The 143,210-nt window shown below is 46.1% G+C and overlaps 3 protein-coding genes across 9 annotated transcripts; 2 read left to right on the forward strand and 1 right to left on the reverse strand.

Annotated features, from left to right (window-relative positions):
- Positions 1-565: 565 nt before the first annotated feature.
- RHPN1 (rhophilin Rho GTPase binding protein 1) lies at positions 566-55,011 on the reverse strand. Its single transcript, XM_043507244.1, is given in 18 exon segments — positions 566-864; positions 2,719-2,877; positions 4,678-4,824; positions 6,937-7,013; positions 7,987-8,181; positions 16,963-17,081; positions 20,795-20,876; positions 20,879-20,899; positions 20,902-20,950; positions 23,848-24,035; positions 24,734-24,900; positions 25,820-25,944; positions 28,485-28,562; positions 29,276-29,351; positions 34,214-34,342; positions 41,486-41,601; positions 47,382-47,458; positions 54,807-55,011. Coding segments are annotated over 18 exon segments (2,187 nt in total). The 5' UTR covers positions 54,997-55,011; the 3' UTR covers positions 566-672.
- A 5,786-nt stretch (positions 55,012-60,797) lies between these two features.
- TOP1MT (DNA topoisomerase I mitochondrial) lies at positions 60,798-113,109 on the forward strand. Of its 7 annotated transcripts, XM_038393419.2 has the most exons (22): positions 60,798-60,903; positions 63,663-63,781; positions 69,143-69,245; positions 70,494-70,567; positions 71,530-71,632; positions 76,646-76,704; positions 82,990-83,097; positions 84,755-84,827; positions 85,990-87,464; positions 91,885-92,000; positions 92,488-92,609; positions 94,609-94,731; positions 95,322-95,509; positions 96,465-96,609; positions 98,952-99,095; positions 99,927-100,112; positions 102,202-102,270; positions 103,671-103,785; positions 104,650-104,777; positions 105,968-106,062; positions 109,332-109,481; positions 111,572-113,089. In XM_038393419.2, the coding sequence occupies exons 2-22, from the start codon at positions 63,678-63,680 to the stop codon at positions 111,672-111,674; spliced, it is 3,783 nt and encodes a 1,260-aa protein (XP_038249347.1). In that variant the 5' UTR covers positions 60,798-60,903; positions 63,663-63,677; the 3' UTR covers positions 111,675-113,089. The 7 variants fall into 7 exon arrangements, with proteins under 7 accessions (XP_038249347.1, XP_043363173.1, XP_043363175.1 ...); XM_043507238.1 differs by lacking the exon at positions 82,990-83,097 and having other exon boundaries at positions 69,122-69,245; XM_043507240.1 differs by lacking the exon at positions 82,990-83,097.
- Positions 113,110-132,155: 19,046 nt separating this feature from the next.
- On the forward strand, positions 132,156-136,913 carry LOC119852269 (lymphocyte antigen 6E-like). The gene is made up of 3 exons (XM_043507245.1): positions 132,156-132,235; positions 134,243-134,362; positions 134,896-136,913. Exons 1-3 carry the CDS (start codon positions 132,184-132,186, stop codon positions 135,051-135,053), a joined length of 330 nt encoding a protein of 109 aa, XP_043363180.1. The 5' UTR covers positions 132,156-132,183; the 3' UTR covers positions 135,054-136,913.
- Positions 136,914-143,210: the final 6,297 nt, after the last annotated feature.

Below are 143,210 nucleotides of genomic sequence, written 5' to 3' on the forward strand. Positions count from 1 at the left end.
TGGCCTGCTATTCCTGCTTCTCCCCACCTTGGGGTTGACAGCAGGCAGCTCCACTGGAATAAAAATCCTCAGACATACCAACAATCTGTTCATGTTGGATCTCAATGTCTCACACCTCGTCCTTTCACTGATGGAGTTCAGAAAATTCTACACATTTCCTGCTTTGTGTATTCATGCTGATGAGCTCCTTGGCTAAGGAGGCAGCCATGAGCACAGGATTTTTACGCAGTAGATCAAGGCCTAAGAGATGGTACAGAACTTCACAGCATTTGGTTTGCCTGCTGGTGTTGACTATACCAGCACTTACTGATGCCAGTGAGAAGGCCATCTTGGTACTAGAGTACGAGCCAGAAAAAAAAAAAATCAGTCCCTCCCCTACCCAAATCATTCAGTGGAGGACTTTTTACATGTAAGCTCAGATGAAGGAGCCTGCTGGTCACCAGCAACAAGAGCTCTACACTGGTCAGCCCACTCTGCTAGGAAAGAACCCAGCTTGATGCCATGCTCCACAGGCACCAAGGATCAGCTCTGGAGTCTTCTCCTTCCTTGGGGCTAGAACAACTGACTGCAATGACACCAGTGTAGCTCCCAGTGCCAAGTAACTGCTGCTCTCTCCTCCTGTCAATGCCAAGAGTTAACGTCAATAAGCCGGGACCCAGCCAGGCCGAGGGTTCAGTACATGGACTCGTCTCCCACAGTGGTGAAGGGAAGGCTGTAAGCGCTGCTCTTGCTGCGCTTACTCTTCTTGCTCCAGGCCAGCAAGGTGCTGGCGCTCTTGCTGTTCATGAGGCTCTTCCTGCTATTCTCCTTGTTGTTCTTCAGCAGCACCCCCCCCGATGACATGGCTACCGACCTCCTGTCCGCCTGCCAGAAACAATTAAAACAGGAGTGTAAGATATAGCCCCGAGAGGGGAGGAATAGAAATGAACACACAGCTTTTATTAAGGCCAATGCTGTATGTGGCGAAATGCCACTTACATATGTGCTGTAGGAACAGCATGGCCTGCAGTACTGAACACATCCAGAGACTGGCACTTCGAGTGCTGTACAAACACTACGTCAGTCCTCCCAACGCTCCAGGAGTCTGGGTAAGTTTCACCCCCATTCTGACCTTGCACTAGTTACACACTGGTGTGCTTCCATGCAAACAGCAGCAGAATCAGGCCCAGAGAGTTTAAGGGATTCGCCAAAGCAGCCTGGAGACTAACTTGAGGCTGGAGTGCTCCAGGCTTGCAGTCCTGTGCTCAGACCACTAGTCAGTGCTGCTGACTATCCACTTTATTTTAACTATGTGCTCTTCCCCATGTCCTGCTCAGAATCCTGGGAATTCCTCCTTTTCTTTACAGTCCCCACTCTCCAGGCACCACCTTCTGACCCTAAATCTGCCTGACCAGCAGCACCTCAATCCTGAGCAATCAAGACTGGCTTTGCCTCCAAGCCATCGTCTCTACTTAACTAACCACAGGGCACCTGAACACCAGAGTGCACCCACTCTTTCCCATCTCCCCACAGTCACCAGACCCCCAGATACTACTGGCCTAGGGAGCAAGAGACCACAATTGAAAATGGACTGCTCAATCTCCCACAGCCTGGTGCCAGAAACCAGTCTCTAGGCCAGCCCATGGAGAACATATCAGAAGGAGAATAAAACCCAAGATGTTTCTAAAGGCAAAGCTTCAGGCCTGATTTTCAAAAGTGTGAAGTCAACAGGGAGCTGAGAGCCATGGGAGCTCAAGCACCTCTGGAAAAGTCAAGCCCTCACTCAGAGGAGAGCAAAGCTTTGGCTCCCAGAACGGTCCCTCTACACTCCCACAGGGCCACTGAAGCCTGGTCTACGCTACAGAGTTAGGTCAACATAAGGTAACTTACGTTGACCTACTTATGTCAGCGTACACATACAGCCTTGCTCCCCACTGATGTAAGTACCCTATTACACTAACATAATAACTTTATGTCCATGTGAGGCATAGGGCTTATGTCAGTGTTGTTAGGGTGACAGTGTAGGTGTAGACGCTGCCTTACTTACATCAGCTATTGGTTGTCATTGCCAATTTCACAGCTCCAGAAACTGACAAACAGAAACTGAGCGTCTGGGGCTGGTGCTGGGCTCCAGCTACAGTCTGGCTGCCCCCCATCATGACTTCCACTCTCCCAGCTTGGCATCTGCCTGTGCTCCCTGCTCCCCACTGCCCCTGGGCTTCCAGCACCCAGCTCCCCCTCAGGGAGAAGAGAAGCCTGGGCAACTGCCCACCACTCTTGGCGGAGAGAGGGGAGGCAAGAAGGCAGGGTGGCTGCTGGGCTCTTGGCGGGGAGCAGAGCTGAGAGCCTGGCCAGCAGCTGGGCTCCTGTTGGGAAGCTGAGAGCCCCACACCGTCCCCTCCTTCAGTTGGTGGAAGCGCTCCTGGGAAGGACACGCACCATCAACAGAAGGAGGACAGTGTGGACATCAGCCACCACATTAATTACTGCACTGTCTGTAAGTCGACCTAACATAGGTTGACTTAAGTTTGTAGTGTAAACATGCCCTTAGGTCTCAGATAGAATCTGCCACATGCTTTATTGTTTCCAGACTCCACTACCCAAAGTATCCTGGAGACAAAGCATCACCCAGCTTGGGTTGATCTCAGCAAGCTTCTCTTTGCCAGCCCTGGCTTTCCCTATACACATCCACCTAAGGGGCTTCTGCTAAGGTCCGGACAAAGCAAGAAGGTGAATTACAAAGTTTTGTCCATCGGAACTCTGCAGGGTTACCACGCCAATGTCTACACCCTCTTCCCCGATGCTCTTCAGCAGCTGCACCACCTCAGCGTGCTTGGACCACTTGCAGTCCTCACTGTTCACAGAGACTATGTAGTCTCCTTCCTTTAGCCCAGCTTCCTGCAAAAGAGTAAAGAAAGGCATGTTTGGCCAAATGGAGCCTGTAATATCCCAGCATGGCTACAGAACAAGTCTTTCAGGAACTAGCAGAGGCTCAGCATTTCCTTCCCCAAAGTTCAATACAACATGACCCTAGGACTCCAGTTGGACTATCTGAAGCATGGATATGTTCCTCAGCCTGTTTAACTCAGGAAAATCCTCAGCCTGTTTAATTCAGTTTGCAGAGGCATTAAAGGAGACTACTTTAGCAAAGTCTGGGGTAGGTCCAATCCAGCAAAGCACTTAAGCTATAAGTAGTTTCCATCTACTTCAACAGAGCTTAAAGCAAAGCACATGCTTACATGACTTACAAGACGCGGGTCATAGAGCCCAGTCCAATGCCCAAAGACTCCCACTGATACAATGGGCACCAGATGAGACCAGTAGTGAATACACAGAACATTACTGGTTACGAGTCTGATCTTTCAAATACCCTATCAAAAGATCCAATAGATAAATGCTCTTCTCCCAGGCTTATTTCTGTGCGTCCTCCTATGCTTGCCCCCCCATCCCTGCCCCTCCAGAAGGCTTTTCCTTTGAGAAGCTCTTCTGCCCATTTCCCCCAAGCTTGACCCCTTATAGCCCTTCCCTTTCAATCTGTTCTGTTCCTTCACCACCCCACATCACTCCCAGTCCAAATTCTTTCCCCAGCCATTCTCAGTTCCCCCATCCCCACCCCTGTTCATCCCTCCACCCCACCCCCCACTTCAGCTTCCAGCCATCTTCTGCTCATGTAGTCTGCCCAGTCTCTCTCTGTGGCCCCTCATCCAATTTCAGTATCTCTGTCCCACCCCAGCTCCCTGTCTCAGTCTCTTTGCCCAGTCAGCTTCAATGCTTCCCCCACCTCTTGGCTCTATTTATGATACATCTCCCTCTCCTCCCCCTCATCGGTTCCCAGGCTTCTCTGTCCCATCCCCAGCTTCCAGTCCCCTTGTCCAGCCAGTCCCAATCTCTGCTGCCTGTCCAATGTCCCTTCCCACACTCCACCATGCCAGCCTCCAGTACAAGCGTCTTCCCATCCCCAAGACTCCTTGTCTGGGGCTACTCCCCCGGATTCCCTGGATCCAGTTCTGGTCCCCTCTACATTTGATTCAGGTGGCTGCCCCCCTTTTCACGGCACATTACCTGTGGGGGCACTGAACACAGGAAAAAGTCCCCTTGCTCTCAGTTCTGGTGTCTGGATCTAGCAGAGCCCAAAGTAAACATGAACTGCAACTGCAGGGACAGTCCCACTAGCCCTGGGCGCTAGAGCATGCTTAGCGTGTACAGAATTTTTTGGGAACTAAGCTGAGATGTTCTAGTGAGTCTCTATTGAGTATGTGCCAAATATGATTTTTCAGAGACTTGTAACTCAGCCAGATTGGGGAGGACTTTCATGTGGATGACAAAAGATGCATCCTTGACACAAAGGCCAACCCTCCTTCCAAATTTCAAGTGTCTGCTCCAAAGCATGGAGGCGCTAAAGCTTCCCAAAGAAAAAAAAAAGTCTCCAAAACGTTTTAACGTGGGCATACCAAAGAATTTTCCCTCAGCTCATCCTCAAAGGGCTGAATATATTTTTTGGAAGAGGGGTGGGTGTGGGGGGATTCAGTCTGAGACTGACACCCAGCATGGGAAATATCAGCCCAAACAGTTCCAGTTTGGCCCAAGTTATTAGCAGCTGAGAATGTGGTCTCACACAGGGAAATGTCAGGCCCCTGAATAGCGGTGATGCTACTAACTCTGTCTGTATCTCCACTGAGGTGAGCATTAGCTACTTACGGATGCACAGCCCCCAGGTATCACTCCCGCAATCAGGACAGGAGAATCCCCTCTGAGCGTCAATCCAAAGCCATTTTCCCCTCTGGCCAGGTGAACTTGCCTTGCAGGGCACCACTTGTTTTTGACTGAAAATACTGACAGAGGGCCCTGGACAAACAGACATATGACAATGTGTTTCAGAGCAGTGGTCCTCTTGACGGTTCAGCCCTAGACCCCTGGCTCACAGAGATCCCACTGACTGACTCATTGTTCAAGGAAGAGCAAAGCTGGATCATGCGTCTTCCGCAGACAATCCTGGTTTGTGCCCACCAAGCAGCATATACACTGACTAGATGTCAGAGAAACTGCAAACATTCGGTTGCCCAAAAGCCAGGGAGGTATTTTGGGGCTGGCAGTGCTTAACTGAATGACATTCAACCCATTCCGTGCAAGGAGGGAGTGCAAGACCTAGCCATCGAAAGCAGCTGTCAGAAACTGGGAGCTTCTGTCAATTTAAAGAACGTCTGTGGTTAGACTCAGACCTTCAGCCAAAATTAGAAGACCACAAAGACCCAGATCTACTTACCATTAGTGCATGGAATGGACTCTTCAACTCCCTCCCTTGACAACAAAGTCCCACCACCAGGGGGATGGGATGCGTGGGCTCTAGCTCAAGACTTTAGTCTGGGAACTGCAATCTAGTAGCCATGGAGGATGAAATCCACCATCTGCAAAACCAGTCCAGGTGGTGCTCACATGGATCCAAAGCGGGGCAGTGCCAGCCCTCTGCACAGAGATGGATTTCATCCTTAAAGTCAGATCCTACTGCCGATGAATTCAATGGCAAAGCTTCCCTCAGCTTCAGCAGGAGTTGCAAGTGTCCCTGGTTCCTCTGCTGTGGCTGCCAAGCTGTCCGGGGTGCAGATGCCTGTAATATTCTGCTGCTCTGAAGTACCCCTGGAAGCTGTGTGCTACACTCATCCTGGGTACTCTGCACAAATTGTTCCACTGAAACTGGCCATGCTATGCTACTCAATTAACAACTGCGAACGGGATCACATTAGGGAAGAAGGAGAGGCTGACATTAAGCCTTTTGTTTCCCTGAGCTGGGAAGTGCCTGCCACACTGGCACAACTGCTGCTGGCCACTACTTACACCAAGAGCCTTCACTAAATCAATGGGAAGCCTTCTGGAACCAGTCTGAGAAGCTAGCATGTTGGCCGACATCCCCACAACCTTCATCTAGCTTTACACTGGCTTGCTGGTGGCATGGATCTACAGGCAGCCTTTGTCTCATTTTAAAATCATACCCTCTCCCTTTGCCAGTGAAGGTGCCTTCCTAAGCCTGGAAGCAGCAGGAGCATTGCTTAGTTCCCAGATGAAGCATCTGAATGAGGAGAGGTGACAAAGGCTCAAGTGTCCCCATTAATTCCCATGGCAGGATTCACTGAGCTGGCTTTGTCAGCTTCCCCCATGACTGCTGTCTGTCTGTATCCACTTTTGTCTTGTACATAAGTGGTCAGCTCGTTGGGGCAAGGATTGTCTTTCAGTCCTGTCTTGGTTTGTACAGCACCTAGCACAATGGATCCTGGTCCCTGGCTGGGACTTGTAGGAACTAGGATCACACAAAAAATAATTAAGATTTATTACCATAAAGCTGAGGCAACTGCATATTGTGAAACTGCTCTCAGCCCACACTGGGCCGTGTTCACTGTTGCTTTAGGAAATCCTCTACCGTCCAAGAAATAAAAGGAGACAACATACCAAAGAGAATTAAACCTTGTGCCACCTACTGGTTTTGCATTAGGGTTGGTCTGCACTCAGGCTGAGGACGATTTCCAGCTTGGGCAGACGAAGGCATGCTAATTCTGATCCAGCTAACGCTGCAGTGGAGCTGCGGCAGCATGGGTGGTGGGATGGGCGAGCTGCCCCAAGCAGTCCCACCCAGGATCCTACGTCCTTATCTGGGCTGCTGCAGCTACACTTCTGTTCTTAGCACACTAGCTCAATGAAAACTGGTGCACGAGTCTACCTGAGCTGGAAATTACACCTTCAGCTCGAGTGTAGCTGTACCCATAGACGGGCTGCCTGTAGCGACACTGTCACTTAGACTAGCTCTCAGGGCCTGCGGGGCTGCTCAGAGCATCACCCAGAAGCCTCTAGATGCTACACGCAATGGTCCCCCCATTGCATGGTCTCTCAGCAATTTCATCATGGGTTTTGATAGGATCAGGCGCTGGCCCACATGCTGGCCTGTTTCTTCTCATCATTGTTACATACCAGTCTATGGAAGATGTCGGTCACCTTCACCTGGGAGAAGTTGGGAGACTTTATTTCTGGTCTCTGATTCGTTTTGGCTAAAAGAAAAAACAAAGACGTTCCATTCCCGCACAAGTGACCCAGGAGCTGTTGCTTATGTAGGTATCTAGGGGCCAAGCAGACTCAGCCTATCATGCTGACCAATACCATTTCCTTGTACTGCCCCGTCTGTCTGCATCCATCTGTTGCCTTTTGTCTTATGCTCAGATTGTAAGCTCTTTGGGGCAGGCACCATCTTTTTGATCTGTGTTTGTACAGCACCTAGACAATAGGGACCTGGTCCATAACTCATCTCCTAGGTGCTATGGTAACATATGATTAGTAATGTCAGGACAGCAACAGTGTATTCAGTAGAAAAAGCCCAACCCTGCTCAGGTGACAGACCAGCATGACAGGCCCAGTCTCCCAGCTGGTGTAAACCAGTCTAGCTCCATTTAAGTCATTGGAGCCATGCCTGTTTACTCCAGCTGATGGCTTGGCCCACAATTTGCATCACCACATAACTGCGCTTCAGGAAATTGCTGCATAATACCAGAACGTATTAAACAAACCATCTGATCTGGTGTGTCTGTGACTAATCCTAACTCTGCCACCAGCTTGCTGTGTGATCCTGGGCAAGTCATGTCCCTTCTTCGTGCTGTAGTTTCCCTGTCTGTAAAGTACCTTCCATACCCACTTAGGTGGTGGGGTAGATGAAAGAAATGTAGCTTAACATTTATGAAGTGCATCAAATTTCTTGGATTAGTAGTGCCACAAAAATGCAAATTCTTCTCATCCTTCAGAACGGAGGAAAGAACTAGGCTTTTATACCATGTCTGTCACAGGTCTGCGACAAAACTGAATCTTTAGGACATCATCAATGTGTAATAACTCTCCCAACATGGCTCCTGCAAGCGCATACGCCAATTTAATTTGAGAGGAGATAATTTAGCAGAGAAAAGGACTAAGGGAGGAGGAGCCTGAAGGACCAAAGACACCGTAAGAAGACTGTCAACAGTGCTCCCCACTTACGATGAATGTCGGGAGCATCTCCGGTTTCGAAGAAGTCTTCCTCATGATCGATTTCTGAGTATTTGCTAAGCGAGCGCTTGTGAGCGAAGGCGAGGACCTCCTGGAGGATGTCCATCTTCCTCAGGATCTTACACAGGCTGTGGATCCTCATGGCTTCCTCGTGTCGCATAATAGCTTTTTTCAAATGAGCCTTGCCTATAAAGTACAAAATTCATAACACACCCATCACTGATAGGACAGATAATTCAAGCAGCAGTATGTTCCCTCCAAGCCACTAGCAGATCAGCAGAAAGCAGTCCCAGTAACTTCACTGTTACTTTTGGTGAGGTAGCTCGACCAAAGCTAAGTCAGGAGGGCCTATACAGGCTGCAATCACAGCTCCCAAATGCAGTACAGACCTGCCCAAGCATGCAACGCTCCATCTTGATCTGAGTGGAGGTAGCACCAATCATGAACATGCAGGCCTCACCTCTATGTCTCACAGGAATAGTTGTGCTCAATGGGCCTGGGCAACGACATGGAGTTTTCAATTCAATTCTTTATTGGTATAGGGTTTCCCCCTGTGCCCCCATGCAGGGCTATTGCTCAGCCCAACATGGGTTCAGTTACAATTTAGGACGTGTCATTTAAGATTTGCTATAGCCAAATAAGTTATCGGGCTCTTTACAGGAGTAACTGTGTGGGCTTTAGAAGTTTGAATTATATACGTGGTCAGACTAGGTCCCTAAATCCCTTCTGGCTTTAAACCGTGAATTTATTAACACAGATACAAAAAGAGTCAAGAAGCTACCTGTGGCCAGCGATAAGCCACAGAATAAACTCTTTTGTTGACAATCTTATGGTAGCTCCACTTTAAAGATACATGATGGGAACATAGTTCAGTAAATTAACTCTGGATTTACACAGGTGTAAGAGATCAGAACCTGACATACCAGGTTCTATGCTATACGTTTCTCAGAAGTGAATATTTGTTCTGTAGGATCTTAACAAGGCAAGTATGTTTAGGCCCTGTTCTCTACTAGGAGAAAAATTCATTAAAATTAGTATTTTTCATTTTCTGTCCATCTAACAGATCAATCTATATTAAAAATACACACCACTTTTTGGAATTCATAGATTCTTGGACACTGGAGTGAACTTGGTTTTGTAAGTGCTATGATGGACTTCCTGCTTTTTCCTATCGTGTACAGAAACACAGAGGGATGGTCTGTCCGGATTTTGTGATCAAAGGATTAGTCAAAAGATAATAGCAATTAAGAAATATACACGCCTAGGCATGTCCTGAAAAGTTCTCAGATAATTATGTTGCTTTCTAATTAATCTTTACATTGGGACATAAAAGAGTCTCCCTCCACTCCCCAGAGAGCCTTAAGTCATGTTTTAGAACTAAAGTCAACTATCTGAACTGGCATTTCTGCCTAGAATATTACTTCGTTGAAGATGAAGGTGTGCTGACTCCTGACAAGGTAGTACAACATCTTACATGGTTGGTCTAAAATCAGTGGTTTTCAACCTTTTTTCATTTGTGGACCCCTACAAAATTTCAAATGCAGGGTGCGGAGGATCCCTTTGGAAATCTTAGACAGTCTGCAGGACCCCAAGAGTTCATGGACCACAGGTTGAAAACCACTGGTCTAAATGCATTGAAGTTACAATCCAATGCGCCACAGAGGTGGCAAGGAAGACTGCTCTTTTGTGAGAAAGGAAAGAGTGACCTTTCTGTGGATATGTTTTAACCTCTGCACCCTGGGAACATACAAGAGCAGAGACTGGGGTCTTTGCTTTCCTTTATTTATAAGAATTAACAGGGCCAGCTTGTCTTCTTGGTGGAGAAGAGCAACAGAGCCAGATTCCCAGCTGGTGTAAATCAACTGGAGCCACACACCAACTTACACCAGCTGTGAATCTGGCCCACTAAATCTTAGCAAGACGTCATTTGGAATAGCTGGTTTGTGATGTTCTGTTGGGAACACTTAAGGGTTCTCGTCTGTCTCACTAGTACAATGATGATAAGATCTAAACCCTCTTGCTTGGAACATTTCAAAACTAAACTAGGCAAAGCAGCTAGTAGGGAACAATCCAGCCTTGGGCTGAAGATGAATTTATTCCCAGCAGGTCTTTGTCTCTTGGTTTTTCATGCTTTCTAAATCATAGCAGGCTTAGATGCACAATGACCCAAAACGGGGTGTGTGGGGAGAGGCAAAGCAGATATAACAAACTAGAGCTTAAAACCCAGGCTTTCTATTGTTCCAGTTGCTTCAGGGATAGTTGTTAGAATAGAATAAAAAAACAACACCCATGTAGCTGAAAAAGCAAGTGATAAATTTGCCTTTTTTATGACAATCAGTATCAAAGGGAGCAAGAGATAGGAGTTATAGCCTCCCAGTATCCTCTGTGATCAGGTTCATAACCTGAAAACCAGAAGTCAACCTGCATTTGAAACTTGCACTTAAGAGAAATCTGCTTGGATTTACTGAATCGCATTATGTTAAGAGAGACTTGGAAAGCACCACAGGCCATTGATGTGATAAGAGCCATATTCAATAGCTTTTTAAAGACAACTAGGTACTTGGGTCTCTTTCCTAAACCTGAACAATAAACCGACTTAGTATATATAAAAAAATTCTGCTTTCGATAGATAATACTGGTTTATTTTTTAAGCACTTTTTCTATTTTTATCTATTTAAGTTTTCAGTTCAGGGGCGTTATGGGAGGAGTCAGACAAATTATTAAACAGAAGCAGGGATGGCATGGTGTTTACCAGAGCTGGTTTTTACCACTCTGTCCCACTTTAAGGCATTTTCTATTTTGAAAACTGCTTCATTAAATACATACGTTACACTTTGAATATGTAACGAAAACTAATTGTGGTTACATAAGAAGATAGATTCAGAGATTAAATTTAGGATTGTATGAATAAAAATAATTCTAGTGGGCGTAATTATATTGCTGAACATCATAAGGTCTATACATTTTTGGTCTGGTATTGTCCTCAAAAGAAGAAGTTATACAAGTCGTGACTCATTTCAGTTTTCAATATTTATATAAACAAAAAAGTCAAACACATTTATTATATGAAAACAATAATGCAGAGTTGTAGGGTTTTAGTGTTGAGCAATCAGAAGCATGCCAAGTCGTAGACTAGCAGTCCAGGTCCATTTGGCCATCCTGCATTCTATAGCAAGAGACAAAATTTGATGCAGCAGATAGATTAAGCCTATTCCTAAATTCTGAATTGATGTATACAAAGTTTGAAAAGAGATTTTTTTTTCTGTGATTGCTGAACTAGCTGGACACTGATGCAATTGCACCAACAGTTCTATGAAGTTGGATGGAATATAAATATTCAGGTTTTTTTTTAAAATCTGCGACAAGAGAATCTTTTTCCTTGATAGTGGACAAAAACATTGATTTGGATTTGAAGCTTCTTGTACTTTAAATGCAAGTAAATATGGCAAAAAATTTGGATTTTTGCTGAGGTACCAATGCCTTGCGATTTCTGCACTGGAGTTCATGTAGATTTTTCCAGGTTTATGCAAAGGCTGAGGCTTGAGAAAAGGTTTGTGGTCATATGGATGGTGAGAAGGGCGTCAGTTTCAGATGGGGCCTTGAGGAAACAGTCGTCCAAGTATGGAAAGATGACGATGCCCTCTTTATGTAGGGAGGTAGTGACTACTGCAAGGACCTTAGAAAATACATGAGGGGCGGTCGACAGTCTGAAGGGCAGTACCTTATACTGATAGTGGTCGGTTCCCATAATGAACTGGAGAAAGCATCTGTGGGCGGGATGTATGGCGATATGAAAGTACATGTCGTGGAGGTCAACAGCTGAGAATCAATCCCCCTATTCCAGTACTGGGAGAACAATGGAGAGGGTAACCATCTTGAAGCATTATAGTTTGATAAATGTATTTAGGTTTCAAAGGTCTAGGATTGGTCTCCATCTACCAGATTTCTTTAGGATGAAAAAGTAATGAGAGTAAAAACCCCTCCCTCTGTGTTGGGGTGGGACTGGTTCTATGGCTCCCAATCACAAATGATTTCTCTCTTCTCCTAGGATGGGTTCATAAGAAGGGTCCCTGAAAAGGGACGGGGAGGGAGAGTGGTGGGGTGGGATAGATAGGAAAGGGATGACTTTCCCCGACGACCTCCAAAACCAACTTATCTGAAAGAAGAAAAGGAGTACTTGTGGCACCTTAGAGACTAACTTTTCTGAGGTAATTAGCTACCATGATGGGAAGAAAGAGGTTAGAAGGTTGCCAAATTGGTGGGATGTCAAAGATGGTTGATAGGACTGGAACAGAGGAAGGCTTCTCGGGGCCTCATCCACATCTTCAAAATTGTTGTTTTGGTTGGAGGTGTGAGAGAAGTATCCCCTGGGGAGTCATAGGTCTGTGTTTGGTAAGTAGCTTCTGTTGATGTTGGGTATCATATTGCCGCTTTGAGGTATAACACCGTGGTCGGGGTCATGGATGAAGTTGATACTTCCCCAGGCATCTCTTTGGCACTGAAGAGTAAATATCGAGAGTGTGGAGAGTTGCCTGAAATCCTTAAGGGAACATAGGGAGTCATCCGTACACTCCGCAAATAATTTGGGGCCAAACTCTATTGGGCTTTTCTAAAGAGGTACTAACTACAAGAGGTGCAGCCATGATACCCACCTCATAACAGCAGCAGTTTCTATGAATCAGGTGGTGTCCACAGAGTCTAAAGAGGCTTGCAGAGCTGTATGGGCTAAGAGATGAGCTCTTGGAGTTGTCCCAGTTTTTCATCAAGAAGGTCTTGGCAGAGAGTCCCTGCATTTTAGAGTAGTTAATGTCAGTATATTTAGCCATGAGAACCTTGTAAATGGAAACGTGAAACTGGAGAGTAGCGGCTGAATAAGCTTTACATCCAGTCGCTTCCAGTCTCTATCACGGTGTATAGGTCAAGATTGGTATTTTCTTGCATGGCATTGATTCCATTGAACCATGAAATTCTGAATGCAGTGAGTAAGAAGAAATTCCAAGTCCTTGATGGGACCATAGCATTTTGTCTGCCCACTTTCAAGTCAGAGGAATGGACACTGGGGTTTGCCAGAGTACTTCTGCAGGATTGGGAAGGTCCTGGTTGAGAGAGAGAGCTATTTTGGAGCATGACGACGTGTGCAGGATGTTGAGCAGCTTATGTTGTTGATCCTTCCCCTCCTCTAGAGGAATCTGAAGATTGTCTGCAAGACTGCAAAATAACTGCTGAAAGTGTCTGAAATCATCATATGCAGTAGAAGATGGAGACATGACAGCCTCATCAGGAGAAGTGGAGCAGCAGTGGAATTTCCTCCTCCAGTATGGGAAGAGGCGAGAGACTGATGAAGGTGAAGGCCTTTGGATCTGGTCCGTGGGAGGGTTCCCAAACTGCTCTCTATACATAGCCCAAGGATCCCAGTATGGCCAACATTGAGGGAGTGGCATGTAGGGTTGCATCCATAGTGGTACTTACCAGAGGCCTGGTCCAATGGTGGATTGCGTGTAATGTATAGAAGAGGCCTTGTGAGACTGAGTACTCCTCCCCCTCCACATCGCTAGGGAAGACAAGTGCCATCCTCGGGGAACAGTGATGTGATTCTGGCAACGAGGATGGCAGTGGAGGTAGATCACATTCAAGGAGTAGGGGGACTCAGGCACCTCAGAGACAAACATGTCTTTGAGGTATCAAAACTCCTGTGGAGGAGGGAAGAGCATCATTGGCAAAGCTCATGGGGTTGAAGATTTTCTTGGTGCCGAGGACATAGTAGGTGCTGAAAAAGATGCCGGCGCTAGTAGGGTTGCTGGCAATTTTGTTGGCGCTGTGATGCCCAGAGTAGGTCTGGTTGGTACACCTGGTTTCAGAGGTCTTGCATCTCAGTCTTTAACATCTAGGGACAATGCCGAGAGCTGCAAATCTGCCAGAGTAGGGTCTTTAGATTGTTGGTTGACATCAGTATGAGAGGTACTCAGGTGGGACCTGGAACTATGTCCCCTCTCTGAGGATGTTGAGGCAACTGAGCTCATTGGGGATGGAGTTCTGGCAGGCGGTGTCTCAGTAGGTGACGAGGGAGCTGTTTCTTCATGTTAGAGTGGGGAGGAGAAGATTTTATTTTGGAAGGACACAGCGAACGGGTCAGTAGACGACCTAGCAGAGTGTGAGGGCTGTAAAGGGGAAGTGTTTGGGCTGGGTTCTGAAGCTGGACACAGTAATATCTCCATGAAGAGAAGTCACAAGCAAATGCCCCGGTCTTTTCTGGCCCTGCAGTGAGCACACACTTTTGTGGGATGTGTCCCTTCCCCAGGGTGTGAATGTACTGCAGGTGACTGTCAGTTACTGGGAAGGCATTCTAGCAGGATACGCCCCTCTTGAATCTGGGAGTACCAGGCATAAGAGTGAGGGAAAAGCTCCCCAGTTGGGAAGGGCAGGAAGCGGGAAATGGAAACCTAAACTACAAACTAACGAGGAGGCGGAAAAGTGGAGATTTTTTTTTCTTTTTAAATTGGGAGAGTTCGGAAGGAAAGAACTAAAACTCCAACAGGTAAGGCATTGTCAAACGTAAAGGAGAAGCAGGCTCTGCTGTGGATTCCATCCGAGACCAAAGGCGGTTAGAGAAGGAACTGGGGGCAGTTGGAAACCCACAGTGCTATATATGCACGTCTGCTCACAGCATGAGACAGAGAAGATGCCCATGTGCAGTCCAACAACCATGGCTGACGAAGATCTCCAAACCTGGGTGCAGGGGGTACTGCTGAACGCACAGTGGAGCACCCATAGGGGCATCACTCAAAGAAAGCCATGACTCTTCCTCCTTGACTTCTTTAATTGACCTGGCTTTCTTTGAGGTACTTGGAAATGGCAGTGCAGTATTATCAGTACCTTCATCCTCACAGTCTAATACTCAAGTGCATTTAACCAAAGTCATTGGTCTGGGTGTCTTTGTTCTTTCCACTGCATTTTTGCAAATGTTTCTTATGCAGTCTGCCTACCTGATCACTTTTTCTTTGCCATTTCTATATCTAAGAAACCTCTGCCATCTTTGTAGCTTCCTCAAAATAGCCATGAGTTGGGGTCCACTTTTGCTCAAGTTGAAATATTTTGACACGAGTTCCTGTACTGAATTGAGCTGCAACTGCTGCACGTCAGCAGCCACATCAAGAGACAGTACTGGACCAGACAGTTAGTTTTGCAGTTTACCTCAAACTGAAGTGTTGGTATCTGGGAATTCCCTTTCTTTGTTTGGTAAGCAAACATGTAATTTTCATAGCTAAACAAAGAAGGGGGAATTCCCAGATTCCAAAGTTTCAGTTTGAGGGTAGCCAAGACAATAGATTACAGTTTTAGGCTGAGGATTTTTTTTGGTCTTATTCCTTTCTTAAATTAAAACAGACCACATTACTGCAAATCATCATCAAATTGCTAAATATTTTTAGTAATGAGCATTAGTATATTCTAGAAATAATTTTTTTTTTTTTTCCAGTTTAGACTGCATTTACCAGCATTCTGTCCTAACCTAGTTTTCCCTGGGAAATTGCCAACCTGAGTAGATGCTGAGATTCAAAAAGTTAAAGCTTTATAAGCCATTAAAGCACACTGTCTATTTGACATGTAATGTTGACAAAGTAAATAACCCCTAAACTCTAATAAGTTCTCAAGCAGCATATTCTTACTTTGCCTAGCTGTAAATTGTGATCATCGTTGATGGAAACAGTTGGCAGTTTGTGTGCATACAGTGAAATCAATGTTTCCCAACATTTACTAATAAAAGTCTAATGCTGTTCGAAGCCTAATGCTAAGACACTCCCGCTCAAGTTCTGGGTTCCACTACAGACTCGCAGCCCAATCCAACTCTCATTACATCCTGTGAAAGAAACCCATTGAATGCAGTGCAAGAGGGCCATTAAAGTGAGCCCAACTCTGAAAAGCGCCTACACTTAGAGCTTCTCCTGGGATGTATTCGAGTGAAAACTACTGACTTCAATGGTGTGAAGTAAACTTTCCTGTTTTTGCTTCCAATTAGCCTTGGAGAGCCAACCCCACTACGTTAGAGAGCTGGATTCCATTCTGGTTCATGCATCACCAGCAGTATTTGTAACTAAGCACCAAGTGCAGAACTTTTTTTGTTGGCTATTTGTGAGCTAGAAAGAGCCCAGCTTGGCTCTCTGATCCTAGGGGCCCTTGCAGCATTGGCAGTTAGAAAAATTTCTTTAGTGTATAAAATAAGCAAATATAATGCAGCGTTATTGAGAAAGAACATAGGACCCCACAAAATGCTATTTCCTCTCACAGATACAGCCACTGGAGAATGTCTGTTACCCTGCCCCTGAAAGTAGCTGTAGTGTCTGCTTCTATCATAGAATTCCAACCGGAAGAGTTAAAGTGACAGGATCTTTTCATTTTCATACTGCTCTCGGGGCTCTGAGGCACTAGAAATGTCTGCAGGCTCAGGAAGACAGAGGCTACATCCAGTCATGGTTGGAAGGGTCTTTGCAACCAGAAAATCTAAAACCTGTTTGTTTTTGTTTGGTTTTAATGACAGCTTAAATTTCTACAGAAGTCTATGGACTTAATCAAGGAAAAAGCGAAGGAGTACATATTTTTTTCATGCCCTGGTCTTATCTTTAAGACATCAAGCAGGATTGGGTGTTGAGAAGTGAGGCAACAAGCCTCCAAGACACCCTGCCTGATAAATATCCCCCATACCTGGCTGGTGTAGGATTTATAGTTAAAAGTCTGACTAAGGAAAGGAAGACACCTGGCATGTTCCAGTCACAGCTTCCCAGAAGAGGCCCCTTTCAAGCTACCACCATGGAAAAGGCAGAACTGGGGCAGGGAGCGTGTTGAACATGATTTCTCGATATGTCTTCACCATGCCTCATGGATGCTGTCCACACGAGGGAAGTAGCGGGACTACACTGGGGCTTTTTATGCATCAAAACTTGTCTCCTGGCTAATGCCTGACAGGATAGTTACCCAATTTCCTTCGCTCTTCTGGTCTTGCAGCACCAAGACGAAGCGATGGTCCCTCCGGCACGGTGACGTGGAACTGGACAAAGGCCTTTTCGTGCTCCGGGAGGTCAGCATCAGAACGGCTGTGTGAAACAAGCAGGTGTACACAAGGCTCAGTGGGGTATTCAAAGCATTACTCATCCATAAATAGCTGGAAATTCTCAGGCAGATGAGAGAAGAACCTGGATAGCCTGTCTGCAGCAGCACTTGGATCTACATTGCTCCAACAATTTAAAGGGTCGGTGTTTTTAATTACACTAGAGCCTCTGTACTAACGGATCCAAATGCAGGGCAGGGGGCCTGTGTATTTAATGGGGCAGCCTACAAAATCACCAAACATATGAAAAATTTCGAGTTTTGGGGCCAGCTCTAGGGTTATGCTGCACCCATCACTGTGATATCTGGGCACCTTCTAGGTCTCCCAGTTTCCTTAGTTCCTTTTTAAAGTAGGCATGAAATAAAAAAAAGTGTCCGAGATATATTCCATGGTCACAAATACAGAGGGTATGGCTACATTGAGATCAGGAGGGGTGATTGCAGCAAACAAACAGTCAAACTAGCTTTGGGCTAGCTAGGGTAACAATAGCAGTGGAGCCAGGGCACCATGGGTGGTGGCACAGGCTAGCCACTCCAGTATGTGCTATGGGTCCTGGACAGACTTGTACTTGGGAGGCTGGCCTATGCCACCTCTCCTGCTGCCACAGCTGCACTGCTGTTACTTGAGCTAGATCAAAGCACAATCCTGGTGAGGCTGAAACAAACAAGTCTTGTCACAAGCCCTTCGAGCATCGGATCTAGTCTGTTTGGTTGGCTTTTTTTTGTAATTAGTCCTTGGCCAAAGCAGCGGCTAATCTTTTTAGGTCTGGATGAACTTCAGGATTACAGCATAATCTCCTCTCTAGGGAATAGGAGGTGATAATGAGAGATTGGGAGGGCTCCTGAATTGAGAGAGTCCTGGGGCTCAAATGATCTGGAGCAACAGAAGAGCTTAAAAATATTAATAAAATATAATAATAATAATAAAAAAGCCAGTGTGTTCCCAGAACACTAACTGGAAGCTACTGCTGAAGCCTGTTTAATCTGAAGTCAGCCCTATGTCATGCTGGCATTATGGATACTGATTCCTTCTGTGCAAGTACTGTACCAGTCAGGGATTAATCTTGGCATAAAAAGAGTTTATTGATGGCCTGTTGCACTGGCTAAGGATGCGTTGCTCTGAACAACAGAGCTAGATTATACCTAGGGAGGGAACAAAATTGCTGTGGCATCTGAACTGCAGAGACATGTTGCCTTCCCAAAAGCCAGAATGGGCATGACGTAGCAACGTGGGGACTCTCCTGTTGATTCTTGCTTTCCCCCTCCCCCAGCTGTTAACTGTTAAGACAGTCAGTGCGAAAGCCACACACGTTTGAGTGCTAGAAAAATGCTTGCTTTGCCCCCGCTGCCCTATAACGATGCCAGTCATTATACCCTCCTCACCTGCTACTCCTACAGCCATCTCCGAGCCTCCCCTCACCCCTCCCATCATCACCCCCTATTCATGGAGCTTCCTCCCAACTCGGGCCCACTAACCCAGCACCCTCTCCTCATTCCGACTGCTAAAGACTCGCTTTCTTCCGAGACACCCGAGTGGAATGAGCCAATAAAGAGAGCTTGGGGGGCAGGAAGAGAGAGAATAGACGACAACTGAACCACAGATACGTGCACACACCCCTGAACACCAACCACATTGCTGCAACCTCTTCCTTCCTCACCTTACCCCTCCCTATCACTTGTTAGGCAATACTCACAAGTGGGATTAGAGTGTAAGCTTTTTGGGATAGAAACCAGGCCTGACTATCCTGTAAAGCCATTGGGTAGGCCCCACAGAGATGTGCAGACTAGAGGAATCCTAGTCTCAGCTGTCATCAGCTGGTGCTGTGCTGTCTCCTGGGCCTGCAGGGGCCACTGAGGGCTAGGCTCCTAATCGCCATATTGTCAGCACCGCCCCCCTCTCCTGCTGGGCAGGAAGCAGCAGTGGCAGCCTGGGCCAGAGCCAAGTGTGGAACGTACCAGGCCCCAACCCCTTGTTCATCAACATGCTGAGCTGGCTCTCTCTGCTTAGCCAGGTGGCGATCGTCACACTGGCCGTCGGTGAGACACACCACTGGCCAAACCCTGCCAACCTGACCCAAACCAGAGCGTGTCAAGTTATTTGCATACATGACTCAAACCCCACATTTGTATTTGGCTCCTGTTGGTTTGCAAGGGTCTAATCCCCTCTGTTCAAGTTCTCCCTCTGCTTGATGAGAGGAAGGGATCTGAACAGGGATCTGCCATCTCTCATGCAAGTGCCTGAACCAAGAGAGAGTCAGTCTAACTCTTTGTCATGCCCAATTAATATTTAAAATGATCCAGTCATTTAATTAAAGTGGAATAACTTCAATAGAGAGAGAGACCCACATCAGAATACCCCCTAGGCAACTGGTTTGGAGACTCACCTGCAAGGTAGCAGATCCCTGTTCAAAATCCCTTCTTGTCAGGCAGAGGGGAGACTTGAATGGGAGGGAGTCTCCCACATTCTGAGTGAGTACATTAACCATAGGGTTAAAGGAGGGTTCCCTCCATCCCACCCCCGCTGTTTTACATGGAGTTAGGCAGCCTCTGATGAGGCTCCACATGCGACCTAGGCGACCAAATGCCAGTCTCGGTTAGTAATTCAATAACCGGGAGAGAACAGGAATTGAACTTAGAGGGAGTGGGGCTTAGAACACATCCCTTTTGTTGGCTTTGTGGACCCCTTCTAAGATACCTATCTGATCATTCGTTATATAGGCTTTGTAGATCCCAGCCTTGCTCCTGTCATTTTCTTGGCACCCAGAAGTTAGGTGTTGTGATGCTCCGTGTTGCAGTGTTTAAGCTCCTTTTGTGGAGCTGTGCCATTGTAAAAATATTACTTACATCTTGATTTTTGAAATGTATGTTTTCTGAAATCAGCTGTTTATATTACTGTACTGTCTAGAGGCCCCAAACAAGATTGGTGCTCCACTGTGCAAGGCACTGTGTATATACACATATCAGACAAGCCAGACATAAGGTAGCAGAAAAGAAATATTCTCCATTTGACAGATGGGGAATGGCAACAGAGATATTAAGTGACTTGCCTTGAGACACACAGGGAGTCTGCGTAAGACCTAGGAATTGAACTGAGGTCTCCCAAGTCCCAGACCAGGGCCTCACTGAACTTTCCTCAAGCTGTCTCCCGTACTATCCTTACCCCTTCACTCTGAGGGCACAGTGCACCACAGGTAGTGCTAGGTACAGAATGCTAAGTGGAATACTTCTTATTGCAGCCTTAGAGATACCACACTGATTGGCAAGTGCCGGATCAACACTCCAAGAGCCCTCTCCTTTTTGTTTACTCCCATATCTCTGTTGCAACTCTGAAACAGAGAGCATATTGCATTCCTATTGCACTTTTTAGCCAGTGCTATCAAAGACCTTTACAAACATTATACAAGAAGTAGGCAGGCAGCGTATCAAGTTTACCTCCGCTGCACACCCTGTCCTCAGTTTCAGATTAAGTGAGGTTTCAGATAGTTCTGTTTATGTTAAGTGTCTCAATGCCTTATGCTTCCTGCACTGTTATTTTTGTGTCCCCCTCATTTTTGCTCATGTCCCACATTTGAACCTTGAGGGGCCAAGTGCTGAGCTGTTGCTTTGATGAATGCTACATAAAGATGCAAGATAAACAAGTGTTTTAGGTGAGAGCACAGCCGCCTTTGGGCTGCTGGTCAGCTGTAGGATTGATACTCACAAGGACAGTCACAAAGTGCAATGGGCAGCATAGTAGTGGGAGAGGGCCTTGAAATGCTCAGATTTGACATGGACCATGGTAGCCATGAGAAAGGTACATAATCCTCACATGAGCCTGGGTCATGGTCTGATGCACCAAGGAATAGACTTCTTCAACCTGCAACCATCAAAACACAGGTTATTAATGAGAAGGATCCAATCAGACATCAGTCTAACTGTGAGGCTGTGGATTAAGAACAAAAGAACGGCCACACTAGGTCAGACCAATGGTCCATCTAGCCCAGTATCCTGTCTTCCAACAGAGGCCAATGCCAGATGCTTCAGAGGTAATCAACAGACCAGACAATCATCAAGTGATCCATCCCCTCTTGTCCACTCCCAGCTTCTGGCAATCAGAGGCTAAATAGTCTTCTGAGGGATGGGGTGGCCTCATCGCTTGGGACAAAGATTAGAGTGGACAAAGCAACAGAAAATATTTGGCAGAGAACAATCCTGTACTAGCAGGGAGTGGGTCAGCAACCTAGCAGGCTTTTTCCAGCTCTAACTTCTATGGCACAACTACTTGTTTGTTACAATACAACACAGTATAACTAAAATCATAATAGTATGTCAATTTATATAGCATCATCATCTCTAGGTCTCAAAGGCTGTAAAGATCATTATCCTCTCTTTATGCTTCAGAAAACTAAGTCACAGAGATGTTAAGTGACTTGACAAGGCCACACACAATAAACCCCAGGTCTCCTAAATCCCAGAACTAAGAGAGTTTAGTCCCTGGACTTGTTCCACCCAGTGCATTCACAGCAGCTGAAGGAACAGCGTTAATAATCCCAAACCAAGATATCATCCTGGCTTCACCCCAGAGTGTCATCTTAGTAGAGCTGTAAGACTTCAGAATTAGGGAGGGCTCTATGGAGACATAGCTGGAGAGCGAGCATCTTTTAAACACCCAATATATTCTTGGTCTATATTTAGCACCTGGATGGGAGTTTACCACCACATGTGGATAGCATTACTAACTGCTGTGGTGCAGAGTGGAGTGATTTAGGAGCTTAACCACTGTTATGAACAGAATTAGCAAATTATCCTTAGTAAGATTAGAAAATAAAGTTATGTCATCACAGAAACATAGGAATGGAAGGGACCTCAATAGATCATCAAGTCCAGCCCCCCTGAACTGAGGCAGGACAAGTAAACTTAGACAATCCAGGACAGGTGTGTGTCCAACCTGTTCTTGAAACCCTCCAATAATGGGGATTCCACAACTTCCCTTGGAAGCCTATTCCAGAATTTAGCTTACCCTTATAATTAAAATCTCCCTTGCTGTAGATTAAACCCATTACTTCTTGTCCTACCTTCATGGCCACGGAGAAAAATTGATTACTGTCCTCTTTATAACAGCCTTTAACATATCTGAAGATTTATCAGTTCTCCCCTCCCCCGCTTCTCTCAAGACTAAACATGCCCCCCACCTTTTTTTCCTACTATCACACACACACACACACACACACACACACACTAAACCTTTTATCTTTTTTGTTGCTCTTCTCTGGACTCTTTCCAATTTGTCCACATCTTCCTAGAGCATGTGATGCCAAAAATTGGACATAGTACTTCAGCTGAGGCCTCACCAATGCCATGTCTTACATGACATTCCTGTTAAATACACCCCAGAATGGTAGTAGCCTTTTTCACAACTGCATCACATTATTGACTCATTCAATTGGTGATCCACTATAACCCCCAGTTCCTTTCAGCAGTAGTACTACCTAGCCAGTTATTCTCCCATTTTGTATTTTATTTTTTCCTTCTTAACTGTAGTACTTTGCACTTGTTTTAACTTACTTTCATCTTGTTGCTTTCAGACCAATTCTCCAATTTGTCAAGATGATTTTGAGTTCTAATTTGGTCCTCCAAAATGTTTGCAACCCCTCCCAACTTGATGATATCCACAAATTTTATAAGCACCCTCTCCACTCTGTTACCCATGTCATTAATGAAATATTGACTAGTATTGGACTCAGGATCAGACCCACTAGATATGCCTCCCCGACAGATGGCCAGCAAGCCATTGATAACTACTCTTGAGTATAGTCTTTCAACCAGTTGTACACCTGCCGTATTGTAATTTCATCTAGACCACATTTCCCTAGTTTGGTTATGAGAATGTCATGTGTGACTGTTAAAATCAAGATATATATTGTCTACTGCTTCCCCTCCCCGTTCTCTAGCCCAGTAGCCCCTTCAAAGGAAGACATTCATGCCAAGCCAATATAATCCATTCCTTATAACCTTATCCTCTAGGTGCTTACAAACTGATTGTTTTAATAATTTGTTCCAGTATTTTTCTAGATATCAAGTTTGGCTGACTGGTCTATAATAACTTCCCTGGGTCCTTTTCGTTCCCATTTTTTAAAGACAGGTACTATGTTTGCCCTTCTCCAGGCCTGTGGGACCTCACTCATCCTCTTAAGAGCACAAGAACAAGCCATATGGGTTCATCTAGCCCACTGCCAGACACTTCAGAGGGAGTGAGAGAACAGGGTAATTGAGTGATCCATCCCCTGTCACTCAGTTCCAGTCACAGACTGTTTTCAGCTAAGGACTCATGTGTGACTTCTCTGCAAGAATTGGGGCTGATCTTTATTTTTGGAAATATGGATTAAGATTTAGCAATATTTACAACTGCTCAATTCACTATTCAGGCGTGGAGTACCCAGGAAACTGATGGCTGCCCCTCCCGACAGCGGGTGACTAATGGTTGCATTTCACCAATGGGCAATGAGTGTGCACAGCCTGCAGTGCCTCCCTTGCTCATTGCAGCAATGACAGCTCCATGTAGTCCCATCACATCCCACTGCTTCCCCCAGGGAACGCCTCATCCCTAACTCCCAGCCAACTGTGCTTCCTCCTAGATCTCCCTTGCCCAAGGGTTCTGCTTGTCCCTCCCTGCTGGTTTCTTCTCTTCCACCCACCCCAGACAGCTCGCTAAGTAAGCCAAGAGATATGAGCCAGCTTTGCTGGGTTCAAACAGAAGCGTGCAGTGATGTGTACCCTGGCTGCTTCTTGTGCAATCTGCAGCTGAGTGAAGAAGTCATTCTGGCGGCTGGTCAGGGTGACCTTCTCAAAGACACACTCCTGCACCTGGGCAATCATCAGTCGCACAAGCATATTCAGCGAGGCAGTGCTCATGTCCAGGCTGGGGGCGTTGGAGAAGTTCTCCTTCAGGTAGTTAAAGGCACCTGCATGAATAGAAGCAGCTGGAGAGAGACATTGCAAAAGGCCCTTCTGCTTACAACTCTAAAATCAAGTGGAGGACTGGCAAATGTAGGTAGGAGTGAGCATCACCACCACCACTCAGTGGGATTAGCAGAGCAGTAGATGATGGCCACTGATATGCCTGGCACTTCACGTTGTTAGGTTTCATTTCAGTGCTCTCCAAACTCTGCCTGCCTCGCCTCGGTACATTGCTCCTGCCTGCCTCGACTGTGTGTGCTCTAGAGACTCCATCAGTGCTTAAGCGTCTCCACATCATGGGTGAAGGCTGATTAGGATGTGCTGGTGAAGCCAAGATCCGATTCTGGTAAATGAGTGCAGCTGTCTAAAGGGCTTAGACTAGAGGCAATACCAGTCACACATGCCTCAGAACGACGCACTTTCCATACTCGTCATGAGGTTCTCTCACGGGGTCAGGATTGAGAGATGCATTAGCAAAATCTGGGATTTGGTGGGTTATTACTCTGGTTCTATAGCACAGCAGGGGGCTACAGGTCAGGATTAGGGAGCATCGGCCAGGCTCAGTGCACCTACGAAGCATACGCTCAACTCCAAAGTGTCTCACTCGAAATGAGCAACAAGTCCTCCTGCCATTTTTTCCTGAAAAACAAAACTAAAAACAAACAAAAAAAATCACCAAGAAAGCTCCAAACAGCTGACTTACCGGCTGCCTTTTGAAAAGCATCTATAGCCCGGTCGACCCCTTGCAGGGTCGTGCGATCCTGCCTTGCCCCAATCTGGGTGTGCAGAGCTCCAATGTTGAAAAGCACGCTTCCCTTCTCAAAAGCCAGAGCGCGCTGATGGGAAGGGACTCCAGTTAGTGAGTCATACCTAGAGACAGAGGGGAGAAGACAAATGTGTAGCTTAAAATGCAGATTTTCCAGTATGCACTGGATACTACTGGAGCATGATTTATAAACCTACCAAAAGTGGAACAGCCTTTTCAGCAGCTTGAAAAACCACCCACTTTCAATGCCTATATTGGTAGAAGGGCTAGCCAGAGAGATGAGGCCTGAAATGTCAAATTCCAAGGCCAGAAGGGACCACTGTGATCATCTAGCCCGACCTCCTCTGTAACGCAGGCCAGAGAACTGCCCCAAAATAATTCCTAGAGTAGTTCTTTTAGAAAGGCATCCAATCTTGATTTGAAAATTGTCAGCAGCGGACAATCCACCACAAAGGGAACAATGCCATTGCACAGCGTTCCACAAGGGGGTCTATGCCTTGGTGCCTCCCAGACCCGAAAACATCCAAACAAGATTTGGCATGAACAAGGAGGCCTCTGGGGCACTGATGTTTAAAAAATACAAGCCTCTCTCCATTGATTATGCTCTGGATTCCTTTGCTGCTCACTGTGTGTTCATGTTTTGCTCAACTTGAAACAGAAACTATGAATGCTGTGATCACACTTTGCATTGACTGTACATGCATCACATGCTGGAAAGGATTTCAAAGCACTTACAGACAGCAATGAGGTTACAATGGCTTTAAAGATACATGAGCATTAAAATTCCCATTTTGTAGACTTCACTGAGTTTAAGTGATTTGCCTAAGGTCACATGGAATGTAGTGCTGGAACCCAACTTCTAGTGACGAGGACAGAGAGAAAAGGACAGATTTTTGAATACTTCAGAGGAACAAGCTCTAGAGAAGGCCTGGGCATCTGGATCTATTTACCCTCAACCCCAAAATCAGCAATATTAAGATTACACACACAATTAAAGGTCAGAATAAAAAACCCCTCACTAACCAGTGAAAGAAGACACCCAAGTTTTTATTGGGAGGGAAGAATCTGTTGTCAAGAAAGTAAAGCTGGTTGTAATATTCCATCAGAAGTTCTAGCCCTGCCTCATTCCGGCTGGGAGTCCGCATGGCCTGTGGAAGAGGAGGGAAAGGAGTAAACACATGCAGCTGTGGCTTTTAGACATCAAGAGGGGTGAAACAGTAGCAAGTGCACCAACAATTAATGTGAGACACTCCGTGCTGACCAGAGAGAGCATAAACTTGTGTGTCACTCAGTGCCACTTCAGCACTATTCTGAGGGCACAGAAGTAGGATTTAAGAAGTGCAGAGGCCTTGCCTTTGGGAGATGAATTTCATCCTATATGAACATATCTGAGATTCTTTTCCCATGATAGAAAATAACAGTACACCTGTACAGTGAATGAGATAAGGATCCTGGAGGAAAAAAAATAGTATATGATCATAATTCAAGTCTGTGCCCTATGCATTTTGATAAAAGAGGGCTGAAGTAAGATTTACTGGCAAAGTGTCTCCTAACTTCTGAGCGCTTGACTTTGAAACCTTAATCTCCTTTTAATATAAATTTTTGGATCTAACCGTATAGGTCTATAGTTGGCACCACTTCACCCATATGACGCCTAACATGAGAGGAAAGGCAAATTAGATAATGTCCAGCTCGGGGCTGGATTATTAAGATTGATCTCAGCAAACTGAAAGCTAAGGGTGTTTTTACTGCAGCCTTGCTGAGGCAACTACATTAATCTACCAAAGCTTGGGAAAGATAGGACAGCTGATCAAATGCAGGTATGGGAAGCAGCTCAAAGGTAATTTAAGATGACAGGTTTGAATAGATATGGGGTGGAACCTTAGAGTTCCATTATTAATTAACAGATAAAAAATTAGTCTTTTTCCATTCTAGCACTGGGCTTTTCTGCTGTAAGTTGTCTGAGGTTCAGATGGTAAGATGATATTTTAGATCAGGGGTCGGCAACCTTTCAGAAGGTGTGCCGAGTCTTCATTTATTCACTTTAAATTAAGGTTTCGTGTGCCAGTAATACATTTTAACGTTTTTTAGAAGCTCTCTGTCTATAGGTCTATATATCATGTAACTAAATTATTGTCATATGTAAAGTAAACAAGGTTTTCAAAATGTTTAAGAAGCTTCATTTAAAATTAAATTAAAATGCTAATCGTACGCCGCCAGCCCGCTCAGCCCATTGCCAGCCTGGGATTCCGTTCACTTAGGCTGGCAGCAAGCTAAGCGGGGCCTGTGGCCGGGACCCCGGCTGGCAAGGGGCCGGCAGCCAGAAACCCAGACCAGCAGCAGGCTGAGTGTGGCCGGCGGCTGGGACCCCAGACCAGCAGTGGGCTGAGCAGCTCAGCCCACTGCCACTCAGCCGGCTGCCGGTCTGGGGTTCCGTCCGCTGGCTCCTGCCAGCCAGGATCCCGGCTGCCGACCCAGCTCAGCCCACTGCCGGTCTGGGATCCCGGCCCTGACCACATAGAGTGGGTACCTACCTTCTCCCTGGTTCTAGCCCATTCTCTTCCTCTCTCTCTCTCTCTCTCTCTCTCTCTCTCTCTGCACTGAGCTGAGGATGGGAGTGCACTGAGCACAGGGCTGGGGGTTGGGGTGTAGGGTCTGGCCAGGAACTAAAATGAGGGAGGGGGCTCAGGGTTGGGGTTTGGGTGTGGAGTGCTTACCTGGGCAGCTCCCATTTGGTGCGAGGGGTAGGGGTAGGAATGTGGGGGGTGCAAGAGTGAGGGCATGGGATGTGGGGGAGCTGGGTATGAGTGGGAGGGTACTGGAGTCAGAGCTGGGGTTGTGGGGGTGCTCCCAGCCCTGAGTGGCTCACGGCAGGGGGCTGGAGGGGATGTGTCCTGATTCCACCTCCCGTTCCCCACCTCTTCTCCGCCTCCTCCCTGGAGCAGCGAGTGCACTGCGGCTCCGCTTCTCCCCTCCCCTGCAGGGGCCATCAGCTGATCAGCGGCAGGGAGGGAGAGAGAGGAGAAGGGGCAGGAACCCAACACCCTGGGGGAAGAGGCGGGGGAGGGGAGAGAGGAGGGGGGCAGAACTCAGCATGCTGGGGGAAGAGGGAACTTGCTTGCCCTGCAGCAGCAGCCGGCAGGACCAAGCTTCTTCACCCTGCCCCCCTGCGGGGGGGGGGGGAGGGGAGGCGGCCAGGATTTTTAATGGCACGCTGCTGCCTGCCGGGTTCCTGGCCTGGGTTTGGCAGCGGGCTGAGCAGGGCTGGCGGCTGGGACCCGGCAGGCAGCAGCGTGCCATTAAAAATCGGCTCACGTGCCGTCTTTGGCACGCATGTCATAGGTTGCGGATCCGTTTTAGATAAATAATTCTGGTGGTTGAACCATGGTCCAATTTTAATCTTTGCTCACTATGGCCCCAATCCTAAAGCTTGACTCACAAGGGCAGACGCTTGCACCAACACAGTATTTTGTAACCTATAAACTGAAGCAGCAACTTTTTCAACATGTGCTCCAGGGAATCCCATACCCCAATGATATAAAGCACACAAAGCGCTACAGAACCGTTCTTGAAGATAAGTGTAAAGTTCACCCATAGAAGAATCCATGATTTGCAAAGCAGCCCCATTTTCCTCCTGAATTGGCCAAAACAGGGTGAATTTTCCTTTTTAAACATGAGGAGCACAAACCTGCCGCAGCTCCATGAGCTCTTTGATTTCCTTTTCAAATGAGATGCCATCTTCCCCATAATGTTCACAGACGAGATCCTGGAAAGGGGAGGGTAAAGGGAGAGACAGGGAAAAAATAAGCTTTTGGTTTAGTTTGTTGGGTGACTGATTTCTGTGGCTATTGAACAAGCAACTCACCATCTCTCTTAGCAAAGGAGTAGATGCCTTTTGTAAACACATGGCAAACAATGCCAGGAGACATCTCTGCAGTTCTATCACATCCCCTAACCCTGCAAAGCTTCAAACAAAACCATGTTTATGCACAGGGGCTCCTGGAGAACTGGTTGGGCTCCCATCCGCAACAGATTACAGGACAGTTCGTTGGTAGCTTTTCTACTGCTTTCATCTCCTCTGTAGGTAAAAGCCTAGGGGATGTGATCTGGCCTATTTTTTGGAAAGCTTTATAAACTGGTGTTACTGCAACAGATAGGCCTTTTGGCAATGGGTTCCCTGTTCTTTGCAAACAACTCATCTCAGACCCGACAAACTCACTATATCAAATACATTACTTATAGGGTATTTGTCCATAAAGGATAACATGTAAGGTCTCTGTTGAAAACTTCAACTTACTGATGTTCATAATCATGGCATGATGTGTGTACATTCGATATTTAAGGAATAATGTAACTATACTGAAGTTTATGCCTTTATGTTCTTAAGATTAAAAGGAGTCAGCAGGATGACAGCTGATTCATACAGGTGGGAGGTACCACCCCACCCTAGTCAACTCAAACAACATTAAGCAGACTTACCTTTAATGGGGCCATTAAATCCATTTCCTTAGTCTCCTTTAGCCCTAAAGGAATCATAGGGACGCTGATAGATTCACTAAAACAAAATATGACAGACAAGCAAAGTTTACATTTCCAGTCACTGTTATCTTGTATGTGTAAAGGATCCTCATGCTTCAGGCCATAAGTAATCACCACCTCGGGTCAGGAAGAAATGCTACCCCTGATTAGAATGGAAAAGGTGCAGTATGTGGGTTTAATTTTCTCTGTAACAGCCACTACTGGCCGGCATCTGAGACTAGTCAGGTCATTAATATGATCCGTTGGGGGCATTTCTTATATTCTCTGGCCTACTTCAATGGCAGCCCAAATGCTATAGAACCGAGTGTCTCAGGTTAATGGTCACTTCACCATGGTGCTGATTATGATTCCATTAAAATTGAAGACAAAACTCCCACCTGACTTAAAAAAGACCAGGCTGTGAGGGAGCACACAGAAGCCAGACACGAACGTTCTCAGCTGTGAAGGTAGTTTTGAAAGAACTCACATCAGGAACAGCATTTTAGTTTATGAGGGCTTTGGGCTCACCCGTAGGTCCTGTCATGATTTTCAGTGAATGGATAAGGATCTAGTGCTTTTAGATTGCTAATTTTTAAAAAGCAGCCAAAAGATCAGAAACTGAATTGGCTACAATGGTCTAAGGTGTTTTAATGAACAGCTCTTGGGAGACAGGCAAAGATCAGGGATACAACAACTCCTGGGTTCTAATCCCAATTTTGACACTGTAAAGTGACTTGCCAAAGGGGGTGGAAGTTAGGATGGCTTAAGTTCCTGCCACCTATAAAACGGGGATATAATATTGGCCTACATCACAGGATCAGTTAATGTCTGTAAAGCACTCTGAAGATGAGAAGTTTTCATTAATGTGTATCTTGTAAATGGTTTACAACACCAACATTTAAAAAGAGGATTCCTGCCAAGTAGTTTAGAGCCAGCATTTCAATGGTTACAAGATAACTATCAAGCCAGGGCTGCCTCTTAAAATTTGAAAAATCTGAATTTTAATTCCTTATCTTTATAGCAGCAGCAGGTCACTGTCTGCAGCACATGATAGCACCTTCGCCACACTGCAGTTTGGCAAAGAGACCACCCCAATCTAGGTTCAGATCAGTTTGCGCAAAGCTCAAGTCTCTTCCTATAGTGGGCAGGATCTGAACACTAAAACTAAGAACTCCAATGCTGGGAAAGTTGAGATTGTGACCTGGATACCAAATCTCCATATTTGGAAGCATTTTTATCCAGAGACTTGGTTTTGTCTATTAGAGATACAGGGCCCAATTCTGCACTCAGTGCTGTAATTCCACCGACTTGTAAAGTAGAGTAACTCCTAGTAACCAGGTGTGAGAACAGAATCAGGACCTCAAAATACAGCCCTCGATTAGCAAGGTTTGGTTTGGGACCCTCTCCCCCCATCTCTAGAAAGAGTATTAACCAAATACAAGTGTCCCTTCGAAGTCCACAGTTATATCTGCAAATAAAATTCCCATACAGATGAGAAAGCACAGCAAAGTGAGCTCCAAGCAATTATAATCACACTTCTAGCTGCTTCAGTGATGGACCCTTTGCGGTGTAAATCAGTAGATTGAGATTTTTCCATCAGACCTCCTCTTTTGCACATTACCCTATCAAACTACAACTTGCCTAATGGACCTACAGTTGTTTATTTAAAGTTAGAAACTTATCTAATCCTCTTTACAGGGACATGCTAGCGCAAACACACAGAGCCTCCCAAAGGACTGGTTCAAAGAGGCAGGAAAGGCTAGCAGAGTGAGATCTGGAGGGGGTCACATAGGGTCAGGACCATTACAATCAGTGTTTACACAATAACAGGTTATTTAACCCAGGTCTGTCATTAACACCAAGAACTTATCAGCAGTTTCTGAAATATCACATGGTCATGAAAAATGGCCTGGAGGAGAGGGAAAGAAAAACAAACATGCACAACTAGGTCTGTTCATACTTACTCAGTCACTGAATAAACAGCCTCCTGAGAGCTATAATGAGTGTGGAAAAGGGGTTATCACTTTTTCCTCTAATGAGATTTCAGTTTGATCCAAATGCCACAAAATAAACTAAGAGGGTTTTGTTTGGTGTTTTATAAAGCTACAGAAAACAGGACCTTTGAGGTCAGTTATGAAGACTAAGTGGCTATGTCTACACTGGCAACTGAACGACAAAACTTGTGTCTTTCAGGGGTGTTTAAAAAAAAAACCAACCACCCAAAAGACAAAAAAGTTTTGCCAACAAGCAGCACCAGTGTGAACAACACTATCGGCAGGAGCACTCTCCCGCCGACAAAGCTAACGCCGCTTGTTGGGGGTAGAAGTATTTTGTTGGCAGGAGAGCTGACAAACGGTGGCTACACTGCACGCCTTTTAGCAGCACGGCTGTAGCGACACAGCCATGTCGCTAAAAGCTGCGTAGCGTAGACATAGCCTAAGGGTATGTCTTAACTACGCGGCAGCGCTTTAACGTGGCTGGGTAGTCGTGGCACCAGCGCTGGGAGAGAGCTCTCCCTGCGTTGTAAAAAACCCATCTGCGCGAGGGGAGTGGCTCCCAGCACTGGTGCACTGTCTATACCACCACTTTACAGTGCTGAAACTTCTAGGACTCCGGGGGGAGTGGAGGGGTTCACACCCGAGCGAGAAGGTTTCAGCGCTGTAAAGTGGTAGTGTAGACAAGGCCTAGAAGTACTTGCCAGGAAGTCACGCGAGCATAGGTGCAGAACGATATTCCCCTGCCTGCCTGGGGTGGTTAGGAATCACCTGTGTCATTTATTAATTTGGATGACTGAGTCAAGGGATAGATTCTGCAACCCTTATTCACCTCAAGCAGCTTTTATGCAAGTAGTCTCAATTCAGCTGCCCTGAATCAGGTGAGTAATCATCTGACCAAGCACTAAAGGGGGAAAAGGCTGCAACATCTGGCCCTTTGATATTAGTGGTTGCATACCACTGGGGAAGAGGAAAAAACTCCACAGTCTGATATAGTTAGCTGCATTCAGAGGCCACCATGTGGCCCCTGATGGGAAATGAGGGTGCTCAGCACATTGCAGGGGTGAGCTCACAGTGCTTCCCTACATTATTAAATCTAGCTCATGTGTGCCCAGCATACAGGCAGGCCAGCAAGTCAGACGCTGGGGGAAAGGTTCTGTTTTACTTTCACTATCTCTATAATGAGCTGCAAACTGAGAGCAGCTCATGCTTGACCATGGCTTTCAGGCAACCCTCTTAGAGCATTAAACCTCCCCTCTGTTAACTTCACCCTATTCGAAACACAAGTATTAGGAAGGACCAAGGGACATTAAGACAGCTACACAGGCAGCACCCGCTGAACTGCTGTACAGCGAACCAGAGTGTGCGCACACGTGAGGGGGATGCATTTCAAGCTTGGAGACTGCTGCAGCCTCCCTGATATTTAGACCTCAGGCAGTGCTTCCCTTCTCACCCAGATAAACAGCTCTGCTGAGAAGTCCCAGCATGTCAGCCTGCTGCTGGCTAGGGTGCTAGGACTACCTCTACTGTGAGTCAAGCAGATGCGGTTGCTGGGTAAGCATTTCACAGCAACCAGGTGCTGCAATTAATAAAAGGTCTGGCCTCTTAAACAAAATCAAATGGGGAAATAAAAGCATGTGAATAATCCAGTTCACAAGAAGCAAAGCAGCAAGAAAAGGAGGCTAAGCACCTAGACAGGAATGTTTTAATTACTTTCATTAAATACTCAAGCTTCACCTGCAGTGCAATTATGTGCTATGTGGGGTTTTGCTTACATACCCCGCAGTTTGAGGAAAGATTATTTTTGATACATTTAAGACCTGCATTCTTCCTCCTGTATCAGCCTTCCATACCTGTAAAGCACCATCCATCTCAAAGCACTTTACAAACGTTAGCTGATAAAGCCTCGGTGTTATCTCCATTTTACAGATGGAAAAACCAAGGCAGGGAGAGAATATAAAGGACACTCTCAAGGCTACAGAGCAAGCATTGGAAGGGCTGATCCAGACCCCAGATCTCCCAACTCTCAGTCCTGTGGTACCCATTGGTGAGAACACGGAAGCGAGACAACACCGACACCCCAAACGTGCAAACAGCAGGAACTGTATTAATAAGGCCGGTGTAATCGCCTCAAATCCAGCCCTGCTCTCAGCTTCCTTGCCTGCTGTATTCTAGCTAGGTGCAGGGGTATAGTTTGTGTGGGAGAGTATGTAGGGACCATTGCTTGTATGGGCAGCTGCCTATACAACATCTGTTCACAGACCATATCCATTTCACCCATAGCCACACACCCACAATGTCTACTGTGAAGGAGGTATGGGGTAAGAAGGCCTCTCCACAACTTTCCTGAGGAATGGGCCCCAGCTTCCACTGTGCAAATGTACTGAGGCTTACTGCAGCATATTGCTAGCTAGGTATTTATATTATGCTCATCACCGTGGTGTCTTGGCACCTACCTGCCTAGCACACCTGATTTTCAAGGGCTTTGACCAGTGTTCCCTCTAAGTTTTTAGATCATTGTGCAGAATGAACTTTGTTGTGTGGCGGGGGTGGAGCCAAGGGATTCGGAGCGTGGGAGGGGGCTCAGGGCTAGGGCAGAGGGTTGGGGTGCAGGGGGTGAGGGCTCTGGCTGGGGATGTGGGGTGCAGTCTGCCCCAGGGCTGTGGCAGTGAGAGAGGACTCCCACCAGCCCTCTCCCCGCTGCAATGGCTCCGGAGGAGAGGCACCTCTCTCTGCCGCAACTCTGCACATTCCAACTTGTTCCCCGCCCACCCTCTACCTCTCTCTCTTCTCCAGGCCCCTCAGAGGGAACTTAGGCATTGACCACTTTCTCCATTTTCCTGGGCCCTGCAACTCTAGCAACTTTCTTGCTCAACTTGGTGACCCATCTCCCCATACACCTTACCTGTCATTCTGGTACACGTCCACAGAACTGTTCAATTCTTCTAGTTCCTCCTTCAATAACTGCAGATTGGAATTAACATAGCTAAGCTCCAAGGCTACTGTTTCTTTTACTTTGTGATTACTTGTGGCCCTGAAAATAAAAAGGAGACAGAGCACAGAAGGAATTCTCTCAGGAAGTGGTCCACAAGATGAAATCCACTGATCTACCACATTCAAACCACAAGCCTTCAGCTCCCAAATAGAACATGCACCACTTTATGTCTGTAGGCCATTTCAGAGTCTCACAAGGTGCCTTCCAAACTAATGAGTTAAGCTTCCGAATACTCCAGCAAGATAGGGAAATGTTATTTCTATTTTAGAGTGAGAAACGGAGACCCAGATCTTTGAAATGAGCTAGATGCCCAGATCTCTCACTCTGGGTCAGAGTTGCAGCCCTGTTAGTCTGTATTCACAAAAAGAAAAGGAGGACTTGTGGCACCTTAAAGACTAAAATTTATTTGACCATAAGCTTTCGTGAGCTACAGCTCACTTCATCGGATGCGTTCAGTGGATGCATCCAACGAAGTGAGCTGTAGCTCACGAAAGCTTATGCTCAAATCAATTTGTTAGTCTCTAAGGTGCCACAAGTACTCCTTTTCTTTTCACTCTGGGTCAGCAACAGAGCTGGGAGAGAACCAAGGAAGCATGCTTGCTCTTGGACTCCTGCTCTAACCACTACATAATCTTTGGTATTTCTACTGAGCTTCACAAAATGCATTTTAGAACAAAAACTTTCCAGAGTCTGAAGACTTTCCACCTATGATCAATGATGATGGAAAGATGGGCATTAACAGGCAGAGACCGAGAGGTTGAAAAACAAAAAACAACTGGGCGAGAGAGAGGACGGGGGGGTCAGGAGGAGGAAAAGGCTCTGTGACACGCAGCTGGGCCTGCAGTGGGACATGGCATCCTGACTCCCTTCAGCTTCTCTTAGGAGATATTTATTTCTAGCCCTGTCCCACACCTAGCAACTAGGACAGTGCCCAGCAGCCTCAGTGGCGTGTTTTGCTAGAGACAGCAGCAAAGCAGCTTTCAGACTGCCTCCAAGTGAGGCTGCACAATCTCAAATTGGAGTCTTTAGTTTAAAAAAAGACAAACATGGCCAAGGATTGGTATTTAACTCTGCGGGAGCCTCAGAGAATTCCACAGCGTGGTCTAGGGCAGTGATTCTCAACCTTTCCAGACTACTGTACCCCTTTCAGGAATCTGATTTGTCTTGCATACTCCAAAGTTCCACCTCACTTAAAAAACTACTTACTTACAAAATCAGACATAAAAATACAAAAAAGTGTCAGAGCCCACTGTTACTGAACAATTGCTTACTTTATCATATAATTATAAAATAAAATCGATTGGGATATAAATATTGTACTTCCATTTCTGTGTAATACTTGAGCTTGTTTTTCACTTGTGAGCCTTGTCATTCGGCAATCGGAGAGCAGCAGCTGCTGGCTGGGCACCCAGCTCTGAAGGCAATGCTGCCGCCACCACCACAAGCAGCGCAGAAGTATGATATGGTATGGTATTGCCACTCTTATTTTTGCACTGTTGCTGGTGGAGACACTGCTTTCAGAACTGGGTGGCCGGAGACCAGCAGCTGCTAGATAGGGCATTCATGTAGTTTGCAGTGCGGGATGATTATTTTTTTTAAATCCCGCTCTGGTCCCACCCTGCAATACTCATGCTCACTCAGTCCTGCATCGTTTGTTGAATTGTTATCTTGCTCCTGCTATTATGGCAGCAGGTCCTGCAGGATCCCAGTCCCACTGCAGGGCTCTAGAGCCTGTTATAAAACTAGGCAAATATCCAGATGAGTTGACGTACCTCCGGAAAGACCTCTGCGTACCCCTGGGGTACGCATACCCCTGGTTGAAAACCACTGGTCTAGGACCACACAGTACATGGGATAGGGACAAGCTCAACTTTAAGAAAAAGAAAATGAAGTTTCCTGACATTTTAAAATCATGCTTTTTTCTGCCACATAACATCAGGTTTGAACATATGACAGAATGCAAACTGGAAGGGGATGGAGGCAGAGAACATGCTGGGCCCTTACAGGTAAGTATGAAGGCATACTCTTATTATCATTAATTATTCTTAATACACTAATGCCCAGAGTCCTCAAGCAAGACTGGGGCCCCATTGAGTTGGGTGAAAGAAAGACAGAAAGACACCACACCATACTCCCGGCACTAAAGAGCTTACAATCCAAACAGACGAGAGGATGGGAAGGGAAACAGAGGCTCTGGAAGGTGAAGTGAGTAGCCCAAGGTCACAGCAAGTCAGTGGTAGAGCCAGAAACAGAACCCAGTTCTCCTGAGTTCTAATCCAGTGACCTTCCCATTAGAAAACATTGACGTCTTGTCTCTATATGCATGATCACATCAAAAATTACTAAAGAGAACATTCAGGTTGCAAAGTCAAGCCCTCATGAGTTAGAAAACATCAGAATTAAGCTTGCCTGTGCATGCACCATGATTAACCTTGGCAGAACTCAATTTGTTTTTTATTTTTAAACAGATGTGTTTATTTTTAAGCATTTTTTCTATTTATCAATTTAAATTTTCATAGTTGTGAAAAATTATGGGGGAGCAGATAATGACAACTGATGTTGAGATTCAAATGTTAAAACACAAACATGTTGAAATATACAAAATAAATATCTTTAAGTCAAAAAGTTCAAGCAGCATTTTTTCTTACTTTGCCTATCTCTAAATTTCTATGATTGATGGACTTTTTGCTGATTTGTGTGTGTATGGTGAAATTGACATTTACCAATAAAACCCTAATCCTTCCACACCGAATTATGATAGTCTAATTACATGAAAATACACTCTTTTTTCCAACAGGACGAGCCTGCTCTGGGGATTAGTCTGTAGGACCTCTGACTTCATTTGCTGCAATAGTTAGAAGGTGTGTAGTGAACGAGGCACGGGATTTCAGGAAGATAAAGCATGGTCTCACAATCAAGGCACTGAATGTTTTCCTGGAGAACTGGATTCTGTCCCTGCCTCTGCCAGAGTTCCTGTGATACTAGACAAGCCAATATCTACGATACATGCTCAAATCTTATTACACATACACGCTTTCAACCAAGATTCCACACACACTTCATTTTTAGTTCTTTTAGGTGTAATTCTTACATATGAAAAGTGCAGCTTTTCAATACAAATAGTAACCTATTGCAGCTCAAAGCCTGTTCTTTGATCACTCAATAGCAGCATCCTGCTGAATACCCTGCTTTCTCCCCCATTTATTTTACATCAGCAGATGTAAACATGAAGGATGGATTTAAGCTGCAATGAGTCACCTGCTTTGATGAGACAGCTTTTCAAGCTGATTGCACCTTTCTTATTGGCTCATGAGAAAAAAAACAAAAACAAAAAAACAGGAAGAGAGAACCTGATGGCAGAGGAAAGCTGACAACACCCAAATTGTCTGCTGAAACATGTCCTAGTCTCTCACCTTAAATCAAATTGGGCCTCTATTCAGCTGAGTGCAGTCAAAAAAAGGACAACGCCATTCTTCAGCTTGGCTCAGGGCTAAGCCTTTTCAAGCCTCTGGCAAGTTGTGTTTATGAACACCACGATCCAGTAACAGCTAAAACAGGGATCGGGAAACTTTTTGGCCCCAGGGCCACATCAGGGTTGCAAAGCTGTATGGAGGGCTGGGTAGGGAAGGCTGTGCCTCCCCAAACAGCCTGGCCCCTGCCCCCTATCCACCCCCTCCCACTTCCTGCCCCGACTGCCCCTCTCAGAACACCTGACCCATCCACCCCCCCCTTCTCCCTGTCCCTTAACTGTCCCGACCCCTATCCACACCCCCACTCCAACCACCCCCTGGGACTCCACCCCCATCCAACTCCCTGCCCCCTGACCGCCTACCCCACACCCCAAAATCTCCACCCCATCCAACCACCCCCTGCTCTGTCCCGACTTCCCCCCCGGAACCGACTGCCCCTTATCCAACCCCCCTGCTCCCCCCCACCCCTTACCATGCCAGAGCAGCGGGAGGTTGCCGCCACACTGCCCTGCAGGAGCAGCAGGCCAGAGAGCAGGCAGTGAACTGAGGCTGTGGGGGAGGGGGGACAACAGAGGAGGGGCCAGGGGCTAACCTCCCCAGCCAGGAGCTCAAGGACCGAGCAGGACGGTCCAACGGGCCGGACGTGGCCCGCAGGCCATAATTTGCCCACCTCTGAGATAAAACCACCTCATAAAGCACAGGGGTTCCAAGTATTCTACCATCTATTACTTCTTTACTGATTGCATACCATATCAGCCTTCCCATAACTTTGCCTGCCTAGGGTAACCTGGTCTATATTTTCCTGGGTCATCTGTTTACCCTTCCAAAAATTGGTGCAACATTAGCTTTTTTTCCTCCCCAGTCCTCTGGAATTTCTCCAGTGTTCAAATTTTCTTAAAAACAACAGAAGTGGTTCAGAGAGCTCCTCGGCTAATTCTGTTTAACATCCTCCTTAGTGACTGATAGAATTATCGCCATATCATCCTACTTCTTTCCAAGTAAGAACAGAAGTAGTTATTGAACACTTCTGCCTCTTTTGCATCAAGATTGATCATTTTCCACACTCTTGTCTATGCCATTGCTACGATTTCATTTGTTCCAGATATATTTAAAGAATTGTTTTTTATTGTCTGTAACTGGCCATCGATTTTTTTTTTGACATTTAGTTTCTTTTATTAATTATCTGTAATTTCTAATTGCTGATTTACAGTCTCTGCTATCATCTTATCCATTTATTTTTCTCCCATTTTTTCTAAATTGCTGTTTTCACCTCTTTTTAACCAGGATGGATTTGTAACGAAAGAGACCTTGTTTTGTGAATGAAGAATTGGAGGAGTGGGGGGGAGGGAAGATTAGACGTTTGAAAACACTTAACTCAGTTTTCACTGCATTTTTACATCTAAATGTTTACTCCCAGTGAATTTTGCTCATAATTTTTTTCAGCTTTGGGAAAAATCAGCTTTTAAAGTGCCAAGTGTATAGGTTACAGGTCCGACTATATTCTGTTTGCAAATGAAATTAGTTAGGCTGCAGCACTTCAGAAAGGTCTGGTATGGAATCTATCCATCTTAGCTAGGACATGGCACCTTCCATATATTGGTGTAACCCCCTAGGTAATGGCCAAGCATTCATTAAGGGTGAAATTTACCTTTGTGTAGAAAGTCAGCATAAAGCCGATGCACTGCTTGGGCATAAGCTTTCGTGAGCTACAGCTCACTTCAGCAAATGCATCCAATGAAGTGAGCTGTAGCTCACGAAAGCTTATGCTCAAATAAATTTGTTAGTCTCTAAGATGCCACAAGTACTCCTGTTCTTTTTGCGAATACAGACTAACATGGCTGCTACTCTGGAACGATGCACTGCTTAAAACAGAACTTAAAACAGTTTCTAGTTTTCATACTCAACTCTACACAAGGGTGCATTTTGATCTCATTAAGAATATACCTTATATAACCATGAGTCTTGATCAATCTGAGGAGTTATCAAATGTTTGCTTAGTTAATTCTTTGTACAGAGATATTAAAAATATGGTTTATTGCCAACCCCTTAATTGCTTCAATTACTTTGCTGAGCCAGTGGTGTTTGAACAAGATGGGAAAAGACTTTCATTGTTTAACTGTCTCAGTCAGTTTATTTATCCATCAAACAAAAGCTACTACACCGTCCAACAAAACTGCATTTTATTTCAAACACAGCATTCACTGTAGCTTCTTAGGAAAGAGGAATGATGCTCCCAACAGATCATTTTAAGGAGTATGGTTCTGTCTACAATGGGAACTTGTCCTGACTCCAACAGCTAATGTTCAGCCACCCACATAGCTGAAACCCTGCTTAATGGTAAGCTCCATCAACCAGTACTAATCACAGCTTTCCTTGACTACATTTTGGGTTTGCAGTGGTAGACAAGGCCTAGAAGTCTTCAGTGCTAACCACTGGAGACCAAGGTCACATCCTTAAAGCCATGGAAAAATAGCAATATTTTACTAAATTACTTTTAATTTCAGCTGATTTTATGAGTCAAGTTTTGGTTTTCCATTAACTCCAAAACTTCATGAAATCTCAGATTTCATGGCCAACCTCTGCTGAGAATGGACCTGTTTAATCTCAAAAACAGGCTCACCACAGAAAGTTATCAGTGAAAAAGTGTTCAAACTGCTGATCCAAATGTTTCAGCGGCCTGAAAAAGAGCAACATCCGAGTGTTTTGCTTTCTAACTTAGCCCAGGTGCTCCTCACACTCCCCAACAAAGTAATTAAGTTGCCCGTGTTTTGCCTTTCATTCCTTCTAGCTCCCTCACCCTTTTTGCCATATGCCGGATTTGAAATGCCTATGTTAGGAGGATGGAAACTACTTGCTGTCCACATTCTTGGATGCCCTATGAATGGCAGGTATCATCACTCTGATTCATGATTTTGATATAAACAGCACACCCAGGCACATTCCTGCTGACATGGAACATTTCTCCTTGGTTTTATGAAGCAGGGTTGTGCAGAAAAGGACACAGCAAGATTTCAAGTCTTCCAATTAGATGAGGCATTACGTAGGGCTTGTCTATATGGAGCAGACGTAGGGCTTGTCTATATGGTGCGGTAATGAGCACTATGGGCGTGTGATTTCAACACACACCAACGTGTTACGCATTAATTGGTCTGTGTAGACCTTGTTGGTGCAGACTAAGAGTTCCCTAGTGAGCAGCAGCAGGGTCTACACAGACCAATTAAAGCACAACATATTAGTACGCTTAGAAATCACTTCCCCATCGTGCGCATTACCCCATCATGCAGAAGTGGAGGGCGAGAAGTGGCCAGAAGTTGAAGCCACCAGTAAAGCGTTATCAGGGCAGCAGCACAACACAGGGTTATGTTCTTCCTTTCTGGTTTCTAGTCATGCTGCAAAAGGAGGTAGGGAAAAAGACGCAGCCATACCAACAGACCCATAATTAACAGGGAGAGTCTTAGTCAGTCACCTTATCTATCCCCCAATTGACCGGTATAGGAAACAATGACGGAATAGCCGGAATATACGCTTCCCCTCTCCAATACAGGTAGCCTAGTAACACCAAGTCACTAGTTTTTGTAAGCAAGCAAACTGACATGTTTCTAGTGCAAGTCATTGTCTCTTGATAGAAAGGAGCATAATCAGTCTAAAACAAGAAGCAATTCAGAATGCTAGCACACAGGTGTTCTAGCATTGGAGATGGACCAGTGCTCACTTGAAGAGGTTTTCTGCCCCAGCTCGCATTCTCATCTCCTTGTTGATCTGTTGGTTAATTCGTGCACGGCGGTGCTGCAGTTTGCTGCGCTGGGTCTGTGCAAAGGGATCGCAGCCCTGCTAAGAGAAAAAAAGATTGTCACAACATATCCTGTTCAAACAGAACATCTTCACCCAACTTAGAACATCCTTTCTATCCCACCCTCCTATACCACCAGCCTCATCTGTTTCTTTTTCAAATCCGCTCTGGAGAACCATTGCTTCTGGACAGCCCACAAGCAGCGAGTCAACAGATAACAGCTTAACACAAAAGCCTCTGCTATTCTTTCCTCCAGGTTTGATCATCTTTCTTTGCTTTGTGTCAAAGTGCCAAGGACAATGACATGGCTTAATAACAAACATATATGGTGTGAAGTGTAGTTTTAGTTCATAACGTGTCTACACAGCCGACGTTAAAGTGCTGCGGCTCCAGCGCTGTAATAAAACCACCTCTGCGAGGGGAATAGCTCCCAGCGTTGGAGCACTGTCTACAGCACCATTTTGCAGCGCTGAAACTTGCATGGCTCAGTGGTGTATTTTTTCACACCCTTGAGAGAAAAAGTTTCAGCGTTGTAAGTGGCAGTGTAGTCAAGGCCTTAGCTCCACTTGCTTGTTATACTGCAATAAAGCCCGCCCAGAGTGCTCTAACTCACTCCCCGTCCACACTCGCAAGTAGATCGCTCTGACTCCCTGGCTAGAGCGCTGCTGATACTCCACCTCCCAGAGAAGGATAAGGTTTGCTGCGTATTGGGTGAAAGTGTGAACGAGGGCTTATGTTACAGCACTGTGATTGCCCTCCAGAAACATCCCATAATCCCATTAACTGAAGTGGCCTCTCTTGTTTTTGTTGTGAACTCCAGCAGGAATGTAGAAGTGGCCCTTTCAAAGCTCCAATTTGGAGTGCCCGCTGCTTATCAGCTCAGATTAAACAAACAAACAGCTGTTTGCTTTGAGTGAGTGAGAGAGAGAGAGAGGCGGGGAGGGAGGGGCGTCTGTACTTACAAGACAGCATGCTGACACACTCAGCAGCCCAAAAACCCACTCTCTCTCCCCCCACATATACACAACACACTCCCCCCCTCCCTTCCCCATTTGAAAAGCACATTGCAGCCCCTTGAACACTGGGATAGCTGCCCATAATGAACCGCTCCCAATGCGGCTGCAAGTGCTGCAAATGGGGCCACACCAGTGTGCTTTCAGCTGTCAGTGTGGACAGACTGGAGCGCTTTCCCTACTGCGCTGTGTGAAGGCTGGTTTAACTCAAAGTGCTCTACATCTGCAAGTGTAGCCAAGCCCTTAATTTCACAAGAGTTTGCTATCTACTGAATATTTCAGTCCCCTTTTTCCCTTTATCTGCACCATTCTTAGAGATCTGCATCTGACACAGACAGCAGCTGAAATATTCCAGCTATCACTTAATTACAATCACTTGCTCTCCCTTAGCACTCCCTTCTACAATACTGACTCCACTTGCTGACCTCCGTTCCCTTGATATCAACACTAGCACTATATTTCAAATGCCTCATTCCTTTCAGCAAATGACAATAAATAGTCACACTGACGATCACTGCAGTAAGCCACCTACTGAGGTTATTCAGCGATTCAAGCACTCTTGGAAACAACAAAGCCTTTTGAAAATGCATTATAGTGGTCTGGTACCATTGTTGCTTAGATTGCCTGGATTACTAGGTGGATATCCAGGTAGTTTTAAAAACATGGGATTTCTCAGGAGTGGAATAGTGTATGTTGTATCCTTTACAGGACTTTATCGGATGGACATAGCATGGAAGATTTAGGATGCCAGCCGTAGGAGCCTCAGATCACAGTAAATCTATAACTGTAGCCTGGACACTAGCATCCTGATTTTCCATGGGTGATGAGCTCCCGCTGAATTCAGGATTTGAGTTTGCTCAGCAACTCTGAAAATCAGGGCATTACTTTAAATGTAATCCATTTATCACTTTTATTCTCTTCTACACTCCCTTCCCCCCCCCCAAAATTTTTTTCTTTGAGTCAGTCTCTTTATAGGAAGGGAATTGTTATGAGTTTAATCATCACTTTGGGGAATCGCAAATATATATTATCTTGAAGTTTCACAAGGAGAGGGAAAGAAATATTAGAGGGTACTCCCAACAGAAACACTGTTAGGAGGAGGATCTCAGATTCCACAGTGACACAAAAGCTCTACCCACACAGAAAGATTGAATTGCTTCTCACACAATAGAAAATAAATGGTGAAATGTGCTCCCTAGGAGTGCCAAGGACCTAAATAAAGAGCCTTTTTTGGAGGGGTCCAAGGCAGGGGAGTTGTGTTAAAATGGAGACATGGAAGTCTGCTATTCTTATGTTAATATCAGATAATCTGCAACAACAAAACCACCCATTCCAGCAAGCTAAATTTTAGTTTACACAAATAGGGTGAATTTCACCCCAGTGCAGCCAGCACAAGTCCTACTTCAGTTCTGCCTAGGCCACGTGCTGGCCTCCAGAACTGGGACTGGGTGGAATTCACTCAATCTCTCATGAAGTTTTTTAGAGCAACAGAATGACCTTATTTCTAGCCACCACATAGTGCCATAGCTTTAGAAAAAAAAGACTAACTCCTCCTGCTCTTTTCAGAGCCTCTCAACACTTATTATAGCTCTGCTTAGGTCAAAACCCAAAACAAAGCCCCTACTTTTAACAACAAAACAAAGCCACTACTTTTTTTTAAGCCACTAAGACTAGCTTACATTAGCTTCTCATGTGGCATCAGCTTATTTCACTTGTCTTCTCCTGACCACCACAGGGTGGGGATAGGGACAGGGCATCATCTCCTTGCCCTCACCTAGGCAGCAGGCTCTGGTGGGTAGGGAATCTGTGTTGGTCTGTGAGGTGCCATGCCCATCTGTAGAGATGGACACATTTTCTACAGCACCCATCATGGTACCTGGGTATGTGCTTGGATGATGATAAAGTTAAATTTGCATGGAGAAGTCCACAGTAGACTTTGTGAAGTCTTGTCTCTCCTCCTTGCTTAAAGGAGGTACTGCTTGGGGAATATACGGATTATAGAATAGGTGATAATGTGCTTCGTGCTGAGAGGAGACAGTAGTCTTATAAATGCAGGCTAAGACTGCTATGTGGCCAACACAGCTGCAAGAAAGTCTCTAAAGGAGAAACTACAGGCCTCAGCTCTGGTTCATGATATTATTATGGAGGGGCCAATAAAAACCTAATTCTTGACTGCAAAAGAGATGATGTGGATTTGGAAACCTGCCCTAGTTAAAAAAATGAAAGATGGACAGGAAATAAGTGCAACTTATTTAGGAATGGAAAAATAATGAAATCATATTTGTTTTGATTAATAACTGAGGTGGGGTGGGAAATGTTGCTTGTGAAAAGATTCAAGGTAATTTATAACTTATTGGGGACTAACTGTTCTGGATATTTTGAAATCATACAAAAAGACTGACTTGAGTGAGTTACTGGTATAAGCATGGACGTTTGTGATTACTGTTGAGCAGCATTCAGCCTGCAGACTAACATAAGAGATGGCATGACCTCTGTTGCTCAGCTTCTAATACTCTGATTAATGCTCAGATGTGACATATAAAGTAATCTGTGCATGCATTACAAAGATTGGAGAAAGGCAGAGAAGGAGATCATGAAACTTCTGAATGAATTAAATGGGTCACTAGGACTAAAAACTAGCTTCCCCACAAGTCTCATGTGTGAGATGATGAAAACAAATGAATAACTCTGAGGACTATTGTTTTAAGGCGCAAATGCTGAGCTCTCAAAAGGTCCACACCCATTTTTCAAACACTCTGCTTCTTCACCGAAGTGAATTTAATATAAGAGATTGAATCTTGCCATTCTTAGCAAGAATGAGGAATATTGCAGCCACAGAGCCCTATTCTGCGATTGTGCCAGTAATTCCAAGCTAAGATGGAGCATGCTGGGGGACCTCAAAGGAGCATCTAGGTCAGAGGTGGGCAAACTACGGCCCACAGGACACATCGGACCCGCAGGACCCTCCTGCCCGACCCCTGAGCTCCTGGCCCAGGAGGCTCGCAGCCTCAGCTCACTGCACTACCGGTGCAATGCTCTGGGCGGTGGTGCTGCGAGCTCCTGGGGCAACGCAGCTGCAGAGCCCAGCCTGACCTGGTGCTCTGTGCTGTGCGGTGGTGTGGCTGTAGTGCCGCCAGCCACCAGTGCTCCAGGCAGTGCAGTAAGGGGGCAGGGAGCGGGGGTGGGGGGTTGGATAGAGGACAAGGAAGTTCAAAGGGGTAGTCAGAGGGTGGGGAATGGGGGGGTTGAATGGGGGCAGGGTTCCCAGGGGGGCAGTCAGGAATGAGAGGAGAGGTTGGATGGGGCAGTCGGGGCAGAGGGTCCGAGGGTGGTCAGGGGACAGGTGTCCCGGGGGGGGCCGTCACGAGGCGAGAAGCAGGGGCCACGCTTGGCTGTTTGGAGTGGCACAGCCTCCCCTAAACGGCCCTCTGTACAATTTTGGAAACCCAATGTGGCCCTCAGACCAAAAAGTTTGCCCGCCGCTGATCTAGGTGCTAGTCAAGTGGAGGAAAATGCAGTCACTAAAAACAGACAAGCAAGTCTCAGAGTTGATGACAATTTCTAAGAGAACCTGTTAAAAATCATCACAGCAGATTCAAGGAGACTGAAATGTCTAAAAAAAATTGGTTCAGAAGGAATGCAAAACTCTTAGGGATCCCTTAAAATGGATATCAGATACTGCTACATTCATGAAAAATCCCATCCCTAACCACAAGAATTTAATTAACCAAATCCGTATGTACCTCTTTGAAGGGACAGAGGTGAGGCAAACAGAACAGATGTGGGGATGCTGACATATATACACGGCAAAGGAGACAGAGCTCTAAGAAGCCCACCTTAATTGATTAGTCTCATGACAGTTGGTATGGCAACACCCATTTTTTCATATTCTCAGAACATGCCGAGCACCCACACTCTTAATATCCAACCCCTTTAAGGTATCTCCAATCAAGCACCCAAAATCAGTAGTCACTTTGGGAAACTCTGGCCTTCTTGTATGCCTCCAGGAACATCTTAACCACAGACGTGAGATGAGGCAAGGCAGCATTAAACTTAATTTTTTCGTTATACAGCAGCCTTGGAGGTTGCACTCTTTGGATTTGCCCAAAATACTATGTAGTTTCCGATAAAGATGCACTGTGCTGCTCGCAGAGTCATGAGTTTATAAAAGCAAGCATTTGAACAAGCGCTCATGTTTACTGCCTTTTTAGTTGAATATTACATCTCACCATTTAAACAATCAAGTTTCATGAGATAGTTTTCAATTCCCACCTATGCTCTTCAGCCAGTCATAAAATGCAGTAAAATTGTACTGGAAAGATGGGTATTAAACTGGATCATGTAGCACAGGGTTATGGGAGGGGTGGCTTAAGCATAGAAATGCAAGTCAGGATCTTGAGACTTACTGCTTTTAGGAAATTCATTTGATCTCTCTGCCTCATCTTCCTCCACCCACTGTAAAACTGAGTAACCCTCCCACCTCCCTGTGAGATACTTAGTAAAGCCTTTTGAAGATTAGAAGTACTATCACAAAGTACCATTACTGAACAGTTTGTTAGAATGAGCACTATGCAACAACTACAGTAGGTAGTAACTAAGGTCTAGATTCTAGTCTCTAGCCACTCCTGCCATTTTAAAATGCAATTACTTTTAAACTGACGGAAAGAAGGAAATTCTGCCACCATTTTACCTCAAGACATTTTTACCGATGGGAAAACAAGCAGATAATCTAAAATGAAGGTTCTTCAGATTTAAAGTGAGAGAACACCACAACAACAACTCAGGCACTTTTGGAAAAATCTCATCCGTAGTATGCATCTCCTCGGACAGCCTGCACTCAAATGAACGAAGAACGGTTGCCTGTTTCTGCTGACCAGAGCCCCTGGAGATTTAAAAGTGCCATATAAAGAAAAACAAAACCTGCACTACAGTTTTCAGTGAGGCTATTTCTTCCAAAGCCTGTCAGTTACTTGGGCAAGAGGGGCACCTGGGATGGCTTTTAAACTTCAGTAGAAATTTCCTTGCTTGATTTCCTGCATAATCATAAACCCAATTCTGAAACATAATGAGCAACTGTAATTAAATAAAAGCTTTCAGAGTAGCAGCCGTATCCACAAAAAGAAAAGGAGGACTTGTGGCACCTTAGAGACTAACAAATGCATCCGATGAAGTGAGCTGTAGCTCACGAAAGCTTATGCTCAAATAAATTTGTTGCACCTTAGAGACTAACAAATTTATTTGAGCATAAGCTTTCGTGAGCTACAGCTCACTTCATCGGATGCATTTGTTAGTCTCTAAGGTGCCACAAGTCCTCCTTTTCTTTTTGTCATTAAATGAAATTAGTGGTAACCTCTCAGGCCTTTACTGAATATTAAAGGCATTTGTGTGCAGTTGCTACAGTTGCACAAGTCACATTTTGAGTGAAATTCAAGGTTTAACTCTAGATTTCTTAGCCATCCTTTGCAGTGGACTTAAATCAGGTAAGTAAACATACAGCATCTCCTCTGTCAACAGGTGTCCATAATCTTTGTTGCATGCATAGAACAGTCAGAACGCAGCACAGATTGTATGTACTTAGAGTACAGCATGTTAAGAAAGCTATAGGAATGAAGAAGATATGGGTCATTAAGTTACATGAGTTGTGTCCAACACTGAAGTTTATTGCCTCTGACAAACCAGGATTAGAGCCAGTATTATTCTAGCAAGTCCGTTATAGGCCCCAAAAGCCTACCAAACATTACATTCAGTGTCCAACACAAAAGGAAAACAAAGTGTTCTGTAGAAATGTGCTAGAGCTATGTTTCAGTGCTGTGAAAGAGTGAGAGGCTGGTCTCATGCAAAGTGAAGGGGACAAAAGATATACAAGGCCCCTTACAAGTCAACTGGTAATTGCTGCTGACTTAAGATTTGTCTACATGGGGACATTTAAAAGCATAATTATACTTCTGTAGTTATACTTGTATAAATCCTCACGTGGACACTTATTCTATTACAGGAGCATCTACATAGGGAGATATACTAACAAGTAAGTTTGGCAAAAATCAGATTTTTTTAAAATCATTTTGATGGATAATATCGATGTTTACTTTTAACCATTTGTATCAATTTAAATGTTCACAGTTTGGGAATTTATGGAGGAAATCAGACAACTTAATGACAGTAGATGTTGAGATTCAAAAAGTTAAAGCTTTGTAACCATTAAAGCGCAAATTGTCATCACATCAAAATATACAAAGTAAATATCCTTAAATCAAACTAAGTTCTCAAGCAGCATTTTCTAATTTTGCCTATCTGTAAATTTCTATTATTATTGATGGATATATTTTTCTGTCTGTTTGGGCGATGGCGTGGAGGGCATGAAATCAACATTTACTGATAAAAATCTAATTGTTTGAAGCCAAAGTATGCTGGTAACTTTCCTCATGCAGACAAGCCCTTATCAATGCTTTGTTTTGACATAGTCATCAAACATCATACTTTGCACCTTAATGCTTATGGATGCTTCTTAGACAACATTGATAGGTGTGCTTTCTGATACCACACCTATGAGGTTGGTGCTGACTAACTATGGCTCCCAGCTGGAGCACAACATTCAGACGTGATGCGAATTTGCAGGTTTGAAGGAGTCTAAACTCCCACTTAACAGTTAAAGTGCAAGGAAGCCAATGTTAGTACAACTCTCAAAAAAAGTTACAGATGGAGGACTATAGCAATGATAATTCTACTCATGTGACCCTTTGCCTGTGAGTAATGTCAACATTAAAGTGCTTTGTGTAATTGTGGCAGAGCACTGGGAGTGTGGCTCCCAGCGCTACAAAACCCCCCACCTCCATGAGGGGAATAGCTCCCAGTGCTGGTACACCATCTACATTGGCACTTCACAGTGCTGAAACTTGCAGCACTCAAGGGGGTGTTTTTTCACACCCCGAGCGAGAAAGTTGCAGCATTGTAAAGTTTCAGTATAGACAAGCCCTATGAAATGATGCATAACGGAGAATAGGTTGCAAGTTGAGAAGCGTGAAGATGCATGTAGATGTTGAAGGGGAAGCCAGGATGTACACTCCAGTATAGGTTCAAAACTTTCACCCTTCAGAAGTAATCTGTAACGCACCCAGATGGGCACCTTCACATATCAGAGAGCAGCTGATGCTTTCGAACATTTGAACATTTTCTGGAGCTCTTCTCCAATCCTTCCCCTCTACCAATTAGGTATCTAGCAGCATGAAAACAGAATTAGCTATTCCTGAGACTTATTCCTTACTTGAGGTCATAAATTGCACATTTGCATCTATTATTTATTTATTTGGTGTATGCAATACAGTCAAGCCAAGCGTGTTCTTATCAACGATATTCAAGGCACAAAGACCTACAAGAAGTTGAGTTATTTTGCAGTCGTCCACAACCTGTGTCATGGTTTGTGGCTGCCCACATTGACATAGTGAACTGTCTCTAAAATGTCACAGAAATTCCATGTTTACACTACCACTTATGTCAATATAACTTATGTCGCTCAGGAGTGTGGACATAGCCCCAGACTGTAAACTCTTTAGGGCAGGGACTGTCTTTTTGTTGCGTCTGTACAGCACCTACCACAATAGGGTCCTGGTCCATGACTACGGCTCTTAGGCATTATGGGAATGCAAATCATCAATAATCAGAGACTATCAAGGACAGGTTTCAGAGTAGCAGCCGTATTAGTCTGTAACTGCAAAAAGAACAGGAGTACTTGTGGCACCTTGGAGACTAAAATTTATTTGAGCATAAGCTTTCATGAGCTACAGCTCACATCATCGGATAAAGTGAGCTGTAGCTCATGGAAGCTTATGCTCAAATAAATTTGTTAGTCTCCAAGGTGCCACAAGTACTCCTATTCTTTTTTCAGGGACTATTAAGTATTTCACTCCTAAGTTTAGGTTTGAATGCAGCCTGGGGCAATTGTGACTGATGATTGTTTGGTGCCTTACAATGTATGAACTGAGGTGAACTTGTACTAACTAGCTCATTTCCTGGTGTTCACATCTCTCTCACCCAAAAAAAGCCTTACCAGCAGCCTCAGCAGAGGTAAAAGACTGAATATTCCATGGAGTCTGAATTATCCTGCCTTCAGAGACCATACCTCCAGGTAAGGTTGAGGAACCTTGTGGCGCAGCACGTGGGCAATTTATATTACTGCGGGTCTTGTTTTATGCTAACCACAAAGACTTGAATCTGCAAGACTGCCAATTTAGCACCTCACAAACAGTGAGTTACCACCACACAGTAATTGAACTTACAAATATTGTGCATTTAAATCTGCAAGTTTGCTACAATAGGGCAACAACGCACATTTTGTACAGGAGAAAAAGGGTATGAGAGAGTCTGAAATGCTGAACAAACATTCTGAAAACCCAATTCTACTAGTTTTTTCTCTAGTTTTTTTACTCTGTCATCAGTGATTCTGATGAGAAAGTACTGCTGAATTAAGATGGCAGGATTTAGCCACTATATAGTAAATTAGAGATAGTAAAAGTTAAAACAAATTCTGCCCATGAATAGCAACCACGGAGACAACACTAGGTACATACTTTGAAAAGCTAAAGCTGCATTAGGTTTTTATCCGTCTTAGTTTTATTTCACTCCCAAAATACCAAAAGCAATTAGAGTCCATCACTCTGGACAAGTTACTGTATTTCAGACTCTCTCTATAAATTCATTTGGAGGTACAATAACTAAAGATAAGTGCCACTGGGGTTGTGCCTATTTTTGCCAGGGGTGAATTTAGCATTCTCACTGTTTTATATTTACTTCTCCAGCTTACGAGAGGTTTGAGACATTTTATTTAAAAAAATGCCAATATCTAAATTACTCATATGCTATAACTCTATGGGCCGAATTTCAGTATAATGGGGGCATTTTTTTTTTTTTTTTAGAAAAAAAATCAATTTTCTATAGTCCTACAGAAGGTTATAACTAGAAATGCTAGCTCAGCTACCTACTGCAGCACAAAAGACATTGCTATAATTAAATGAAGCATTTTAAGTCCAGGACCCCAGTCCTGCCTCTGATCCATTCGTCCTAACTTTTCATCCATTCATGTGGACCCTATATAGAGTTCAGGACATAGTCCAAGGCCTGGTTTAGGTTCTTATAATGCAAAACACACACATGATGATGAACACAGTATAAAAAACGTATACAGAACAGATGCATGCATTACTATACACAGTATAAGAGCCGATCACCAGAACATCTGGGCAGGTTGGCATTCCCGTACTGCTTAAAATACTGTTCTGGACAGGGGTGCTTTTGAATTAGGGCCTATGGTAAGAAATCCAACAGAAGTCAATGGAACTACTCACTGGAATAAGCATTACTTCCAGTGAGCAATGTTGAAGTATCAGGCCCTTAATATTACCAAAAAGAAAAGGAGTACTTGTGGCACCTTAGAGACTAACAGTTAGTCTCTAAGGTGCCACAAGTACTCCTCTTCTTTTGCAAATACAGACTAACACGGCTGCTACTCTGAAATCTGTCATTAATATTACCAGTTATCTTATTTCTAAGAGAGAAACTGTTAGATACTTTAGGACCAAAGTTTAGATATTAAAAAGTTTCACTGTCTATTCACAATTCAAAGAAAACTGGTAGTAGTGGTTGAGATTTATGTTCCTCAACTACATTTGTAACCCACACATTCTAGAACGGGGCTCTTGTAGGAGAATGGGAAAGTGAAGCTGACTAGAGATGTGAAACCGATTATCCTACTTGTGTGCACCCACCAGTTGAATGAAGAACAAACTGTAAGAGCCTGAAGCACAAGAATAGATTTAAAAAAAAATCTCCAATATTTTTAGACCAAGAAATCCACTTAAGGAAACTACCAACATTTGAGAAGCAACGCATGTAGTGGTAGTACAGCAGATCTAACAGGCAGATCATACAGATTGATATTTTGTCCTTTACATAGGAAAAGCTACTTCCTGCAGCAAGCTCCATTAGGTGTTTAATATAGCAATTAGGGCCTCAAACTCAGACAGCACCCACTATAACTGATCCCATTTTCGGAGGGAGGCTGCGTTACAAGGTATGCTTTACAACATACACCATTTTAAAAAAGTCTATTGATAATAGCTGTATCACACAATCTTTTAACAACTCATTATTAAAACTCTCTAAAAAGATTCTCAATGTTGACTGATGCACTGAACAAAAGATAAAAGGATAATAAAAAAAAATCAAGTCCAATGCTCCAAACTGTAAAAAGTTACTCTGATCATTGGGGGTATAGGAGGAGGGGGGAGAAAGAGTGTGGGCAGGGGGAGTGAAATCACTAAAATGAGACATGGTGGTGCAAGCATAGAGCAGTCCGCATGTCACAAAAGTTAGGGCAATAGACCAGTTCTGTGCACAAGTAGGGAACAGATGTATCAGAGCCTCCATGACAGAACGTTAGCATGTACAGAAGATACTGTTACTCTTGTATCTGTAAAAAGAAAAGGAGTACTTGTGGCACCTTAGAGACTAACAAATTTATTTGAGCATAAGCTTTCGTGAGCTACAGCTCACTTCATCGGATGCATTCCTAGTATCTGTGATTCTCCACAAAAGAGTAAAGCCATAGCAACCACACCTACACAGTTCTCTTCCTGAGAAACGAGTGCATTACAGTTACTGATTCTTCTTTCAAGAGACACCATCAACTTGTAGGGATAGTGTTTTTTGTTTGTTTTTTCGGTTTTTTATAAGTGTCAAGTCATTAGAGGTGCTACAGTTGTTCTTGAGTTGTCAGGTCAGTTTTTGTGGGTTTACAACCATGTTTTCTTACTTCAGATGTTTCTCTCCTGCCTGTTGCTGTCAGAGGACCCCACACATACAGTAAACGGACTTCCTTGCAGAAGAGAAACAGTGAAACAAACTATAACAAAGTAAGCTACAACAAAATATACACACTTTACTAATCTTTTGTTATAGGTAGCACCTGCAGTTATAAATACTGCAGGAAAATTCTGAGACAAATGTGACTTAAATTGACTGTGTCCCTTTAAATTAAAATAAGAAAGGTTAAAACTTAGAACTTAACTGAAGATTGTTTAGAGTAGCAGCCGTGTTAGTCTATATGCACAAAAAAGAAAGGAGCGCTTGTGGCACCTTAGAGACTAACAACGAAACAGATGCAATGCATCCGATGAAGTGAGCTCTGGCTCACGAAAGCTTATGCTCAAATAATTCGTTAGTCTCTAAGGTGCCACAAGTCCTCCTTTTCTTTTTTTGAAGATTCTTTATTGATCTTTACCTAGAAGAGGCTGTGGATTCAAACCTACGCCCTTACTGAGGAAAACATCTACTGAACTAATGGGAGATTTGTCTGAGGAAGAGCTGTCGCTACACATCAGATTACAATGACAATTTACACCAAATTAGCAAACAAACTTTCAGGACACACAGAAATTGGCACACTTCACACGGTTTTGAAAAAAGAAAAGGAGTAATGAAGTGAGCTGTAGCTCACGAAAGCTTATGCTCTAATAAATCTGTTAGTCTCTAAGGTGCCACAAGTCCTCCTTTTCTTTTTGCAAATACAGACTAACACGGCTGCTACTCTGAAACAGTTTTGAAAGCCATTATTTATCCACCTTATGGTTTACAACCAGTGTTCGTAAAATACTTGGAATGAAAGAGTCGCGCAGTAGCAATGTGCCACACACTACCTACATTAAAACCCCTCATACAAGCAATACCAATATTTTATGTTCTAGGAATATCCCTGAAGTTTTCCTCCCTCCTGTTATTAATTTTTGTTGCATCACTAGTTTATTAGCCGTCAGATCTAGCAGATAAGTTCATACAAACTAAACAGCTCAATAAGTAAAGACATGTGGTAAAACTGCCAGCATGGTGACTGCCTCATATGCCCACCTTCGATACAAATTTAGCTACCTAACCAGGCACACGATGCAATGCCATACTGCTTACGTTGCAGTAACAGATAAATAGTGAGAGGGGTTCAGGCAGGAGAGGAACCCCGTAGGGGGAGAAAAGGACTAGTCCCCCGCCCCCGTTGCCCTGGCACGGGGGGGGGCGCGGCCCCCCGCCCCCGCCCCCGTTGCCCTGGCACGGGGGGGGGGGGCGCGGCCCCCCCCCCCGCCCCCGTTGCCCTGGCACGGGGGGGGGGCGCGGCCCCCCGCCCCCGGTGCCCTGGCACGGTCCCGCTCGCCGCCCCGGGGGCTGTTCCGCCCGCGCCCCGCACTCACCTTCCGGACGCTGCCGCCTCTCCGGGGGCCGCGGCAGGAGGGAAGGCGCCGTCTCCCTCCGCGGGAACCATGGTGGCGGGGGGGGGGGGGGGGAGGCCGCGCTCCCCTCAGCCAGGCCGGCAGCCGCGGTCCCACGGCGGCTCACCGCGGGCCCCCAAGGAGAGGCGGGACACTGGGGCCGCTCCGCCATAGAGAGGCGGGTTGCCCTCGAGTGAAAGCACGATGTCCAATGGCACGAGGATGGGGGGGGGGTGGGGCCAGGGGCGTCTCCGCCCCGCTCCCTGCCTCAGCGGCGCCCGAGGGAGGAGACCCCTGTCGCCCCTGGCAACGCTGGGAAGTAGAACGCCGACGACGTCCACGGGGGCGGGGGCCGCCTGGCCACGGGCCTGCCTGGAGGCGCGCGCGGGGGGGAGCGCACGCGGCCTCTGCACCCGCCCGCTTCTAGCCCATTCTCACATCTGGGCCATTTTAACCCTCTCTTCCCTCGCCCCTGCCGCAGCTGGGGCAGCCCCTTGCACCCCGGTCCCCATCTGGGCCGCTGAACCCCTCTCTTTCCCCACCTCTCCAACATCTGGCCCGTTGCTGTGGGGGGGGGGGGAGGCACTAGCAACGCGAAATGCACGTAAAAGCCTTGTCTCTGGGACGCTGCATTGCCCCTTCCCTGCAGCAATCTGAGCTGAACCCTCACCGCAGCCCTGTCCCAGCGGGAGTTTACACGTCCGCCTCCCCCCCCCCCACTATCGCTGCAGTTTGTGGTGCATTTGTCTAAGGGCAGGTCTGCACGGCAGAATTACTTCCCTACAAACTGCGTTGCTGGGTGGTTGGAATCCACACCCTTAGGCCAAGTAGTTATGTCAACCTAGTGTGTGTGTAGAGCATGCTAGGTCAGCAGGAGAGCTTCTCTGCCAGCACAACCACTGCCTCTTGCAGCGGCCCCTTACACCACCAAGGAGAGCTCTTTCCTGTTGATTTAGAGCATCTTCCTTAAAGCACTACAGTGATCAGCAGTGCCCATGTGCCATTTAAGGGTTGACCTGCTCTCAGCCAGGAAATGTAGTTCACCTTGGACTGAGTAGGAGCAAAACCTGTTTCCTCTTGAGCTGCTCCTCTGTTGGCCTCGTCTATCATGAAGTCCCTGCTTGTTTAGAGCTTTTTCTCTTCGAAACAACAAGTGCTAGGCAACTCTACAAAACTACAGTAGAGAGTTCAGAGTAGCAGCCGTGTTGTCTGGTATCCGCAAAAAGAAAAGGAGGACTTGTGGCACCTTAGAGACGAACCATTTATTTGAGCATAAGCTTTCGTGGGCTACAGCTCACTTCATTCGATGCATGCCTAGGCTCAAATAAATTGGTTAGTCTCTAATTTTAGTGCCACAAGTACTCCTTTTCCTTTAACAATAGAGAGAATAGAAATTGTGTAGAAAAGCACTCAAGAGTCTAGAAATGCCCATACTTAAGGTTGCATGCACCACACTAACTACTTCCCCATCTATATCCTAATGCATACAGTTTGAGCGCTGGTCTATACTTAAAAGTTAAATGGACCTAGCTATATCACATATGGGTGGGAACAATTCTCCCTCTTGAATGCTGTAGTCAAGCTGATGTAACCTCCTATGTCGCCTGCCCCACTCACCAGTTGGACGTAGCTAGGTTGATGGAAGAATTCCTTCATCAATCTAGCTACCGCCACTCAGGGAGGTGGATTAGTATCCTACATCAATAGAAAAACCTCTGCTGTCAGTATAGGAAGAAACTATGCTATGATGCTACAGCAGCACAGCTGGTCCAATAAAAGATATTATCTCACTCACCTTGTCTCTCAAACTGTTAGGCAGTGAGAGTACTGAGGCTGCTGCTTATGATACTAAATAGGGTTGTTTCATTGTTACCTTGTTCTCTTCTCTTTCCACCTGTAGACTCATGTTCATGGTTTTAGCACATTTGGGAACAGGGAATGCCTTTTTTTATATGTATAAAGTAGTGCACCTAACATAACAGGCTCTTGACTCTTCGTTAGGGACTCTAGGTTCTACCACAGTACAAATCTAAGCCTTTAATTACATGATCACATAATATTCCACAGGGGCCCTGCCTCATCAGCATGCAGTCTGAAGGGTGCACATTAGATAGGAGTGCACTCATTTAATAATGAGGTCAAATTAGTGTATTAAATATTCACTTTTGTACTATTAATAAAAGCCTATACACTAACTTATCCCCACCTCTGCTTTTCCAGTACATCCTCTTGCCATCTTTTTCTGTTGCAGGCTCTTTAGGGCCAGGATCATACATCGCATGTCACACAGTACAGAGCACATTGTCACCATAACCCATTTAAAAAGGGGGTGCATCTTATTTGGTCTCCTAACAATCACAAATTGGCTCAACAGCAGCAAGGAATTTAGGAGAAAGGTGGAGAGGGGTATCAAATCATAATACAGGCTAGAGATTGAGATGCCATGCATTAACATTTAATCAGTATCTTAATTCAGATGTAGTAGCTTATTTGCTATTTGGTCTTTTTCTTTTTTTAAACCTAGGTTTAGGACAGGGTTGGGTGTGGCACAAAGGGCTCAAAAGCGACTTTCCTTGGCTCACATAGATCCATTCAGAGCTAGAGCACTATTGGTTCCTAGCTCTTTGCTGTGACAGTCCAGAGATCCCACAGCTTCCTTGGGGACAGGTTTAACTGTCTGATCACTTGACCAGATTTATAGATAATCGATTGTGAGCTGCAAGCTCATACCTAAATTTATTATTTGCATCACATGTCCAGTCCCAGCTTTCCCTAGATCCTTTACATTTCCAGGAGCCTGCTATTGTTCTGGGGCTGCTGCCATTTTTTTCAGGCAGAGTTGATATAGCCCGTGTTACAAAGAAAACCCAAAAATTTACTCTATCATTGAAACTATCCAAATGGAGCTATTGTACTGAAAGGACAAAATTGGTTTAAGTATTGAGGATGGTGGTAGTTCTCTTTCTGCCTATCTATTGAAGGGGTCTAACTAGCAAGTGCAGGATTTATGTATCACTATGTTCTGCAATACCTGCAGCCGTGGCAGAGTACATCTGGGAACAAGGATCCCTAAATGTCTTGTCTACACCTGCATGAAACTCCAGCTATTCTGGGTGCTTTAATGCAGAGACTCCTGCTGCTCCTGATTCACTTTATGCCAATTGGGAAGCTCTGTTAAAACTGATAGTCTGAGTAGCATTCATCACAATCACCAACATTACAAACCAGAGCACTTAAGTCAAACACTGATACTGCTAGACAGACTCCACTCTCATTTGCTTTATTTCATCCACTAGTGCTTCATACACTATCAGAACTGCACTGAGAGATCTGGATTCATTAAACAACTTTGGTGTTCTGGCTAGTGGATCAGTGACCAGCCAGTGTGCTACCCGGAGATGGTCTTACCCTAGCTAGGAATATCAAGAGCTGTTTTGCCCAGTACTGACCTCCTTTGTAAAGTGGTTTGAGGTCTATGAAAGAAGCTAGATATTAGTGATTAGTAGAGCACTGCTGCTTGCTATTCCTTCAGTAGCCCTGGCAATAACAGAAGGGCAGAATAGTGCCCGGAGAGTTATGTTATGACGAGACTTACGCTGGCTAAATCCAGTTTGGGTTAGGAGGGATCTTTCGTGGCTCATCTAGTCTCATTTGATGCATTATCCCCAAGTCATTCCTAATAATACACGGGTGTCTTGACTAGCCTTGAATATCTCCAGTGGTGGGGTCACCAGCTGGACGATAGGATTAGGTTTATCTAGATGAGAGCCCAGGCAAACGCAACTGGGGGTGGATAAACAAAACAAACATATGGAATGCCCCCTAACACTAGTTTTTACAGCTTCTTGCTATAACTCTGACTTGCCGAATAAGCCTGCAAGTTTACTAGCCAAGACCCAGGAACCCTCCTTGCCGGCCCTTTACCCTGGTGATTGCTGTTCATTGCGGGGAGTGGATTCAGTGATTATACTCACCCCAGCAAGAACAGTCACTCCCACTGTGGGTGAGATTTTGCAAGCCTGCTGCAACCAGGATCAAACAGTTCCCCCAGGGAAGTTGTCTAGGAGGAACCAACCCTATTTCTTAAAAAGAAAAGGAGGACTTGTGGCACCTTAGAGTCTAACAAATTTATTTGAGCATAAGCTTTCGTGAGCTATAGTGAGCTGTAGCTCACGAAAGCTTATGCTCAAATAAATTCGTTAGTCTCTACAGTGCCACAAGTACTCCTTTTCTTTTTGCGGATACAGACTAACACGGCTGCTACTCTGAAATCTATTTCTTAAGAGTTTAGTTAATGTTCAAGAGCTGACAACGTGCTTCACCTTGAAGGAAGAAATCTAGGAACACACTGACCCAGTCCTGCTAGTTACAATCTCTGGGCCCAATTTTGCTTCCCATCAGACTTGCCTTTAACTTCATTGGAAGTAATGTTAGGCATGGAATGTGCCAGCTGAGGTCACTCTACATTTTTGCTCCAGGTTTTCTGTGTATCTCCAGTTATTTAGCAGACCGGCTGGAGTGGTGCCAGCCGGTGGGCTAGTTTGTTGTGTCTAATTAAGCCAGTTGCAGGGCGTGGATGGTGGTCCATGAAAACAGAGAGCCACACCATCTGCATCAAGCCAGTGGGAGGAAACTACTACCTCACCCTTTCAGGCTTGCCAGATAAAGGAAGGATCAATGGGCTCAAAGTACATTCCCACCCTCCCACAGCCCCCGTTGGTAGCTGGGTTCAGTTGTTTAACTGTTCCTAGAAGTAAAAAGAAAAGGAGTACTTGTGGCACCTTAGAGACTAACAAATTTATTAGAGCATAAGCTTTCGGCTGCTACTCTGAAACCTGTTCCTAGAAGTGACGCCTAAGGTAGAGAAGGTCGGCTATGCAAACATGTTTGCAAAGCACTAGACGCTTGCAAGGAGCAGTGTAGCAGAGAGCCTGTTTGCCCCCTTGGAGATCTCTCCCCGTTTTTACAGCAGAGAGTTGTCTGGTGTTGCTTTCCCTAGAAATACTAGTTTGCATTCTTTCCAGGTTGCATGCTCACTTCTTTCTGGGAGCCACCTCCCTTCTACTGAATGTGTGTAACAAGGGCCACCTCCCACCCCCTGGAACAGCATGAAACCTGGAAGGACATTCAGAAGCAGGGTTTATTAAGTAATAACTCCTGGTTAAGTATGTGCATAGAAATGCTCCCTTTAACTCGCTCGCTGGAAGGTACAGTAGAGGCATGCTGCAAAATATGGGTAGAATGTGCTACCAGTATACTCCTTACTGGTTTATTGAAAAGGAAGTAGGAGTGATACAGACAAGCAAAAGGGGGACTGGGAACTAAGAAGGATTCAAAGAGTTTGGGGAGAAAGGTTTGTATCACAGCTTTGGGCAGAAGGGACCAGGGGCCTGCAGAGCTTTGCACAAGAGAATTCTCTCTAGGCCAGCTTTTAACTAAGTCATGCACATTAAAAACAGAACTCTTATAAATGAGGGCAGGAGAAGCAGGGAAGTTTTTAGGAGCAACTAACTAAGGCTGGAGCCAAGCTCCTGGGAAAAACCAGTGAAGCCCCCCAGGCAATATCTACAGCATTAGAAAATTCCTAAGACCTTATTTATTTCTTGGCTATCTAGTCATAAAAAAGTCACCTTACCACCAGCTTCATGGAGAAACACAATACTCTCTTATTACAAATGTGATAAAAAAATCAAAACCACAGTTCAAGAAACAGATATAGTAGCACTGACAAAATACCGCACTTAAATCTCCCCACCTATGATAACAGTTAATCCATCCAGTAGCTAGCCCAGGCCTAGTAAAGCTAATATAGGTAAACTGAGACCCTTTCATACAGGTGAATTTTCCCAGAATCCCCCCCAAGGCTTCGACAGCCTCTTTCTGCTGCTTTAACTTTGATTTTAAGACTACATTTCCCAGGATGCTCTATAGGCTGAGTATCTTCCAATCAGGGATGAATGGGGGCTTTAAATCAAGCTCCTGCAAGGGGGCACTTCCCCTAGAGAGGAAAGCAAGGAAGCTATTCATGAGGGAATCTCTTCTTAACAAATGTTATTTAGCCGGGTGTTACCCCAAACAGGTGAGCTACCGCCAGCAAATATCCAACAGCATTTAAGATCATACAATGAAAGGGCTTGCAAAGCATGAGGCTTTTAACAGAAAGAATTGTCTTATTTCCTCCAAAAGTTTGCAAGCCCCTCATTTTCCCTCCCATTTGTTTCTTGAGATGAAAGAGTCAAGTTTCTGTAGGAAAGGGGCTAACTTTCTTCAGAGAAAGGAAGCGACCCAATGTCATTCCATTCACATTTTGGTTGCATTATTTGCATCCAGTATGGACTTGATTTTTTCCAGTCCTGTTCTGCCTAAAGTTCTTAGGGCTTTCATGGGCAGATGGAGTTTGTCAAACTCTCTCTTTCCCTCTAGAGGAATCTGTTTTCTCAGAGTGCTTTGTTTTATTTTTCTGCCCCGTCTGGTGTTCGCTCACTTCCTGGTTGTCCAGTAATTGATAAAGTGCTGTAATGAACTTGCTGCTAATTCTGCACCCGGGGTTAGTAATACAATAAAAGCATAATCAATGCTGAATGCCCACTGTGCCCCTCCCCGCAACCTGCTACATTCCTGCTTAGGTGTGAAAGGTGATTTTGTTAAGGGGCAGAACTAGAAGTTGGGGGAGGAGGGGAATCTAGATTTTATTCCCAGTTCTGCATACATTTCCTTTGTGAATTTGAGCACACTTTCAAAGGAGCCTATAATTTTAGTTGCCTCCATTTTTTAGTACTTTACTTTAGAGTCTAAGGCCAGGAGCCTCAGAATTATTTACCCCTTGATTTCAATGTGAGTTACAGAAGGGAATAAATACCTTTGAGGATGTGGCCTTGAAGGCCTGATTTTCAATGGAAGCTGGAGGTGCTCAGATGTCACTAAGAGCTGTGAGCTGAAGGCAGGGTATGTGTAAGACCCTTCGTTTTCAGTTTAAACTGAGTTTTACCAAAAAAAAAAAAAAAAAAAATCCTGAGTTTTACAAAAAGTATTACTCGTTTTTTTTCTGATTTTCACCCTACTTTTGTGTCATTTGAATATACAAAAAATAACTTGTTTTATTAGGAAAATACAATACATTAGCCTGTGTAGATGCAAAATTGCCTGTTGAAGTAAGGCTATGTATTAGTGGAAGATACACAGAATAAACAAACAGGCACGCAAGCTCTGAAGTGTGTGTTCATCGGAACATACTGATGAATCTCACGCCCACCACAAACACATTCCAAGCTATTAGCAGATAACAGTTTAAAGATCTGACACACTAAAATGGAAAGAAAACAAAAATCGGTGTCAGAATATGTTTCAGAACACAAGGAAGTGTTTGAAAGTTTTAAAAAACAGGAGAAAAGGGTGAAATTAAGTGTATGCTCTGCAAATGGTGTGGCCCAATTATTAAATGTAAATATTTATAGGCTAATAGTTCTAAGTCTACGACAGTAAACTGTTTATTCAAATGCAAAGTTTTATTTAGGGATTACAGATGTATTGTTTTCTTTAACTCAGAGGTGGCATTGTGTTTTGAGTTCTGTTTTAGTTCTGCAGCAAACCACATTAATGCTTTGATGAAAGGAATTCTATTAAATACTTCCCTCCCCCCCGTCCTTCCATCTACCAGAATAAACCCCAATATTTATCCAGACAAATTATTAATAGTTGTTTTCCCACCTATTTTCACCTGGTTTTTGTTGTTGTAGTAATAAACACTGAAAACTAAGTAAAATAATGGAAAACGAAGGGCCTTAGGTATGTGTAAGGGCCAGATCAGCTGAGTTCCCAACTAGTCACCTGAATAAGAGCCAGATTTGCAAAAGTGCTCAGCACCCAACATGCAAAAAAGCTCTTATGAAAAGCTGGCCTCAGATGTCTAACGTTAGGCCCCCGGGATTAGATGCCAGGTTTGAGAATTTGGGGTTAACCTCTTTGTGCCTCAATTCCCTTATCTAGAAAGCAGGTAGTAGTTGTTGGTGCCTCCCTTCCTGCAGTGTTGTGAAGCTCAGTTCATTAACAATAGAAAGTGCTTCAAGATCCTCTGATGGCCAGTAGTATGGAATTCCAAGGTGTCTTTATTATAAACCTAGTGTGTCACTCCACAGGACAATGCTTTTATTCAAGCTCATTGGAACGATCTAGTCTAATGGAATTTCGTGAAGCACTGGAGGCTTCATTGTCTAGTGGATAGAGCATGAAGCTGGAAGATCTGGGTTCTATTCCCATCTCCACCATTGCTCTGCAGTGTGACTTTGGGCACAGCACTACACCTTTCTATGCCTCAGTTTCCCCCACCGCTCTATCTTTGTCTTGCCTATGTAGATTGCAAACTCAGTGCCTGGCACAATAAGGCCCCAGACCTGGGGCAGGCTTCTGTGGGCTACTATAATGAAAACAATCAATAATTAAAATACCAGTAGCATGTCTAATCTGTTCTCTGTACCCACTAATTTTATAGCCTGATAAGAAAAACATTAACAGTCCTGTTTGACTGGCAGGCTTTGTTCTGTAGGAACCCGTGCTGTGTGTTGCTGCGTGATATTCTAGATGTGCACAGAGTTTATTTCTTTTATTGCTTGGTCCAGTATTTGAGAATAAAAATGCATTTTGTTTGCGATGCTTCACCGTGTTCCTTGTTGAACTAAATACTGAGCTTGCGCCCCATGCATGGTACCTGACTTAAAGATGCAGTGATGCAAGTTCACCTGCGCGTTGTCTTTGCAACCTGTATGCAGCCAGACAGCTCTTCTTCTTAACAGCAATGCTTCTGCTTTATACATTTGGTTTGTGCAGCTCTTTTCTTTGCAGATGTGAATTTGCACAATGATTGATAACGAAGAGTTGGCAGAGGAGAGGGACATTGGCAACCATCGTGAAACTGACCAGACAGCATCTTCATCAGTGAAGACTAAGAATGACAGTAACAGGTAGGTTTCAGAGTAGCAGCCGTGTTGGTCTGTATTCGCAAAAAGAAAAGGAGTACTTGTGGCACCTTAGAGACTAACAAATTTATTAGAGCATAAGCTTTCGTGAGCTACAGCTCACTTCATCGGATGCATTCAGTGGAAAATACAGTGGGGAGATTTATATACACACACACAGAACATGAAACAATGGGTTTTATCATACACACTGTAAGGAGAGTGGTCACTTAAGATGAGCTATTACCAGCAGGAAGGAGGGGGGGAAGGAGGAAAACCTTTTGTGGTGATAATCAAGGTGGGCCATTTCCAGCAGTTAACAAGAACGTCTGAGGAACAGTGGGGGGGTGGGGTGGGGAGGAGAGAAATAACATGGGGAAATAGTTTTACTTTGTGTAATGATCCATCCACTCCCAGTCTCTATTCAAGCCTAAGTTAATTGTATCCAGTTTGCAAATTAATTCCAATTCAGCAGCCTCTCCTTGGAGTCTGTTTTTGAAGGTTTTTTTGTTGAAGGATAGCCACTCTCAGGTCTGTAATCGAGTGACCGGAGAGATTGAAGTGTTCTCCGACTGGTTTTTGAATGTTATAATTGTTGACGTCTGATTTGTGTCCATTTATTCTTTTACGTAGAGACTGTCCAGTTTGACCAATGTACATGGCAGAGGGGCATTGCTGGCACATGATGGCATATATCACATTGGTAGATGCGCAGGCGAACGAGCCTCTGATAGTGTGGCTGATGTGATTAGGCCCTATGATGGTGTCCCCTGAATAGATATGTGGACAGAGTTGGCAACCGGTTTTGTTGCAAGGATAGGTTCCTGGGTTAGTGGTTCTGTTGTGTGGTGTGTGGTTGCTGGTGAGTATTTGCTTCAGGTTGGGGGGCTGTCTGTAAGCAAGGACTGGCCTGTCTCCCAAGATCTGTGAGAGTGATGGGTCGTCCTTCAGGATAGGTTGTAGATCCTTGATGATGCGTTGGAGAGGTTTTAGTTGGGGGCTGAAGGTGATGGCTAGTGGCGTTCTGTTATTTTCTTTGTTGGGCCTGTCCTGTAGTAGGTGACTTCTGGGTACTCTTCTGGCTCTGTCAATCTGTTTGTTCACTTCAGCAGGTGGGTATTGTAGTTGTAAGAATGCATGATAGAGATCTTGTAGGTGTTTGTCTCTGTCTGAAGGGTTAGAGCAAATGCGGTTGTATCGTAGAGCTTGGCTGTAGACAATGGATCGTGTGGTGTGATCTGGATGAAAGCTAGAGGCATGTAGGTAGGAATAGCGGTCAGTAGGTTTCTGGTCTAACATGGTGTTTATGTGACCATCGCTTATTAGCACTGTAGTGTCCAGGAAATGGATCTCTTGTGTGGAGTGGTCCAGACTGAGGTTGATAGTGGGATGGAAATTGTTGAAATCCTAGTGGAATTCCTCAAGGGCTTCTTTTCCATGGGTCCAGATGATGAAGATGTCATCAATGTAGCGCAAGTAGAGTAGAGGCATTAGGGGACGAGAGCTGAGGAAATGTTGTTCTAAGTCAGCCATAAAAATGTTGGCATACTGTGGGGCCATGCGGGTACCCATCGCAGTGCTGCTGATTTGAAGGTATACATTGTCCCCAAATGTGAAATAGTTATGGGTGAGGACAAAGTCACAAAGTTCAGCCACCAGGTTAGCCGTGACAGTATCGGGGATACTGTTCCTGACGGCTTGTAGCCCATCTTTGTGGGGAATGTTGGTGTAGAGGCTTCTACATCCATAGTGGCCAGGATGGTGTTTTTAGGAAGATCACCGATGGATTGTATTTTCCTCAGGAAGTCAGTGGTGTCTCGAAGATAGCTGGGAGTGCTGGTAGCGTAGGGCCTGAGGAGGGAGTCTACATAGCCAGACAATCCTGCTGTCAGGGTGCCAATGCCTGAGATGATGGGGCGTCCAGGATTTCCAGGTTTATGGATCTTGGGTAGCAGATAGAATACCCCAGGTCGGGGTTCCAGGGGTGTGTCTGTGCAGATTTGTTCTTGTGCTTTTTCAGGGAGTTTATTGAGCAAATGGTGTAGTTTCTTTTGGTAACTCTCAGTGGAATCAGAAGGTAATGGCTTGTAGAAAGTGATGTTGGAGAGCTGCCTACTAGCCTCTTGTTCATATTCCGACCTATTCATGATGACGACAGCACCTCCTTTGTCAGCCTTTTTGATTATGTTGTCAGAGTTGTTTCTGAGGCTGTGGATGGCATTGTGTTCTGCACGGCTGAGGTTATGGGGCAAGTGATGCTGCTTTTCCACAATTTCAGCCCTTGCACATTGGTGGAAGCACTCTATGTAGAAGTTCAGTCTGTTTCGACCTTCAGGAGGAGTCCATCCAGAATCCTTCATTTTGTAGTGTTGGTAGGAAGGTCTCTGTGTGTTAGTATGTTGCTCAGAGGTGTGTTGGAAATATTCCTTGAGTCGGAGACATCGAAAATAGGATTCTAGGTCACCACAGAACTGTATCATGTTTGTGGGGGTGGAGGGGCAAAAGGAGAGGCCCCGAGAGAGGACAGATTCTTCTGCTGGGCTAAGAGTATAGTTGGATAGATTAACGATATTATTGGGTGGGCTATGGGAACCATTGTTGTGGCCCCTTGTGGCATGTAGTAGTTTAGATAGTTTGTAGGCAAATACCTTTCCACATCTCTCGTATTTGTAACTCTCGCCAGATTCTTTGGGTTGTTGCTGGGGTCCCTTTCCTTCTGTCGCCCCTTTCAAACTGATCGGGATGCCCAGGAACTGCAGATAACAGTCTTCATACCACACCAGCAGCTCCTGGTTGGGTAAGATTTCTTTGCAGCTTTCATAAAATATTTGGCCTTGGCACTGAATAGCTGTCAAATTCTGCTCCTCTGGAAACCTGGCACAGTTTACTAAGGACATCCAGTTTCCCGAGGCTCCTTTCCCATCTATAAAATGGCTCAAGCGACCATCTTTGAAAATCTCCCACATCAAGGAATTGTCATCGTAAATCTTGATCTCGCTGGTGTTGACCACTTTGCCTTGGAAAGGGCCGAAGCGGACGCCCTTGGGGTTGAGGTGGGTGCAGAACACCCCCAGCTGCAGAACTTCCCCGTGCAGCGTCTGCAACATGGAAACTTCAAAAACAGACTCCAACGAGAGACTGCTGAATTGGAATTAATTTGCAAACTGGATACAATTAACTTAGGCTTGAATAGAGACTGGGAGTGGATGAGTCATTACACAAAGTAAAACTATTTCCCCATGTTATTTCTCCACCCCACCCCACCCCCCACTGTTCCTCAGACGTTCTTGTTAACTGCTGGAAATGGCCCACCTTAATTATCACCACAAAAGGTTTTCCTCCTTTCTCCCCCCACCTTCCTGCTGGTAATAGCTCATCTTAAGTGATCACTGTCCTTACAGTATGTATGATAAAACCCATTGTTTCATGTTCTGTGTGTGTGTATATGTATATAAATCTCCCCACTGTATTTTCCACTGAATGCATCCGATGAAGTGAGCTGTAGCTCACGAAAGCTTATGCTCTAATAAATTTGTTAGTCTCTAAGGTGCCACAAGTACTCCTTTGCTTTTTAGTAACAGGTAGGTGGTTTCCAGCGACAGCAATAATATACCGTAACTTCATGAAAAATGCGTGAATTGAATTGATGGTGTTAGAGCTACGGACATCAGCTGTCCAACGTCTCATTGGCCCTCTCGACCTTTTTGATAGTGTGGTATGTTTATTTAAATATTATTAATCGTAGGTCTGTGATTTCCAGCTTCACTAGTATAAAATACCCTAGCTTGTGCTACTGTCACCTTCTGCTTAAGAATGTAAATGCTCAAAAAGTAGGAAATGCAAAAAATTAACATTGAATGTGCCACCTTGACGCTACCCCTTTGTGCATCTGTGCGGTGGTCCTTAATGCTGTGATCACGCACTGTTCCTCAAATACAGGTGTTGCCTGGAAAAAGCATTTGCTTGCCATTTGAAAGGTTCTACTAGCATGAGAGAAACCCTGTACTTCATATAGGTAATATGGATAAGGTAATATGGATAACATTTTACCAGCCAGTAAAGTGCCTCTACTGTTATCAACAATATATAGTTTGTAAGGGTCTTCCAGCAACAAATAGTATAGAAGGTTGAGAGGGTCACCAGCATGGAAAGATGGTCCGGTGGTTCCAGGACCAGCCTGGGATTCAGAAGGTTCCATTTCCTGCCATGACACAGACTCTTTGTGTGACCTTGGGAAAGTCACTTAGGGTATGTCTACATTGCAGCTGCAGCTAAAATTTCCAGCTCAGCTAGATGTACGTGTGCTAGCTTTGATCGAGCCAGTGTGCTAAAAATAGCAGTGTGGCGTGGGTGGCGGGCGGGACTAGCCGCCTCAACTATAATGCCATCCGAGATCCTAGGTATGTACTCAGATACTAGCTTGTCCCACCACCCATGCCGCTTTGGCTAGCCTGCAATTTTTAGTGGGTATGTGTCTCAGTAACCCATCTGTTAAAATAGAACATAAGAATGGCCATACTGGATCAAACCAATGGTCCCTCCAGCCCAGTATCATGTCTTCTGACAGTGGCCAATGCCAGGTGCTTCAGGGATAATATTCCCTCCAGAATCCCAGGGGTTTTGTGAGGATTAAAGACTGTGAGGGATTCAGCTACTATGGTAATGGAGCCATCCAAGATGGATAACAAACTTTTACCCAAGGCGTGTTGCTAAAATGGCTCAGAGAAGCTCCAGTTATTTACTGTTTTCTTGCATTCCAGCTGTGTTGGCCTGGCTGGCATGTCTGAGTTTCACTTCTGCTTTCCAAGAAGATAGAATTCATGCCAGAACTGTTGAAATAAATTCCTTCAAGGGTTGTGACCTCCGAGGTACTACCCTCTCTTTGAAATGCTTCTGCATTTACCAGGAGTGGGGCCTGATCCAAAGGCACCGTGACGTCAACGGGAGGAGAAGGAGGAAATGCACTCTAGGGCTGGACTCCTGAAAGTAGCCTGTGTAAACGCAATGAGCCTGTAGCTTAGCATAGCTTGGAAAAGAACATTGTGATTTTATTTCAGTTTTTACTATTACACGTAATGCTGTGAGGTTGACCTTGATATTCCTAACAATTGTCATCTTCAGTGTACTGTAGAAAATAGCCCCAGGTGAGTTTAGCAGCCATCCACATTGATTGCAATAAATAGGTTCATTTCATTTTCTAGGAGGGTATCTAACTTGCTACAGCTTAGGAAGGAGAATAACGTGGGGTAAAGGTGCGTATTGACTTTGTTAGGAAGCTAGCTGGTCGCCTTAACTACAAGAAACCTAATTGGCTACTCTGATTTGTCCCTTCCCCATCACATGGAGGATTTTTCTTCCTTTTCTAAGGAAAAGGAAGAACGTCTCTGAGCAGAAGGGACAAGAACAAGAGAAGAAACCGAGAGCAGAAGCTCTGAACAGCCAGTGGGAGGAAGCTCAGCGAAAGGACCAGGTAGGAGGGAACTGGCCTTTCAAGCAAGAACTGATGCGTGTTTTGTTTTTATGAGAGATATGGGCAGCCCGAGATCGTGACCGCTTACAGCTTCTCAGCTGTGCTGCGCCTTCTGCTCTTTGTTTACTCATCTTTATAAGAGAGGTGATTTCTCCCAAACTAGATTTGTAGCCGTTAGACTTAAGCAAGTCACTTAGTCTCTTTGTGCCACAGTTCCACATCTGCAATATGGAGGTAACAGCACTGCCGTGCATCACAGGGGCACTGTGTGGGTGGGGAGTCCACATAGTTACCTTAGTTCTGTTTGTTTTTTTCCGGCTTAGAACGGGGTAGGGAGCATTAAACGATGGACTCCAAAAACTCACCCTCCCAGCTATCGGAGGGAGTGCGGCTTATTGGTTAGAGCACGGAAACTTGGAGATAGGATCTGACTCTGACCCCAGCAGTGTGACTATGTGAGGGTTAAGGGGAGTTTGATATCAGCTTCCGTTGACTTCAGTGAGAGTTTTGGATGCACAACACTTCTGAAAAATGGGCCCTAACTTATTGGCAGGTCAGTTTCCCACTCTGTAAAATGTGGATAAACCTTAAACCCAGTGGAGCTGAGGCATTGCATTGCTTTCTGTAGAGGGCTTTGAGATCCTCAGCACGCGAGCCTTTCCCTCAGTTTAGCCTGTTGTGGCCTCCTGGTGCAAATTCATAAATTCTAAGGGCAGAAGGGAGCATTGTGATCAGCTAGTCTGACCTCCTGTAAGCACAGGCTGTAGGACTTACGCAAATTAATTCCTGTTTGAATGTGAGCAGATCTTTTAGAAGTACAGTGAATCTTGATTAAAAAATTGCCAGTGATGGAGAATCCACCACAGTCTTTGGTAAGTTGTTCCAGTGGTTAATTACTTTAAAATGTGTGCTTTATTTCTAGTATGAATTTGTCTAGCTTCAACTTCTGGATGTTGGATCTTGTTTTCCCTTTGTCTGCCAGATTGAAGAGCCTTCTGTTACCACATTTCTGTTCGCCATGTAGATCCTTATAGACTGTGAACATGTCACCCCTTAACCTTCTCTTTGATGAGCTAAGGAGCTGGAACACCTTGTGTAGTCTGGATGGAGAATAATACCATTCTGTTCTGCCTCTTCACAGCATCTCCTTGTGGGACAGGGGCAATGTTTAGCTCTAGATACATTTTGCCCTTCTAAACTGGGTGTTGTACCAAGTTGTTTTCATGCTCTTTTGTTCCAACATGTTAGCCCCCTGCATTAAAAGAGAAGACAAGACATCCGAGATCCAAGGAGAAGCCGTTGCAAGAAAACGTCATAAGCAGGTAACTTTTTTCTTTTAATTAACTTGTCCTGACCTCCTCTGAGGGTGGGAGATGGAGCACTTAGACCAATAGAATGCTAGATTTGCTCTGAAGCTGCCTCAGTGCTCATCAGTTCTTGCCCTTGTCATATCCTCTCCACCCGCTGCAGTTCCAATGTCCAAGGTCTAACCCAGCAGTTCTCAAACTGTGGGTCGAGACCCCAAAGTGGGTTGCAATCCCATTTTATTGGGGTCACCAGGTCTGGTGTTAGACTTGCTGCGGCCCGGGCTGAAGCTGACGCTCAATGACTTCGGCTTTGGGGCTTGAGCTTTGGCTTTGCCCTCTCCCCTGCCCGGAGCAGGTGGGCTCAGGCTTCGGTCCTCCCTTTTGTGGTCATATAGTAAGTTTTGTTGTCAGAAGGGGGTTGCAGTGCAATGAAGCTTGAGAACCACTGGAACCTCTAGCATTTCTCCAACCCTGCAGTTCTTTCCTTGCTTTCTCTTGAGCAGAAGGCTACAAGTTGTGCTGAATTTTACGGTGGATTCCGAGGTGTGAATTACTTTTCCACAAGGGGCTAGGATGGAAACTACTTCATTTCTATTTGTGATCTGTGCTGGATTTGAGCCCTCTAGCATTGGGGATGACGCCAGCTTTTTCCCTCTCATTGTTTGCGTCAAGGAGTGATCAGCTCAGCTTATCAAGTGCTGTCAGATTCAGAAAATGTCTCTTTGTTTGGCTTATAGGCGAGGTTATTCTACTAATGAATCTGCAGGTTAGCGATGGGAGGTGGATGCTAGCACAGCTCTGGAGGATCCTAACCTTTAATCTGGTGGATCAGCAGAAAAGATGACGGATAGTTGGGGAGTTGCCTGGGAGAATAAAAATGGGTCTCTTTCAATTTCTCTTCTTCATTTATTCAAATGCAAAATGGCCTGCTGGTAAAACCTGCTTTCCCGTCATTCTGTCTGTCTCTTTTTGCTAAGAAGCTCTCTAAAGCAAGAAGAAGCTGCTGAGAATGAAGCCTCCAGCCAAAAACTGGAAGAAAAGTCTAAAGTTCCAGAGGAGGAGAAGGCCAAGCACAGACAGGTATGCCTCAAAGACTTGGGAACCCCACTCCTCTTGACATCTCTTCCTGCCCTACATTTCTCTGATTCTCAGTGCTGCTCTAAGGAAACCGGCAGTATGAGATTCAGGGGAGAAGAGTGACGTTCCCAATGCAAAACTGGGAGCCGCTGGAGGACGTGGTGTGTGTACATTGATATAAATATATAGTAAGTCCACAATACACAGTGGAATGAGTATGTTAATGAAGTGTATGGAATTGTATCACCCGTGTTGGGATCTTGGCAGATCATAGATGCTTGGCAGGTTAGGCTGAGTCTGGTCTGTGCTTGGAGGGAGACCTGCATGGAAAATATAGGAAGTGATATTGGGCGCTAGAGAGGAGAGCACTCTGGGAGGGCTTCCCCTCGCCGTCTCTTGGTTCTTGTCATGCAGTCAGAAAGCAGAAGGCCAGAGTCCAAAGGGGAGGCAATGGGATGTCTATTGGGGTTAATCAAGCAAGCAGAGCTATAGCTCTGTACACCAGTATAGCTTTTTCCAGTCCCCCTTTTTCCCACCTCCTCCTTCTTATCAGGCCTAATTATACCTGTCGTGCATGCCCCTGGTCCTATCCCTGACAATTTATGGTCATATTCTGGTTTGGAGTGTTGAGTCTGGGGGCTTCGGTCCCACCTCTTCTGTATCCCAGGCGAGGGGTAGGGAGTGAGGTTGCGTACTGGCCAAGGCCATCTTTTCTTTGGCTTTTAGTATTTCTGATACCTCTCCCCCATCCCTCTTGCGCCTCCCAGCTGGTTGCTTGACCTTGTCTTGAGAGAGGAATTGTACATTCAGATATCAAACTGCAACCATATCCAGCAACACGTTAGTTCTATTCCTTATCTTTCCTCATATGCTATAAACCCTATCTGGCTGTGGGCAGATGGAACACCCAGTCTTTGTTCAGACATGTTAGTAAGGATGTAAGGATATCAAAAGTCAAATGGGCAAACAAAACCTACAATTCTGTCTCAGGAAGGCCTGAATGCTATAATCCCATCACTAACACACTCTACCTTCTGCTAGTACTGCCCCATTGCCCCAGCGTAGTGATCAGCGTTCCCTCTAATTTTTGACAGGCCGTGTGTGCAAAACATTTCTTCTGTGCAAATTTTTGTGCATGCGGTGTTTCGCCTTATGCGCAGGGTTTAGGATCTGTGTACACGCGCACAGCTTAGAGGGAACAGTGGTAGTGATCCTCTTCTTTTGTATGGCAGTAGTGGAACGGTGAAAACAACATGACTGCAGTTGGATCTTAAGGTCTCTGATCCAGTCCAGAGCGGGGGCGGGGGAGCCATTTGAACGGCTGCGACACTTCCAGGATGAACATAGATTGGGCAGTCGTCCGTGATATGCCTGACAGTTTGCACTGCGCCACAGAGCGTGTGGTGATAAGAAGAGCTGTGCTGCTGGACATGCCATCTTGAAACTAATAGCTAAACCGAGGATCCTGACCACTTGTGCCATGAAACTTTTCCTGCTGCATTAGAGTGCCCTCCAACACCCTAGCCACATTCCAAACTGAGGTAACTCGCGTGTTGTAAATTTGCCCTATGCTTGCAAGAGGATGAACTGTGCATGGTAAAATAAACGGAGCTGCATCTGGTTCGGTGTGGTTCCGAAGCCAATCGGATAAAGGTTTCCTGAGTCTCTGTGTCCAGTGGACACAGTGTGTTAATCTGAAAGTGTGATCACTTGGGGCTTGTCTACCCTTAACATGCTACAGAGGCACAGTTCAGCTGCTGCAGCATTGCAACGTAGATGCTGCCTATGCTGATGGGAGGGGTTCTCCCACCAGCCTAGGTAAGCCACCTCCCCGGGAGGCCGTAGCTAGGTTGGTGGAAGAATTCTGTCTACATGGGGACTTAGATCGGCTTAACAGTGCTGTTCGGGGGGTGGATTTTTCACACCCCTGACCAATGTAGTTAAACCAACCTAATCTTCTACTGCAGCCTAGACCTTGGTCGCTATTTTTAAGCAGGAGAATACAGATGATCCTTGTGTTACACAAGACCTGACTTGCGCAAATTCGTACTTACGGAAAAAGCTCCGTAAGCTAGAAATAGGAGCTTTTTTTTGGTTTGTTTTTGGGGTTTTTTTGCGTAATGGTTGGGTATACGTTTCTGACTTATGCAAAACTTGAGTTGCGCAAGGTGTTCCGGAACGGAACAATTGCGTAAGCTGGGGAGTATCTGTACTAGGCCAATGCAATGTTATGATGATTTGATCTATACAGTGCCACTTGCTAAGTCACCCAGCCTTTGCCTTCCCCCCCATTTTTCTCCCCCTAGCGGTATGAAGATGGATACGGATAGTGTTAGTAGCTACACTCATAATTGCATTAGTTGCTGCTTGTCGTCGGCACGCTCAACCTTGTACAGAGTACACGGTGGACGGGGCCCCTGCCCTGAGGAGCTGACAATCTACAGCTCTGATCCTGCAATTGGATCAGTGCTGGGAGAGCCTTGTGCCCGTGCAGAGTCCTGTTGATGTCAGTAGGGCTTTGTGTGGAGAAGACTGGAGTCTGGTTCGTAATGGTGGTGTTTCCCACAGCAGGGCCTCAGAGGTGCAGCCCGTTGCTTCAGAGACATGTGGCACTGCCAGCTTTCTGGTGTTGCTTTTCCTTCCCTTCCTCAGTGCAACCCCAGGTTTGCAGGATTGCCATGGTACGTCAAAATGTCTAAGATCTCTCCTCAGTCAATGTATTTGACTCACTGTTCACACCAGGAGCTGGGCTACAGTCTCTGAAGCATGGTAGTTCATTTTCCCCTTATGAACATTCACCAATAAAGTTATTGTATCGATGCTGTCATAAATATAAAGGGAAAGCTTACCACCTTTAAATCCCTCCTGGCCAGAGGAAAAAACCCTTTCACCTGTAAAGGGTTAAGAAGCTAAAGATAACCTCGCTGGCACTTGACCAAAATGACCAATGAGGAGACAAGATACTTTCAAATGGGGGGGGGGGGGAGACAAAGGGTCTGTTTGTCTGTGTGATGCTTTTGCCGGGAACAGATCAGGAACGCAGTCTCAGAAACTCTGTTAAGTTAGTAAGTAATCTAGCTAGAAATGTGGTAGATTTCCTTTTGTTTAATGGCTGGTAAAATAAGCTGTGCTGAATGGAATGTATATTCCTGTTTGTGTCTTTTTGTAACTTAAGGTTTTGCCTAGAGGGATTCTCTGTGTTTTGAATCTGATTACCCTATAAGGTATTTACCATCCTGATTTTACAGAGGTGATTCTTTTACTTTTTTTTCAATTAAAATTTTTCTTTTAAGAACCTGATTGCTTTTTCCTTGTTCTTAAGATCCAAGGGTTTGGGGCTGTGTTCACCTATGCAAATTGGTGAGGATTTTTATCAAGCCTTCCCCAGGAAAGGGGGTGTAGTGCTTGGGGGGATATTCTGGGGGGGGAGACGTTTCCAAGTGGGCACTTCCCCTGTTATTTTTGTTAGACACTTTGGTGGTGGCAGCATAAAGGTTCAAGGACAAAAGGTAAAAGTTTGTACCTTGGGGAAGTTTTAACCTAAGCTGGTAAGAATAAGCTTAGGGGGTCTTTCATGCAGGTCTCCACATCTGTACCCTAGAGTTCAGAGTGGGGAAGGAACATTGACAGATGCATATCTGTGCAAATATTTGTATGACAGTAATTCCTAGGACCCAGTCCTGGATCAGGACACCATGGTGTTAGGTGCTGTACAAACACAGGAATAAACGACGGTCCCTGCTCCAAAGAGCAGAGATCTCAGCTGTTCATTCCTCCTGAGTTTACCACCCTCTGATTGTGATATTACAGACCGAGGAGTGTGAATTAAAGAGTCGATGTGTTTGTAGGGAATGACCAATCTTGTTTGCCTACAGGTATCCTTAACGAATAGCAGAAATTAAAAATATGGCCAATGAGCAGAGCTGTTTCTAAGCAAAACCATGTTTAGAAACGTCTGTGAGTTTGGCAGCCTGTTCAAGTCTTAAAAGAAAAACGTGGATGAGTTGAATTTTGTAATTAAAGACTTCACCCTTGGCAGGTGGTGTGTCAACGGGAGTGCTTGCATGACAGTGCCGAGGTATTTGTTTTGCTATGGCACATTGTCCAGAAATCGGCTTGAGACAAACGAAAGACCAGTTTCTCTCACTGATACGTTGAATGTGAAAATACAACAAAGCTTCCTTTTCCCCCAGGGGATAAACATTTAGGGCCACATTCAAGCTGAGCATCATCAGTTTTTGTATTCGAGACTCTAGGCTGCCATGCCCTGGTTTATGTATCTATCTGTCTTCTTTTGCATCTTCCTCCACCTCTACCTCTGTCCTCCCTAGCTCCCGCATTGACCGTGTCAATCCCTTTTCATAATCTGTTTCCAAGCTCTCACCAAAATCACGGCTCAGTCTCCCAATCTCTGTTCCCCAGGCCACCGCCCTGCTCTCATCCAGATCCCTCCTAGAAGCTCGCTTCATCTCTGTTGCCTACAAGAAGGGTTTGCTTACCCTTAATGGAACGTCTGAAGATGTACATTGACCATAACTCGGTTGCTACGTTATCGTATTTCTGTAGCCTTGGAATGTAGCTCATTCCATTCTTGATAGTCTGTCCCTCCGACTCATTGCATCACCTCTGACATTGCATTGTAAGTTCTTTGGGGCAGGGCCCCATGTATTTCTTCTGGAAAACATCCAGCACACTTCCAAAGACTGTATTTGCCAAAACAATCTACATTCCAGGCAGAAACTCCTACACACTGCAGGTGGGGCTTTTGAAAATCAGATCATTTATGTAGGCACCTAAATGTGGACTTTTTAGGTCCCTTTGACTGAAAATGTTGGCCTGCCTGAGAGTTGAAATGGGTAAACTTGTCTACAGGGTGCGGGGAATATATTGGGTTCTGTGCCCCAGGCTTTAGCTGAGTGTCATCTCTGGTGCGGGGAACATTGTAGCTAATGGTCTCCTTTTCAAGCTCAAAGAATGTGCATTGCATGGATCCCAAGGTAATAAAATCTCTTTCAGGTGGAGACTGAATCCATCCCAACCAAAACTCCAGCTTCAGGGCAAGCGAGCGCTCCCAGGTGAGAAATGAATGGTTCGGCATGTAGAGGGGTGGGGAATAGACCATTGCGCAAGTGGACGGGAGAGGCCATATGTGCAAACACGCTAAACTCATGGAGCATCTGTTTGCCAAAGATGTGTCTACACTGCTGCTGGGAGTGCACCGCCCAGCCCGGGTAGACAGACTCACGCTAGCTCAAGGTGAGCTAGCTCGCTAAAAATAGCAGTGTGTCATTATGGCACTGGCACTGGCAGTGGCTTGGGCTAGCCACCTGAGCTCAGACCCTCCTGACTTTCCTTAGAGATTTCTCCCAGTGGTATGCAGGGAAATGCTGGCGTAGATCGGACACTGATTTAACCACCACTCAGAGCAGCGCTGGATAAAACGGTGGTAAAAATGCTACTAGCTACTAGAGCTCGCACCAGTGGTAACAATGATGGGAGACTTGAGTGGGTGGGGAGGACTCTAGTGTAGACAAAACCTAAGTGTTGGTTCCTAGTGGAACGTTGAAAGAAACTTACCCTTTGACAATATTCTGGTTTGTAACCTGGGTTTCACTTACCCAGGCTTCTGATGAGACTTAAGCTTTCCATAATCTCTGTATATTATTTCCTTTCCTATGTTTTCTGCACTGGGAGATTTTTCATATTGTTTGTGGCCTCAGATTTACCAGGGAAATGTTGGAACTTCGCTGCTCTGCAATTTTTATACAAACTGTGATTGTACTGAATTGATTTTTTCCCTCCCTATGATAAGAAACTCACACCACTCACTGTGGCATTACTCTGAGCAAAGCAGGGGCCTGGCTACTAAATTATCACTTCTCCTTTACCTAGGAATGCAGGGCTAAGACATCAGTTTTCAATGTAATCTTTACATCCAGCTTGGGACCCGATCCAGCATCCACTTTAGTATCCACTTGATTTCAGTGGACATTTGATCAAGCCCTTAATCCTTTTCTTGAGAGCAGCGAGGAGTAAATATTGAAGGGGACTGTTGATTGATTACACGTACTTAGTAAATACAGTGATAGGCTTTATAGAAAACACTAAGATAAGCAATACGCGTCTGAAGTCCAATAAGTTTGTATTTTCTATACATTGCTACATATTGAGGTTGTATCGTGATCTGAAAGGAAGGAGTTAATGTGAACTTGGCAAATTTTCACTTCCCTCATTTTAGGGTCAGTGACTTCTCCAATGCCTCTTGCTGGGAATGATAGAGCTGGTGTTTGCAGGGGAGTCAAAATGATTTTCTCTATCCCAGCGTGCTCTTATTTTAAGAGAAGATTGGGTAACGAGTCAACTCTCAGCCACTCGTGTTGATTTACACAGACCCCAGCTCCCTTTAGACTTAATCAGATTTTAGAAATTTGACATATTTCACGGAGTATGTCGGTTACTTGCTTAATCAGTTTAGCTGAAATTGTGTAACTCTTGGGAAAAAATCCAATTCATTTCCCCTGTCTTGATCTGCAGAATACGCTGAAGACCATAAGGGAGCAGGGAACTCTGAACCCAGTGGTGGTGCTGAGGGAAAGTCAATTGTGAATAATTTATTTATATTACCCCAAGCTGATAGGTTCCAACTGAAATCGGGACTCCGTTGTGCTTGTTACTGCACGCACATTTAAGAAGAGATGGTCCCTGTCCCAAAGAGCTTATAGTCTAAACACACACGGCAAGGAAGAATTATCCTCTTTTTACATATGGAGAAATGAGAGCAGAGTGACTTCCCCAAGATCACACAGGAAGTCAGTCACAGAGCAAGAGTTTGAACCCAGCTCTCTTGAGAATCGCAATCCATTGCCTTAACCACTAGCCCATTCCTCTTCTGAGTATTAATCCTAGGTTTTACTTACTACGAGTATTTGTCTCTGTTCTGTCTGTGGTGTGCGGAGAGGCTGGGGGGTGGGAGTGGGGAGGGAAATGATGCGCAATGAATCATAGAATATCAGGGTTGGAAGGGACCTCAGGAGGTATCTAGTCCAACCCCCAGCTCAAAGCAGGACCAATCCCCAACTAAATCATCCCAGCCAGGGCTTTGTCAAGCCTGACCTTAAAAACCTCAAAGGAAGGAGATTCCATCACCTCCCTATGTAACGCATTCCAGTGTTTCACCACCCTCTTAGTGAAAAAGTTTTTCCTAATATCCAACCTAAACCTCCCTCACTGCAACTTGAGACCATTGTTCCTTGTTCTGTCATCTGCTACCACTGAGAACAGTCTAGATCCATACTCTTTGAAACCCCCTTTCAGGCAGTTGAAAGCAGCTATCAAATCCCCCCTCATTCTTCTCTTCTGCAGACTAAATAATCCCAGTTCCTTCAGCCTCTCCTCATAAGTCATGTGCTCCAGCCGCCTAATAATTTTTCTTGCCCTCCACTGGACTCTTTCCAATTTTTTCACATCCTTCTTTTAGTGTGGGGCCCAAAACTGGACACAGTACTCCAGATGAGGCCTCACCAATGCCAAATAGAGGGGAATGATCATGTCCCTTGATCTGCTGGCAATGCTCCTACTTATACAGCCCAAAATGCCATTAGCCTTCTTGGCAACAAGGGCACACTGCTGACTCATATCCAGCTTCTTGTCCACTGTGACCCTTAGGTCCTTTTCTGCACTGTATCAATGGCCTTTTCCTTCCTGACCACATCAGACATTATTAGCTGGGAGCTTTCAACATTATGGGGATACTTAAAGCCCGTCTCTGGAAGCACAAACGTCAAGGAAGGATGTCAGTGTGGCTTTGTCTACACTACGCAGCTTTCAGTGACATGCCTGTGTTGCCACAGCTGTGCTTCTAAACGTTGTGCAGTTTAGCCGCTGTTTGTCACCGTTCCTGTTGACAAAAAACTTCCACCGCCAAGGAGCGGCATTTGTGTTGTCAGCAGGAGAGCGCTATAACGTACCCCAACTGTGAACAGCTGTTAAATAGAAAATTAAGCCCTAAGCCTATGTTCTGGGCTCTTCAGCTCACATTCTCTGCTGCTTTTCTGGAGGAGAAAGAGAGCAGTTACCAATGTGTTGTCATCATCCCCGCCTCTAGCTTGTCTATACGAGCTAGACCTTGAAGTTGCCAGGACCAGTTCAACAAGTTCTTTGCTGTTATCCTCTCCAAACCCAGCATGCAGGCAGAGTGAAATCCCAAACCAAACTGGATAGACATATTGCCTTGGGTGTCGATGTTAACATGTACCAATTGGAACTTCGTTTGTGGTCTCTAAGCATAAGTCAATATATGGAGATAGCAGACACGTGACCGCCTTGCTTCCTTTGCTTGAGAGAATCAAGTGTGTCACTGATGGATTTTGTTATGATCATCTAATTTGACCCTCTTGCATAATACAGGCAATAGAACCTCACCCGGTGATTCCTGTAGGGGGAGGGGTTCTACTTCTTTGTTAAGGGACAATATTGAGCCCAGTAACTCATGACTAACTCAATTATACCTGCTTATGTGATGCCAGTGAGCCCGATAATGCGTATGACCAATTAGAGCATATCTTTTAGTAAGACGCCTAAAATCCCTTGTTCCAGGCAGAAAACATCCAGGCCAATGGGGCTTTTGTTAAAGACCAAGCATTTTCTGTTCTCTCGCAGCACAAGATTATGCCAGCATGAGTAATGTCCAGCAACACTGGCTTTGTCCCTTTGAATAGCCAGCTGTAATTGAAACCCCTTGACTGAAACTGATCTATTTGCAGAGATGCTTCTGTATTTGTTTTTCCAAAATTTTGGTGGCATCAGGTAACCTGGTAACACTTCACAACCCCCTTGCACCCAACCCCCTTGCATCCAACCTCCTCGCTTTGGAAAGCAGTTTGTTCCGAGACTGGAATTCCGGCCCGGGATATCTCCACTTGTGACTCTACTTAATTTGTTTGTGGTTGCTGCAAAGGCTGCTAATATTCAGCGTGGATGTTTGTAAAGCTTTCTCCCTGCCCTCCCTGGTGAGAGTTCAGATTTAACAGATCCCACTAATCTGTATTTGACCTGTATGTGCTCTGGGAATTGATGTCAGAGATAGAAGTAAAAAGAAAAAGAGTACTTGTGGCACCTTAGAGACTAACAAATTTATTTGCGCATAAGCTTTTGTGAGCTACAGCTCACTTCATCGGATGCTGTAGCTCACGAAAGCTTATGCTCAAATAAATTTGTTAGTCTCTAAGGTGCCACAAGTACTCCTTTTATTTTTGAATGAAGACACTTTATTGTTTCTCTGCCGATTCCTTTTCTCGTATGGTGAAGCTCTGCCGATGATTTTCTGGATGGAGAGCTGACTTTAAGAAGACTGCATTGAGACCCACAGTGCTGCTTGGCATACTGGAGTTAGTGAGGCAGGCAGACGTTGCTTGCTCTTGGATTTATAACTTAATTACGGACTGGTTGCTTGCCTTTAAGGCAAGGCTAGAACGAGATCAGCCCTGGGGCATGCTGGGTATATCTGTAGTGAGATACCATAGACAGTTGCTGTAGGCACAGTCATGCAGGTTAAAGATCCATTGTCCAGATGGTAGCTCCCCAGTGACACCTGCCGGCCAGGAATATGGCATGCTTACTCCTTAAAGCTATATCTCATCTTCTTTCCCCCCTACCCGTTTGGGAGTGACTCCCTTTTTTGCAGGTACGGTAGTTAACTCTAGTGACTAATGTATCTGATCTAATATTAGTCCTAACAAATCTTAAGAACAGCCAGCTCTATGTTAACCCTGTTTCCTCCACTTCTAACGTGCTTCCAATACCAGTTGTAGCAGTGAACCTTCGGAAGCACTCGTTGCTGTAAAGTATCCCCACTCCTGCCCCAGGTGGGTAAATCACAGCCGACCAGGGGATTCATCTTCACGACTTCCATTGAAATGAATGGGAGTTGCGTGGCTCACTCCCCTGGAAAGCCACACGCCCGGATCTGTGGGGTTAGAAGGCCAGATGACAGTACGATGGCCCCTTCACGTTTTGGAGGAGCTGATCTGGGCCAGACAGCTCATCGGAGGAGCTGAGGGTGTCATTCTGTGCACACCAAAAGACTGTTGATCTCCTGCTGTTGCTTCTTGGCCAGCTGCCCAGATCTGTGGGCCTGGATGAGTCTGTTTCCTGTCACAGGCCCCATGTCCTATGCCATCAGGTTCTCTTGTTTTGAGTGGCTGGATCAGAGTTTGGGGGGTGAGCTGGGTCTGGAGTTTATGGCCCTTGGGTCTATCCCATTGCTGGGAGCCTCGCTGTTGATACACCCCAGTGAGTTGGATCTGCAGACTGCTTCTGCAGCTCCTCGCTGGTTTAAGCTGGTGCTTCAGTCTCCAGAGATTCCAATGGGCCCACCTCCCTTCCCATCTGCGATCCCTCTGCATCCTTGGGGCAAGTGCAGCGATAGGCTCTAGGGAAAAGCAGTCTTAGGAAAGCATTTGAGTCTATTCACCTGCCTCTAATGTAATAAGCACAGCTTTAAAAAATCACCAACCTGCAAGCCAGCATGAAAAATAACTGCTCCCCAGCGGTTTCAGGAATAAGCCAGCAGTGCAAGCTTTATTAGCTGCTGTATTTAATTGCAACATATTGTCAATCAACTTGACAGTGATTACATTTAATCTCTCTTGCTTCTGTTACACCTCTTTATCTTTCCTGGCTTCACTCCTTTCTTTTGTGTAATGGATAACGGTGCATCTTTCCTGCACTGTCTCGAGCGTCTGTCTCATCTCCTCTTTCTCTCTGTGTCTACACCCTCCATCTCTCATGCCATGGTGATCTAATAGATGAGCACTGGACTGGGACTCAGGAGAACTGGACTCTGTTCCGGGTCTGCCACTGAGTGACCTTGGGCAAGTCACTTCCCCTCTCTGTGCCTGTTTTCTCACCAGCACTTCGTCTATTTAGACTGTGAGCTCTTAGGGCAGGGACTGCCTCTTACTAATGTGAATACCGTACCGAGCACTGCGTGGCCCCGGTCTCAGCTGGGTTTCTAGCCAATGCTGTAATACAAGTAAATTATATTTCTCTTTTCTAATTGCACACATCAGTCTGTCCCACCCCCACTTCCCTCTGTAGCTGCCGTAAGCAAATCCATTCTCATAAGGTGAGATTCAACAGTGCAGGTATGCAGTTTTTGTCCAGCCCTTTAAAAACAGAGACACGGGTAGTGGGTCTGCACCAGCACTGAAGCTGCAGCGTGAAGCCATGAGATTGTGACATATAGTCTCTTGTTGCGTTGAAAAGGGGTTAGCCCTCTGCTTGTTGCTTTGGCAAAGGATCAGTTTATAATGCATCCTGATTGAGTTTCAAATCGTCCGCGCTGACTCTCTTTGTTTCAGAGTCCTTGAGATGGCTGCCGACAGTCCGGACTGCAACAGCCAGGAAGCTTCTCATCCTGGGGAGCAGGAGGGTGAGGAGGGCCAGCCCAGGGAGGGGAGCACTGAAAGGTTTGTACGCTGCCGCTTTGTAGCATTTGGAGCAGCATGTTAATTTTCATCGAGGGCATTGTCTTGCCCTTGCTCTCAATTTGCATCAGGGTTGTCTTGCAACCTCAGCTGGCTACAGAGATAGGAGGATTTTACGTGAGTCTTGGGTTTAAGATTCATACCCCGTCATTTCAACTCCTATTAGAAGTGTGGGGGAGGAATCAGTGTTCTTCAGACATCTCTAATCCAGGTGACCAGTGCTTGGTCCCAGCCACATCCGCTCCTGCGCCCGCAGCTTGATTCCACATCTCGCTGGTCCAGTTTGTAGCAGTGTGACAGCCTCGTTGAAATGGCTGGGAAGGCCAAGGATGGTCCCTGTGTGGACGAAGCCACCTGCATGTCTTTCTCAGTGAGCTTGTAGCATCAGGGTGGAAGCAGAGTGCTGGGCTGCAGTGGGGAAGCTTGTGTTGCTGTTGTAGTTGTTGAATGGAGAAACCAGAGGACTGTAGTTTCCAAGGGGACCCTGTCTGCTTTGCACCAGCTTGCAGAACCTCTTAGTGAGGTTCTCGCTGCACTTCTCCCCACACCCGTTCCTCTACCCACTCCCTGCTCATGGCCCACGCAGCCCTGAGACCATCTCACCAACTTCTTCCTAGCCCTGGCCGAGGTGGCTGTGAGGCAGTTCAGGACGATGCTAGTGGGGAGATTCTCTGACTGCGGGGCCTCTTTCTAGTCTCTGGTCCCCGCGCAGAGTTCCCTCGGTCAGCGTCCAGTGACTCCTCGGAGCTGTGGGCACTGTCTGGGATTCTCCGCTCGGTGTCGCCCCCTGAATCCCTCGTTTTCATCCTGTGACCCGCACCCCGTCCCTTTGGTTCATGTTTTTGTCCTCCGCACTCGGTTGTTGTCTGGGTGCTGTGGCTCCGCCCTCAGCTGTGGGGGGCGGAGTCTCCATTGCTTTGATGGGCTCTGCTCACCAATGCCAGTCATCGGATAGGCTGCCCGTCACCCCCTTTTAAGCACCGGAAGCAAAGCTCCATAGGAGGGGAGGGCCGCTGGCACTCAGATCGCGGCCCGCGCCTGTGCCCTGCCCCACTCTCACTCGGCCCCTTCCCCGAGGCCATGCCCTCACTCTGCCCCACCCCCACCCCGCCTCTCCCCCACCCGCTGCTTGTTCCTCTCTGCCCCCCTCCCCCCATTGCTCGCCTAAGGCAGGGAAAAGTGATGGGGCCATGGCACCACGTTCCCCTCCACCCCCGTTCTGGGAAGGGGGCAGAGAGAAGCAGGGTGGGCCTCGGGGGAAGAGGTATGGTTGCCATTTTGGGTTGGACGTATTCCTGGAGATTAATTAAAGACTAGCCTTTAATTCCTGGGGACTCCAGGGCAAGCCTGGAGGCTTGGCAACCCGAGGAAGAGGCGGAGATGAGCGAGGGGGGTCTTGGGTTCAGGCGCTGGTGGGCCTCCCCACTTCTAGGTTGCTGCTGGTGCTCCCCAAACGGAGGACTCCCGCGCTGCCTGGGAGCATGTTCAAAGGCCCAGCTAAATAGGGCCGGTCATCACATAGGCTGGTGTGTTTAAAGTGGTGTTTAATGGGGTGGTTGTCTGAGGAGAGCTAGGCAGGATGTGGCGCTGATCCTTATCGTGCACGTTTATAAATAATAAAAGCTGCTGTTTGTTCTAGATCAGAGCACGCCCCGAAGAAAGTGAGAACTGGCCCTGAAGGGAAACTCCTGGTGACCGGCGACAGAGACCTGGTAAGAAGCATCCTGAAGTACCTGGAGCTGCTGTAGCCTCTGTAAATGATTCAGTGTTTAAATGGTTGTGAGAGGAGATGCCTGGGCACTTCAGTTTCTAAGAGTTACATGTCCCTGGCAAAGAGTTTCACAGGTTTACTGTGCGTTGTGTGAAGAAATACTTCCTTTTGTTTGTTTTAAACCTGCTGCCTATTAATGGCTCATTTGGTGACCCCTAGATCTTGTGTTATGAGGAGTAAACACTTCCTTATTTACTTTCTCCACATCAGTCATGATTTTACAGAACTCTATCATATTCCCCCTTAGCCGTCTCTTTTCCAAGATGAAAAGTCCCAATCTTATTAATCTCTCCTGATATGGAAGCCGTTCCGTACCCCTAATAATTTTTGTTGCCCTTTTCTGAACCTTTTCCAATTCCTATATATCTCTTTTGAGATGGGGCGACCACATCTGCACGCAGTATTCAAGATGTGGGTGTACCATGGATTTATATCGAGGCAATAGGACATTTTCTGTTATGATCTATCCATTTCATAATGATTCCCAGCATTCTGTTTGCTTTTTTGGATGCCGCTGCACATTAGTGGGTGTTTTCAGAGAATTATCCACAATGACTCCAAGAGCTCTCTCTGGAGCGGTAACAGCTAATTTAGACCCCATCATTTTATATGTGTAGGTGGGATTATGTTTCCCAACATGCATTACTTTGTATTTATCAACGTTGAATTTCATCTGTCATTTTGTTGCCCAGTCATCCAGTTTTGAGAGGCCCTTTTATAGCTCTTTGCAGTCTGCCCTGGACTTAACTATCTTGAGGTAGTTTTGTATCATCTCTAAATTTTGTATCACCTTCCTGTTTAGCCCTTTTCCCAGATCATTTATAAATATGTTGAATACGACAGGTCCCCGTACAGAGCCCTAGGGCTTGGCAGCGCTACCCTGTGTGCTTTTATCACCTGGCCTCTTTGAACCTGATCTTTATATAAAACTTCCCTGAGCCACCAGTGTATGCGCCTGGTTGTCTGTGGTTAGACTGAGAAGCACCTGCCATGTCTGTGGGTACCAGAGCATGCCCATGAAAATGCACTGACAAAATCTAGGCTTCGTTCTGCTTATTTTAACCTTGTTTCCCCCCACTCCTTTTTTTTTTTTTTTTGGTAAGGTTCCAAGACACCAGGGAACAAAAACCAATGGGTTTGGTGATGAGAACGTGGCCTTCTCTGGAGAGCTGGATGGTTCAGCTGAGGAAGTGGACATTATAGCCAAAGGCAGAACGAAAGAGGAAGAGGGGGAGAAAAACACTGAGAGGGAGCCAGGTTCATTCATCCCTGAGGGGCAAAGAGGGGAGAAACGAGTCAAAGACAGGAAAAGAAAAAGGGAAGAGGAAAAGGAGAGAGGGAGGAGGGAGCAGAAGGAAACAGAGCTGAGGAAGAAAGAGATCAGGGAGCAGGAGAAACATGAACTAAAGGAAAGTAAAGGGGGTATGAGTAAGAAAGAGAAACCTAAGAAGGAAAGTGCTTCTGGGGAGAGAAAGGATGAGGAGAAGAGAGATGGTTCAGAGCCCAGTAAAGCCAAGCGGGAGAAGGGAATCACTGAAGCCATCTCTGGAAAGGGCGAAGGGCCAAAGGAGATGGGAAGGCAAGCGGGTCACCCTAGGTTGGAAAGAGCAAAGGAGTTCAAGCAGATGAAGAGTGAGGATAATGCAGAAGGATTGGATGAGGGGGCTGGTGATCGAAGGGAAAAGGAAAAGCGAGGGAGTGAGACAGCAGGGGAGGTGGAGAACAGGGCCAATACAGGGGAGGATGAAATACAGACAGAAAGAGGAGAGAACAGAATGGAAGAGAGAGAAAGGGCAGAGGGAGAAGAGAAGCCTGCACAACGGCCAGCAAGGGCTGCAGATGATGAGGAGAAAAGGGAAGGTAAAGACACAGAGGGAGAGAAAAAGAATGTCAAAGCAAATAAGGAAGTGAAGGCAGGAAAGAACCAAAAAGAGAAAAGACAGGAAAAGAGGGAAGAAAAGATAAAGGAAGCGAAAAACAAGAGGGAGAAAAGGGAAGGAGAGAAGAACAAAGAGAGTGAAGAAAAGACAGGAAGGAAAAAAACACAGAAGGATAAAACGGTGGAAGATGAGCAAGAAATGGAAAAGGCAATAGACAAACAAGAGGGAAGGCATGAGAAAGAGACTGAGAAAAGAGATGATGTGGAGGAAGAGAGGAAAAGAGAGAACAAAAGAATGAAGGATGAAAAAGAAATTAAGGAAGAGGAGGAGAATGAACAAGAGGGAGAAGGATGGGAAAGGAATGAAAGAATGGGAAGTGAACAGGAAATGGAGGAAAATAGCATTAGAGAGGAAAAGGAAGATGAGATGGAGAAAGATGAGATGAGGGAAACAAAGGAGAAACAAGGAAATGAGACAAACCAGGCCAAGAAAAAAAACAAGGAGAGAAAAGCAAAGGATAAAAATAAAGGCACAGAAGAGAAGGGAAGAAAGAGCAAAGAGAAAGCCAAGGAGGTGGAGAATGAGGGGGGATCAAGGAAAAGGAAAAGCAAAGAGGAAGGAGACAAGAAGAAAAACAAGAAATTAAAGAAGGAGGAAGATGAGAAGGAAAAGAAGAAAGAGGAAAACAAGTGGAAATGGTAAGCTTTCTGTGGGTTACCAGAGTGTGCTGGTGTTTGACCTGGGGGAGATGTCAGGGATTATAGAGCCAATGGAATTTTGTACTGATATTTTAAAATGTCAAAATATCAAATCTTATTAACTTTTTTTGTGGAATTTTTCCCATTTTCCAGCCAGCTACAGAGGAGGTCACATATTTTTGGAAATCTCAAAAATTTTTGGAATTTGGAGGTGGGGACAAAACAGGAAAAATGCATGGAATTTTTTTGCTACATTTTTCCTTTTTTCTGACCAGCTTTAGCAAAATATACCCATACATGTACATTATAGAGCAGTGGGTGTAATTTCAATGCATGGGCATCATCTCATTTATTAATGCTGGCGAGTTTGCCCCACTGCTTTAAGGGAAAAGAAAATGGTTAAAAAAAGGGAGCTTGCATGATAGAGAGATCCTTATACTGTACCATATACACAGGTTTCAGAGTAGCAGCTGTGTTAGTCTGTATTCGCAAAAAGAAATGGAGTACTTGTGGCACCTTAGAGACTAAGCAATTTATTTGCGCATAAGCTTTCGTGAGCTACAGCTCACTTCATCGGATGCATTCGATGAAGTGAGCTGTAGCTCATGAAAGCTTATGCGCAAATAAATTGGTTAGTCTCTAAGGTGCCACAAGTACTCCTTTTCTTTATACCATATACAGTGTTTAAAAAGCACCTGCTATTATTGATGTAGCCAGCAGATGTCACTGTATGCTGGAGTTTTGTCACAGGTGGCTAGAATTCAGGTGTTAGATTAGTGGTTTTCAACCGGAGGTCTGCAGAATATGTCTAAGAGGTCCCACGAAAGGTGGTTGTTATCATCAAACAGTGGTTTTCAATCTGTGTATGGGTCCACAAACACTGTCTGAGATTTCCAAAGGGGTCTGCACCTTCATTTGAAAATGTTTAGGGGTCGGCAAATGAGAAAAACGCTGGGTTAGAAGACAGAGCCATCAGTTGGATGTTGTCAGGGAATTTTTAACAAGTCCCATCTGCATGATGGTCCATTGCTTTCCTTGCAGAGCTGACCAATACTTCCCTCAGCAATAATTTTGCTGCAGTTCTTAAATTATCTGGAGTCCAACCCTGTTTTAAATGATATAATTTGCATTCCCTCTTGGTATGGGGAATCTTATTTAGTGATCCTACCTCCTTGAGCGGAGGGTATCTTTCGATTACTCTCTGGACAAGTCTGGCTTGGCTGAATGAGGTGGTTGCATAGTAACTAGTTAGCTTGCACCATGTGGGACCCACACTGATGCACGTCTGTGACTACATTTCCCAGGATGCTGTGCTGCCCTGGCATTGAATGAAGTCCAGCAACCTGCACATTGTTTTGATCGGAATTGCATTTCTTAACTTTTTTTTATAACAAGTGCCATTCTCTCAAAAGCAATGCCACGCTGGAGTGACCGGCCTTTGCAACTCAGCCCAGGGGGAGCTGTGGAGGAAGGTGATGGGAACACTTCCGCTTGAAAGGTCATGGGATGCAACTGAGCTGAGACTGCTGTTAGCATGTGGCTGGCTGCAGAGTGCCTGGCTCTTGCATGTGGTCGCTCTTACCCATGGATGTGTCTTAGCAGCTTCTGCCATGTGACATGACTGGATTTCGGGCATGTTCCAGCGTGGTGGGGGGCTGGTTAGACAAGCCCTGGGTCATTTTCACCCCAGTCCTGGCCGAGGGTGGCTCAGCAGCCTCCAGTCTTTGATATGCTTGCAGGTCAGTGCCGCTCGCAAGGGAGTGGTGAGTGGCAAAGCCAGGTAAGGTGGGTGAGGTGAGATCTTTCATTGGACCAAGTTTCTGTCGGTGAGAGAGGCCAGCTTTCGAGCTACTCCGAGCTCTTCTCCAGGTCTGGGCACCATCCTCAGAGTGTCACTGCTAAATGCAAAGTGTGGGACTGATTGTTTAGCATAAATATGTATTTCCAGGGAACATTCAAGGTGAAATGGCCGGTTAACACCACTCCAGTCACAGGGGGCAGGAGGTGGTGAGAAACAGCTGTGGTTATAGATTGTTGTAATAAATCCAGTGTCTTTGTTCAGTCCATGATTCCCTGCCACTGGGAAGAGTCTGGTGCCACTAGCAGGGGCTGCGCTTCGTGGCAGGGGAGCTCATCACCTTACCAGCTCCCTAGCTGTGAAGCGCAGCCCCTGCCGGTGTCACTTCGTGCCTGCCTAAGGGTTGAAGTTGGGGGGGCGGGAAATGTGGTCCTCCTGCCCCCCAAAGTATGCCCATGTTAAAAAGTGGGCAGGCATGGCCCCTTTGGCTCCCTGGTTCTGGTGTCCCTGGGCCCCCAGGGTGTGGGGGGCCCTAATGTTCTTTGTGCCCAGGGCCCCACTAAATCTTTATCAGCCTCTGTATGTGGTGCATTTAGTGCACTGGCTGAGGTACACCACATGTTGATAGGCGTGTGTAGGACCCCTGGATCCTGAAAGGTGCTTGTGGAAAGTGTTGTTCATTGTAGCAGTGGAGGTATGTCTGCAGGTTTTTCATCTGTGGTTCTGGCAGGGCCTGATGCCTCTTTGAGTTAGTGGGTCCTGGTCTGTGGGGAGCTTGCTTCTGATGATGAGGTTGGGCAGGGTTGAAGGCCAGAAGAGGGGGTTCAGGACAGATTTCTTTCAGGAGGGGGTCCCCATTGAGTGTGGGTTGCATTACAACAATACTGCATGCAAAGGCAGGTCAGGCATTGGTGATACTGTCAGCCTGGAGTAAATTAAGCATCTGTGCAGCGTCTGTCTGTATCATGTGAATTGTCCGCAGAGCATATCTATCAAAGGCTCAATCAGAGAACTGCTTTGGGCCAGCTTCTCAGCTGGTGTAACTCAGTGTAATCCCATAATTCCTGGATTCTTTAGCCAGATTTTTGCCTTGATTGTCTTTTTGCAGACAGCAAACCAGCTGGTCTGATGTGTTCTTTCTGTTCCATATTACGCCCCCCAGGGGAGGGGAAAAGCTAAAATATTTTCTGCTCCCACCCAAAAAAGCATGGAAGTTCTCAGCAGACTTTGGGGGCCTCCTTAGTCATTTTGCTTGTTGTGCCAGGGTTTGGCAGGGCAGCGTGGCGCACGCTTTGGATTTGCCAGTTTGCCTTGCGCGTGGCAGTGTTTTGGCATGACGGGATGATGTGAGAGCATGGTGTGTCTAGGTCAAAGTCCAAGAGCACAAAATGTATCTATTATCTAGATCGTCCTCACCCAAACTCCCCTCAATTAATTTTTCTCCATCACAGATGTTTGTTGAAGGATCCTCATTCCACAGCTAGGGTTGCAGCGATCTTAGAATCCCAGCTGATCAGCTGGGGCGGGGGGGGGGAGGGAGGGCAAACTTTGTTAGCGTGAGGATCACACATGTGAGCAATACTGATCAGGGTGTCCTTGCCTTGACTCCTGCTCTTGAGCATAGGTGTGTCATCTGTTTCAGTCCCACAAAAATGAAGCTGGCTGGGGGTGGGAGGGGAGCGTAGCAGACGGCATAACCTCCGTCCCTTCACAGTGTGAAGCCTCCACTGTACAAGCCTGAGTCTATGTCCCAGCTCGTCAGCTGGGATTTTCAGTCCCCTTCCCAAGTCCTTGCTTGGAGGCTAATGCATTAGGGCGTAAATAAAAGGTGAGTGGACAAATATCCTCCTGCAAGTGCTGCTGTTAGAGGAAACTGCGTCACGAAAGGAGCCGTAAGGGTTATGCCATGGCATTTAGGGACTCTGCATAAAACCAACACTGCGGCTCTGGTTTTTAATTATGTTAAATGTGGGGGTCTAGAAGTGATTATAACACAGCTGGGTTGTCTGTCGCTCTCCACCGTATTGTGGTCAAGCCCCACACTGCTTATCCACCCTTGCCTCCTACCATGCACCTGCTTCACTCCGCTCACCCTCCATTTGCTTGCTTCTCCCATCTCCATGCCTTCTGTCTAGATGCTTATGTCACCGTGGTGTCGTAGCATGTCACCAATACTGACTGATTTTAGATTCACCACACCCCTGTGAGGGAGGGCAGTATTATCCCCATTGTACAGATGGGGAAACTGAGGCACAGGGTGGCTTAAGTCACTTGCCCAAGGTCATATAGGGAGTCAGTGGCTGAGCTGGGAATTGGACTCAAGTCTCCTGAGTTTTGGTACAGCACCCTGTCCACTAGAGCTAGACCATCCTCCCTAGCCTGGTTCCTTCCACACCATCCCCCTACCTTTGGGGTACCCTCCTCAGCTGACCCACAAGCCCTCTGCTCCAAATCTTTTCCTAAGACCCATTTCTCCCATGATGCCTACAGGAAGCTCACCGACTTGGTCCCCACTGTGTCCTGGGCTGGTGGTATCCCAAACGGAGCAGCAGGGAATTGAGGATCTGAGTAATGCAAGTGCTGAGACACTCCCTAACCATTCCCAATGTTTTTCGCTATAAGGTGGGAAGAGGAGAAGACAGACGATGGGGTGAAATGGAAACAACTGGAGCACAAAGGCCCCTACTTCGCCCCTCTCTATGAGCCACTCCCTGACGATGTCAAGTTCTATTACGATGGTGCGTCCTGTTTTATCACTGATGCTGCAAAACGTAGCAATATTCATGACACTGCACAGCTCGTAAAATGGGCCGAACAAAGAATACGGTTCGTCTGAAGCAGACTGTCGCTCACTCTGAGATGAGAGCCTATGTTAACCAGTCAGTTCAGGTCCACGGGCCTGGCAAGAGGCTAATTTTGCAGCCTCTCTGTAGAATGTGGTGTTAAACATTGACTGTTTTTTAAAAGCCAATGCATCTAGATAATCCCGGGCATTCAGAAATCATGAGATTGTCCCCCCCTTGTTGGTTTGCAAATTGTGAAAGAAAAAAATTCTTTAAAACAAAATAATAAATGGTGGGGTTGGGGGAGGGGTAATTGCCTTACGGTACGCGAGCCTTTAGGGTTAATTCGCTTCACACTTTCAAGTGTTTCTCCACAGCCAGCTTGGATGGAGGGGGGTGCAGGCGGGTGACCGATCATAAAGCACACTGTGTTCCTGTACAGGCAAACCCATGAAGCTGAATGTGGCCACGGAGGAAATTGCCACCTTCTATGCAAAAATGCTAGATCACGAATATACAACCAAGGAGATTTTCCAGAACAATTTCTTCCACGACTGGAGAAAGGTACCTGCTTTGTGGGCCCGTAGTCACTGCTCCTTGGCCATAAGAACGCACATGTGGGGGGCGGAAGGCTGCGTCTCTAGGGGGTAGAGCTGAGTTTGTGGTGCATGGCCTGTGCTGGGAACGGTAAGGGGTGTGTTTGTGGGTGGAGCAGGAGAGGGGATGTACCGTGAGGAGGCTTAGCATTTTCACGTCATTGCTTTTGTGGGTTTTAGTCAAGAGGTGTTTGTAGCATCCCAGCCCGGACTGCTTCACGTTAGTTTTTGGGTATTAATTGCCTAGATTTTTTTAAAAAATGTTTAATAGGAGGTCGGATTAGATGAGAAGAGGAGGGCAGGGGTGTGTGCGTGTGAGTGAGTGAGAGCGGTGGTGGGGGGTATGAGTTGGGTTAAGCCTTGTCATGGGTTGAGTTAAACCTCATTGGAACTAGTATGTGAATGTATCCTTCACTTAAAGAAAAGGAGTACTTGTGGCACCTTGGAGACTAACAAATTTATTTGAGCATAAGCTTTCGTGAGCTACAGCTCACTTCATCGGATGCGATGAAGTGAACTGTAGCTCACGAAAGCTTATGCTCAAATAAATTTGTTAGTCTCTAAGGTGCCACAAGTACTCCTTTTCTTTTTGCGAATACAGACTAACACGGCTGCTACTCTGAATCCTTCACTTAAGAGACAGTTAAGGGGCCATGCCTGAAACAAGGCTTAATAGTCTGCCCAGAAGCTCGCACCATGTGGGCAGAGGGTTTCATTGGGTTTTGTTCTGCCTAGTTGCGTGTCTGTGAGTGTGGGAAAACGTCAAACTGGGGGCAGACGAGGACCAGAGCAATTGAGGCAGAGAAAGAAAGCTTAGCAAGAGCCTATAAGCTCAGTGTAACCCTGGGAGAAGCGTAGAGAGAGAGTTTGGGGGTCTGGTGCTGGCTAAAGAGGAGTAGGGCTGTAAGCAGAGAAGCTAGCCCCTGGTTTTGGTTCCGCCTGCGTTTGGAGAAGCAGGACTTTCAGCATTCCTTGTCAATAAACCAGATGGCATCAAATAAAATACCAGACTCCATCCACAGTTTCTGCTCTCAACTGGAACATCACCAGGTCTCTGAACTCTGACTAGCCGCTCAGGGGCAACGATATTTTATCATTCAGCAGCTACACGTGAGCGCTTCTATGTTGCAGGAGAAAATCTCACAGAATAGTGACTCCTCTCAGAGCAGGTTTTATGTGCACCCGGCCACTGGTGATAATGCTTTGATGCCCAGCAACCCCATGTAGATCGGGTTTGTCTGTGCCTGGCTTGGAATTTCTTCCCTGTCTGCTCTGAGCTGTGGTTTAGTGCTGCTGTTCCACCCCAGAGGTGGTTGCATTGCACGGATGTATGAAGTAATCCCCATACACAGACTTTGCAGTATTCAGTTTTTATCGGTAAATGTGGATTTCACCAAACATGTGCAATCCAAAGCAAAAAGGGTCCCATCAATACTTGAAATTTACAGATAGGCAAAGTAAGAAAAATGGTGCTTGAGAACTTAATAGAGTTTGGTTTAAGGATATTCACTTGGTAAGTTTTGACATGGAGTGTTGACAGTTTTTGTTTGAATGGTTATAAAGCTTCAACTTTTTGAATCTCAGCAGCAGTTGTCATTAAATAAACATTGTTTGACCCCCACCACACACACAACCGTGAAAGTTTAAATCAAGAAAAAATTGGACAGAATGATTGCAAATAAACATGGCTATTATCCACTGAAATTATAAACAAATAAACATTGAATTCTGTCAACCCTGCCTGTACACAGGCTCAGGCTTTCAAAAGCGGCCACTAGTTTAGAAAAATAAATGTTTCAGATGCAGCAAAGCCTAGTCTTTGATTTCAGCGTTGATAACACAGCTGCCAACCTGCTGCTCGGCAGACCCTCCGGAGAGCAAGCTTATTTTCCCCCCGAGTGACTTATGCCCAGTCGAAAATGAGATTTGCCTGCCTGTTCTCCAAGTCTCTTCTGGCTTTTGCTCAGGAAATGACCTCGGAGGAGCGGAAGAAGATAAAGCACCTGGAGAAGTGCGACTTCAAAGAGATGCACAAGTACTTTGTGGACAAAAACGAGGCCCGGAAAGCTTTGTCCAAAGAGGAGAAACAGGTTAGGATTCTGTTTCTAATGACTCCTGTGGATGGTTGGTAGATATTTAGTCTGGGTGTGGGGGGCTTAATTGCCTTATGCCAGCTGTTGTGCTTCACTCTATGCAATTGGAAAATTAATACTTCTGATTCAAAATCATGAATCTGTTATCTGTGCCTGGGTAGTAGTCTATAACCTCTTTCTGTTACCCTCCTCCATCCCTGCCCGTTTGTCACACACATTTGCTGCATCTTGTCTTAAAATAGGGCAGGGGAAAACTTATTTTTCACACCTTTCTGGGTAGAGACATGGAAGCAAAGTCAGACTCCAGTAGGTTTAAATTATCATCCCTCAAACGCCCATAACATTTGCCTGCTTCCGAAAAAGAGAGGTTTGACTTATTTCCAGCCATTGGGTGTCCACTCACTGCCAGTGCTGTTGATTGCTGGCAGTCGGTTTGAAACTCTGTAGGAAGGGGCTCGTTTCTGATTCTTAAAGCTCTTGAATTTGTGAACCAGCTTTCTCCTGGAAGACCATGGGTAGTGGTAGCCGCAGCACGCGGGGTAGCACTTTGGACTGGTGTTTTCTCTATGGATTGTTTTTTAAATCAGAAACTGAAGGAAGAGGCAGATAAGATCCAGGAGGAGTATGGGTACTGTATCCTCGACGGGCACCGGGAGAAAATAGGCAACTTCAAAACTGAGCCCCCCGGGCTGTTCCGTGGGCGTGGGGACCACCCTAAAATGGGCATGCTGAAGAAGAGGATCATGCCGGAGGACGTCATCATAAACTGCAGCAAGTGAGTGAGTTCCCATTAGCTAGAATGTAGCTCTTCAGGCCAGATCCTCAGCTGGTGTTAATGGATTTTGCTCCATTATAGGCTAACATTTTCTCCTTGGCGTTATCCTTAGCTTTATTCAAATCACTCTGCAGCCTGCCTGCTTCCAGCAGGGCTAAGTCATTGCTTTGCTCTACTGTTACTCCTAAGATTTAAATTCACATGGGACATCTTGAGCCTCCTTCTGAGGAGTTTTCCCCTTTCTACACGACAGGTACATTTCACAATCAAATCCTTCGTAGATACAGATGGAGTGGCCCAGGAGTAGCCAGTCAACTCCAATTTCACATCTGTCCAGGGATTTCTTATTAAAGCTTTGCAAAGGAGAAACACGTGGTACGGTGCCCTCATTGCTTCTTTGGAAGGTCTGAAGAAAGCCCAAGAGATTCTCTCCCTATCCTGCCCTGAATCCTGCTTGTTTCTACCTCAGAAATATCAGGAACGCAGTTGTCAACATTTTGCTTGTTGGAGGACTGCACGGAGGGCTGTGAGCTGCAGCTTGAAAACTTTCTGAGCCCTTCATTAAAGAGGGCAAAGAGCGTTTCTTCCTTGGATTTGAGTCAAATAAGCATTAATCCGATATTATGAAGTTTGGGTAAAAAAGTCAGTTCCCCACTCAATGAGTTTCAGTTGCTTGGTGTACCCAGTGCTGTTAAACCCACTACTTCTCCAGTTGTCTCTAGTCTTCTGGGTAAAAGACTTGGATGCTTAATTTTATAACTAAGCAGAAAATCTCTTTACTCCTTTACAAGAACAAACCTTGCCCATCCAAAAAGAAGCCATTGGGGCTCAAGTCCATTTTTTTCCCTTGGTTGGCATTTTGTGTCATTAGCATTGGGTTGGTTTTGGTTGGTCTTTGAACAGAAGGGCCCAGGGAGTGGTCATAATTTTGCTTTGTATCCTCTCCACCCACCAGGGACTCTCAAACCCCCAAGCCCCCATCAGGTCACAAGTGGAAGGAAGTGCGCTGTGACAACACTGTCACGTGGCTGGCTTCGTGGACTGAGAACATCCAGAACTCGATTAAGTACATCATGCTGAACCCTAGTTCCAAGCTAAAGGTGGGGTGTGCTGTTCCCTGTCAGACCATCTGTTTGCCATTTGATTAACCCCTTTTATGCCACAGTCCACGTACATGCCCGTAGAGGAGCAGTTGGCACAATCTTCTGTGTGCCAAGTCTTTGTGTATTTGTCCGGTGGGACTGTCAGTGCGTCATAGGGCCACCCCAGTAACATCACAAGCCTTGCGACAGAAGCTAGAGTCTCTTGAAATTGGAGGCTTTTGCAGTTATGCCTCTGACTTTGGATTTGTATGAAAAGATCTTTCTGGCTTAGAGAGGCCAGGTGGCCTAATTGATAGAGCATTGGATGGGTCTCAAGAGATACAGGTTCTATCCCCGTCTCTGCCACTGAGCTGCCAGGTAAGCCCCTGTGAAATCTGTTCCTTTGTGTGCTTTTACCCTATACTATACTGATTTCACGGGGGGAGACCAATGTTTCTCAAATCGAGGGTCCTGACCCAAAAGGGAGTTGCAAGGGAGGTCACAATGTTATTTTAGGAGGCTCGCAGTATTGCCACCCTTACTTCTGCACTGCCTTCTGAGTTGGGCAGCTGGAGAGTGGCAGCTGCTGACTGACGGCCCAGCTCTGCAGGTAGCAGCGCAGAAGTAAGGGTGGCAATACCATACCATGCCACTCTTACTTCTGCGCTGGTGCTGGCGGCAGCTCTGCCTTCAGCGCTGGGCTCCCGACCAGCAGCCGCCGCTCTCCAGCTGCCCAGCTCTGAAGGCAGCGCTGCTGCCAGCAGCAGCACAGAAGTAAGGGTAGCCGTACTGCAACCCCTCCTACAATAACCTTGCACCCCCCCACACAGCTTCATTTTGGGTCAGGACCCCTGCAATTACAATACTATGAAATTTCAGATTTAAATAACTGAAATCATGAAATTTGCAATTTTTAAATCCTATGACCATTAAATTGACCAAAATGGACCGTGAATTTGATAGGGCCCTAGTTATAATGATTCACTAAGATGGGTAGAACATGGCTGGGGAGAATGTTCTGTTTTACAGTAACCCTGGCGATGGTGGTCTTGATAGTCTAAATGGGCCCGTATTGGGCTTAATATTAGCAACATGCTTTGTTCTCCCTTTTTACTTTGAAAAAGGCAGGCAGTTTAAATCCAGAAATGTTCTACAAATACAACAGGGAGGTTAATAAATGTGCAAAAGTCAGGGCACAATGTCAAAGCTTTCATTGTAGTGTTAACTCAGCTACATTGCATTTAGGTTCACATTGAACAATCTGTTAGAATCAAATATTAAAGATGTGCAAAAATGGAGAGTTAGTGCTTTATCATTGCTTGATTTATATTCTTAATCTTCTAACAATGAGACATGCGTTAGCATGATCTTCTTACAATAGGTACTGTGAAGTCAGTGCTGGTTCAGTGCTTCTGCAGAGTCTTCAGGGGGCGCCCAAACCATTCTTCCAAAAATTATCGTTATTCCTCTTTAACGTGAGTGACATGGATAGATGATTTTTTTAAAAAAATCAGCCGAATACTGAACAGTATTTAGAACCTGGACAATCTTAAGTGATCACTCTCCTTACAGTGTGTATGATAAACCCATTGTTTCATGTTCTCTGTGTGTGTATATCAATCTCCCCTCTGTTTTTTCCACCAAATGCATCCGATGAAGTGAGCTGTAGCTCACGAAAGCTTATGCTCTAATAAATTTGTTAGTCTCTAAGGTGCCACAAGTACTCCTTTTCTTTTTACGAATACAGACTAACACGGCTGCTACTCTAGAACCTGGACAGTGTTCTTAATGATTTTCTATCTTCAAAGTAGGTCCAATCTGGAACCAGGCAGTTTCCTTGTACAGGGTTTTATTCCTGGAGCAGATTAGGAATTGTTTGACAAAACGTTTTTGGCTGGAAAAGGCCGTTTTGTCAAAATCAAACATTTTTCATGGGAAAGGGTCTGCTTTGGTGGATTTTTCTACCCCAAAAAATTTAAAAAATATATATATTTTTTTTTAAATTGTTGAAATGAAAAACTCTGGTTTTCCGGCTCAAAATAACTTTTCACTTAGAAATTTAAGCTAACTCTAGTTGGGAAACAATGGTCAAAATCCAAACAAAATTATTTGAAATGATTGAAATGAAGCAGTTTGATTGACCTGAACCAGTTATTTTTTAAAATGTTTGATTGGTGAAAATTTTAGATGTGTTGACTTTTTGCCCCAAACCCAGGATGGGAAATTTTTTGAATGATCTCAAAATGTTTTGCAGGATGGGAAAGCAGTATCTTGCCTAGCTCTGTTTATTACCTGTGACAGTGGCCGGGTGGCAATGGATGCTGTTCAGGGCAAGTGGAAACATCCATTTTTCCTTCCAGGGGGAGAAGGACTGGCAGAAATATGAAGTAGCCAGACGTTTAAAAGGTGTAGTCGACAAGATCCGCTCTCAGTATCGTGCAGACTGGAAATCCAGGGAGATGAAGAAACGCCAAAGATCTGTGGCCCTTTACTTCATTGACAAGGTGCCGGCTTGCTTCTTTGTCTTATTGGGCTTGTTGCTTGTAAAATTATTTTATCTGAGGTACATTCACACTTGCTGGTAGCTACGAATCATGGGTTAGCCCATGAGTGGAAGCCACTCGTGGTCACAGAGAACATGGGAATGAATTGCGATGGGAAGTGTCTGGAGCTGTCTGTGAAAGCATGCTGGTGATACAGCACCGTATGGACTGTTACACACATTTCCTAGAAAAAACAGCCCTGCCTTTGCTACCCCCCAACACACACTGATTTCCAGTGTGTGCGCGATGCTTGCTAAACCTGCTGCCGCTTGCACAGATGAATAAGGGACACTGCATCCACTGACAACAGAGTTCTTTGTTGTAAGGGTTATTTCAATGCTGCTGCTTGTTGCAGTGAAGTCTTCTACTGAAAATAGGGCTGAATTATCATTGCTGCATGTAAATGCAACCGAGTCTATGTCCTCTTCTGATATCCCTCCCCTGTGCCATTTAACCCCTGAACTATTTCCTGCCTCTCTCCAGCCTAGCTGAAGGCATAAGCATAATGATGCATGCGTAGCAAGGGTCCTTGAGATGCTTTCCTGCCAGGGTATTTCTGCACAGCTGTTCGAAGGGCTGCAAACATGAGCATAAAGATGAATGATGGAGCAAAGAAACTCAAGATGCTAATGGGGCATTTAGAGTCTTGGTGATTGGGGCTGTGCCGACCCCTTGGTGGAAAGAAGTGTGTTTCTCACAGCATCGTAGCCTCTTTAGCACTGTTTTTGTGGGGAGGAGGAGTATAATGGAAGATTAGGGGTTTCCATCCCTCCTCTGATTTGTTCCTCCCAGCTGGCCCTGAGAGCCGGTAACGAGAAGGAAGAAGGGGAGACTGCGGACACGGTTGGCTGCTGCTCCCTGCGTATTGAGCACATTAAGCTGCACCCAGAGCTGGACGGGCAGGAGCACGTTGTGGAGTTTGACTTTCTGGGGAAAGACTCGATCCGGTATTACAACAAAGTGCCTGTGGAGAAACCGGTGAGCAGGGCTGGAGGGAGGTTCGCACGCACTCCCACAGGTAGCTAATTGATCTACAGTGCCTGTCCATCTCCTTGGTACCTAAGCGTCTCACAATCTTTAATAAGAAAAGGAGTACTTGTGGCACCTAAGAGACTAACAAATTTATTTGAGCATAAGCATCCTGCATCCGATAAAGTGAGCTGTAGCTCACGAAAGCTTATGCTCAAATACATTTGTTAGTCTCTAAGGTGCCACAAGTACTCCTTTTCTTTTTGCGAATACAGACTAACACGGCTGCTACTCTGAAAACAATCTTTAATGCATGTATTCTCCCAACCCCCATGTGAGGTAGGATAGGGTTATTATTTCCATTGTACAGATGGGGAAACTGAGTCATGGTGGGACTAAGTGACTCACCCCTGAATGCACAGGGAGGCTGTGCCAAAGCAGAGACATGAACCCAGGTCTCTCAACTCCCAGACTAGTGCCCTAACCACTTGGCCATCCTTCCTGTAAGAGCATAAGAACAGCTGTGCTGCATCAGACCAATGGTCCATCTAGCCCAGCATCCTGTCTTCTGATAGTGGTCAGTGCCAGATGCTTCTGTGGAATGAATAGAACTGGGCAGTTTATCAAGTGGTCCTGCTGCCTATTCATTGGATGACCCCTAAGTCTTGTGTTATATGAAGGGGTAAAAAACACTTCCCTATTAACTCCCCTTCCGCCCATCATGATTTTATAGACCTCTGTCATATGCCCCCTTGGTCATCCCTTTTCCAAGCTGAACGGTCCCAGTCTTATGGAGGGATAGCTCAGTGGTTTAAGCATTGGCCTGCTAAACCCAAAGTTGTGAGTTCAATTCTTGAGGGAGCCATTTAGGGATCTGGGGCAAAAATTGAGGATTGGTCCCGCTTTGAGCAGGGGGTTGGACTAGATGACCTCCTGAGGTCCCTTCCAACCTGATATTCTATGATTCTGTATTAATCTCTCCCCATGTGGAAGCTGTTCCATACCCCTCATCATTTTTGTTGCCCTTCTCTGTACATTTTCCAATACCAATATATCTTTTTTTGAGATGGGACGACCAGAACTGCACGCAGTTTTCCAGGCGTGGACATACCAGGGATTTATATAGTGGCATTATGATATTTTCTATCTTATTATGGTCTCATTTCCTCAAGAAAATTGAAACGAAATATTGACGCCGGTCTGATTGTCTACTCCAGCCTGTCGTGTGCTGCCATCAAGGGCTGGGCTCTCAGCTGGTGGAAATCAGTGTAGTTCTGTTGACTTGAGATTCACACCCGCTGGAGACCTGGTCCAACTTTTCTCTTAGGAAAATGGACTCGAGCTCTTCTGTGTCTTAACACTTCTGAGTTCAGAGGCTTTATTTTCAGTCGCCACACCTTCCCCCCTCCCCGCTTTGTAGTTATTGTCACCATACAGGGTGCAGTCAGTGTAGTTATTTGTACCACGTACATGCGGATGTTAGTTTCCTCAGACTGTCCAACGTCATTGGGTTTGCACTTGTAAGTCGGTGAAAGATGCTGAAATACACTTGAGTGATTTAAAAAGCTTGTCACAAGTTACAGTATAGAGGGAAAAAATGGACTGGGCCATATGTCAATGGCCTCTGTGTATTTAGGGTAATGTTTTTCTGTCCTCATTGACTTCAGCCTAAATTAGCAAATGATTCAAATGCTTTGGTATCTAGTGACGGCAGAAAGGCACCTGGGGTCTACACCCTATGCTGCCACTCTGTCAATTGGCAAGAACGTTACCTCTGTGTCCCTTTTCCTGATCTATAACATAGTGTGATACGCACCTCACAAGAGTGGTAAGGCTAAATGCAGGTGGGTAATCTTGTGTCCGAGGTAAAAACATTGGCCCAAGGTCACAAGAAGACAGTGGATAACCTGGGGATTAAATCTAGGAGCCGCAGCCTTCAGATGGAAGATGGTGCGATATATCCATCACGAGGGTGTTGAGGCTTAGCTAACTTTGCTTTGGGATTCTTGGATGAAGAATCTAGTGGAGGGTAGCATCCGGGAGAGCTGCCACCGCACTTTTGCATGGCCCTTTGATGTAATTCTTCATGTCGTTGCAGGTATTCAAGAACTTGCAGTTATTCATGGAGAACAAAGACCCAGGGGACGACCTCTTTGACAGGCTGAATGTAAGCTGGATTCGTCTTGCTCTTGAAACCGAGGGGCCAGTCGTGCCGACTTGAGCTAGGCAGATAGTGCAAACAGTCGCCCCAGTCTTGCCTGCAGCACCCCAAGCTAGTTCAGTTCCATACTCCCCTTGAGCAGAGAGGCTGCCAGACCCAGCAATACGGTGTGTGCATAAGGGGGTCAGTTGGGTGAGGCCCCTTGATTCATTTTTACCCATGACCCTGATTTTTAATGCCCATCTTCTCCCATGAGTAGCTAGTGCAACCCGCTGTGTCCCCCAGCACCCCACTGTAATCTTTGATTTCTCAATCCAGTTGCTGCATAGGTAGTAACTTGGCAGCTAGGTTTTCTGGACCCCGCTCCCCGATCGCAGACCTGCTATCTCCAGCAGGTTATAAAACTGCCTGCAGCAGCTTAGGACAGCTCCAAACGGTCCAGGGGTTCAAAGTCTGCAGCGGGCCCACAGTCTTAAGGCCATATTTAGACAGAGCCAAACCTTTCCCTCTCCGATAGGGCAATTGGCTATTTCCTGAGGGCAGCCATGCTGTCAGAAATGGCCTACATCCACCAGTTTCCGTGGGGGTAGCCTGAGCCACCCTTCAGAAAAGAGGCTAAGCAAGGCTGGGCCTTGAGACTGAGGGCCTGCTTCTCTGGTGCTCTCCACCTGTGCAGAGTGGGGGTTTAACCTGACCTTTCTGACGTGCGAGAGGTTTTAACACCTCTCAAGGTGCAGGGCAATTTAAAGCCTGGCCCAGAGCCTTCTGTGGTTTCTCTCCTGGAATCTGGCTCCTGCTGAGTTATGTGTTAGCCACCAGCCCATAAATACACGCTAACGAATCGTTTCCATTTCTGTGGGCACTTCAAAGACTTGTGAGCCGCCCTCTCCCATGCCATCTCAGCTTTTGTACCCAGTCTGGTCCCCTATGCTGCATTCATCCCCTGCAAAAACATTGTGTCTTCAAATGTGTGTTGTTTCCATGGGAGGGCTCTTATCTGTGAGACGAAGGACACCTAGCTAAGTAATTGGGTCCTACGACAGTTTTTGACCCCCCAAGCGCAAACACCAGTGGTCTTGGTGTTTAGTATCTGCTTCTTTTGATGGGACTGTGAGTCCGTGTGGCTCAGCAGTATAAATTCAAGCCGACGTTGGACCTGATCATTAGCTAGTGCAGATCCATTGAGTTCAATGGAGGTATGCCAGTATACTCCAGCCCGTGTACTCACCAATTTCAGAGCTGATGTGCAAAATGACAAGAAATCTATGCACTTCTGCGCTCCTCATCACTGTAGTTTTTTGTGCCTGAAGTCTGCCCGCTTACAAATAAAAGGGAAATTGAAAACCAAGCACTTTATTTTCCCGCTTTTTACTAATTTTCCCCTCTGCCTTGTCTCTTTTTTTCAGACAACAGTCTTGAACAAACATCTTCAGGATTTGATGGATGGGCTGACAGCCAAGGTGTTCAGAACTTACAATGCTTCCATCACTCTGCAGGAGCAGTTGAAAGCACTCACAAATGGTAAGAGAATGTTTCCTTCAGCAGCTTGTGGAACTCATGGCCACTTGAGGCAGTGGAATCAAATGTCACATGCCCATAGCAGCATGCAGTTAATGTGAGTTAGGTTGAAAGGTATCAAGCCTCTGAGATACCAAATGAGTGTAGTAATAGCCAGGAAGGGAATATTTTTTGCCTTTGTTGCATAGTGGATTAGTGGTATTACCTTGGGCCTATTGTTTTGCCTTGCTCTGAAATGTGAGTTGTTAGCTATCTCTGGAGGCAAGATAATGGGCAAACCCTATGCACCTCCGGGCCCTCTTTCCTTCTTCTGACTTCTGATAAATCATAGGGTAGCCAATGATTTTAGTTTATTGTTCATTTATTATGTGATGTTATGATTAACATGTCATATTTTATGTAATTATTGTATGTTAAATAGAGTTAAGTTGTAGGATTATAGAGGTATAAGATTGATCAGTGTGTAGTTGATTGATTTCTGTAGTTATAACTGGTGCATGGATGTGTATAGAAATTGTGTACGCTGTGACATTCATAACTTTGTTGGCAACTTCAATACAATGGATGGAAGATAGTGGGCCATGTGATTGTCTGTGTTACTTGCCTGTGGTTTCATCTGTTCCTATGAGCTCTAGATCTAAAACACGCTGAGATAATTCTGTTTAACTTGAGGCTGTAGCTACCAGAGCTTAACCCTCAATGGTGTAACATAACGCTGCTAAAATGAACTTGCAATAAAAATAAAGGCTGCAGATAAATATGTATATCCTGTAAATCAGTTAAATTTTTTCCCATCTTGAAAGCCTGTAATTTTTACCCTCCCATTTCCTTTACCGGGTGCTTAATAATTACATTGTGTTTTTCCAGCTGAGGACAACGTAGCAGCGAAACTCCTCTCCTACAACCGAGCCAACCGAGCAGTGGCCATTCTGTGTAACCATCAGAGAGCCACACCCAAGAGCTTTGAGAAGTCGATGCAGAACCTCCAGGCCAAGGTAACAAAGGAAGGATGCTGATAACAGCCCGAAGAGTTATTTTTTCTGTGTATCAGATGCGTTTCATGGTTGCTAATCCTGACTTTGACCAGGTGCTGTGTGGTCTGGGGGAGTTTTTGTTTTGAAATTACTTACTGGGCATCAAAAATGATTTGAGGGTTGGAAACAATGCCTCACGGAGAGACTTGGGGAGTCATTCTGTTTAGCTTATGAGAAAGGAAATCAAGAGGTGGCTTGATTACAGCGTAATAGTGGGAAAATCCTGGGTACTAACCAGCTCTTTAATCAGAAAAAGAGCCGGTGGCAGGAAGCTGAAGCCAGCCCAATTCAAATTAAAAACTGGACACACATTTTGACCAGTGAGGATGACGGAACTCAAACATTGGAGCAAACTCCCATGGGAAGCGCTGGGTTCTCCATCTCTTGATGTCTTCAGATCCAGACTGGCTGCGTTTCTGGATGCTTTGGCCACACACGAGCGATTGGATGTGGTCCGGAGGGTAACCGGCTGAAATTCTATGGCCTGTTATGCAGGAGGTTGGATTAGATCTGTGAATTCAGGGTGCTTTTCCTTAGCCCTGCCGGACAGTCCAATTGATGTATCCCTTACATTTCTATCGCTTAATTATTTCAGTGTCTGAGCTCATTATCAGCTGTCTTTACTTGTTACACTGCCATAGATTAGAGTTTAAGGCCAAAAGGAACCATCAGATCATTCAGTCCAACCTCCTGTATCTTGCAGGCCATCAGCAGCACCCGGCACCCACACACCAAACCCAACAACCAGAATTAGACCAAAGTATCACAGCCCTCAGGAAAGCCATCTAGTGCATGTCACAAGCAGAGAACAGGAGGGGCTGAGGTGCACCAGTGCCCGAAACTCCTGCAATGGCCACAGCAGGAGTCGTGAGCTCTCTGAGCAGCGAGGCTGCTTTCTGAGACCAGCTCTGTCCATCTTTTTACGATGCGAAATGCCTAAAACCAGGCCAGCAAAAAGGGACTGGCATGTGTGACACGCAAAACGCTGGAGAAGGTGTGATAGGAAACCCAGGGTGGAGGTGACAAGGAAACCCAATAGCGTGTATGATGGAGACGAGATGGTAGCACTGGGTTGCCGTCGGGGTGGAAGCGGCGTCAGGCCTTCTCCGGGAAGAAGGGAAGTTCAGGGTAGTTTGTGTTTGTTTTCCCAGATCGACGCCAAGAAGGACCAGCTGGCCGAGGCGCAGATCGAGTTGAAAAGAGCCAAGGCTGATCTCAAAGCCAAAAAAGATGTGAAATCTAAAGCGTGAGGATCTCATTTATCACAGTCTTTGTTAGCACAGGGAAGCGGGCAGGACTGGGGGCATGGCTAGACTATACAATTAAGTCGACTTAAGTTAAGTCGACATACAGCCACCGCAGTAAATAAGCTGATTTTAACGTCCACGCTATGCTCTTTCTGTCAGCGGTGAGCATCCTGGCCAGGAACACTTGCAGCATTTTAACTGGCATTTTGAGGCCCTTGCAGCTGGAGCCCCGCTGCTTGGACCTGACAGCTGGAGCCCCACGGCTCAGGCTCTCCTCTCTCTTTTGCCCCCCCACCCTGACCAATCCCTCACCAGGCAGTGGGGCTCCGGCTGTCAGCCCCGGGTGGCAACATTCAGTGTAAGCACAATAGAGTGTCTTTACGGACATTGCCTTGATCTAACTGCATCGACCTGAGTGCTACGCCTCTCGCGGCGGTGGAGTTAAGTCCATGTAGTGGGTGAGTTACATCAGCAGGAGAGTTACATCAGCGGGAGCGACATTTTAGTGTAGATGCTTGCAGAGTTAGATCGAGGTCAGCTACCTTTTGGCGACCTAACTCTAGTGTACACCAGACCTGGGTGATATGGGATCCATGGACTGGGGAGAGGGATCGGTCTTGGTAGTTTTTCTTAACCTTGTTTTCAGTTTCTCCTGCCACTCCGAACTTAGAAGATCCTTGCTGTGAAACATCAGTGTGGGAGTCACTGGGGATCATCATGATTGAGGATTTTCTTACTAGCATGGCCTGCAGGTTAAAAATCAGCTTCTGACCTGGCTCTTAGGCCTGGAGCCTGCAAGAGTGGAGGTTGAGGGGGTTTCTTTATGGAAAATCATCCTGTATAAAGGCAGATTTTGGACACCTAGAGCTGCCCACCTTTATTGATGCTACTGCTAAAGTACTGCCCAGACAAGTGGCACATGCTTCAAGCTTCTTGTGGATAGAGACATTTGATCTGGCACAAAGTTGTGCCCTTGGCCGGAATAGGGGGTGAGGAGTAGGAGCACTGGCATTGATAGAAGGCACCTTTGCCATCCAGCGATGGTTTCAGAGCTCTTAATTGCTTCATGTCTCAGAGACTGATTTCCCTTCTGGGACTGGTTGTCATGGTGACCCTACTCTCGAAGATCACATAAAAACCCCAGGTGTTTTGGTCTGTTGAGCTCTGTCTTTTGAGATCCACCTTAGCGCCCTAACCAAATCCTCCTCGTCGCTATCTTAGGAACATCTCTAGGCTTCATGCCATGCGGTTTCATCCTGTCGATGCTAATCTATGCAGCGATTGGCCCTAAAATGGGTTATTGGTTGCTTCGTGGACTAGCAGATTGGATGCTGTGTAGGTCTAACAGGCTTGAGCACAATGCGGAAGCCAAAGACTCTTTCCAAGCAGTTGAGTCTTTCAATCTACTTCTCCATCATTAATCTTTACACTGGCTCCCACATCATTGTTACCGAATTTCCTTGCAGATGATGGAACGCTCTCCATCAAACGAATCCCATATATCCATGACCTGGTGCCGCCTTTATCCTGTAGCCTTTTATTTTTTTTTAAAGTGAATGTAGTAATGGGGTATTACACCACCGTGGGTTCGGCTCTGGCGGCTAGTTTCAAGTTCAATAGAGTGCAAGTCACCTTTGCTACTTGCTTCAGATATAGAGTCTCTAGGACACATAAAGACCCAGGATAGTGACCACACAGACATTCACAAGTACAAGGTCTAATCTGTTTTACAAGTTTTATTAAAGTTTTGATTACCCAAGCATGTAGAAAAGCTATACAGACCTATGCACAAGTTACAACTGTAGTTATACTCAAATGCTTAACTATAATGTTAGGGTCTGATGGGTCTCTCATGGCTTGATCATCAGTAGAGGAATGGTTCCTGCTGGAGTTTCCCATAGGGAGCTCAGTTTTCCCAGTCTGGCCACCCTTTTTGTATAATGTGCTTCTGTATAAACCTACATTCTGCGCATGTCCATAAAAGGGTCAACCTTCTTTTTCCTTATTGGTCTGATGTCCCCATGAAACTTAAGGGACCCCAATTTCTACAGGTTGTGTAGATTCTCTTTATTCTCATTAGCACTGATGCACCCTGCAGTTAGGGCATGTGTTAGAACAATGTGATTACCGGGTATCTTGTAAGCAAAAAAAAAAAAATTACTTTTACTGTTAATTTTTTGCAATATCTTCCACTGATGATGCCCTTAATTTTAGGGCATCGGGTTATTCTTCAGTCACTTATTTATGTCAGCATATCTTATCAAAAGGCCTAGTATGGTTAAGCTAAAATCTTACAGGCCTCAACCTGTAGGCCTTGCGTTTCAGCTATACTTACTTGGATGCCCAATGCATGATTATTCCCTTCTAACTACTGATCAATCTTATACTTCAAGAATCCTACAGTGTAAGTCTATTTAGCATACATTGATTATATATAAGATAATTAGGAGGCTGGAGCACATGACTTATGAGGAGAGGCTGAGGGAACTGGGATTGTTTAGTCTGCAGAAGAGAAGAATGAGGGGGGATTGGATAGCTGCTTTCAACTACCTGAAAGGGGGTTCCCAAGAGGATGGATCTAGACTGTTCTCAGTGGTAGCAGATGACAGAACAAGGAGTAATGGTCTCAAGTTGCAGAGGGGGAGGTTTAGGTTGGATATTAGGAAAAACTTTTTCAGTAGGAGGGTGGTGAAGCACTGGAATGGGTTACCTAGGGAGGTAGTGGAATCTCCTTCCTTTGAGGTTTTTAAGGTCAGGCTTGACAAAGCCCTGGCTGGGATGATTTAGTTGGGGATTGGTCCTGCTTTGAGCAGGGGGTTGGACTAGATGACCTCCTGAGGTCCCTTCCAACCCTGATATTCTATGATTCTGTGATAACGTTAGTTAATTATAACATCATACAATAAATGAACAATAAACTAAAATCATTGGCTACAATCCCTAGCATTTATAGTTGAAACCAGTGGGAGCTTTTCCACTCACTTTAATGGATCAGCGCCTTAGGTCTTAGTGACTGTTAAACAAAATCTCTGGGACTCGACTCTCGCGGCTGTGGCAAACCGGGGGTCTTGGCTCCTTCTCCTGGCTTGGTCAGAGCGGCAGGCTCCGTCTCTGTTGTTGAAGCTAGGTGTACGGCATATTTGCCGTACCGTATATAGGACGGCTAGAGCGCAGAGGGGCTGCACTGCAGCGTATCGCTCTGTATTTCAGCCCTGCTTTGTTTCCCTTTCTTAACGTCCCATCTGACTTGTCCCTGCTCTTCCGCCAGCACCGTGGAGAAGAAAAAGAAGCTGCTGGAGAAGATCCAAGAACAGCTGCTGAAGCTGAACGTTCAAGCCACAGACAAAGAGGAAAACAAGCAGATTGCTCTGGGCACATCCAAGCTGAACTATCTGGATCCCAGGATTAGTGTGGCCTGGTAGGCTGCTGGCTCTCTTCAGAGCTGTTTCTTTACCCTCATGTATGTCTATCCCATAGACTCGGAGCAAGCGCTGCCCACGCAGAATGAAATATCCACTTGCCCTCAAACATTGGCGCCAACTCCGCGAGTAGTCGGGCTGGAGCACCCATGGGGAAAAAAAGTGAGTGCTCAGCACCCACTGGCAGCCCCACTAATCGGCTCCTGCCCCCCTGCCAGCCCTCCTGCCAATCAGCTCCTTCCCCTCCCTCCCAGCCCCTCCCACCTGCCACAATCAGCATTTCAGCAGCGAGCAGGAGGTGCTGGGGGGAGACAGCTGGGTGCATTCGGGGAATGGGGCGGGACAGAGGCAGAGCAGGGGTGGGGAAGGGGTGGAGTGGGGGCGGGGCCTGGGGTGGAGCAGAGGTCGAGCATCCCTCGGGAAACGACAAAGTCTGCGCCTGTGGCCTCAAGTCTCTGCATCTGGGGGAAAGGGGGTGTTTTGCAGACAAAACCAGGCTCGGCAGGGCCAAGGCTGCCAGGAGAGGGGCCGAGTTGCAAAGCTGTGCATCCCTCAAAGGGAATGTCCTGCAAGCAGCTCTTCTTGTGTGTATGACAAGGGGAGCTTGAGCTCAGGCAGCTCTGCTCTCCCCTGCTGTGGCAGGATGGCCCAGGGCACAAAGGCGATCTCTCAGGAAACTGGGTCCCAAACCAGCCTCTGAAGGCTCGTCTGTACGGTGAGCCAGTGTGCGGCAAACTGGGGTGGGAATCTACAGTGCTGTAGCCTGCAGCCCTCTGACTGGCCTTATGGACCTGCTCCCGTGCGCTAAAAGTTGTGTAGCGTGGCGCCGGGGTCCCTACCGAATGGTCAGTGTGCAGCGGCCTTCCCTAAGTTAAAACCAACACCTTGAGTTGCACCCACTGGAAGCTAGTGCGGATCCCAGAGCGCCTGGTGTCTTGCACTGCTAGTGGGAAACTTGGCTTCCCTTATGTTTCTAGTCCTGTGGTATCTAAGCATTTCACAGTCGTTAATGGATTTATTCCTCCAGCACCCCTGAGAGGTAGGGAAGGGGTATCCCCCTTCTACAGATGGTTAGATGGTGATGTGCCCAAAGTCAGACAAGGAACCAGGCTGAACTGGGAATTGAACCCACATCTTTTGAATCTCAAGCCAGTCTCTCATAGGCCAGAAGGGACCATCATGATCATTTAGTCTGAGCTCCTGCACATTTTAGGCTACAGACCCTCACCAGCCCTCTCCCGCAATAGGCCCCTGCTGAGTTACTGATGTCCTCATGGTTTAAAGACTTCACGTTACAGAGAATCCACCATTTACACTCATTCATACCAGCAAGTGACCCGTTCCTCATGCTGCAGAAGAAAATTCCTGGGGAAAATTCCTTCCCACCCCCAAATATGGCAGTCACTTAGACCCTGAGCATGTGGGTGAGACCCGCCAGCCAGACATCCAGGAAAGAATTCTCTGTAGTAACTCAGAGCCCTCCCTATCCAGTTCCTGTCTCCAGCCGTGGGGGGTTTTTGCTCCTGGCAGTTGCAGATCGGCTCCATGGCATTGTAGGCCGTCCCATCGTACCATCCCCTCCATAGATTTATCAAGCTCAGTCTTATCCACTGGCCACCCTTCCTCCCTCCATTACAGTGTGTAACAGAAGACTAAAAAGCCCAGTATGCTGTATAGTGCTGTGAATGGGGAAGTGATGCCTGCCACTCATAAAACTGTGGGTTTCAGAGTAGCAGCCGTGTTAATCTGTATTCGCAAAAAGAAAAGGAGTACTTGTGGCACCTTAGAGACTAACAAATTTATTAGAGCATAAGCTTTCGCTGTAGCTCACAAAAGCTTATGCTCTAATAAATTTGTTAGTCTCTAAGGTGCCACAAGTACTCCTTTTCTTTTTTCATAAAACTGTGGTTCTCATACCTCTGTTATCTCAAAGCATTTATGTAAAGCTAGAGAAAACCCACAGAATCTGAAAACATTAGCAGTTACCAGTAGATAAGAACCCTTCCCTGACAGGGTGTTGAACTGGCGGAACTAATAGCAACCGACGCCTTCCGCTACCATTCAGCGTCTGCCCTGTGCTTGCCCGCAGGTGTAAGAAGTTTGGAGTGCCCATCGAGAAGATTTACAATAAGACCCAGAGAGAGAAGTTTGCGTGGGCGATTGACATGGCTGATGAAGACTTTGAGTTCTGAGAATGGGGCTTCCCACTGAGAAATGGAAACCCATGTTACCTCTTGTTCTTCTGGCAGCTTTGGAAGTTTTTATATATTGGGGAAAATGCGTGTAATGGAAGAATTTGATACATGTATATCATGTCTTTTTTTGTATAAAAAGAACCCCCGAGTTTAAATCGGAAACACAGGTACCACTCCCAGTGGTACTAATCCTGACTACAGTGGCCTTGTATATGAACTTTCAGTTTCTTCTCTCTGCTGCCAAGTGCTTCATGTCTTCTTCCCCCTACGGTTCTGAGATGACAGAGGTTAGGTACGAGTCTTAAGTATGCAGTATAAAACTACATTAGATTATCTAATCCCATCTCCATTCTCTGTATCAGGGTGTCTCTACCTTCGCACTCTGCCTGAAAATTATCTTGACAAGAAACACTAAGAAATGATAGTGCTGGAACCAAGCAATTGGGAACACTGAAAGGAGCTGTAACATGACCAAAGGGGTGTAGCAGGAGTCCTGGGTACACAGCAAGAAGGGATAGTCTACAGATTTCTAACCCTGTCTGAGCAGGAGTAAGAATTACAGGATATTTTGTTTTCTCTATTCTTTGGGAGGGGAAACTGGTTCGGATGCACACACATAGTCATGGTGATCTATAGGAAACATTCGGTTTACGGAGGGAAGAAATGATTGAAAAGGCCAACCAGCAATTAGGGTTGTTATACAATAGATGGTTGAAACCCAAAGTGAAAATCAAGTTGATTTGAGCAAAGCCTGCTCAAATACAACTTCAATGTATAACCTTGGTCTAGCAGAACCGTTCTCTGTGGCCCTGATCCAAAACCCACTGAAGTTAATTGATGTTTTTCCATTGACTTCAGTGGGCTTGGGATCAAGCCGCAGCTATCTTTAGACACCATATCAGTTGATGCAAATCTCACTGCATCCGTTCACTTTCATATTGTGGAAAGGTGTCAGGTTCATGGCAGGGGTTGGAAATGCTAGGTAGGGATCATGGTTTTGCTGTAGAAGTGACAGTAAGTGGCATGCGACTTCACTGACTGAGTCCATGTTTCTCACTGCTCTGGTGACATAGGGCAGCAAGCTGCCCTCACCACAAACCGGATGGGGATCTACTGTAGGCAAAGTACAGTAAAACGAAGATATTTGCCATATCACTTTTGATCACTTGTTTTGATACAAAGCACAAAGTTTTTTATGGATCTTGCAAGCAATAAACCTGAAAATACTTTTGTCAGTAAACCTTTGTATGCACATTAAGGGTTAACCCTTCTATCATTCAGTGGATAAAGTCCATGTCACTGCGGTCTGGAGGTCCTTTTCTGCATGTTGATTTTCAGACCGTCGCTCATGTGTTAACTTATTTAAGTTCTCATTTCTGTTTGAAGTTAGGTGCTTGAAACATTTCATTAAAATCTGAAATATTTTTGGGTACATTGGTCCTCTCGTTTATCCAGATAATCCAGTCACAGAATCCAGTCAGGAGAAAACTGCACTGGTAGTTGGTCTCTGGGGTGGTGATGAAAGGGCTGCCTGCAAAAGCGATGCACATGCAAGTTTTTGTGACGACACATTTGAAAATAGGGCTCTAAAATGTTAACTTTGAGAGGGTGTTGGACGGCGGTAAAAGCAGGAGAGAGGACTTGTGTGCAATTGACCACGATCTATTAGGAAGCAGGGACTTTGGGTTTCTAATCTGATAGTTGGATAGGTCCCAAAGTGATTTTGCTAGTTCGTGTCTGGTGGATACATGTCTCCTACTAATATAAATAGGACCTTACCAAATTCACAGTCCATTTTGGTCAATGTCATGGTTTTAAAAATCGTAAATTTCATGATTTCAGATATTTAAATCTGAAATTTCAGTGTTGTAATTGTAGGGGTCCTGACCCAAAAAGGAGTTGTAGGGGGAGGCTTGCAGTGTTATTGTAGGGGGGGTTGTGGTGCTGCTACCCTTACTTCTGCGCTGCGGCTGGCGGCGACGCTGCCTTCAGAGCTGGGCGGCCAGAAATAAAGGGAGGCGTCAGCTGCTTATGTTGTGACACTTCCTGGACGTGCCAAGGGCTGGGATGCTCCTCGCTACCACCTGCCCTTAGCGTGAGGGAGTCTTGTCTGTGCCTGCCAGGCACGCTGACGCCCCCAGCCACAGACACGCACGCACTCCCCCCCTCAGCCTACGCTGTCCCTCGGCAAGTTAGCAATAGGCACACACCAACCCCCGAGCCCTCTGAGCATCCGTCTGTAGCGTCCAGCCTCAGAGCCGCTGGACGCTCCCAGAATTCCCAGTGCCACAGGTCCCAAAGGAGCAGCACACACAGCTGACCAGTGGCACGGCGGGACCCCGCTGCCCTGAACCCGCAGCACGTAGATTGGCTCATGGTAAAAGCCTGACGACGTTTATGTGACAAAGGAAGAAACTGGAGAAGACGCAAAGGGAGCTAGTGGCCTCTGAGGGTTACAGACAAAGTCAAACCATAACACGCAGGCTAGAGCCGAAACGCCGCAAACAAGCTGCCTTCTCGTCTAATACAGGCTGCTTCCCTAAAGTGCTCCTCAGGGCGCTTTTCACCCAGGCTGGCTCAGACCAGAGGTGCCAACTTTCTAATGTGCCGGGGGGTGGGAGGGGAGCTCCCCCTAGCTCTGCCCCAGGCCCTGCTCCGACTCCGCCCCTTCCCCCAAGGCCCCACCCCACCTTTTCCTGACCTTGCTCCTCCCCCCCAGTGCTTCCTGCGCGGGTGGGCAGGAGGGGATGATGGGGGGTGCTAAGCCCTGGAGCACCTGTGGAGTCAGCGCCTATGGCTCAGACCCTCCTTTCATGAGACCAAGCCTGCCGGCAGCTTGTCTTCTCAGATGCAGCATGCCAGGGCATTCCTTTGCACCCCTAGGTATGTCAGGCCATGTCTACACTAGCGAGCGCATGGCTGTACCAATGCAAGTAACCGCGCTCCTGTAACCGCTCTGTGCCTGTGGGAGAGAGCTCTCCTGCCAGCAGAATTAAACCACCGCCAATGAGTGGCGGTAGCTATGTCCGTGTGAGAGCTGTGCAGAGGGGCACTTATGCCAGTGAAACGTATGTCATTCAGGGGGGTGTTTTTTCACACCCCTGAGTGACAGAAGTTTTGCCAGCATAAGCAATAGTGTAGACATGGCCTTGTTCTTCTGTAGGCTTGCCCTCCTTCCCCCGCTGCTTACCTCTCCCTGTTAATTTCTTCTCCAGGAGTCCCCACAATTGCTTCGCTTGACTCTGCCTTCAAGTAGATTTCCACTGTAAGCCACACAGTGGACAGCCAGGGAGCTGTGTGTGTCCCACCTCCTGCCTAGTGGGCCCGGTCTTAAGGCATGTACCTCTGGCAGTCCTGCCCTTTACTTCAAGGCTCTAAGAACATGATTTCCAGTATATGTACATAGCTCCTTCCATATTATTTGCGCACACATCTGGCAATGCGTGTGATGCCCACTGTGATACAGGCGTTTGGTAGACACCTTACATCACACTCTTTAGTGATCTAGTATGAAGACCCAGGGGATCCCTGTAACTCTTATGCAGCTGTATGCTCTCAGCCAGCTGGCATTCTGAGGGCCTTTGGTCACATATGTCAATCATCTTTTTTGTGTGCTTTGATTAGCAGTGAAATAATTGACAAGACTGACATTTTACATAGTCATCATTAGGTTTCAGAGTCAATGCGCTGAGTGGCACCTCACTCTGGCATCACGAGTGAATGGAATTTAAGTTGTGAGTAGAGAGTGACTTTACCATCAGTCATTTTCCAATCCAAAACCTGTTACAAATAGCTAGCGATTGCTTCATTATTACCGGGTCATGGGAACTTCCCTGTACCTAAGCCACAGGAGGCAAGTCTCTTGAAATACCTGTTGCACTTCCTAATAACTTTCTAAATAGAGAACTGGAACTGTAGGGTGAGGTTTCTCCTTTGACGTTGCTGAAGTGAAGCTGTTGCCCTGGGAAAACAGCCATGGCTAATTCATGTGTTTGTTCTCCAGCTAGAACCTGTTCAGGGTGGGGCTAAGAAGTGATTTCAGTCATGATGGGCTGTAATACGTCAACTGTAAGCCCCTTGGGGCAGTCTGTGTTTGTACAGCACCTTGAACGGTGCGGTTCCTGGTCTATGATTGGAGCTGCTAGCTGCTACCACAATCTAAATAATAACAGGCAAGTTGGTTTCACTCTGGAATGCTGAAAATCGCAGCCCTCTTGCCCTGGCTGTTCACAGTCAGATATGGTAATATACATGGCACGTTCTCCTGTGCATGAGAGGCGTGCCTATACAAACCTCCAAAGCCTCCACTATCGTCCTTCAAACTCACCTCTGCAGCGACGCCCAAACCCCCTTGACAACGGCTAGGAAGTTGTGCAGTACCTCACGGCAAACTGGCTTGTCTCCCTGTTAGCTTGTCCTCCGCCCCTTTTATGTCCACCTGTTGTTCTGTCATCATAGGCTGGGCCTGTGAGCAATTTGGAACAGGGGCTGTCATTTTAGCTACATGTGTGTACAGTGCCTAGCACAATGGGGCCTCGGTCCCTGACTTGGGCCTCGAGGCTCTATGGCAATACAAATAATCAATAGTTATAAATGCCCTATGCAGGCCTTGCAGTGGGGTTGGGTTGTGTTACTCCTTTAAGCAGTCCATGTGTTTTTCTTTTGGAAGGTACTAACATGTGAAGCCAGGCGGTCTGTGAACCCCAGTGTGTACAGACCCAAAATAATTCCTCACAGCACAGCCTGAAGTGCCCCCACATTGGCAAATGCCAACATTCCCCTTGGCGTTCTCAATCTAATGTTCAGAAATGGTGGTTGTGCCCATAGTACTTACGTGGCTCTTTTCTCTGCATTACCTGAGTGCCTCATTGTCTTGAGTGTATTAACCCCAATGACCCTCCTTTGAGGCAGGGCAGGACTATTAACTTCATTGCTGAGATGGGAAACTGAGGCATGGACCTGCTAAGTGGTTTGCCCAAGGGCACACAGGCAGCCTGTGGGAGAAGCAAGGACTTCTCTCAAGCCTTAGGTGAGTGCCTTTAATCATTGATCATTCCCATATTGTGGTCTGTGGGGCACTTGCTGGTTCTGGCTTCTCCCCCCTGTGTCACCTGCTAAAACACATTAATAGAAGCTAAAACCACACTTAATACTTTCCTAGTATCACCTTCCCACGTCAGCAATTGCTATACTTGCCGGAGAGATATTAGCTGGATGCAAACAGGAGAGGAGTGTCTTGTGGTTAAAGGGCAGGCTCAGGCCTCAGGAGACTGGGATTCAGTCTTCGGTCTGACACAGACTTGCAGCATGACCCTGGGTAAGTCACTTGACCTCTCTGCATCTGCAGAATGTGACTGGTAACCCTGTCCTGTCTCACAGGGGGGTTGTGAGGGTAAATTCATGAGCAAAGGTAACGGGCTCAGATCCTGCAATCATGAGCATCGGCTCAATGCCTACGAATAAAAGAGGAGGTGTCTGGGGCAATCTCAGCATTAAGATCATAGGATGGAAGGGACCTCAAGAGGTCACCTCGTGCAGGTGAGGCAGGACCAAGTAAATCTAGACCATCCCTAACAGGGTTTTGTCCAACCTGTTCTCCAAAACCACCTATGATGGGGATTCCCCAACCTCCCTTGGCAGCCTATTCTAGAGCGTAACTACCCTAAGTTTGTTCCTTATATCTAAGATGTGGGTCGCACTGTGAAAGAGTTCGAGAACTGCTGGCTAACGTGAGCAGACACAATTTGGTGGGTTGCATCTCTTGCTATCCTTGCACGCAATGAGCCTGGGAGCAAACTTCTCCAGGGAGTTATTTCAAGTGAACATGTCTGAGAGCCCTGCCCAGGTCATTGCAATGAAGCTCTAAGGGCTTGGCAGAAACACACATAAACAGTCACAGTCTGCAAGGTCTCTGGCTCAAGGGGTAACGTTTGTATCGAGAAATCAAGATAAATTCAGAGAAGCGGCAACCAAGAGTCAGAACACCTTGACTTGGGGCTCAACCCAGTTCTGTGACCCTGGATGGAGACCCTGACCTTCCCAAAGGGAATTCTATCCCCTCTGTTGTCCCAGCAGCCCATGCCCTGTGCAAAGCAATGCTGATGCCTCTCTCCCAGGGGACCCTGTCAGTTGACATGGGTGGTCATTTGTTTTGCTTTGAGAATTTGGGCTCGATAACTATTGCTCCATGCTGGTGTTCTGATGCAATGCCAGAACATCTGCCCCTTGCTGAGCACGTATGGGGCTGGGTGTGTATTAATTGCAGTGCATAAAAAACTGCCTACAGATGGCGCTTAATTAGAAGGCTGTCCTTCGTGTCTTACATGATGTTTTACCTATTACCAGCTATACCGACACGCTCCCTGCGGCGTGAGATCGCACCAGGTAGTAACATGCATTTTCTTACCCACAGCATGTGGAGGTCTCTTCCTTTACTGAGACCCCCACCCACACCCCGAACACCACATCCTTGTCCTCTCTAGCAAGTGGACATGTGGGTTTGACTTAACTCCACATGCAGCATTCCCCATTAGAATAGAATAGAATATTAGGGTTGGAAGAGACCTCAGGAGGTCATCTAGTCCAACCCCCTGCTCAAAACAGGACCAATCCCAATCCTTTCACTACCTGAAAGGGGGTTTCAAAGAGGATGGCTCTAGACTGTTCTCAATGGTAGCAGATGACAGAACGAGGAGTAATGGTCTCAAGTTGCAATGGGGGAGGTTTAGATTGGATATTAGGAAAAACTTTTTCACTAAGAGGGTGGTGAAACACTGGAATGCGTTACCTAGGGAGGTGGTAGAATCTCCTTCCTTAGAGGTTTTTAAGGTCAGGCTTGACAAAGCCCTGGCTGGGATGATTTAACTGGGACTTGGTCCTGCTTTGAGCAGGGGGTTGGACTAGATGACCTTCTGGGGTCCCTTCCAACCCTGATATTCTATGATTCTATGATTCTATGATCCCCAACTAAATCATCCCAGCCAGGGCTTTGTCAAGCCGGGCCTTAAAAACCACTAAGGATGGAGATTCCACCACCTCCCTAGGGAACCCCTTCCAGGGCCTCACCACCCTCCTAGTGAAATAGTGTTTCCTAATATCCAACCTAAACCTCCCCCACTGCAACTTGAGACCATTGCTCCTTGTTCTGTCATCTGCCACCACTGAGAACAGCCGAGCTCCATCCTCTTTGGAAGCCCCCTTCAGGTAGTTGAAGGCTGCTATCAAATCCCCCTCACTCTTCTCTTCTGCAGACTAAATAAGCCCAGTTCCCTCAGCCTCTCTTTGTAAGTCATGTGCCCCAGCCCCCTAATCATTTTCATTGCCTTCCGCAGGACTCTCTCCAATTTGTCCACATCCCTTCTGTAGTGGGGGGACCAAAACTGGACACACTACTCCAGATGTGGCCTCACCAGTGTGAAATAGAGGGGAATAATCACATGAGCTCTCTGTTCAGCGAGGTGGCCACTACCAGTGGGATGGCTGTAGATAATGAAGATTTCTCAGCCCTTGATTGCCAGCTGAGCTAATACATGAGGCTGCTCTCCCCTCCGGGCCAGGCTGAACGCCCTGAGGAGAAGGCTGCAGCACTCTATTTCTCTTTTGATTTAGGCTCTTCCGGTGCAACGCGCATCAGCAAGCTGTGCCTGCCTATGTGTACAGCAGCCAGCCAGTACGCCGACCTGGGAAACATGTCTACCTCCTGCTGCCAGAGGGACTATTGCAACCATGGTGGGGCGGCCGGCTTGAGAATCAGCTACGCAACGTTGGGGGTTGGGATTTTGGCCAGTTTTGTCTGTCTCCTAGTCTGGATTGGACTGTGATGTGTTGGGAAATCAGGGGTTTGTCTTGAAGAACCTATGCTGGCCCCCTAAGCACTAGCTCTCGTATGCAACTCATGTATCGCCCTTCCCGCCATAGTTCTGTTCCCAGCTGCAGCTCGGCACGTCCAGTACGTTCACTGCCATGTTTGTGGGGTTGAAAGCACAAGAAGCCCTTGGTATGCCCACACCTTGAATATACTGTGTGTACTTCTGGTTGCCCCATCTCAAGAAAGATGTATTAGAACTGGAAAAGGTGCGGAGAAGGGCAGTGAAAATGATTAAGGGTATGGAACATGTAAGGAGAGATTTAAAAGACTGGGAATTTTCAGCTTGGAAAAGAGACGACGAAGGGGGGGATATGATCGAGGTCTATAAAATCATGATTGCGGTGGAGGAAGTGAATGGGGAAGTGTTATTTACTCATTTTCATAACATAAGAACCAGGGACCATTCAATTAAATTAATAGGCAGCAGGTTTAAAACAAACAGAAGGAAGTACTTCTCACAATGAACTGTCAACCTGTGGAATTCATTGACATGGGATGTTGTGAAGGCCAAAAGTATAACTAGGTTCAGAAAATAACTAGATAAATTCCTGGAGGATACGTCCATCAATGGCTATTAGCCAGGATGGGCAGGGATGCAACCCCATTCTCCAAGTGTCCCTAAACTTCTGACTGCCAGAAGCTGTCACTGGATGACAGAGGATGGATCACTCGACAATTACCGTTCTGCTTATTCCCTTTGAGGCATCTGACACTGGCCACCGCCAGAAGACAGGATACTGGGCTAGATGGACTTTTGTCTAACCCAGTATGGCATTCTTATGTTCTAGCCTGAGCTACATTAATGACCATGAGACCATGCAGATCACCAAGCCCAGACTGACCAGCATGAGAGCTGGGGACAAAGTGTTCTCAGCTGAGGGGATGTGGCTATGAACCAATCTGCCAGAGGAGATCAGGCAGCCCCAGAGCCTGGCCATTCTTAAGAACCACTGCAAAGCCCTCCCCTTTGAAAAGGCAGAATGACACTCCCAACCCTGACATCCCTTTCTACCCCCAAATTCCCAACTAACCCCCCAAAAGCCCTAAACAAATCAACCTAAAAATAAGTAAATTAATAAAATGTACAAAATCAAACCCAAAGCAGAGTTTTTACTGGGGAAAAAAGAGAAATTGCATCAACTCCATGGACCACACTAGGGATTTGCCTCTTGCTGTTGATTTTACATGGAAGGTGCCCAGATGCCACAGTGATGGGCAGCAGGACAACCCCTAAGATGGATGGATAACATTGCCACATAGCCACCCTCCCCTGGATGCCAGGCTAGGAACAGGAGAGCTGGGAAGTTGATCTTGGTTGCACCTACTCACTGGCTGCAATATAGAGGAGAGACCTGTCACCGACTCGCCTAAAGATAATTACCCTGGAGTGGGTGGTACTGTGGTTATATAAGGCCCAGGACAGAGCCCATCTGGGATACTGTGTGCTGGGCTAATCACTGCTACATGGGAAAGGCAGAGCTGTGGTCAGTTATCTGCTCTTGCCTCTTATCATACCACCTTCAGTCACCTCCACAGTCTTCACCCTTGGTAGGTCTACTTCCATAGCAGCTTCCCAATTGCCAGCATCTAGCACATGTCAGCCATTCCTGCCCTAACAACCATATTTGGTGGCTGCAGTTGCAAGATGGATGGAGTTTTTGTTCACCCATGAAAAGGAGAGTTGGAGCCTCACCCAGCACTCTGTCCTCTTGGACAATGTATTAAAAGAGGGACTTGCTGTGAGATTCTCAGATCAGTCTGATGATCATACGGTAACACTGGGCTCAGCAGTGCAGATGGGAGAGAGATATGCCAGTGCAGATGGGAGAGAGACATGCCAGGCATGGGAGAGCCCAAAAGGTGACTCAAAGCTGCAGAGATGTTTGCCAAGAGAAGATCCCTCCTGCAGTATTTAAGTAGGACAGTACATCTCCTAACTAACGTGGGCATTCCAAGAACTAATCAGAACACGCTGCAGAACTTTCTGCAGTGTCCGTGAAATGCAAGCGTTGGATTTTATGTTGCTTTTCGCTTGATGACATCTGTTAGACTATAAACCACAAGGGACAACACCCACTATGCTGCATGATAGATGCACCTTCCAGTTAAGCACCGGATCCTACACTGCTCAGATACCAGTGCAGTGTTAAAATGGGCTAAAATCCATTCTTGCAATCCTGACGCTATTGTTCCAGCAGCTGAACAATATAGGTATCTGGGTTGGGGCTGTTCCTTCACCAACAAACTTCTCTCACGCCCAGAGCAGCTTCTTGTGTTCATGTGAAGAGCAGGATTTTCAATTATCCCATCAATAAGGGGCATATGGACTAAGCACTGTCATTACCCTGCATCTGTCCAGGTCTTTGTGTGGTCTCGAAGTCACATTCCTGTAATGTCTGCAGTTTTCTGATGAGCTCCCTTACTGTCCCTCCATCTGACCAGCTCCCTCCAGTCTTCCTCCTCTTTCTTGAATCTAAATATCCTAGTGACACTAATGTCAACTAAATACAGACTCATCCCCAGAAGCCGAACAGCAGGAGCAGATCTCCCCCACCATTACCCTGATGGGTTAAAGCATGAGGGAGAAAATAGGCTTCGCTTCCCTGGATGGTCCAGTGTCATCCAAGTTTGCTGACCTTTCCCCAGTGATGTAAAGTCCAGAAATGCAAGTGCTTCACTGAGAACTGCCAGCAGCCAGGCATCCAATCTGGGGAAAGGAAAGTATGAAAATCATTGGCTTTTTGCAGCTTTTGTGCTCATTGAAGGATGAAGCCATAAGAACATAAAAGCGGCCATATTGGGTCAGACCATTGGTCCATCTAGCCCAGTATCGTGCCTCTGACAGTGTCCGGTACCAGAACTTCAGGGAGACTGTACAGAACAGGTCAATTTTGGGGTGCTTCACCCCTGTCTTCCACTCCCAGCTTCTATCAGTCAGAAGTTTAGGGTCAGCCAGAGCATAGGGTTTGACCATGTTGGCTAATAGCCATGAGTGGATCTATCCTCCATGAACTTATCTAGCTCTTTTTTTGAACCCAGTTATACTTTTGACCTTCACAATATCCCATGGCAATGAATTGCACAGGATAATTGTGCATTGTGTAAAAAGTACTTTCTTTTGTTTGTATTAAACCTGCTGTCTATTAATTTAATTGATTAACCCCCAGTTTTTGTATTGCGAGAAAGAGAAATAATGCTTCTCTAGTCACTTTTCCCACACCATTCTTGATTTTGTAGATCTTTTTCATATCCCCTCCCCCATCCCACCCCGCATGTCTCTTTTCTAAACAGAACAGCCCTTAACTTTTTAGTCTCTCCTCATATGGAAGCTGTTCCAAACCTTTGATCATCTTTGTTGCCTTTCTCTGAACCTTTTCCAGTTCTGCTATATCCTTTTTGAGATGAGGCCACCAGAAATGGACACAGTATTGAAGATGTGGGTGCACCATGGATTCATATAGTGGCATTATGATATTTTCTGTCTGATTTTCTATTCCTTTCCTAATAGATCCTAACATTCTGTTAGCCTTTTGGACACAGCTGTGCACTGAGCTGAAGTTTTTGGAGAACTATCTCAGAATAATAGAACCATAGGGTTAGAAGGGACTGCAAGGGTCATCTAGTCTAACCCCTGCCAAGATTCAGGATTTGTTGTGTCTAAACCATCCAAGATAAATGGCTCTCCAGCCTCCTTTTGGAAACCTCCAGTAAAGGACCTTCCATGACCTCCCGAGCTGTCTGTTCTGCTGTCCTACTGTTCTTACCATTAGGAAGTTTTCCCTCAGATTTCATCTAAATTTGCTCTGCTGGAGTTTGAACCCATTGCCTCTTCTTGGCCTGCACTCTCTGACAAGAGAGAACAACTTTTCTCCATCTTTTTTATGGCGGCCTTTCAAGTATTTGAAGAGCACTGTCATGTCCCCTTTTAATCTCCTCTCTTCCCTTTGATCATATTTGTCACTCACCTCTGAATCCTCTCCAGTTTCTCTACATACTTTCTATATATTGGTGACCAAAACTGGACACAGTTCTCCAGCTGAGGCCTAACCAGTGCCGAGTAGAGCGGTACTGTCATCTCCCATGCCTTGCATGCTATGCCTCCATTAATGCCACCTAAAATAGCAATTCTTTTTTTGCAACAGCATCACATTCCTGACTCATGTTGAGTCATGCTGACTCCCAGCTCCTTAGCGGTGCTGCTGCCAAGCCAGTTATCCCCCATTCTGTATTTGTGCATTTGGTTTTCTTCCCTAAGTGTAGCACCTTATAGAATCATAGAATCATAGAATATCAGGGTTGGAAGGGACCCCAGAAGGTCATCTAGTCCAACCCCCTGCTCAAAGCAGGACCAAGTCCCAGTTAAATCATCCTAGCCAGGGCTTTGTCAAGCCTGACCTTAAAAACCTCTAAGGAAGGAGATTCTACCACCTCCCTAGGTAACGCATTCCAGTGTTTCACCACCCTCTTAGTGAAAAAGTTTTTCCTAATATCCAATCTAAACCTCCCCCATTGCAACTTGAGACCATTACTCCTCGTTCTGTCATCTGCTACCATTGAGAACAGTCTAGAGCCATCCTCTTTGAAACCCCCTTTCAGGTAGTTGAAAGCAGCTATCAAATCCCCCCTCATTCTTCTCTTCTGCAGACTAAACAATCCCAGCTCCCTCAGCCTCTCCTCATAAGTCATGTGCTCTAGACCCCTAATCATTTTTGTTGCCCTTCGCTGTACTCTTTCCAATTTATCCACATCCTTCTTGTAGTGTGGGGCCCAAAACTGGACACAGTACTCCAGATGAGGCCTCACCAGTGTCGAATAGAGGGGAACGATCACGTCCCTCGATCTGCTCGCTATGCCCCTACTTATACATCCCAAAATGCCATTGGCCTTCTTGGCAACAAGGGCACACTGCTGACTCATATCCAGCTTCTCGTCCACTGTCACCCCTAGGTCCTTTTCCGCAGAACTGCTGCCGAGCCATTCGGTCCCTAGTCTGTAGCGGTGCATTGGATTCTTCCATCCTAAGTGCAGGACCCTGCACTTATCCTTATTGAACCTCATTAGATTTCTTTTGGCCCAATCTTCCAATTTGTCTAGGTCCTTCTGTATCCTATCCCTCCCCTCCAGCGTATCTACCACTCCTCCCAGTTTAGTATCATCCGCAAATTTGCTGAGAGTGCAATCCACACCATCCTCCAGATCATTTATGAAGATATTGAACAAAACGGGCCCCAGGACCGACCCCTGGGGCACTCCACTTGACACCGGCTGCCAACTAGACATGGAGCCATTGATCACTACCCGTTGAGCCCGACAATCTAGCCAGCTTTCTACCCACCTTATAGTGCATTCATCCAGCCCATACTTCCTTAACTTGCTGACAAGAATGCTGTGGGAGACCGTGTCAAAAGCTTTGCTAAAGTCAAGAAACAATACATCCACTGCTTTCCCTTCATCCACAGAACCAGTAATCTCATCATAAAAGGCGATTAGATTAGTCAGGCATGACCTTCCCTTGGTGAATCCATGCTGACTGTTCCTGATCACTTTCCTCTCCTCTAAGTGCTTCAGGATTGATTCTTTGAGGACCTGCTCCATGATTTTCCAGGGACTGAGGTGAGGCTGACCGGCCTGTAGTTCCCAGGATCCTCCTTCTTCCCTTTTTTAAAGATGGGCACTACATTAGCCTTTTTCCAGTCATCCGGGACTTCCCCCGTTCGCCACGAGTTTTCAAAGATAATGGCCAAGGGCTCTGCAATCACAGCCGCCAATTCCCTCAGCACTCTCGGATGCAATTCGTCCGGCCCCATGGACTTGTGCACGTCCAGCTTTTCTAAATAGTCCCTAACCACCTCTATCTCTACAGAGGGCTGGCCATCTCTTCCCCATTTTGTGATGCCCAGCACAGCAGTCTGGGAGCTGACCTTGTTAGTGAAAACAGAGGCAAAAAAAGCATTGAGTACATTTGTCTTTGTTGAATTCCACTTTGTTGTCTGGTTTCAGAGTAGCAGCCGTGTTAGTCTGTATTTGCAAAAAGAAAAGGAGTACTTGTGGCACCTTAGAGACTAACAAATGTATTTGAGCATAAGCTTTCGTGAGCTACAGCTCACTCCGATGAAGTGAGCTGTAGCTCACGAAAGCTTATGCTCAAATAAATTTGTTAGTCTCTAAGGTGCCACAAGTACTCCTTCACTTTGTTGTCTGTAGCACAGTTCTTCAATTTATCAAGATCCCTTTGACTTTTAGCTCCATCCTCCAAAATGTTTGCAACCTCCCTCTGCTCCAGTATTGTGTCATCTGCAAATATGATCAGTATGCTCTCTGTTCCTACATCCAGGTCATTAATAAAGATGTTAAATAACATGAACCCAGAACAGATCCCTGTGGAACCCCACGAGACCTCCTTTCAATCCGACATCATTCCATTCAGAGTTGCTCTTTGTTTGCGCTTGTTTAAGCAATTATGTATCCATTAATGGTAGTTCTGCCGAGCCCCCATTTCTCCAGTTTACTGATCAGAATGTCACATGGGACTGTGTCACAAGCCTTGCTAAAGTCTAGCATTAATAGTCAATTGCTGCAACCAGTTTTAATTAGGACTAAAAATTCCTTCCTGGTGGTGCAATAATTTATCTTTGGAGAAGTGTGTAATTACTTCCAAGAGTCCCTTCCTGGTGGTGTAATTGTTCTTTCCACAGAATCCAGAGCCTGGCTGCAAGCTACCCCACCCTTTCTATTGCAGCTTGTTCTGGGGTCAAAGCTGCTCCCATGTATAAGCACCTGCTTCTCTAGCTAATATGAAACTGGGGAATGGGTAAATTGGAAGACAGCTTGCTCTTGTGAGGATTCTAACTCAACATGACAGATTTAAATGGGTGAGAAAATCTCTCAGGTGCCTAATCTGACCCACAAGAGGTTTGTGCATTGCTAAGCCCACGTTCCAGGTGTAAGACCAGCAGGAGTCCACAGAGGTAAAGGTTTCCAGACAGCACCTGCCTATCTGCTTGGAATACTGGCAGTCCCTAACGCATTCAGCTCTTTCTTCCTAAGGAACACAGCACCTTCACAACTAACCCCGAGCTTCTCCAGCCAGGAGCGGTCACATTTCTAGCCCTCCTGGCTGTGCAGAAAAGCTAGAAAACACAATCCAAGTGTAACCTCGAGGTAAAGAAAAAGATGCCCCTGCCCGCTTTTTAAAAATCTCATGATTTTTAAGCCAATCTCATGATTTTGGGGGTCTACCCCAGCACCCCTGCTCTTTGTACCCCTCACCTCCCTAGCCTTCTCTGGGCCCCTCTCCCTTTACCACTCCCCTTTCTTACTCCAGCAACCCTTTCTCTGCCCCACTTCCACCTCAAATGGCCCACTCAAATCCCACTCCAGCTAAGCATTTACATTACAAATAAGACCAATATGTTAGAAAGCTAATGCATGAAATATACAAGCCAGGAATCACAGAATCATAGACTATCAGTGTTGGAAGGGACCTCAGGAGATCATCGAGTTCAATCCCCTGTTCAAAGCAGGACCAATCCCCAACTAAATCATCCCAGCCAGGGCTTTGTGAAACCTGACCTTAAATACCTCAAAGGAAGGAGATTCCACCACCTCCCTAGGTAACCCATTCCAGTGTTTCATCACCCTCCTAGTGAAAAAGTTTTTCCTAATATCCAACCTAAACCTTCCCCACCGCAACTTGAGACCATTGCTCCTTGTTGTGTCATATGCTACCACTGAGAACAGTCTCAATCCATCCTCTTTGAACCCCCTTTCAGGTAGTTGAAAGCAGCTATCAAATCCCCCCTCATTCTTCTCTTCTGCAGACTAAACAATCCCAGTTCCCTCAGCATCTCCTCATAAGTCATGTGCTCCAGCCCCCTAATCATTTTTGTTGCCCTCCGCTGGACTCTTTCCAATTTTTCCACATCCTTCTTGTAGTGTGGAGCCCAAAACTGGACACAGTACTCCAGATGAGGCCTCACCAGTGTCAAATAGTGAGCAACACGGGGCATGGACCATGTCTTCCTCTGCATGTGTGCAGCACTCAGCCCAATGGGGCCATTCTCCTGACCAGGGCAATAGAGATAAGTAATAAAGAACAATAATTCATTTCCCCATAGTAATATCAACTATTTTGGAAAAAGAAAAGGAGTACTTGTGGCACCTTAGAGACTAACACATTTATTTGAGCATTTCTTTTTGCGAATACAGACTAACACGTCTGCTACTCTGAAACTATTTTGGGTGATTGCATCATGCTAGTCATGTAAGCTCCTGCCTCCTGCCTTAGCAGCCCTGTGAGGCAAGATGGCCTCCCATCAGGACCTTGTGTGGTGCCTCCTTGACGCATTTTTACACACATATCCCAAATTTTCATTGGCTACACACTGAAACACGTCCATGGTTTTTCATTGTTGGTTTTCTTTATATGCCCAGGAGTGATGATTAGTGGAATACATAACCAAATTTTTTGTTAATTGGATTCCAACAGATTCCACTGGATATATAGCAGTAGTTAGACTGGGGTATACAGTTACTACATATGCTTGTAGAACCATTTGATTTTTATTTAGGGTAAAATTTACCAATTTCCACCATGCCATTAATTATTTTTTCCCTTCTGTAACATTTTCCAACAACTTTTTTATTTTCAAAGGAAAATTTTCTTGCATACCTTTCCACACAGGTTGACTGCATTGTGTGAAGAAATACTTCCTTCTATTTGTTTTAAACCTGTTGCCTATTAATTAAACCTGCTGCCTATTACAACATGCTAATTAATTAAAATCCTATTAGGGCTCCAAAAAGAGCCACAGTAGGTTGTGTTTTCTTTTTCAGATCGCTGTGTGTTTTGGAAGCAGGAGTTGAAAGTGGAAAGAAATCAAAACTCTGGTGGAAGCTGATTGTGTCCCTTTTAAGACAGAGTCTCTGAGATCTGCTGATCGCTTTGGATCCAAAAGCAAGCCAAAAAGCATCCCTGTTGATGCAAATTACCTAGCTGATACAGGAAGCAGAGTTCTGCCCATAAATGGCAGCACAAAGGAGCTGCAGATAATGAACATACCTGGTCAACAAACAAACTACCTGAAACAAAAAGGCTCAAATTATGACCCACCAGAGGAAGGTGGAAAAAGAAGTCAAACCTAAAAATAAGAGAGGGACAGGTTAACTCTAAGTAGAAAAAAAAAACTTTTTTGTGTGCGTATGCAATGCTGAAATCTGAAGACAGGTACCAAAGTGGTCTACTTATACGCATGACACCCCTACCTTTTAATTCACCAAAACCCTACGGATATAATTAAATTAAAAAGCCTATGCAAAAATTTCAAGAGAACATTAAACACACTGGCCTTAAAAACAAATTGTTTAAATAAAAGGTATGGTATAACAAGATACTTTTAATGGATTTGATGTTAATATTAAACATTGGGATAAATTTAATGTTAATAAGTACCCCTGTAACAACATATAGTGTGTATAATTTAAAAAAAAAAATCTTTAAGGTCATATGGTAATGATGCTTCTCAGCTATTACCTGTGAATAAACCTGAAGCTTAGCACGGCAGAAAAAACATTACAAACTTGGTCTGCTGTATAAGAAGGAAAACTGAGGTACTCCACCTCATAAATTTAATAACTGAACAGTGGGATAATTTCCCCTAAACCCTTAAAAGGTAGAAGCCATTGCAACCTGGCCTGCCTATAAAACAAAAACACAGGAAAGGTGGCGGTGCCTAAATTAATCGGGTTACGCCTGAAGCCCTATAGCCTGGGAAAAGGTGAGGTGCCCTAATGTGTGCAGGTAACACCGTCACCCCCTTGCTTTGCACAACTTTGTCTGTTGAGCTCGTTAGCGAGGTTCACAGCAATGTTGCACGCCTTTCCACACCTCCAGGGCGGGCCAGGGAGAGGTGCTGTGGAGAAGTGCAGCACGTTGCTATGGTGTTGGCAGGGCCTGATTCACCGTTGTGTTATCCCAGCTGTCTGCCTGCTGGACTGCTTGCACTGAAGGTTCAAACATCATGAGTCAGACCCTCAAAATCAGGAGTTTGGGGGCCAAAAAGACTATTTGGTATTTTTGTTTGGTCCATCTTTTGATTTTGAACTCCCCTGCCCATCCCCAGTGAATGAGCGTGTGTGTGTGTGTAAGACAGAGAGAGACAATTAATGCTGCCAACACACCCACATTCATTGGGCAAGGGGATTAGGGCCTCCCACTGCAAGAGCTCTCACCCCGTATCTGCCCATGCCCCTGCCCAGCAATTAATTCTGCCTCAATTGCGAAATCAATCCCATCTCCGCAGCCCTCCACCCCAGCTCAGCCCCCCACAGCCTCAACTCTGCTTCTCCTGCAGTTCCTGGGGTTCATCTCCCTTTTCCAGGCCAGGGGGTGGGGCTGCAGCAGGATCCCCATTCCAGGCTGGGTGTTGCAGAGAGGGAGAGTAGGGCCTGGGGCCTCCCTGAGCTGATGAGCTTGTTCTGCTCTCTCCTTCACTCCTGCAAGAATAGCTGCAGCTCCTGGGGATTGGAACTACCTGCTTCCTGCAGCAGCCCTGATTGCCTGCTCTTCCCAAGAGGGCAGGCAAGTGGGGAAGGCAACCAATCAAAGGGTTCCCCCCCACCCAAGGTAGGGGTTGAAATTCTTGAGGGGGGCTAGAGCTTCATCCTCCACCTGGAGATGAGCTCCAGTTAGTGATGTGACTCCTGAGGAAAATATGAGAGCTGGCAACACTGTCCTGTCGTGCCAGAGATATCACCGGAAGGACCCCAGGATGAAGGGTTTCATGAACTGCATTCTGGGTAATAACACGTGAGGCCTCCATTCCTATGAAACTGAACCTGCTCTTTACTAAAGCAGCTATTTACAGAGCTACTCCACTTGCAGCTTAGCATTCCAGCCATGTGCACACAGACAGACTTCTTGGTGCCTCTTCCAAACCCTTCCCTCCAGCAATCTGTGCTCCTCTCTCCAAGTTCCACACTGATTGCTACCAAAGCTGGAGTAAAGCAGTGGGGAATTGGCCCACAGTTTTCTTGTTCAGTGTCCCAGTCATCAAATGTCCATTGGCACAGCAGATTGCACAGGTGAGTGTTGGCCACCCCAGGTGTTCAAAAATCACGAGTCAGGCCCCAAAGATCATGAGATCAGCTTATAAAATCATATTTTTTGAAAAATAAAAATAAGGGGTTTGTGATATTTGCCTTCTGGTGATTGAGCCTTTAGGGTGAACTTCATTCAAGTTTCAAGCTTCTCTCTGCAGCTGTGAGGGTTAGACGCTTCCTTTTCTCCCCCCAAGAAAGCAGAGGCTTTCATGAAATAACATGAATCCAAGAGCAGGGGCTTTAATAAAAATACCAAATTGCACTAGATGTGCAATAAAACTGTAAGTGTTGGAGAATCTATATTTTTTCTTATATTTCCTAATGGATGGGACAATTTTGATTTTGTGACTATTTAAGGCTTCTAAAATGTACCCCAAGATGATGTGTGTTACTGAAACATGATATTCACGCACGCAGACAGAAAAAGAAATGCCACCAGAAAACACTAAGACCACACCCACCTTGCCCTTTTTTCTACACGCCTCAAGTCTAGCCGGTTAAGTCTAGCCCACTCGGTCAATAAAGATGGACTCTGGCTGGACCTATTGTTGGGGTGGAAATTCCTCAGCTGAGGGGCTTCTATTGAGCATGTCCTGACTCCAGCCACGAAATCTAGAAACTGTTCCTATTGCCATAATTTATGTGTACTATGGTAGCGTCTAGAGGTTCCGGCTGAGCTCAGGGCCACCGCAGTGATAGGTGCTATACAGACACATAGTGAGAGACAGTCCCTACCTACAATAGTGTCCAGTCAAGAGGCCTGCTCCACAGCCACATAGAAATCAATGGAAGGAATTCTGTTGGCTTGAATCCGACCCCGTACAAACCATTTAGGGCTTTGTGAAGCCACATGAACGCCTGATTTCTGGGGCTTTGCTGACTTTGGACAAACAATGAGGAGTGGAGTGCAGCGGAGGGAAAGGGGAGTGGCATTTGTTTGTTGGACTTTCATACTGCAAGGTGGGAAACTGAGGCAAAGGACGCTGCCCAGTGTCCTGTGGGTGGGAGTTTACTTATGGTTTTCATGCTTCGGAGTTGTGATGGTGATGTTTTCCCACATTCATGCCGGATTCCCTCTGCCTTTTAATACGTTTTCTTTCGTTATACCTTGTCTCTGTGCTCGCAAATGGGGCAAAATGGCTTCCTAGAAGTGCCCAGGGGTGGGGCTTTGTTTTCCCAAATTGCTGGGTTTGGACCCGACCCAATTCTCTTTTGTAATTCTCAAAGTAACCCCTGCACGCTGAACCCAGCCCTGGTTGCTGCTAATGCCTCCCAGAAGAATGGCGACATATAGAAACAAAAGCAATCGGGGTCAGGACCTTTCACTCTGCATCGGGCCCCTCTACCACCCTGCCAGCACAGGGCGAGCCAGAACTGAGCCTCCCACACACATTCCACCCCTCCCAACCCGAGCATTGCCCCAGCGGGACCCAGCCTTCTAAATTACTGTCTCCCTCGTCACTGAATCCGACCAGGGAGATTTATATCCTGCCCTGGGAGAAGCTGTTCACACCAGGACACTGCCAAGATCCAGGGAAGATGAAGGTGGTCCTGGCTGTCTTGTTGGCCGTCATTCTGTGCGCAGAGCAAGGTGAGACGTCGAGAGAGGCTCCTGTACTGCTAGACAAACAAGATGCAGATTGGGGCTGAGCAACTGGGGGTCCAGGGGATGCTGCCAGCCCACCAGACCCAGCCTGGCCCAGCTAGGGGCGCTGACAGCACCAGGGCAAAGAAGGGGGCAGGGCAGCATGGTGGCAGGGCCCCATGGGTGAGCTGTGGTGAGAGCCAGTGGGTTGGAGCAGCACAAGATACGCTCCTGTGATCTCCCACACCCCAGGGGCAGCACCCATCTCCCCTGCACCTCCGTTACACCTCTGGGGGCAGGAGCTGCTTCTCCAGGGGCACCTATCCCGCAGGGGCAGGACCCAAATCTCCTCCCACCCCAGGTAGTCACATCCCCCAGCCCAGCAAAGGGTTTCTGTGGATTTTGTGGCCCCCCTGTACGACTTCATCCGGAAGATGGGGAATCAGGGGAGCATCTTCCCCTCTGGGCTAGCAACAAGAGCAGGAAGCGCAGCCATAGCGTTTGCGGCAGAGATGCAGTGGGCGACGGGCAGAGCTGTGGGAAAGCCTTGCTCTCAGTTGTCTCCACTCATTCGCCTGCGAGCCGACAGGGCTCTGATGCTTGAGCTCAGCCCAGAAGTGAGTATATTTTTGATGGGGGAAAGAGGAAGAAGTTTCCATCCTCATCCCCAAGAAGGGCATTTTTCAGGGAGGTTTCTGGGCTCCAATAAGTCAAACCCAGCATTGTTTAAAAGCTTCTGTGGGCTGAGCACGGGGCACAAAGCCAGGAGTTGCTGCATATTAATTCTGGCTGGGAGGCTGACTCTTTTCCTGTCCAAGTCATTGGCAAATCTTCTATTGACTTCAGTGTGTGGCCCTGGGCAGATGCAGCGGTCTGGTTAGTTCACATCAGTTCTATGTCCTGGTTTGGTGATTTTAAGGGGGTTTGGCTCCATGCCTGTGAGTGGTTTTGTTCGGTGTCGGAGCAAGTTTGTGTTGGTATTTTTATTATTTCTATTATACAGTCGCACCTAGAGGCACCGATCTAGGTCAGGGCCCCCTCGTGCCAGGCGTTGCACAGGTACATAGTGAGAGTGTGGAGGAGGTCGCTCACCAGAGAGTGTGCCCCCTTGTGGCTAGCTGGGGGTAAGGCAGACTCTTTGATTCAGAGCCCCCATTGAAAGCCCCTCAGAGCCTGCAGTGATTTGCCCCATCTCATGACTTAACCTTCCAGCCAGGTCACTATATTCCTTACCTCCCTCCAGCCTACTTTCGCAGACCAACTCCTTGAGCTGCTTCCGGCCGGTTTGAGCTGATACAGTGTCCCCTCAGATTCCCTGGCAGACCCCTTCTGCCTGGGCCACAGGCTCTTGCCCAGCTGTTGGTGGCTCACCAATAAGACACAGCTGAGGAGGTGTCTGCTCCATCTCTTAATCCCTTATTGCCGTGGCAGGATGGGGTTTATAAACCCGCTCACAGAGAGACAGTCCCTGCCCGGACAAGTTTACAATCTAAACAGGCGAGCCAGGCAATGGGTGGGTGAAAATGAGCATTACTAGCCTCATTTTATAGCTGGCCAACTGGGAGGCAGAGAAATTAAAGGCCTGATCCAAAGCCCATGGGCGTCAACGGAAAGACGCCCATGGTCCTCACTGAGCTTCCAATCAGCTCTTAGTGCTTTAGCGATGGTCACAAACAAAGTTCATGGAAGAACCTGATTCTCCTGGCTTCCTCTGCCTTTAACCACAAAGACATCTTTTCTCTCTGAGCTTTGCTCCGGTGGTACGATGCCCCACCCCTGATCCAGTGTGAGAGGGTAGTTTTACTACAGTTTGGGAGCACGGCCGAAGGGCAGTTGTTGCAGGGTGGGTGGATTGATTTACCATGGGCTTGGTTCTCCTCTCACCCCAGTGTCTCTCTGCACTGGCATCAGTGGGCTAACTCCTCGCTGACATTACAGTAAAGGAGAGGACATGGCTGCTGGAGTGGCCACACCATTTCACATGTCTAACTCCTCCATGTCTCCCTTCCACAGCTGACTCACTGTGGTGCTTCACTTGTGAAAATCAATCCAGCAACTGGCACTGTCTGAAGATCACAAAGTGCTCGGATGCGGACAAGCACTGCCTGACGACTGTTGGTTATGTGGGGATTGGTACGTGCCAGGATTGGTGACTAGGGAATGACTTCCGGAACGTGGAGAACAGTGGGGTTTTGTGAAATTTTTTCATAGTGGCTTTTGCTAGGGGACGGTCCAGGGTTTATTGACCTCACAGGAGATGCATGTTGGGAAGGTGGAGAACCTTACGGGGCTGAATGAGCACCCCTGGTTCAAATACCCCAACCTTTGTGGGGTGTGAAATCCAGATCCCAGTGTTACGTCTAGAACCCATCCCCAGAGGGTTCAGTTCAGCCCCTTTGTCTTCCTTTTAAATCTGTCTGGAGAAGGGAGGGGATGCCAGAGATTGCAGGAAGAGGCAGAAGCCAGGGCCTTGGAAAGAGAAGAAGAGGAAGGAGTGGAGAGAGAGGGGGATTGGAAGGTTTAGAGTGAGGTGAATGGAGGGATAATTTTACTGTAGTCTCCTAGAGACTCCTTGAGATTAGATCTAAATCCTTTCCTGCAGAGGCTCTGAGACCTCAGGGAGAGACCTTTTAATAATAGTTTTCTCTTTCTTCTTCTTGGTTAAGGCATATGGGCAGCCAAGAGGCAAATCACCAAGAAATGCTCCCCAACCTGCCCACGCTTCAATATCAACCTGGGCTTAGTCTCCTATTCCACTACCTGCTGCCAGAGCACCTTGTGCAACCTGAGTGGGAAGCGGGTACGCAAATCATGGTCTCAGTGATGGGGTAAGAGGATCAGGGCCTTTCTTAGAGCTGGACTGTGATGTGCTGGGAAAAGAGGGGCTTTAACCCTGAAGAACCTGCTCAGATTTCCCCAGCAAGAGACCGACACCTTCTGTGCATTGGGTTTAACGATGTATCCTAACAGCCAGGCCTTGCCTCAAAACTTCTGAACAAATAGCTTCTCTGTTGCCTTTCACACTGGGGTTCTGTCACCTGGCATGTCTCTTGGAAGATGCAGAGTCTTCTATTGTGCGGTCTTAGGTGTTGGACTGGGCTGAACGAAGCTGCTGCCTGTGGCCAGGCAGGGCAGGAAGATGCTGAGTGGTATTCTGCAGAAAGGGGTTCTGGTGCAATCCCAGCCAGTTTCTATAATATTTCCTTTCCTGCAGACATTTCTAATCAGTGTCACAGTAGGATAACGCAGGCCAGAGAACTGCCCCCAGATAATTCCTAGAGCAAATCTTTTAGAATAACCTCCCCTCTTGATTTAAAACTTGCCGCTGATGGAAAATCCACCATGACCCTTGGTAAATTGATCCAATGATTAATTACTCTCATTGTTAAAATGTACACCTTGTTTCCAGTCTGAATTGGTCTAGCTTCAACTTCTAGCCACCGGCTCGTGTTAGACCCTTCTCTGCTAGATCAATGATCCCATTATTAAATATTTGCTCCTCATGCAGGAACTTTTAGACTGTGATCAAGTCACCCCTGAACCTTCTCTTCGTTAAGCTACCTAGCTTGAGCTCTTTGAGTCTATCACGATGGGTTGTGAACTCAATGGTGAAAAAGGAAGCAAAATTCGTAGGCAAAGTCATAAGACTCTCCCCATCCCTTCACTGTCTGCAGCTGGTGAAGGGAGCATCCTCCTGCTCCAATTTCGAAATCCTGGCCCCAGGCTGATTGTAGCAGGGGGGCAGTGTGGCCTGCTAGAAGGCTCTGGACTGGGACTCAGAAACCCTGGCTTCTGTTCCCAGCGTTGTCCCTGGCCTGCTGGGTGACCTTGGGCAAGTTGCTTCCATGCCTGTAAACAGGGGACAATAGGACTGAGCTCCTTTGCAAGGTGCTTTGAGATGGACGGATGGAAAGCATGGGATAAGCACTAGGGAGGGTTATTATTATTACAATCAAGTGGCTGGGCCTCAGACTTCACCTCAGGGCAGCTTCCAGCCCTGTGGACCGTTTGACCTCTTCCTACCCCATTGCCTTAGCCGGGCGGCCATCCCTGGCTCTCTTCTGTCAGAGCACCGCTGCCTGCAATCACACCTCTCTCACCACATCCCATTGCTCCTCTTCCTCTGGGCCAAGCTCCCCCTCCCTCTCAGCCACTCCCTGTTTAGCTGTGGTGACACTCTTTATATAGATGCGCTTCTCTGCATGCATTTTTAACCCCTCCATCGTCCCCCTCTCTGCGTGCCTTGAGGGGGCAGACTCCCAGATTCAGCACCATCTCCAGCACTGAAGGGGCCTCCAAAACAGCTGTGCGAGAGTGGCATTGCCAAGTTCTGCTCCTCTGGCTCCTTCTTTGACGCATACCTCTCTTTTGTCTCTGCTGTTCATAGCCACGACCCTGGGCCTTGGGCCCTCCTTCTCTTCCCACAGCTGCAGATCTTCCCACTGCCACCCTGCTGCTGCCTTGACCCCACCTCTGCTGAAATCCCACCTCCTCTTTTACCTGGACTCGTACAATTCCCCCCCTCCCCAAATCCAAGCTGCCAGGACTCCAAGATGTGCTGGCTTCTCCTCTGCAAGATGTGTGAGCTCACCGTCTGCATTCTCAAACAACTCCCTGGGCTTCCCATTCATTTCAGAACCCAGTTCAAAACTGCCCTCCTGGTGGGTAAAAAAACCCCATCTGTAACATGTTTTCATCCAATATGTTATTCTGCCACTAGATGTCTCTCTGTGTTGTGTAGAGTTGCAAACTGAGGGTGGGCCCCTGGTAAACAAGGGAGACAAAGAGAGGACCTGAGTTGTGTGGAAGCCTATTTCTTTGTGTCTGGGATTATAGGTTTCTACTTTAATACATGATCCTGGTTAAGATAGATTGTGATTCTGTATAGCAGGAATCTTCCAGGATTTGCCCTCTCTCATCACTCTGCTATCCATTTGGCTTCCTAACCCTGGCCTTTCTGGTCCTTGTCACCATCACACAGCTGTTGGCGTGAGTGCCTTCTTCTGCGCAGCTCCTGCCATGTGGAACAGCCATCTTTTACCTGTGCATCAGCCCATGAGCTCTTTGAAACATCATCTAATAATGCACATTTTTCTCCCTTCCCTGAAGCAGTTAACCTCCCTCTCCCTCTGACGTTGCTCTTTATGATTGAATGTTTTAATTTACTCATGTGTATCAGGTGTTTTCTGTATCTTTTACAGCATACCATTTGTAGCCTTGCACTGTGAAGCTCTGCAAAAACTCTGTGGAATCCCATGCGTGTGACAGATAATAAATGCAGCCAACATTTGATTGCACTGGAGGATACTTGTCCTAGAATTATAACTGGTCAGGTTTTGTTCTGTAGATTGCAATGAAAAATAATTTTTGCTTTGCTGAAAAGAAGTTTCTCCATCAACAGTGTCACAAAAAGAAAACAGGTATGGGCATATTTAAAGACAAAAGGCCAGGTTCTCTTCTGAATATTGGCTCCTATGTACCGCTTAAGCAGCTCAAAGGAGCCAGAATCCGACTGCGATGGTCCACCTGAAAACTCCCCTAGCTGGGCATCATAGGCAGCTCTTACATCGTTTGCCCCTCACCAGTGTAATTGGTGTGTTGGGGGCAAGAAGGGGCAACTAGAGTCTACCAGTCTTCACCTGCTGTATGATCCCATAGGCTCCACAGCTAGCTGGCATAAATTAGAGCAGCCACTAAGCTGCTCTAGCTCACACAAAGGCCCAGGCCAATGCCAGTGCAGATTGGTCCATGAAATCAGAGAACTGTAACTGGCTCCTTGCCAGTATCTCCCTCCCTCATTACACCACCTGCAACAAGTGGATCTCAGCCTAGGAGAGACACTAGCTCTAACTACTGAATTTAAATTGGAATCGAAGAGACTTTGGTGGTTAAGGATCAGGCATAGGAACCAGGAGATCTGGGTTCTGTTATGGGGTAAAGCTCTATGCCTCTGTTTCCCCATTTATAAAATGCCTATTTTCAAGGCTTAAGTGGGACTGAAGTGGTGCCAAGGCTTTTTACCGCCTTCCTGAATAAGGCTGAATTCGCCCTGATGTTTGCAAAGTGCTCGGAGATCACAAGTTGTAAAGTAGCTGTCCACTGAATGGAAAAGTACCGGGTATTGTTCTTCTAGCATGCCAGGCCTGGGAGAGTGGAGATCAAGCACCCCCAGGCACATTAGAAAGTAGGTGCCTCTGGGCTGGAGGATGGGTCAGATGAGGAGTGAAATTCTGGAGCAGCTTTCCGCGGGAAGCTGGCGGGGCAAAAAAACGAATGTGTTTCAAGACTGAGTTTGATAAGTTTATGAAGGGCAGGGGACTGCCTACAATGGCGTGGAGCCGATCTGCAACTGCTAGCAGCAAATATCTCCAACAGCCGGTGATGGGACATTAGATGGGGAGAGCTCTGAGTTACACCTGAGAATTCTTTCCCAGGTGTCTGGCTGGTGGGTCTTGCGCACATGCTCAGGGTCTTACTGATCGCCATATTTGGGGTCAGGAAGGAATTTTCCCCATGTCAGTTTGCTAGACACCCTGGAGAGGGGTTTCCCTTCCTCTGCAGCCTGGGACATGGGTCACTTGCTGGTTTGAACTGGAGCAAATGGTGAACTCTCTGGAACTTGACGTCTTTAAGTCAAGCTCTGAGGACGTCAGTAACACAGCCAGAGGTTTTGCACCGATTACAGGAGTGGGTGTACGCCAATTACAGGGTGAGGTCGTGTGTCCTGCAATGTGCAGAAGGTCAGACTAGCTGATCGTGATGGTCCCTTGTGGACTTAAAGTCTATGAGTCTATGAGAAAGATGGCTTTAAGGGCCACACTGCATCTGACAGCTCAAGGACATGCAATGGGAATACTGATTGAAGGACCTGTCTGATCAGGAAAGAGAGACTTTCCTCTCCAGAGCAGAACTGGGTCCAGAACTGGAGTTTCTGTTCTGCAGATTATCCTGACATCTTGAAAAAAAATTCATTCCAAACTGGAATGAAAAACCAAGATGTCCCACTAAACACAATTTTTGAAAAAAATTAGTTTGGGATAAAGTGAAAGGTTTTGTTTTCATACTGTAAAAGGGCTGGCTTTTGACCTTTTAAAATATTTCTAATTTTATAAACAAATTTCAAACCGAAAAGCCAAATATTCCATTCCAAAAATGCCAACAGTGGAATGGTTTGACATTCCCTGAATGCTTTGTTCCATTTTTCCCCTCAAAATGAAATGTGGTCAAAATGGACATGTTCCCATGGAAAGTTTTGATTTCAACGACGTGGCATTTTCCAGGAGAAAAACCTTCCCCTTGAAAATTGAGATTAGCTGGAGCCAAAGTGTAACTAAAAACCAAGCAGAACTCCACCGGTGGGGGGAGCTAATGCTACCAAACAGTGACTGGTTTGTAAAACGATGCTTGTTAATATGGGCTGTTTGCAGACAGAACCCGAAACTGACTCATGGGGTGTTCCTCAAGGCACAGGCAGCTGGGGAGCAGAGTAGCAGAAATGGCACAAGGAAAGGCTCCTGGAGCATGCGTGAAGCCAGCAGAGACCTGCAGCAGCCAGAAGAAGGCCAGCCAAGCTAGGAGAAGCATTTGATCCATTTGTGTGGCAGACCTGAGGCTGATGTTTGTTATGTTCACACAGGAGCAGTGGAAGCTCCCTAAAAGTGTGTGTGTGTGTATGGGGGGGGGGGGCATAGGGGTCCAAACCATGGCCCTGTCTTCCCATGTCACCCCTTCTCCCAGAGCCCCTGCTCTTGTGCCCTTTTAAAAGTGATGGGGCCATGGCCTCCTGTCCTTCCCACCCCCGCCAGTCCGGGCGCCCTTATGTTCACATCATCCACACAGACAGTTAGACAACCCCTCTCCCCAAAGATCTTCTTCCTATAAGTACCTACATGGGGAACAAATATTTAATAATTGGCTCTTCAATCTAGCTGAGAAAGATCTAACACAGTCCAATGACTGGAAATTGAAGCTAGACCTATTCAGATTGGAAATAAGGTGCACGTTTTTAACAGTGAGGTAATTAACCACTGAAACAATTTACCACGGGTCCTTCCTGATGGATTCCCCATCACTGACAATTTTTACATAAGAACATAAGAACGGCCATACTGGGTCAGACCAAAGGTCCATCTAGCCCAGTATCCTGTCTTCCAACAGTGGCCAGTGCCAGGTGCCCCAGAGGGAGTGAACAGAACAGGGAATCATCAAGTGATCCATCCCCTGTCGCCTATTCCCAGCTTCTGGCAAACAGAGGCTACAGACACCATCCCTGCACATCCTGGCTAATCGTCATTGATGGACCTATCTTTCATGAACTTATCTAGTTTTTTTTTTAAACCCAGTTATAGTCTTGGCCTTTACAACATCCTCTGGCAAGGAGTTCCACAGGTTGACTGTGCGTTGTGTGAAGAAATACTTCCCTAGTTCTTGTGTTATGAGAAGTTGTAAACAACACTTCCTTATGTACTTTCTGTACCCCAATCATGATTTTATAGACCTAAATCATATCTCCCCTTAGCCGTCTCTTTTCCAAGCTGAAAAGTCCAAGTCTTTTTTAAATCATGTTTGGATGTCTTTTAAAAGGTCTGCTACAGGAATTGTTTTGAGGAAGTTCTCTGGACTGTGTTATAGAGGCGATTAGGGCCCCTTCTGGCCTTAGAATCTATGAATTTGTGAATTCCTGAAAGGTTGCAACTAGGGCTGTCGATTAATCGCAGTAAACTCATGCAATTAACTCAAAAAATTTAATTGAGATTTAAAAAGTTAATCAGGATTAATCACAGTTTTAATCACACTGTTAAACAATAGGTTTCAGAGTAGCAGCCGTGTTAGTCTGTATTCGCAAAAAGAAAAGGAGTACCCGTGGCACCTTAGAGACTAACAAATTTATTAGAGCATAAGCTTTCGTGAGCTACAGCTCACTTCATCGGATGCATTTGGTGGAATAGAATACCAATTGAAATTTATTAAATATTTTGGATGTTTTTCTGTATTTTCAAATATATTGATCTTGATTACAACACAGAATATGAAGTATACAGTGCTTACTTTATATTATTTTTATTACAAATATTTGCACTGTCAAAATGCAATATATTTGAAAATGTGGAAAACATCCAAAAATATTTATATAAATGGTATTCCATTCTTAACAGCACGATTAATTGTGATTAATTTTTTTATCACTTGACAACCCTAGTTACAATGCAACACTACTTTATTTTTTAGAATCCAGAAATCTAACACATTGCAACCAAACACAGAGAGAGACAAAGCAGGCTGCTCTCTAAGGCAGCAAGGCATGACTTCTCCCACCTTGCTCCAGACTGCTGTTTTGCAGACTGTTGAGGACCCAGATCGCATGCTTCCCTCGGAGCCCCCTAGCCTAGAAGCAGGACCAGGAAACCCTTTCCAATGTAAAGTGATTGCTTGTAATTTTAACACGGATTTCAATACAGCACAATGATGAACATGTGCCTGCCTCCTTGATACCTCTTGAAAATGCCACCTGACCACAATGGTAACCCATGCTGCACTTGGGGGAGAGCCCATGGCCTTGCATAGGCCTTCCGCAGGGCAGCAGGGGACACAGCTGGCTGAGTGGATCAGGAGGAGGAGTTTACTACATGCCAGGTGGCCAAATGGTGCCTTTTTTCTGCTGTTTGGGGCCGTTTGGCAACTGAGGCAGAGCCTGGTAGGCAGGCCGGTGGCTGAGGCCCTGCACCAAGATCCAGAAGCCAGGCAGTTGGCTGCAGCAAGGCGGCAGATTTTGCTGCTAAAACACGGGATTCCAGCAAAATACTCAACTCTGCTAAGTAGAGCGGCAGAACGCGCAGGGCTGGCGCTCGGGTGGGTCTCCACTGCCTGCACACTTGCACACCTTTTAGCAAAGGGGATCTTTTACTGCGGCGGGTGGCAAAACGTCTTGGTCCAGCTGCGCGGCCCCAGCTTTGCTGATCTAGCCCAACCAGCTGCTGGGGTACTGGGGGGCTCTGCATGCAGCAGTGCAATCTGGGGCTGGGTTGGTACATAGGCCTGTTTGATACCCTGAGAGAGAATTTTGGGTCTGAGTCTTACATCCCTGCTAATCTGTGTGAACAAAGAACAAAGACACCGTGCGTTGCTTCTGCCCAGGCAGACGGGTTTGTTAGTACGATGAGAAGAGCTAAGGGATAGAGTTAAAAGTGCCACAGGGCCTGGGGGGAGTCTAGTATGTGAGCATACACTGGAAGGCTGCCTGGCTCCTTCCTCAAGCCGACGTCCAGCAACCAGGCAGGAGAGGCAAGAGGGTGGGTGGGTGCACATAAGAAACTCTAAAAGCCAAAGAAAAGCCTGGCCTTGGCCAATACATAACCACACTCCTTACCATGGGATACAAAAGAGGTGGACCCAGGCTCACAACCCTCTGAAACGGACCATGACCATAAGCTGTAAGCGATTGGACCAGGGGTGTGCACTACAGGTATATTTGGGCCTGCTAAGAAGGACAAGGTGGGACTAGGGAATGGGGACATGGGTAAAGGCTCTGTGGTGTCAGAGCCATGGATATGCTTGCTTGAAATTAACCCCAATAAACATCGCATTGCCTGCACTTCCGATTTCCAGTCTGCTTTCTGTCTGCGTGAAAAGAACCAGGGGAGGGGTGAAGGGAAAGCCCCTAACATGCTACTGCCCCTTTAAGAGCAAAGCACCTGCAGCCAGTTGTTCCAGAGAGCTGGTTCCAGGCCCTCAGCTTTCCACCCAGGATGCCTGATTGTAGCCACATGGCTGCTCCAAAGTGGGGCATGGGCCCTCTCCACTGCAGCCACCAAGATGGATACTTGCCTGTTTCTTGCATCCAAGCTGCAGGCCAACATGGGTGGGGGGGGGGGGGCGTGTTTCCTGGGAGCTGCTAACTGCCCTGGCCTGAGAATCAAAGACTCAAACCAGATACCTTCACACCTGTCACCAATGCTTTTACACATGGAGAGAGTCTCTCCTC

Source organism: Dermochelys coriacea, chromosome 2, assembly GCF_009764565.3.
Source record: "Dermochelys coriacea isolate rDerCor1 chromosome 2, rDerCor1.pri.v4, whole genome shotgun sequence".
NCBI classification, from domain to species: Eukaryota; Metazoa; Chordata; order Testudines; family Dermochelyidae; genus Dermochelys; species Dermochelys coriacea.

What these genes read in the sequence shown, in the direction of transcription:
- TOP1MT (XM_038393419.2), top strand. Translation starts at nt 63,678, where the DNA reads ATGATTGATAACGAAGAGTTGGCAGAGGAGAGGGACATTGGCAACCAT. An exon ending in TGTCAAGTTCTATTACGATG is followed by an intron (nt 92,001 to 92,487) that starts GTGCGTCCTGTT and finishes GTTCCTGTACAG; the next exon opens with GCAAACCCATGAAGCTGAAT. An exon ending in TCTTCCACGACTGGAGAAAG is followed by an intron (nt 92,610 to 94,608) that starts GTACCTGCTTTG and finishes GCTTTTGCTCAG; the next exon opens with GAAATGACCTCGGAGGAGCG.
- LOC119852269 (XM_043507245.1), top strand. Translation starts at nt 132,184, where the DNA reads ATGAAGGTGGTCCTGGCTGTCTTGTTGGCCGTCATTCTGTGCGCAGAG. An exon ending in CATTCTGTGCGCAGAGCAAG is followed by an intron (nt 132,236 to 134,242) that starts GTGAGACGTCGA and finishes TCCCTTCCACAG; the next exon opens with CTGACTCACTGTGGTGCTTC. An exon ending in TGTTGGTTATGTGGGGATTG is followed by an intron (nt 134,363 to 134,895) that starts GTACGTGCCAGG and finishes TTCTTGGTTAAG; the next exon opens with GCATATGGGCAGCCAAGAGG.